Source organism: Lethenteron reissneri, chromosome 11 (genome assembly GCF_015708825.2).
Source record: "Lethenteron reissneri isolate LAM-NWPU_2019-01 chromosome 11, ASM1570882v1, whole genome shotgun sequence".
In the NCBI taxonomy this organism is placed as follows: Eukaryota; Metazoa; Chordata; class Hyperoartia; order Petromyzontiformes; family Petromyzontidae; genus Lethenteron; species Lethenteron reissneri.
The window spans coordinates 3,971,598-4,115,776 of NC_083789.1; the positions used below are offsets into that span (position 1 = coordinate 3,971,598).

Genomic DNA, 144,179 nt, shown 5'->3' on the forward strand with positions numbered 1-144,179 from the left:
AAAGCTGTGAAAATTTGGCCAATTTTATGCCAAAAACGGCATAGGTTAGTGTTCCGATTTTCCTTTTTTTTTGTTGAAAATTTCATGGTGAAATTTCTCTCTTTTCCTGTAACATATAGCATACTAAGGCAAAACATAACCGAGGAATGCACTTTTGTTGAAAAATAAAGCTGTGATAATTTGGCAAATTTTTTGCCAAAAACGGCATAGGTTAGTGTGCCGATTTTGCTCTTTTTTTGCTTGAAAATTTCATGCTGAAATTTCCCACTTTTAATGTAATCTATAGCATACTAAGGCTAAACACAACCGAGGAATGCACTTTTGTTAAGAAAATAAAGCTGAGAAAATTTGGCCAATTTTTTGCCAAAAACGGCATAGGTTAGTGTGCCGATTTTGCTTGAAAATTTCATGGTGAAATTTCTCTCTTTTCGTGTAACATATAGCATACTAAGGCTAAACATAACCGGGGAATGCACTTTTGTTGAAAAATAAAGCTGTGAAAATTTGGCCAATTTTTGCCATAATCAGCATAGGTTAAGGGTGCCGATTTTGCTTTTTTTTGCTTCAAATTTTCATGGTGAAATTTCTCTCTTTTCGTGTAACATATAGCATACTAAGGCTAAACACAACCGAGGAATGCACTTTTGCTGAAAAGTAAAGCTGTGAACATTTGGCCATTTTTTTGCCAAAAACGGCATAGGTTAGTGTGCCGATTTTACTTTTTTTTGCTTGAAAATTTCTCGGTGAAATTTCCCACTTTTAATGTAATCTATAGCATACTCAGGCTAAACATAACCGAGGAATGCACTTTTGTTGAAAAATAAAGCTGTGAAAATTTGGCCAATTTTTGCCATAATCGGCATAGGTTAGTGTGCCGATTTTGCTTTTTTTTGCTTGAAAATTTCATGGTGAAATTTCTCTCTTTTCGTGTAACATATAGCATACTAAGGCTAAACACAACCGAGGAATGCACTCTTGTTGAAAAATAAAGCTGTGAAAATTTGGCAAAATTTTTGCCAAAAACGGCATAGGTCAGTGTGCCGATTTTGCTTTTTTTGCTTGAAAATTTCTCGGTGAAATTTCCCACTTTTAATGTAATCTATAGCATACTAAGGCTAAACACAACCGAGGAATGCACTTTTTTAGAAAAATAAAGCTGTGATAATTTTGCCAATTTTTTGCCAAAAACGGCATAGGTTAGTGTGCCGATTTTGCTTTTTTTTGCTTGAAAATTTCATGGTGAAATTTCTCTCTTTTCGTGTAACATATAGCATACTAAGGCTAAACATAACCGAGGAATGCACTTTTGTTGAAAAATAAAGCTGTGAAAATTTGGCCAATTTTTGCCATAATCGGCATAGGTTAGTATGCCGATTTTCTTTCTGCGATGTGAAAATTTTATCGTGAAATTTCCCACTTTTCCTGTAATATATAGCATACTAAGGCTAAACACAACCGAGGAATGCACTTTTTGTTGAGAAATAAAGCTGTGAAAATTTGGCAAAATTTTTGCCGAAAACGGCATAGGTTAGTGTGCCGATTTTGCTCTTTTTTTGCTTGAAAATTTCTCGGTGAAATTTCCCTCTTTTAATGTAATCTATAGCATACTAAGGCTAAACATAACCGAGGAATGCACTTTTGTTGAAAAATAAAGCTGTGAAAATTTGGCCAATTTTGGCCAAAAATGGCATAGGTTAGTGTGCCGATTTTGCTTTCTTTTGCTTGAAAATTTCATGGCGAAATTTCTCTCTTTTCGTGTAACATATAGCATACTAAGGCTAAACATAACCGAGGAATGCACTTTTGTTGAAAAATAAAGCTGTGAAAATTTGGCCAATTTTTGGCATAATCGGCATAGGTTAGTGTGCCGATTTTCCTTTTTTTTGCTTGAAAATTTCATGGTGAAATTTCTCTCTTTTCCTGTAACATATAGCATACTAAGGCTAAACACACCCGAGGAATGCACTTTTGTTGAAAAATAAAGCTGTGATAATTTGGCAAATTTTTTGCCAAAAACGGCATAGGTTAGTGTGCCGATTTTGCTTTTTTTTGCTTGAAAATTTCATGGTGAAATTTCTCTCTTTTCGTGTAACATATAGCATACTAAGGCTAAACATAACCGAGGAATGCACTTTTGTTGAAAAATAAAGCTGTGAAAATTTGGCCATTTTTTGCCATAATCGGCATAGGTTAGTGTGCCGATTTTCCTTTTTTTGCTTGAAAATTTCATGGTGAAATTTCTCTCTTTTCCTGTAACATATAGCATACTAAGGCTAAACACAACCGAGGAATGCACTTTTGTTGAAAAATAAAGCTGTGATAATTTGGCCAATTTTTTGCCAAAAACGGCATAGGTTAGTGTGCCGATTTTGCTTTTTTTTGCTTGAAAATTTCATGGTGAAATTTCCCACTTTTAATGTAATCTATAGCATACTAAGGTTAAACACAACCGAGGAATGCACTTTTGTTGAAAAATAAAGCTGTGAAAATTTGGCCAAATTTTTGCCAAAAACGGCAAGGTTAGTTTTATTATGTAATATATAGATTGCATGCTCATGGTAAACACAATGGAGGAATTAACTTTTTGTTGAAAAATAAAGCTACCACAATTTGGACAAATGGCTAAAAACGGCACAGGTTCAATCATAATTTTCAACTGGTGCACTGATTTATACGCTGATTAGGTAATGAGATACCTGGTAATCAAACAATTAACCTGGGGGCATGTTACATGTACAGGCGTAGTGTATGAAACCGGCTGAGGTCTAAGTTTGTTGGAAAGAATCCCGTGGAAGCTTCACATTCAAGCGGTTTTAAAGCAGTGTTGTTTGTGAGTTTTCCCCTGGCAACTGTTTTATACATCTTGACAAGGTTCGTTATTCCCTACTCTTGCCACGTATTGTAGTGGTATGTGGCCAGACGTTAACTACCTCGCCTGGTGTGTTCCCTCGCCTGGGTTCAATGCCGACCCCGACGCCTGTATATTTGGAGTTTGCATGGTTTCCCCGTGGTTGTGTGGATTCTTCTCCGGGTCCTCCAGTTCTTCACCCCGCCACATTTCGAATCAACATGCATTCAGAAAAAAGAGCTATATAGCTCAGTAGGCCTTCCCTGGTAAAATACTAATTTAATAGAAAAAAAAATCTGATGCGTTGACGTCACATTTATAATTGATATACTTGTGATACGTGCAAAGAGTCACAATTGTTTATTTCTCAGAAAGTGATATTTATTTTATAAACAGTGTTCACCGGATGTCCAAATGCGAGTTCGACAGCTCCAATCACAACGCCATGTAGACCAATTCATTCCCTCTAGATATGCACAAGCCTACCCAAAACCCCGAAGTACGTGGACAAAGGTGTATCGCTTGCATGAGCGAAAGGAAAATTGAGGCCCCAAGATCAAATGTCTGAAAATTGAGACGGATTGATCAAGCAGCAACACCTGTCTGCAAAGGACAGGCCAACTTGGAGAGGGAGCTGACGGCAGAGGCATCAGTAGCACCCCGAAGACCATTGGGGTGACGGCATAGATGACGATGATTAATGCATGTAGTGTTTGCATGATAAAACAAAATCCAGAGACGGACACATCGGCCTTGTGAAACCAACATTTATTGTCTGAAATGTGAATGAAGTAGTATAGCAATTCGCTCGTACAGGCAAATAAATGTTTAAGATGGATCAAGAGAGCAAATAACAACGCCTGCCCCAACAATATGCGCAAGATGCTTGTCAATAGCAATCATAACGATCAAAACTGTTTCATTGAGAAACTCAGCACTTTCTGACCATCTTTAAGCACTGTAATATAGCATCTATAAATGTGCCTAAATAGTGAACGTGCAAACATCTTGTAGAATATTTTCAATTTTGGTAATGCCTACATTCAATTCGTTTCAAACGCTTAACCGCAGCAAGTCAAAACGCACAGCAATTAGTGAGGTTAACGCAAGGACAATCTAGCATATATCTGAAATGTTAATGAGTGAATATTTCTGGACAACATTAATATCTGTAGTGGTCAATCACAAATGAGAGAATCGCCTAATGACTATTTATCAGATGTGGTTATTAATCTTAAAACGCAGTAAATTAGTAAAACATCCTATTAAGAAACAAAAAAACGAATCCAGTCAAACAATTGGGAAACCATTTTTGGAATGCATCTGTGCTTTTTACGTGTGGATCTACAGAAATATATCCCTGCTAATGTGTAAATATTAGGTATTTAAAAAAAAAACATTGATTAATTATGTTTTCTGATAGCAACACGGTGTCAATACTGCAATCCATTCCGTGCACCTCTCGATCGTGCTGTGCTGCTAAGCTTAAGTTTGTCGACCAAATCACAGGGGTGTGCAACGTGTATGGATTTATCCATAGCACAGGCTTTTTTTGGGTTAGATCGCGTAAATATGTCTCGTTAAACCCGCCACCACCCGAAACATCCGATTCGTAAGGTTCGTCACATAAACAGAAAATGCCAATTCGTTACGAGAACAGCACACCGGTGTGGTGGAGACGTATACAAATAGGTCTGTCGCCGGACTAATCGGCTGTGTCGAGTTTAGCAACACATTTATATATTTACACGATATAACCCAAAAAACATACGAAACCTGTATTATGGATGACCTTTGTCGTGAAACCCTACGTGTTCAACTGTAATGATTTAATTCGCATCTATTGACTTCAGCAATCACCTGCACCGTGGTGGAGTCTGTGAAGAGGCATTCCGGAAATATCTTGTACGTTACTTTAAAAAGGTTTCCAGAAAAGTCGTCCAGAAAGTGACACTTTGTTGTATACCACCAATCTACGCATTTCCCCCTTCTCAAGGTGCCTCTACATATCTGAAGAGTATCAATGTGAAATAAATACACTTGCAAATCTTGACTTAACGCTTTCGTGACTGCAGGAATTCATATTCTTCAAAAATAAACCTATCTACGTGACTTTACCGAAAAACCCAGGAATATTAATACTTGCAAAGTTACAAAGTATTAATAATTCGATGCATTTCTGAAACTGTACTGCAATTTTAAAGCACAATTCTTACACAGTATTTTTGATCCAGTATTTTGCTTTGATTATATTTATTGTTTGACATGTTACCTAGTCATCACACACAAATTAATAAAGTACTGCTTTTAGACCTTTTTTGTAAGATGGTGAATACCGAGTGTGCTTATTTTCCCATTGTTAAAATTATTTGTGCTGGGGGTTTTCATTGCTGCTTACCCCTTACCAAACGTGTGCTGTACTTTAAAGTGCTTTGAAAAATAAGTGAATGGTATCACTTTACCAATAAATGCTGCATTTAAGAACAGCACCGTGGAATCTACAAAGTTCAAAAGATTGTCTCCCAGCACAATTAATTAAATAGTCGTACAAAAATCTTATTGGACATTCCAGACCGAATTGTTATATTATGACGAGAAGTTAATCAGCGCATGGGATCACGGGATCGTAACCTACGCAAGCGGACCGGTAATCTTACCAAATCCTCAAAGCTTATCGGAAACTGCACAAAAAACGTAAACAACGCAAACAATACGATTGTCAAAGACATTCGATAAATCTTTTCAAGACGCTTTCTCAAGTTTTTTTATATTTTGAAGTTATAATGCACCGCTCAAACGTTAAACTACGACATGCAGGCCAACGCACTATGATTGCATCAAGGCGTGCTGCTATGCATGGTGACAAAACGAGGGTCAAAATCTGCAAATAAGCTGCAAAAAGCAGAGACCAATATTTTACGTGTAGGAACCACCACGAGAATCTGGAAATGTTAACTTTCACTGGCCAAAGCATCACAGCCCAGACTATTTGTCCACTATAGCAAACTTGAATATGTAAACAGACCAAGGTATATTAAGGCTCAGAAGATCGCCACACCTGGAAGCGTGGAGTGGTATGTTGCTACAACTACTCTGCTATGCGAAGCAGAAAACCTGCTCTTAAACTGGACTGCAAATGTATTGAGTGAAGGGGATATTTCAGTGGCATGTTTAAAAAGCAGAGGCAAAGCGACAACCTCCTTCATAAACTGCGTGGCATTGTTGTTGCGCAAGTTAAATGCGGTTGTTTAGCAAGGTCTTCTCCCATGTGTTTTCGGGTTGTATCGTACTGCTGTTCGGCTTGGTGTCCGACGATTCACCCCACGTGTCGAGAGCTGCTGGGGAGCTTCTTACACTCTGGGAGCCGAACAACAGGTGGCACAAGCTGACAAAACTCATCGCAGCGAGCCACAGAGATGACGAAACAGGCGACGCATCGTTTCAGCAGTGACGTGTAACATCAGATCAGGCATTCACAAACATTAATCAAATGAGCCACAGCGATGAAACGATTGCTTGCCATACATCGGCTGACAACAATGCTTTGACACTGCAGTTTTGACCATACACAGGTTAAGGTGCCTCTGCCTTAAAATTAATCATGGGTGACAGGGTGCCGCGGGATGACGAGGTGGACGGGGTTCGGGGTTGGGACCAAGGGCTGGCGAGCACGCCGCTGCGCCGTCACTGCACGCGCCACTGCAGGATGCCCATATCCTTGCCGCCAGTCGTGAAGACGAAGGAGTCGTCGCTGGAGAAAGCCACGTTGGTCACGTGGCTGCAGTGGCCGCCGTAAGCGTGGCTGGGAGCCTGCAGGGGAAACGGGGGGGGGGGGGCAGAGGAAAAGCGGTTTAAGGGGGCAGTTACGTGTAACACATTGTCCTGCGGAGGGAGCTGGTAGGAACGTTGGGTTGCTCGGTCAATGGCCAGGGTCAACGGCGGCGTGGTGTATTCCGCAAATATGCCCGACTGAGGGCGGGCACAAGCCGGCGTGAGTAGGTTAAACGTTGAGTTTTATAAGGGCACCACGGGGTGACCAGCTCATCCCCACCCCTCCGACCCCCCACCCAGCCCCACCCTCCCCACCCAGCCCCTCCCCACCCAGCCCCCCTCCCCACCTTCCCCACCCAGCCCCTCCCTGCACGACGGACGGACACAATAATCCCCTGAGGGCTGGTGTAATCAGGAGGTTCCTACCAGTAAAAAGTTGCAGTTTACAACCAAAGCCAAAGGATTATCATTGACGATGTATCAAAATCCGAATATTTACTTATACTGGAGGAATCTGATGAGATATAAAGCTCTTTTTCACAGGTGTCCAGTATGAATCCGATGTGAGGAGCTAATGGCCTGAGGAAATGCAGGCGAGAAGCCTGTTTTTTTGTTTTCGTAGAAATTGATAGGTTCCACTTATTTGGCACAAATTGAATATTCTGAATTTAGTTTTCTTCCGATTTAACTGTATTTCCTGTAAAAAAAGCCAGAATCAGAACCATTGAGACGCAGCCAAAGAGTGACTCGAGGAAATTTGGAAATCTGATTGAAGAAATTTGGAGCTAAATAAGAAAACGCTATTTTCAAGTTCACTCTAATAATGACATAAATTGCTGACCTACACAAGAATATGTATTTGTAAAATGCTAATTTGGTATTATGTATACAAGTTTGTATAATATATATATATCCATAGGTGTCTGTGCAAGGTTATATTTTCTTTAACAGAAAAAAAATACAGGAAGGAACAACAGTTCCACACTGCCCACCAGGGATTGTCTGTCTGTCTGTTATGCATAGCTACGCCCTCGATTTGTATTTCATAGAAGAGCGCTTCGGGCGGGCTCAGCACCACGTGACGCGCCGTCCCACGCAGCTTGCGCCACGTGACACGGATCGCACTCCGAAGGAACGTGTTTACAAATGTAGCCCATTAGAAAGACTGTAGCATAAACATGTGACAATTGCTTTGCATTAACGCCAAAAAATTACAACAAATTACCTGGCAATGTTAAGCCAACAACATTCTAAACAATTCACTCCCATTAACTATTCGGTTTGCATCTGAGCCGACAAAAAAATGTCTCATCCTGGACTTGCGTCAGCGCGCCAGCAGACGCGTGGGAGATTCGCCCTTGCGCCACGGCACATTAGTCGCAACCGGGTACCCGATACCCGTACCCTACCCGATACTCGGCTACCCGTACCCGGCCGGGTATGGGTATGGGTAGCCGTTTGCGACCCTGGTGCGGCCGGGTACGGGTACGGGTAGGCCGTGAGTCACTGGTGAGTCACCGTTTGTCACTCATTTCGGGTAGGGTACGGGTAGGGAACGGGTACCCGTACCCGGCCGGGTACGAGTACCCATTTGCGACCCTGGTGCGGCCGGGTACGGGTAAGGAATCAAAACCCGTTTGCGACCTCTGCCACGGCGGCGTCTCTCACCTTGGGCTGCGAGGCTGGAAAGCGGAAGAGGCGCACTTTGCCGAAGTCGTCGCCGAGGGCGCACAGCTTGCCCGAGCCGGAGCGGCACAGCGCGTTGATGTCCGTGCCGTCGGCTCCCTCCGACCACACGCCTGCGCGCGGCCACAAACACGACCAACCGACTCGGCTCAGTACTGCGCCGAAAAAAATCAACTGAAACCAGAGAGCTCTTCAATTCTGAGTCGCATCCCAATTGTGATGCCGGCACGTTGCGAATTAATGTACACGCGCTACCATTCCATTCAATCATCATCATCATCTGGGATCAAATTTTGATTTAAAGCTTTCGTGACTGCAGGGATTCATATTCTTGGTTCTTTCGATAAAGTCACGTAGAAGAGAAATAATAAAATGATAAAAATATAAAACAATAAAAATTCTCACGACGTTTCGACTGCAACACAGGTGATAATGATTGCTTGTGTTGCACACAGGTGATGATGATTGCTTGTGTTGCAGTTGAACCGCGTGAGAATTTTTATTGTTTTATATTTTTATTATTTTATTATTTCCCTTCTACGTGACTTTACCGAAAGAACCAAGAACATCTGGGATCACTCGAGGTTGAGTACGATGATCGTCCCATGGACAGTGATGATGGTCAGGGTTTATGGGTACACGCAGGTGGCTGATAAGGCCAATCCTGGAACCACATATCTTGTTACAGTGACAGCATATGTTGTCGCTATTGATAGTTGGGAATCTTTGAGTCGGACCTGGGTGCGTACTTTCCTTCATGACCGTTTGCAGTTTCGTTATGGCGTCGTTGTGACTCAAAGTGTCGAACACCTCGGTGGACTAGAGCTCTCCAAGATGATCGCTCCCATCCAATACAGACCCGGCAAAGTGAACGTGTGGAATAACACTGGTTACACTTTTTCTGGCATAAGGTATTCCATCGTTTTTAAGGTAATTTTGGGGTGCTGATTCCAAATCTGGCATCAGTTTTTGTCTATCATATCAGGTTTTTTAGACATCAAATATTGCATTTTCAATAAAAACTGCAGAAGAAAAATATAAAATAAATTAGTCTAAAACAGCTGCAAAAGTCCAGGCCAGAAAAAAATGTTTTTTTTTTGTTGACCAGTGTAATTTTTCAACAGCGCTATACGTTAAAGGAGACGTTTAAAACAAAAAAGCAAGGGCGCCAATTCGTTGTGGGTGAAGGCGCACCAAAGGTGGAGAATCCAAGCACACAGGTCATCGTGGCCCACTCGACGTCTCGGACCGTTGCCATGGCGGTCACCTGCTTGCAGTTGGCCGGAGTCCCTAAAGGGGGAGACAAAAAATTAACCCGTAAAAACAAAGTTTTTCACTATAAATCCTTTATATGCGTGGCGGCTAGAGTCCTCTAGTCCTCTGGCTTGAGATGCCTGCCACCATTAAGCAATTGGTAATAAAATATAATTTATTTTTTCCTAAAGAGTGTAAAATTTTGGGAAAAAAAATTCACGAAAATACATTGTCACGCACAACGAGTCTGTGTGCAAAATGTCCACTCGATTGGATCACGGGAAGTGGGTTAAAAAACGACCGAAAGATTTGCACGGTCGTAAGCAAGCAAGCAAGCAAGTGAACTTAATATAAAGGATTTAAAAAGGGCACGCTCTTAGCGAGTAATAAACGGCAGCGGCGCGATGGCTTGGAAACACTCAATGCACGAATGCCCGTGTCGAAAGAGAGGCAGGCAATCCAAGGTTTCTGGGTCCTCCTCCCAATCCACGGGGTTGACCCGGAGGCTGGGTGCACCACACGTTGACGTGTGGTGCATCGAATCTTTCATTGTCTTGGCCCAGGTGGCAATCATAAATATTTACGCGTCCTCATACTCAAAACGATTGTTGGACGTTACTCATCGCTGGCGGTCCTGAGCCAGCGATGGAATTCCCCAGCAGGTTACTTAAAATAATGTTCTGCAGTTTAGAAAGTTGTTTTCTTCATTTTGTCCCTTCTCAAAAATATGAACAAAATAACCAAATACACATCTTTCACGAAATAGAACATCACTCGTTTTTCATGGGTTTATTAAAGTTGCCTTGTGAAATACAAACTACTGAACCGCTTACTATTAAAGTCGTACTCTTCTTCACCCAACATTAATGCTCCATCGCTAAGCAGGCTTTATTTACAAAGCTTAATTATTAATACATTTTTGCGATTCGATTAATGTTCAAACTCACAGTAAAGGGTCTCGTAGTCTCCCGAGTTGGACATGAGGAACTCTCCGTTTGTAGACCAATCCAGGTGAGTTACGAAGCTCGAGTGGCCCTGAAAATTGACGAGGGGAAATGTGTTTAAACAAAACAAGGTTCGGCACACAAATAATGTTAAAAGGGTCTAAGCATCTCCATACTCTCGCTAATATAGGGGTGGTGTTCATCGCTATTGGTGTGCTTGAGAGCCAGGGGTGGAAATTTAACTTTCCTGTGGCAGAAGTCAGACTCTGTACAGGACAACCATTGTTAAATTCTTCCAAAGCAATTATTTTTTATGTTATCACCCCTGCATGGTTGGCTCGGTTGACCCTTGAACAGGATTTGAACTCCCAACCTTCGAACGCAAGACTCGTGCCCTGCTATAGTGCCACCCAGCTTGATTTGTTATAATACCTAGGAAAGCCTCGGTCTGAAAACCTTTTTGAGAATGGACCTGCAGTGGGATGATTGGCCATTTACTTAAGCGGTGGTTTGCACGGAGGAGAAAACTGCAGCACCCAGGAGGAATAGTACAAAATAATTTTGGACCATGACAGCCGCACACTTGGCCAGCTCTTGCTTGAATATCTCCCGGTGGCGAGACGTTAACCACCTCGTCTGGTATACAGGAGGTCGTGAGTTCGATCCCGACCCTGATGCCTGTATATTTGAAGTATGCATGTTCTCCCTGTCGTCGCATTGATTTTTCTCTGGGTTCTCTGGTTTTTCCCTCCATATTTAGAAACATGCTTTTAGAGTATTTGTTATAAATGTTCACGTGACAAGCCACTTCGTTGGGCTATCATTTGTGGCCAGGTCGCTTCTGAAAAACAGCTTTGTAGCTCAGTGGGCCTTACATGGTAAAATAAAAATAGCTTATAATCTTAGTTTCGAATGCCACTGAAACTTTTAAGCGAACTGTGAAGCATAGTTATGTTATGGTTAATACATCTGGAGTATTAACCGGGGTGGCTGGGGGATTTGAAACCGCACATATTTGTAACGAGTGGCAAATGCGCTTGCGCTGGTCTTTGATGATGATCATGATGATGATACACTAGTAGCCATGGTGTAGCAGAGTGCTTCTCATGACCCAAGGCTTACCGTGCATTTCCCAACCGCGTTGTACTTGTGCCCTTCCTCCGAGACGGAGTACACGTAGATGAAATTGTCATTTGAACCCACAGCCAGGTGGCTCCCATCTGAAAACATACACAAGTAGATAAATAATTCGACCCTTTGCCAAGGTTCTTTGAATCAGAACAACAAACATGTGTTCCAAATACAGTGCTTCACATATGCACAGATGGAGCAATCGTGTTTGAAATTGTGCCACAAATTTGCCGGACAAGCAAGTAAGACATTGTGGTACCCGCATTTTATCCAAATAGCCAATGGCAGACATTCCACATTCCCATGACGGGAACCAGGCATTCTCCACATGACAACCACTGTAGACTTCCTACAACATGGTTCTCTTTCTTTGAACCGCGTGCAGGCGGTCGCCCGAGTTTACCGCCACCTGGAATTTAACTCGCAACTCGGCGAGTAGATTGAGTCCATTAAATGGACCAATACTTGCAATGGACTACTTTTTGTGTCCAATTATTCAGACTCATTCACAAATGGCGCCCCCCCCCCCGCGACCCGAAAATGGAAAACCCCAATACATGCCCAGTGTGATGCGCCCAACGATGTGACCAAGCCAAGCCCATAACCTCCCGTTCAGCGGCACAAATGAGAACAGGGGTGAGACTTTTTCTAACCAAAAAATATTTTCGTATTATTATCTGATTAGGAGTGAAATTTGACCCATGGTGTAATCGATTCATTATATATATTCGTACATCCCAGCTATATTGACAACCTTACAATTTTGATTCAAGATCTCTGACTGCAGCACCAGGTTGGATCATTGAAGGGATGGTGACACTCATACCAGGCGAGTAGCGCATCACGGCAATCTGCTCATTGCCAGCCGATTCACGATGCAACTCTTTCTGTGTCTTCAAGTCCAACACCAGCCAGCTGTCACAGAGAAAAAATCACACACAGACACGGTCACGAAACCACACACATGTGTACAAGTACACCCGGGCACGGAATACTTTTCTTAACAGTTTGGATGATGTAATGAACCTGCGTAATTCCATTGTGTGTGTTCACGTTTTATGACATTTCAGGAATACCTTGCAGCCTGTGTTCCAATGGCAACCACTTCTCCACTGGGATGGAAGTCGGCCGACTGCAACGGATCCTGAGCCATGCATGACACAAGCGACGACGAACAACTCGCATGTATCCATTCACGCGACGAGTCACTCGCATTATAAACGAGCATCCAAAGCATCTCGCTTGAGTTTTTTTACCCTGTGCTCGTCTTTTTCTCCATCTACCGGTGGATATTACTGGTAGGAACTTCCTGGTTACACCAGCCCACAGGGGATTATTGTGTCCGTCCGTCCGTCCGCCATGCATCCAAAAATGGGAGGGGTGGGGCTGGGTGGAGAGGGTGGAAAGGGGAGGGTGGGGAGGGTGGGGCTGGGTGGGGCTGGTCACCACGTGGTGCCCTTATAAAAAACTCAACGTTTAACCTACTCACGCCGGCTTGTGCCCGCCCTCACAGTCGGCCATATTTGCGGAATACACCACGCCGCCGTTGACCGAGCAACCCAACATTCCTACCAGCTCCCTCTGCAGGAATGTGTTTATATTCTTCCGTGCATTGTGATAGCATCTACAGTGAAATGCATTTCATAGTATTATGCCAATCTGCTGCTGGATGAAAGCTTACCGATGCCATGCTAGTCTTTAGGGGATCAGAATCTTTAATTAGACTGGAGGAATCCGATGAGCTATGCAGGTCTTGTTTCGCAAATGACTTAATACTTAATGCACTAAAAATTCCAATAACCAATAAAACATTGGGGACAGTTAGACTCAAGAGTTGGCACAGACCAATCATTCACCCTTAAATACGAGCTACTTTATACAAAGTCAACTCTCGTTTCCATGGTAATGTAGAATCTGTGCTGCCGACGGCTGTTGACACGGGCGAGGTGACCAGAGTATCCCGGAGGCAAATTAGCAAATTCTGACCTTCAGAGTCTTGATCCAGGTGGGACGGTGAGTGGCAGAGTTCCACAGTATGGCCTGCTTGTCCTGGGCACAGGTCAGGAAGGCATCCTGCTTTGGGTGCACCGCCAAGCCCCAGAGCTCGTCCGTGTGGCCCTGGCACGAGCAAGAGAGCAAGACATCACGGTTGCTTAGCACAAGCGCCAAAAGGCTCAAACGCCAAGCAGCTAATAAGGGTTTATACGTTTCTTGCATTGAACGAGATAAGAACTTGACCAAAGAGACGATCCAAAAAGCAACGGTGCGAGGGAAGAAGCAGAGAGGCGTTTTGACTTGCAGTGTGGTGAACACAGTATGTGACAAAACAGTCTGGTCGACTAAAGTCCTCAACAAAGGAGGATCAACCAATGAGTGAAGTTCATGGGAACAGTAAGCATGGTAGTAGCGAGGAAAAGCGAGTGGCTGGAGTGAATCTGAGTGTTGATATATAGGACAAGAGAAGCTGCAGCATGCTACTTATAAATTGGAACTACATTTTTTTTTAAACGAGTTAGAAAAACCATGCACACAAATTCATTACGTAAACACTATTCAACATTCATAATAAAGGTTTATGGGTTAGATAGCGTTATTATAAATGTGTCGCAAACCTCCAGCAAAACGTCGTACTCAAATTCTAAATGTTGTGGATTCACTCCTCAAACACAACGGTGGGCTGAAGAAGTAGCTAATTGGCGTTTTGTTAACGCGACACATTTTTTACTGATTGGCCGTGTCGGGTGGTGGAGGGTTGCGACACATTCATAACAACGAGATCTAACCCAAAAATCTTTATTATGAATAACACTGGTAGCGAAAGCCTACGTGTTAAACTGCTATTCAACATGCTTTTGGCCTCGCACATATTTTATTGGCAGTCCGGTTAATGATGGATAGCTGTCAGAGAAATATTAATTAGCATATTTGGCAAGAGTAATTTTTTTCACTGGTATGTCTCCCAAGATGTGTACAAGCCTTTGATCAATTTTTCCACTTTTAACAAGGGCAAGTCTCGAAGAGCAAAGCAACTTCACATGAAAGAGAGTGCACAACACAGACATGTGACAACACACGACGCACAGGTCAGTGTGGGGCTGGGAGGGAAAGCGGCGCTGGTGTATAAACCAGCAAGGACCGAGCGTGTTTCACAGAAGCGCTCACCTGCACCACTGGGGAGAACTCTCCGTCCGCGCTCCCCTGCAGAATGCCGTTCTCGGTCGTCCCTACCCAGAAGGAGCCATCGACCCCTTCGGCCAGAGCCCGCACGCTGCCCAGGTCTTTGGGGATCTGAACAGCAACAGCAACGACTATCACCAGTTTTCAACCGGCTCTCAAATAATCAGAATCAAAAGTTTCTACCCGCTCAAATCATCATGGTTTACACCGTGCCTCCCATGATTGCATCTCGAGGAGCCTTGTGGGATTCTCGCCAATGGGACCTCATAGTGGAAGCTGTATCTGTATGGCACAAGGTGAATCCAGCAGCAGCCTGAAAGTGGGCAAGAGTGTGGCAAGAGGGGAGCGATGTTGTTACGTCGATTTTTCCCCCAATAAGTAGTTCACGAGTAACTTATCAACTTTGGTAAATTTGGACCACATTTTTTTATTTATCTCATGGGATGTTTAATGTGCTCTGTGTTATGCAGATGCTATATTTATGGTTAAAAACACCCACTGTATTAACCAGGGCGGCCGTTGGCCTTTAACCATAAACTTCTACAACTAGAGGCAAGCGGGCAACAGCTCGGCCACATCACTCAAATCACACACTGGGGCAACAGCACTCATCCCTGTTCGGGGCCCTGAGCCAGTGACAGAAATTCCACATTCCCCCGGTTTTGGAACGATCCTTTTCAGAAAGGGCCGTTGACGATTCCACAAGGGCCACTGATGTTTTCCCAAAAAAAAGTGGCACTCGTTTTCATCAGCCCCGGTGAGATTCTGGGCTAATTCGGCCCTTAACCAGGATGTGAACTTGCAACAAAGCTATCGTTTATTCATAGAGTGCTTTGCCAACACTGCCTCTCCCGCCAGGGAAATAATCACACGTGCCCTTTTAACGCGTTGCGTATAGAATCACTGTTTGGAAATACAAGTGACAATGATGTAATTTCTGGGAATGAACTATGACAGAAAGATGAGATTAACATAAAAATGCAGAAAAGGTTCATTTGAGGTATGGAGCTAAAGCTGTAGAGTGAAGAGCATCGGGAGGGGAAATGGATTATGACCAAAATTAGATGAAAGAAGCAGACAGAGGGAAGTCCATGGAAGATCTAAAAACCAATGAGAGCAGTCTTGTAGTTGGCTCTGGATTGAATTGAGTATCCAGCCATGGGGGTTGTAAGGAAAGGGGCGATGTGTTTTTGTTCACAGATGCAGGTGGCATGTCTGGCGGTGGCATTCAGGGCCATCCCGAAGGCTGGAGGGTATTTGGAGACGGTAGGAGGAAATTACAACAGTCTAGGCGAGATGTGACCAGAGTAGGAATATCACGGTTTCAGAAGAGGAATGGGGGCAAGGAAGTGGCAGATGAGAGATGGTCACAAGGGTGAGGGGGTGGCTTTCACAAGGTTTAGAGATGTGCGATTTGTTTGTTGTCTTTTCCCCGCACCTACAATGAGCAGTTGGCTACGTACGGTGCGAAAAAAGTTCAACATAGATCCAGGTGAAATTTCGATTTAAAAGCTTTCGTGACTGCAGGGATTCATCTTCTTGGTTCTTTCGGTAAAGTCACGTAGAAGGGAAATAATAAAATAATAAAAATAAAACATAATAAAATAATTCTTACGATGTTTCGGCCACAAAGCAAGCAGCCGTCCTCAGGTGAAGAACAGGTCTGTCGGAAGGACAGACCATTCAGACGCTGTCTTTCCGACAAACGCTGTCTTCACCTGAGGACGGCTGCTTGCGTTGTGGCCGAAACGTCGTGAGAATTGTATTTTATTATGTTTTATTTTTATTATTTTATTATTTCCCTACGTGACTATACCGAAAGAACCAAGAAGATACATCCATGTGGCTGACATGTTGTGTTGGCGACATGGTGAGAAACAACGCTGTCGTCAATAACCACCCCACTCGTCAACACTTCACCCCGCCCAACTCACGCGGCTCTCTCCCGTTTTCTCCATCTTCGAGTCCCAGAACACAACGTGGCCGTCTCTGCCACCGGAAATGAAAGTGCCGTCGGCACGCTCGCACAGCGCCATCACCCCGCTGGCGTGCACGCCCGTGATGGCGCGCGTGATGCGGTAACCACCTGCACGCCGAGGGGGATCGAGAGCACCGTCGCAAATATTGAAGGCGTCATCATGGCCAGTGCCGCTGACGTCACCGCACCTCGGTCAACTTTTCATGCCTGTTAGTGCTCCTGATGATAGTGGTGGAAAATCCAGATTGTTATAGCACAGCAACGGTGGTTGTCCTACAGGGCATAGGACAACAACCACTGTTCACGTCCCATTAAGTGACATTAATTTATATGACGGAAAGAACATAGTAAACCCACGGTTAGGATTAAGAACTCTCGACATTCAGATGACGAGAGCACTCTTGGCACTGCACCATCCAGCGGGACCCGCGTGACGACAAGATATTTAACGCGGTTACCTTTGCCCCACACATAGATGTTTCCACCGGAATCCCCAGAAACAGCATCCCCGTTGTCGAGGTAGATCAAGCACAGGACATGCTTGGGTTTCTCGTGCTTCTGCAAAGGCGGCAGGAGACACACTTTCATTACGGGAGGAATTCCTTTGAGAAGCCAAGAGTTGCGCTTAGGTCTGATGCACGCCACCTTGCTGGCAACCGTGTTGATCGCTTCTCGTGCTGCACACGCAACATCACTGGGATTGGCTCGAATGAGCTCACATGCAGACAGGGGCATTCAGGTCAAAATGTAAACAAAGTTTAGTATGAAGAGATGCAGTTGTTTAACATAAATTTTTAAAATATTTCTCTTTATCAAGCTATGCAATATGCTCATCATAGTTACTCAATATATTTTTATCTAATTTGCTTAATTTTTCTTCACCTTTAACCACCGAAGATGGCCACAATGTATTGCCTATATACTGCGACATATTCGGTTGGCTCATGGGGGCCGAGCCATATTGTCATAAAGAAAGGATTGACGTAGCATCCACATCATGAAATGCATAAAACGCAATACAATTGAGATGTATTTATAGAGCATCTGTATACAACTGCATAACAAGATGCTAGAATGGATATGTTTTGGCCTCTGAATAGCTCATCTTTACTCGTCGTGCATATTGAAGAAATCCTGTCCATTGCAGCCAGGCACTTCACCTCGAATATGCCCTGTTTCTTGCTCAAGTTGCGTCCGTCCAGTGCCCAGAAGATGATGTTGTTTTTTCCGCAAGTGACGATGACGTTTTCCTCCTTGGGGTGGAAGTCGGCAGAGTACACCACCTCGTTGGAGCACTGCAAGGTGCATGGATCGGGACACAAAGCAGAACATATGAAAAAAATGTTGTCTTCGTGGCAATTAAACAGGTGTTAAGATCATCATGGGACCTCCTTTGCCAGTACCAAAATATACTAATAGGGTTTTTCCCCTTTTTTTTTCTGGCAACAAAACTGCGCCTTTTGGCGTCATCTGGTCGAACACCATATGAGACTAGGCTCTAAAGAAAGCTGTCTCTGGTGTGGACCAATCAGTTTCAAAGACAATGCATACATTATCAGAGTATTGTTTTTTGTTTGCATTTGACTGCAAGTATTGTGGTTAATGTAAGCATGATTCCTTGCAAAAGGTGTCAGTTTTGTTGCCAGAAAAAAGGGAAAAACCCTATTAGTAGGTGTTAAGATGTTCAAGCACCAAATAGATACCTTTTGCAAGGAATCAAGTCTGAATAAACCACACGTATTTGTGGTGAACATACAAACAAGCTCTGATAATATTTGCATTGTCTTCTTAAATGGCATAGTCTCACCAGTGTCAGACCAGAGAACGCCAAAATCCAAATAGTACAAATACAATAATAGAGCGAAACGCATTTTCAATCTGGCTTTAAAGCCGATTTTCAATGCCATAACCGTGAGCAAGCAACAACCACGTCCTGGGTTCAAGCTCCAACATATTTGGGTTCCTGCGAGTTGCGGGTGCGACATTGGACGTCATCGGCTATTGATAACAAGACGTAAAAGAAAATATACCCAAAATGTGATATTTGAACCACTCGATTTACTCACAGCAAGATTTTTACGAGTTTAATTATGTTAAGGTTTCTTTAGCGAACAGAACTACAAACCTGTCAACCCCTTATCAGTGCCTACCTTCTTACAGACCAATTCAGACCTTATTGGTCACCCCGTGCCCTGATAAATATCAACGTTCAATCTACAAAGTCCCATCACAAGGGAGAACCACAAACAAACATTGAAAAAAATTATGTTACTAAACAAAACTGTTTTAAAAATTGATTGAGAATTGGTTTTCAATGATGCTACTTATCATGCTGCTGTCCGTGATGTTGCCTGCTGATGCTGTCCCACGACTTTTTTAATTTAGCCATACGATTTTTTTTTGCCCGAATTGAAACAGCTGTATGCCATATGGACCTAAAAATTCAATTTCCCTGTACAAGAATACGGGGTAAACCATATGGGTTGACACGGTATGGGGTATGTTATTACTCCATGAAAAACTGGGATTTGGTCGTTGACGTTACTCCGAGTTTTCATAGGCGGCTGTTGATGCCCTCATCTTGACAGACCTTTGAACCTTTCATCAAAAAAGGCCTTTCAGAAATGCACCGACGCTCGAAGCCTGCATTAGCGGTTATCAGTGAGCCGTACCCAGCTAAAGGCCAAGTCGTCCTAATATGAGAGCTCCACTCACAGTTTAAATCCCGGGCTAGGGGTTAACTCAAGCCTACCGCGAATGCTGCGCGCAGACATCATTCACAAACGATGGTCACAACTTCTCCCACTCACCTTGCTGTCGGTCACCTTCGTCTCCTTCTTCCAGTTCCAGACAGAAATCATCTTTTCGTTCCCATCATCCACGGCGCAGAGCAGCCCACCACCACCCTGCGCACACGGATTGTGTTCAACAACGTAAATTTATTGCCCGTGACCAAGATCATCTATTATGAACCATTACTTATTGTTCCAGCCCAGCCTGCAAAGCTATTTCCCGAATACCAACTTAAGCAGGCCCTTTAGTCCTTGGAGCAGATGACTTCCGTTAGATTGATTTTTGAGAGTGCGTGAATGACAACGCGATGTTTGCCCGACCGGGTGATAATGTGATATAGCGAAATTAGGTTGCGGGATCAAATCCCGGTCAGCGAGTTGACTTAGCGTGGTATTATATTTCTATGGTGGATGAAATGATTAACAGTTTATCAGGAAACTAACAGTGGCTGTGAGAAGGAGAAAATGGATCCAGTTACAAGAAATGTGAAATTTGAAAACTCCACCTCAAGGCTGCCAAGATAAAGTACAGCCCACAAGGCTTGTGAATGAATAGGTCTTAACACATTTCAGCATAGTTCTGTTGGTGCTACCAAACATTAAAACACTACTATTTAAGTTTAAAATTACTCAATGGGAATAAACAAAGCAATCATCGCACCCTTCTACGAAAACTTGGCAGGACCCTCCAGAAACTTTTAGGGTAATTTTTTAAATAATAAAATAGCAATTTTCCAGAGAATACGATACCCTGGGAAACTGGTAAATAAGGATCTAAAGCACAAAGTTACAAAACACAGAGTGGAAAAAAGTGTGACTCATAATCCAGAGAACAGGGTAAGGGTGGATGTGGCTGTGCAATAGCAATGAAGTTGACTATCCGGTACTAATAAAGTTATCCAAATCTGGTCACACCTGCAACGATGGACGTGGCTGGTGAAAGCAATAAAGGTCACATTCTGGATTATTAGACACTCCAATTTTTATTTTAAATAAAGGGAGAAACCTAAAAAGAAGTTTGCTATAAACCAGAACATTCGGTAAATACACCAGCGAGCATTCAAACCGCAGAGTATGAGCTGCAGAGTAGTAAATGTGAAAATAAAATTATCGTACGGCTCGGGAGAAGGAAACGCAGAGGACGCCCCGGTCGAAGACTCCTCCTCCGATCATGTGCAGCGTCTCGAGCGAGGCGGAGCTCCACACGCGCACGTGGGCAGGAAGCACCTGAGACACAAGTCGACAGCGCCGTTAGCTTTCACTTCCTTTTCATGTCGTCAACTTTCCTGCTGTGTTTTCAAATTTCTCCAATCGGTGGCCCACTGGCTCCACAATTCTTGTTTTTGGTTAAATAAACCGAAAATGAAGTTTTGCAGTTTTCACATGCACCGTTTTGTTTACAAACAAGATTTGTTTTCCCATTTGTAAACCGATTAAGACCTTTCACCCAAATTGTTCTCCAACAACTGAATTCATATGTAAATATTTCAATAATTATATTCAAATGATGCGATCAGCATCACAGCCAAAAGAGTAAAAACATTTCATTGAAAACTCTTGGGAGGAACCAGTGCATTACCTCATGAGAAAACGAAATTACAAAACTTCTTGACCTCGCATAAATAAAGGCCTCCGAGCCAACACTAGGTGGCACTGCCGTTTTATACTCTGAAATGACTGTCCCCCTTGCATGGCACCTGAATGAGAATTTTTTTGTTATCGGGGTTGGAGACTTAGAGGTTTTATAAGTAACGTAACATAATGCAGTGAAGGTGGCAGTTCAGTGGCAACACGCATTGCACCGACCCTGGTGACCCGGGTTGTATTGCTGGTCACGACTAACGCCAGTGGCACATGAGATCACAGAACTGGTCCTGGGCCCTTTACTTTCACTCATCCGCAATGATCGGCACGGTCCAACGACCCCGTAACCAACAGAGCATGGGGGGGGGGGGGGGGAAATAATTCAGTGGTGGATTAACAAATGGCTGAATTTAAAAATATTTATTATTTTGAAGTCACAAGCCAAACGTATCTTCTTGGTTCTTTCGGTAAAGTCACGTAGAAGGGAAATAATAAAATAATAATAAAACATAATAAAATAAAAATTCTCACGACGTTTTGACCACAACACAAGCAGCCGTCCTCAAGTGAAGAACAGGTCTGTCGGAAAGACAGCGTCTGAATGAGACCTGTTCTTCACCTGAGGACGGCTGCTTGCGTTGTGGCCGAAACATCTGGAGAATTATTTTATTGGTTTATTTTTATTATTTTATTATTTCCCTTATACGTGACTTTACCGAAAGAACCAAGAAGATGAATCCCTGCAGTCACGAAAGCTTTAAATCGAAAATCCAAACGTACTTATTGTTTCGTATGCGATTGTTGGTTGATGGGCTGATACCACCAACTTGCTCGCCTCCATACAAATACGGTTTTATAATCGCCACTGCCTGGATCTGAACCACGGATGGTTTCAGGCTTGCTGCCGACATGACACACGCCCCATGAGGCAACCAGCCAACCTCTTATTTTGTCCATCAAGCACAGAGGCACGCCACTCACCTTCCCATCCTTGCTCTTCCCAACCACTTGCCCAGTTGCAACAATCACCTTGTCCGGATGCACGGCCATGCTAGAAAGAACACGCACACAGACGTTTAAACGGACACAGGCACTTAACAATGCACCAGTTTCTTGTGCAAGTGCAAAAAAAAATATCTAAATTGTTACTAATATTGTTGATCACTATCTATGACTGGGTCAATTATAAAAAAGCTACTTAATTTCAAGGTACAGGATACATACAGGCTGAATATTTGGATAGCTTACTGTTAAAAGAACGGTTTAACAAACAGGATTATCAGTTCCCCAATTGTGGTGATTTCTCCCAATCATGTCTCCAGAATCAGTCACTGACAAATGAATCGCCACTTAAATGAGAATTCAACAGTTGCTCAAGCAAGGCAACCTTGGATTTGGCCCCATCAGACAAGTGTGATTTCTTGCGAAACCACCACATTATTACAACTACACCAACAAATACGTTTGATATTTGCAACATTCTTATAGCGCATGGGCTGTGCAAGCTTTACAAAACATTTCCATCTCGAGTCTGCTGTAAAACTGGCTGACAATGGCTTTATCACAAAGCTCAAATCTCACTCTGTGGTTTGGCCGGTGGAACCAGGACTCTCGGACGTACGGGAAGCGCATGCCACAAACAGGAGTAGCCAACTTGGCAGATGGCCCACCATTTGATGTCATCATCGTGGCCCAGATAGTGGCGCTGCACGCCACTCTCCACGTGCTGCAACACGCCCACAGCTGCCACGAAAAACACCAGCTCCCCCGAGGGCAGCAGCTCCACGTTGGCGCGGCAGTCCTTGCCACGGTAGCCATAGCTGTGTGTGTCGCCCGCCCGCCATAGCCGTAGCAACGCGCACCCTCCCTCCCCACCAGCACGGCGGAGGGAGTGGGCGAGAGGCAGTGGGGAGTCAAGGGCGACCACTGGGGCTTTTACCTGTTGTTGATTCAAAGGCCCTGCCGCTTTTAACACAAGGCAAACACACCGGGAATGTTTCGACTGCCTGAAAACGCATTTACTTTTGGGAGATGGCTTGTTGGCTCAATGGGCGAATGCAGCCTAGGCAGGCACTGCCGAGATTCTGGGTTTCGATCCGGGCGGCCGTCTGTGTTTAAACAGTTTAGTAAGCGAGTTTAAGGCCTCGGCAAGCTTGCCAATGTGTACGTGGATATTCAGAGCATTTTTGTAAAATACGCTGCAGGTGGAGGACGGGCCTCCCCACACATTTTGGACTGTGATGATTATTTATATTCACCATGGTGGTCAGTGCACGCTGAAGGTCGAGGACGTGCAGAACAATGGATTTTTATGCACCGCCCTCTACTGCCCTAAACGTCTATTACGCATGTCCGTAGCACATGAGAATCACCCATCCAAGTACAATCCAGGATAAAGCCTGCTTAGCTGCCGAGATCTGAAGAGATCGGACCTATTCCTGGTGATTTGATCATAGGCTGGTCATCAATAACTGCACAATTATTGGCCCGACTCTATCCACCCGGAGTGATAAAGAGATATCACACATAACTTGCAGTGAACTACTCTTTGCAGAGTAATGAGCATTTTTCAGAGTTTATTAAGAGAAGACGTGCCTCTAATCAAAGTACTGTATCATCCCCAATTTGTTTTAAGGTTGTACTGCGTGTCGTTTGGTACGATGCCCGACGTTTCTCTCCACGTGCCGGGAGCTTCTTCAGGAAATGAACCCAGCAACGTGGAGCCAAAATGGACATTGTGCTGAACAACACGCGGTAGAACCTGAAAACACAATGGAGAGCTAGCTGTACAGCGCAACTGCAAAAAGCTACACAAGTTGTATGACTATCATATAGGTTGTCAGAATGTTAACCTCTCATTAGGTGAGGCTTTTCTCCAGGCCTTTTAGTTTATTTCCACACACTAAAAGTGAATCTCAGGCAGGAAGGTCCATCCTATACATCACTGCTGCAGAGAAAGATTTTATATTAAATAATGAAAAAACATAAACTTTGTTTCATGATGGGGGCCGCTAATCCTTCACTTTTACAAACACTTGGTCAGGTGTAACTTTGGCAAAAGGTATTGTGTAACTGCAAAGAGCGAAAATTAAAATATTAATTGTCAAAGGAAAACAAATCTAAATATAATACGGGTTTCCAGGATACGCCCACTCAAGGGAGAGTTTCTCTGCAGGTAGTTCCAGCTTCGTGCCTATCTTGTATCCCTCCACTGCGTCCTGAGGCATGAACATGGTGATGGGTCTCCCACGCAGGTACATGCGCACGTATCCCTCATCTGCAAGAAATGAGTGCATATGTATGAAATAAAGCCAAGCGCAACCTCGTATAATTTCACCACATTTAACAAAGTGACGCAACCGTTTGGAAACCACCATTACAACTTTAGCCGTAGTTTCATTAATGTTGTTATTTTTACTCAGGTTTTCCCATTGTGTCCACCATCAACTGAATGACAAGCTCATTTATGTTTTAACACAATTCAATATCCTCCCAGTGCGTGCATTATTCACGTCCCTTTTTAAGCGTATCAATGGGCACTTCAAAAACTGTTTTTGTGCCAGGGTATACAGTGTGTGTGCGCGCGCGTGTGATGAACAGACCGACAAGGTCAGATTTCAGCTGACAAAAGGCTTCACCGCGCCAGAGATTAATCTATACGGTGCATTACATCACCATGTAGCTAAGGCTTTTAGCCTGTCCACAATGCATGCGGAGCATTCATTCATTCGCAAATACTAAACCAGCTGATCTGATAGACGCGAGGCTTCAGCTACCGTACAGTCGTTAGAAATTAATAGCAGGTATTGTTACCTTTGTTGAAAGTAGGCTCTTTGGCTTTGCTGCAAAGAGAAAGACACAGGTAAAAGTTAAAAATAAAAGTGGAGCTCATTGTAAATCCAAATAAAGATGCACAATCGTAAATATACTACATGTGTGTGTATAATATGTAAGAGGAAGTGAAGTGATGGAAAGGTAGTTGGATAACCCTTGCATTATGAAGTCCAGTGGCATGGGTTCAAGTATTAGCTAAGACACAGCAGTAGAAATTTGTATCTGTATTTGGATAGGGCCTCCCCATAGGGACACAGTCTAAAATAAGTATAATTCCTCATCTGGTATGAGCATATCTTACATAAAAGACTTGAAATAAGTGGATGGCTGCCTCTTGGTATCCCACAATTCCGAATAGGTACTCAGAGTACACATCTTAACATGACAGTAAATAGAAGATAAATGGAGCACTTTGCACATGTATAGTACTGCATATATGCTTAACTAAACACTATAGCACTTATATTTCACCTGCCAGCTCCATACAATTCAATTGCCACAATTCCGGGTCGCAATTTTATGCAATAATAATTTGTGCGTTTTGTTTCGATCGTCCTTTTGCTGCTTTTATTGTTTCTAATTTGTAGTTTTTCTCATTACATTAGCCCAAAATGTAACAAATAATTTCTATCTTTTACATACATCATGAATACATTATTAATTGTACTACCCAATGCATAAGACCATTGAGTGGAATTAAGTTTAATAAATCGATGTTTACACACCACACCAGGTACTCATTTTATGCCGAGTCGACCTAGGGGAGGCCCAGGATCGTCACTTGTGTGGACCGCGAGCGGGGATCGAGCCCAGGTTGCCAGGGTTCATAGCGCAGCACGCTAACCGCCACACTACCGCCCCCCACACACAACCACATGTTTCCCCAGTACTAGTGTTGACCACACCAGGACGAGTCCACCGAGGGATTGGGCTCAGACCACGTGGCAGATGCCGATTTCCGCTCGTGTTGCGCTTGGTAGCCAAGATTATACCGCAGTGTGCGGAACACTGCGACATTTCTCCCCACTCGTACACAGTCACATGCATGCATACAGTGAATGCTGCATTGCTGCATTTTTCATGCACGTTTTACAAGGGGGCACAAAAGCCCTCCTACTCTCCTCTCCAATTCAAATCACCGCTGTATACGCTCGCAAGTCCTCCACCCTACCCCACGGGACCTGCCTCTGTGCCGCACTGCAGCAGAGGCCCAATCCGACCGCTGCGTCAATTTGATTGCTGGTCCATTAGCGCAAGCGAAGGGAGTCTGCAGAAACGACCTCATCCTTTACAATCACATCACTCAATACTGAACAGACAACTTTGTGCACACACAGCAGGTCTTGCCTCAGACGGTGAAGTAAGAATACTTTACTGCACTGCGCACCAAAACGAGATGCATTAAGGGCACTGCAAGCATGTCAAATATGAACTTGAACATACTTTTAATTCCTTACCATTTCATACACACAAGGTAAATCATTACAAAACATAACTTCCCCCTTCTCTCTCCCAAGTAGTTTTTTTTCTGGAAACAGACATAAATAACCACTAGATATACTATATGCTCCTGTACACAAGAATTATACCTACTGATTAGCTCTACCGAGCATGCCGCTGGCTTTAAAATCAACTTCACTTACAATATGTATTTGATAAAGAAAGCATTTAAAAGTCATTAGCGTGAGCACGACTGGGCCACTTCTGTGATTAAATGTCACCGTATGAGCGGAGATTTAAGATGCCGTGATACTTGCAGGTCAAATGTCAGGGATTCTGAGTGGCACAAATTTCCGTCACGTCTTTGCTCCCACTCAAATTAATTGAAATGTGTTTCGGAAGATTAGATTAGCATCTATGAATACTTCTACGCATAGTTTCAGACAATCCCCTTCTTACGAAGGACCAAATTAATATCGTGTATCGAAACACATGCCATTAAAAACACTTACGCCCGAATAAACCTATCGTGTACAAAAATCAACTATGCTGTCAATGCGATCAAGCAAGTTACAGCACAGAAAACCAAATCATGTTGTTTCATACTGCTATGTCCAATAATCCAATGCTAGCGAATCACTCTCAAAAATGGCTAGGGAATACTGTATACCAGTTGCTAGAAAGGCCTCCCATACATGCCACTATCAATTAAAACACTGAAAATGGGCAGGGACAGGGCTCTTCCAATTAATATCTAGCAATGTCATGAATCAAGACCGTAATTATAATATATTGGGGGGGGGACATCCCTCCCAATATATTGCTATAAAATAGATTTCTGTTTATATGATTGTGGTTATGGTTGTACTTTATAAATCCCTAATCTCTGCCATTACATACAATTAAACAAAAGGTAAAAAAACTAAAAACAGCAATGTAATACAATTTACTATTAGACATTATTGTAAAAAAGAAATATAAAGTCCATCCTATGTGTTAGTGAATTTTTTTATATTTTAGACAGGAAATTAGTTTTCAAATGTAGATTTTTTTTCTGGGGGGACACACCCAGACCCCCTGGAAGATTTGGTCCCCCCCAATGTTGACTCCATGGCTACGGCCTTGCCATGAATTGCCATGATTCGAATCAAGATGTTTATGCATTGTTGTGACTAATGTCACCTCTAGTGGCTGCAGACATCATGTAAATCCATTACACATGAACAGAAAAACATCAATTCTTACACACCAATTCAATTACATATATCTTGGGCATAAGAATTGGTGTAATTTGATGAATCAGTACATGCCTACAACCCTAATGGGCAGAGACCATATCAATTGGTGATTGTGGGAAGGTGATGCAAATACAGTACCATATCATGATGGAGACCCATCTCTCTATAGACCACTGTTGACTTAGAAGCAAGTGGTTCTCATTTAATCAACTCTGGAGGGATGATGAGCAGAGATGGCCTTGGACTGGGAATTACACTCTTGACATTCCACCCAGCTTAACACGAAACTACTGTAACTATACCTTAATTTCTAATTATGTGGATTCGAATGCATGTGACCTCTGGCAGGATAAACTGAAACTGGGATGTTGGTGTGGTGGCACAATGCGCTGCGCGCTGACCACTTTGAATAAAAAGGTTATATTGAAATACGCACATCTCATTGACATGCAATCCCATCTCTCATTTAACAAGTCCGCGCTTTGTTTGCGCATAAAGCTGAGCAGAGGACATGTTTACAGGTCAGCGATTTTATTGACCGGTAGTGAGAATCCTGCCAACATTCCACAATGAAGAGCCAATTCGTGGGAAACATCTAATGTCGGCAAGAGGTTTTTGGGTTAGATCGCATCAATATGAATGCGTTGTTAAACCCGCCACCACCCGACACAGCCATGGGTTTGTCACGTACACAAAACATGCCAATTCGTTACTAGTTCATCACGGGTGTGTTGCAGAGTAAACCCACAAAAGTTACAATTTGAGTCTAGTACGACGTTTCGCCGGTAATTATACCTACTATAATCACCCAGGAATGTCTGTCCTTATCGCTCGTGGCGTCATTCCACATAGACCAGCCCCCTCTCGTTAATAACCATGAGCAGGCGACGTCCTCCAAAATGGACATTCCCATTATTATTACCTACTATAATAAGCCAAGAATGTCTGTGTGCAACGCTCGTGACGTCACTCCACATAGACCAGCCCCCCTCATTAAAAATCATGAGCAGGTTACGTCACTCCACAGCGGAAACTGTTCTGACGGCAGGAGGCATGAACAAGCAATTGCAGGATTTTCACCTTTAACTTTAACGCATTTAAATGCTCACTGCTGATCACCACTGCAGGCGCAGTATTGCAGGACAACAATGCACTTGGATGCTTGATGGCACGGAAGGAGTGCACTCGATTGTTGGAGAAAGCACTTGAATGGCATTTGGTGCTCAATTGAGCGTGGAGTTAGGAGGTTTGTTCACCAACGCAACCAAGGTGCATGTACAGACGTCGAGGCACATGGAGGGACCACACCTCTCTTATCGACCACTCTGCAGCAATGGCCCTGTGGTTCCCGCATTCAAGATAAAAAAAAACATTTGGGCAAACGATACCTATAGACCGTGCGTGCATCCACACCAAGGGCCACACTCTTCTTTGCACAATTTTTTTTTTTTACAAAGTGATTTGATCTTCTTGGTTCTTTCGGTAAAGTCACGTAGAAGGGAAATAATAAGAATAATTATTATTTCCCTTCTACGTGACTTTACCGAATGAACCAAGAAGATGAATCCCTGCAGTCACGAAAGCTTTAAATCGATAAAAAAAAGTGATTTGAGTTTGTCCAATCATAAACTCTAAACATTTGCAATACACGCTGGATATAAGGACATCTTATACAAGCAACACATGCTGACATTGCACTGGTGGCGGAGGTCAACTACTGATACAAGTACACGACTATACTTCTGATACGTGGACACGTGGAATTGCTCCCAATGGAGGTGTTATGTCCAGCTTCTACTGTAGTTATTTTTTAAGTGTTTTAAGTGGTTGTAGGTTGATATTCAAGAACATGGTGTGATGGTTATCTACCATGCCAAGCCCCGAGGCAGTACTGTAGTGCAAATGCAACTCCCTTGCTGCAGAGGTAGGAAACGGGTTTTGATTCCTTACCCGTACCCGGCCGCACCAGGGCCGCAAACAGCTACCCGTAACCGGCCGGGTACGGGTAGCCGGGTATCGAGTAGGGTACGGGTATCGGGTACCCGGTTGCGACCTCTGGGATGAAGCCATGTTTGCAGGCGCGGGTGGGTTGATTCTAGGAACTTGAATTGTGAGAAGAGACAAGACGTTGGGAAATGAGTGACAAACGGTTACCCACCAGTGACTCACGGCCTACCCGTACCCGTACCCGGCCGCACCAGGGTCGCAGACAGCTACCCGTACCCGGTCGGGTACAGGTAGCTGGGTATCGGGTAGGGTACGGGTATCAGGTACCCGGTTGCGACCTTTGCCTTGCTGGCAAGGACCTAAGATCAGCAACCACTGCACAATTCCCAAATTTGAACTCGTTTAAAAACATCGACTTTGGGAGTCGATTCCCAACTCAAAACGTCCTCCAATGTGAGTCAGTGCTGCAGTACTCTGCCCAGAACCACAGTCACCAACGAATACTAAAACATCGCATTGGTTTCAACTATTGACAGCGCATATACACACCGCGTATACCATATTTCTGGCACGTCTTGTTCACGCATTATTTTTGTGCTTTTCTTCGAATTGTGTGTGCTCATATCCCTGTTAAGAATAATATAGAGGTTAGCTTGCATCTGTACCGAACTTTTTTCAGGTGCCTCTTGCTCTCTCATTTGTTTTTGATTTGCATGCGTTTCGTTTACAACTTGATTTGAAGCTTTGGGTAAAGTCACGTAGCAGTGGAACTGCTGGTCGTTACTTAACCCACTTCCCGTTATCCAATCGAGCTGACATTTTGCACAGACTCGTTGTGCGTGACAATGAATTTTCGTGAAAATTTTTCCCAAATTTTACACTGTTTAGGGAATTTTTTTTACATATTTATTTACCAATTGGTTAATGCTGGCACACAATCATCTGACCCATAGGTGGCAGCCATCTCAAGCCAGAGGACGAGAGGACTCTAGCCGCCCCGATGCCACGCATATAAAGGATTTATAGTGAAAAACTTTGTTTTTACGGGTTAATTTTTTATGCCCGAGGACGACCGCTTGTGTTGCGATCGAGACGTCGTGAAATATTATTTTTAACATCATTGGACCTCCTTTGCCAGTACCAATATATAATAATAGGGTTTGACCCCTTTTTTCTGGCAACAAAACTGAAACCTTTTTATAAGGATTCATGTCTGCGTTAACCACAATACTTGCAGTCAAAATGTAAACAAACAAAAGTGTTTTTGTTTGGTTGACAGGTACAGTACGTGCTATGAAAATGAATTGTTGGTATTTGCAGTACTAGATGCATCACAATGTGGTTAAGCAATGGATGTGTAAAGTTCCATCGATTCGTGTCGATGATAAAAAAAACCCAACAGCTACCCAACTGCTAGTGGGGAAAAAGTTGTTCTTTAAATTAAAACACGGCGATAAGGAATACTAACGCTGGGTTAATCATTACGCGAAACGTTCTTATGTACACAACGTGTGAATGCAGTTACAGAAGGCCCCTTAAAGACTGCGCAAGGCGTCTTACTAATTAATATTGTTAAGATGAGTCTACTGAACTCGTGCATCACACAAAAGATGAGCTGCTATTTATTATTTTATTTATATTATCATTTCTATTAATTTTATTATTTATTTTTACCTACGTGACTTTACCGAAAAAACCTAAGAGTATAAATGCAAATTGCCATCGTGTTGTTGGTATTTAGGCTAGGCGAGAAAGATGTTACTGGGGTTACATTACATTACGTTAACTAATCGAAAGGTATTCATATTATTGGTTCTTTCGGTAAAGTCACGTAGAAGGGAAATAATAAAATAATAAAAATATAAAACAAAAACATTTCTCACGACGTTTCGACTGCAACACAAGCAATCATCATCAAGGTGTGAAATCCACAGCAATAATTTTTTTCTTATTTTATTATTTCCCTTCTACGTGACTTTACCGAAATAACCAATCATATTAATCCCTGCAGTCACGAAAGCTTTAAATCTAAATTTAATCGAAAGTTATCAATCAAATATTTGGCGGGCGTGCTTGCAAAAACACAAGCCGCATTGTTGAACTTCTATCGCACCGTACGTAGCCACCAGCCGTGCTAATGTGTCAGCATTTCTATATCGCACGCCGTGGTCAATCCACTGCTGGATGAATGCCTCCCCGATCTGCCTTTAGCTTCACCTACCAAGCGCCGTTCACTGCCACAACATCACCCAAGTTGCTCTGTCAATTCTAGATTTGAAGCTTTCGTGACTGCAAGGATTCATACTCTTAGGTTTTCTCGGTGATATCACGTAGGTAAAATAAAAAAAACATAATAGAAATAATAATAGATAATTATTATAGATATATATAATAAGAAATAATTATAGATAATAATAAATAATTATATAAATTAATAAATAACTTTTATTTTACTTCTATTACTTTTATTTTTTATTATACATTTTTGTATTTTTTACCTACGTGACTTTACCGAAAAAACCTAAGAGTATTGCTCTGTCAATGTCCACACACTGGATACACTATTCAAACATACTTTAGATAGCGTACATACGTAATGCCGTACTTGCACGTGCAATGTGTACATATAGTTAGCAATGTATGCGTTGCATATCGGTTATCGAATGTACCACGTGCAGTGCCTAACTTGTACTTATTGTCAATTTAGCAATTGTAGCAGTATATACGGCGCATGTGTGTGCACATAGCGAACTTGAACACAAGTGTAATACACTTAGTACATACACAAATGCTATTTGCAAGCACCCACTACTGTATAAGCAGAGCTAACACCAGCGAGCTAGGCGTGGTCCGAGCCCACGCACCCGGCCGCCTTTGTATCTCCCAGCACTATCATCAACTCAAAGCACCGGTTACATTACTCAATTGTCATTCAGGCCGAGTTAACCTAAACGGAAACGTATAAAGACAGCTGGAAAATTACTACTGTACACAACACACGCACGCTTCTGATCTAACACGCACGTGTACTGTAACGTCCCTCTGCAGTCCGTAGCACATTCGCAGTCGCTTCGTTACTCGTTACATATCCGTTACATCACACAAAGCAACAACAACAACCACAACTTCACCAAACTTAACAAGTTGCACAACCGAGCACACTCGCGAATTGCTTCCGCAAAGTGACACTTTTTTTTTTAAAAGAAGAAAAAAGAAGAGAGCGCTCAACACACCTCGCTCCGCCACCATCCGAGGTCCTACTCGACTTCTTGCCCTTGTCCATGTCTTTAAAACTTTACACACAACTGCTGGTTGATTGTTGTTGATTGTTGTTGTTGTTGATGATTGTTGTTGCTGCTGCTGTTGTTGTTGCGTAACTCGCGGAGTGGTCGCGTTGTGTCCGCACCCGCCCTTTAAATAACGGAAATCCGCGTGGCACGCGCAGACTCCCTCCACCAATGGGAGGCCTCCAAATTACCCCCCCAACACGCCCCCTCCCTTCACGTGTGTGTGTGTGATTCTCAGTCAGTCCGTGCTGGTGGTGGCAGCGTGGTGTGGAGGGTTGGTACAGACCTCCCTTTGCCTGGCCACAGACTCCACCACTACTACACTAGTAGTGCTATACACTACGCCACTACACAGTGCTATACACTACTACACTACACTACTACACTATAATGTAGTGTATAGTGTAGTAGTGCTATACACTATACACTACTGCACTACACGACTACACACTACTATATACTACTGCACTGCACTACTACCCACTGATATACACAACTACACTACACTACTATACACTACTACACTCAGAACCGGCCCTAGACCTTTGGGGGCCCTAAGCAAAATTTGGTTGGAGGCCCCTTTGATGTATGATTTTTTTCACCCACGAGCTAGCAGTGACTCTAGGGGGCCCTCTGCTGGCCACGGGGCCCTTTGCAATTGCAAGGGTCGCTTAGTGGCTGGGCCGGCTCTGACTACACTATACACAGACTTTAGCTCTTCCTGGGAATTCGCAGTCGAGTCGTGCTGCTGCTGCCCGGTAGAGTTCCAATGGGAGTCAACCGCGGGGGGGGGGCATCCTTACCAGGTGCTCGGTACCATCTCAACTGTTGTGGAGTGACTCATGCAGCCAGCTATGGCTGCAGGGTTTTGGTAGTACATGTTGTTTATGCCATTTATTGTGAAAATTCCGTCACAGTTCCTATGATTGCTTTTTCATTGCTTTCATAGCTTTATTTTGGTGATTTCGAAAAGTGTATTGGTTTAGCCATGTTTGTTTGTTGTAGTACAAAGTTAGACTGATGGCCTTAATCTAAGTTTTCTTGTGGTTGTTGTTGTTGTTGTCTGACTTGCATCCCACTGGGATTTTTGCACACATCGTTGGTGTACGGTGTTTTTTCTGCAATATTTTGCTGGATTTTCTGTTTGCACTTAGTCACATAGTCACTATAAGATGTTTTCTTGTTCATGTTTTGTTTTTTGTTTATTGCGGTTGCACCCGATTCAAGAGCCGAATGGCTCACAGGGCTATACATAATAAATTAACTTGAACTGGCTCCTCTCGATCCGTAGGAGCAGCAGGGGCTCGAGTCCTCACTCGATTACGGAGAGTGAGCCCGGCAGAAACCTCAATTCGACCCCTTGTACCCGTGATCTCATCCTTTCGGTCATTGCCCAAAGCTCATGACCATGGGTGAGGGTGGGAATGTAGAGCCACCTGTAAAGCGATGGACACTCTGCTAGCCCCCTCCTTGAGTTCACCCAACACACACACAACGACAAAAAGCTATCTCACAGTGTAGCCTTGACAGACTTTTGGGGCGAGTGCAGTTAGCGAGGACTGTGGCAACTTTGAAGGTCGGAACGCACACGAAGGGGTGGGTGGGTTGGTGTTTTTTCAGTATCTTATCCATAATAGAGGTTTGCCAACGAATTGACACGTTCTGTTTACGTGACAAAGCTTACTAATTGGCTGTTGGGTGATGGCGGGTTTAACGACACATTAATATTTACGTGATCTCACCGAAAAGACCCGTTGTGGATATTGGTCGCGAAAGCCTACGTGTTAAAATCGTTTGTTGTAACATCCTGACCCCCGCTTCTACTGGACATCTGTGAAAAATAACTTTATAGCTCATCGGATTCCTCCAGTATAAATATTCAGATTCTGGTGTGGCCAACACAACGCACGCCCGGCCGCCTTAGTCTCCCTTAGTGGCGATGCTTACGCACTGCTCCAGGTACTCATTTTAAAGCTGAGCGGACCTAGGGGAGGCCCAGGATCCGACACACACCCAAGGTCACCTCCACTTCTCCGATATTAAACCAACCGTGTAGTGAATTTGGTGATACTGGGTTAGCCAGTGGTGCACACAGAGCAAAAAAACATCAACACGTTCCTGAATAATACTATGGCCTTAAAAGGAAAACAATATATAATAAACGACGTTTCGGGCAATGATCCTTCTTCAGAGTGCAATGGAGTTCACTCGGCCCACTGTTCAGGGAGAAATCACGACTCATCCCATCATTAACCCGGCGACCGATCATCGGTCAATGATCACCCGATCTCCAGAGCAACAACTCCTAGCATAATGATCAGTGTAGGCTTGCACTTAACATATTTATCCAGGAAAGCCACACCGAGTCTAATGACGTTTTATTTCAAGAGGGCCTTGCATTGGTTGTTTTTTAGATGAGAATGCTCATTTGAAAGGCGCTTAATAAAACGTGGTTTTATTGTTATTATTAAGTCCAAGGAGAAAATTGAATGTTCCATCTTAGAGGATTCTAACTGGGGCCTGGAGGAGGTAAGCACCAATTCTCAGGGTGGCAAGATGTTAACTACTTCGCCTGGTATGAAAAGGGCCCTGGCTTCGATCCCGACTGCTGTATATTTCAAGTTTGCGTAATCGCCCCAAGTTCGCGTGGATTTTTCCCCGTGTCCTCCAGCATTAAAGAGTATTTGGCTGCGATTAATTTCCACGTGATAAGCCACTTCTCGTTGGGCTATCATTTGTGGCGAGGTCACTTCTGAAAAAGAGCTATACAGCTCAGTGGGCTTTATCTGAAAAAATAAAAAGTTTAGTTTTTATGTAAAGCGGGTGGCCTCAATAGGCGATAAAGGGCTTAAAAGCCTGCCGTGTTTAACAAGCCGGTGGTCTCAAAAGCGACACGCATGCATGCCACGCCATTAACATATGCTGGACATGGTACGGCATATGAATGGGAGAAACCAGGCAAGAGTTTTAAGGGTTCCGAAATCAATGGACAAGCCGTGCGCCATTACGAAGGACTAAAGGGAAGCCCTCATAGGATCGATTGCCTCTAATCGACACGGCGATGGCGATGTTTATCTTTCCCCCACAATCCTTCGGGGGCAGAGGACCCAGAAATTCTCTTTCCTGACGTTCAGTGTAGAGCCGTGGAGGAGAGCAATGTTTATTTTCTATCCCCAAAAGGTCAAGGTGACTGATGTTTTCAGGTTGTCCTGCATGTTAATATCACAAACATGTTGAAATCTACAGTACTGTACATCGCCATGCCAACAGCAGTTAACACTAACTACTCTCACCGAGAGAACGTGAGCTGCTCAATTGCATTTCTGATGGTTCCAGAACGTGCACAGAAACGTCGGACGTCAAAACGAACGTGCAGTACAACCCGAAAGCACACCAGGGCACTAAAATATATGTAGAGTATACCAACATTTTCCAGAAATAATTTGATAACCAACTGAAGGAAAATTGCTTACTCTCCGTGAAAGTTTATTTAATCAAGAATGTAAACTTTACACAAGTCTTCCTCTTTACAGGGTAGCTCAGTTTATATGCACACATTTTTTTTACAGTGTAGTCTACATCCCAATTAGACCGAGGGTAATGTTTTCACTCTCACACAGCTGTAAATATTGATTTCCTGAAGTGCATTAGGGCTTTGACTCCCATTGATACCAGTCAGATGGGAAATACAATTTACCCAGATGTCAATGTGAAATTTGAGTGCATGGATGTCACAATTAGTGTAAAGTATTTATGATTCAATAAACCTATTGCATGCTGCATAGTGAAAAAAAAACATGGCGTTATGAATGATTTGTATAGTCCTAAATGTAAAATACTGAACCCAGATTAGGTATATATAGAAAAAAATTCCGCTAATTTAGTTTATACAAAAAGGTGGAGCAGTGGCACAGTGGTTAGCACACTGCACGACAAACCCAGATAAAAATGATCAGCGAGTGATATATTCACGAGACATCAAACCTAGTACTGACCAGCGTGGTGAAGAATATTTATAGAACCACCATTACGAACATTTGGGGAGGACTTCATCCGTCAGTTAATTTTTGTTCCCGTGTAATATTAACCATAACATAAAAAACACACGTGTCATCAGTCAGCCCACATGTTTAGCAAACGATGCCCACATGGCTGCACCCATCAGTTGATTACATTTGTAGGGTATTGTACATGGCAAGGGTTATAGTGGGGTCAGTGGAGATAGGTTCAAACAGGTGCAGGGTACTGTACGAGGGAAGGTTCGAGAAGGGAAGTAGAAGACGGTAGAGTCTGCTGGAAGAATCTACCGGGGGAAAGTGCTGGAAATTACCGGGGCGTGGCCGAGCGGGTATATTAGGGGGAGTGAGGCCCGCTGGCTCGGGGACTGAAGGACGACTGCAGGTGGACAACATCGGGGCCGACTGTTGGAATCGACATTGTGGAAACCATCGGGCCAACTGTTCAAGATCTATATGGTGGAAATCATCCAGAAAGACTTTCCCAGATCTACATGGTGGAAACCATCAAGGACTGTTCGAGATTAAATTAGTGGAAACCACCGGGGCTGCAGATAGTCATAGCCTTGTGAACGTGTTAGTCGTACTCTCGCCTTGTAAATGGGTTACTGTTAAATAAATCGTCTATAAAATGGAACCTGCAAAGGAGTTTCTTTACATATTGAAGTAATTTTATTCTGCAAACAAAAACACTTGATATAAAGCAGATTTTGACTGTTCATAAAATGAGGACACACGAAATTACATAAACTATGCATAATTATTATAATGCCATTGATAAATCAACCAGGAAACGTTCACATCGTAGAAACACTCAACATAACTGCATTTAAAAAGCAGCCCTGTGTTAGAACTGACGCCATCAGAAAGTTGAGAGGTCAAATATCTCCAAGGTTGAGTAGATGAATTCTACTTTGTAGGATGCCAAGAGTTGTCTTATGGATAAACTAGTCCATACCCACAACACAAGAGTTCCACTTTGAGCTGGGCAACGGCTTTAGAATCAGTTATCTGGGGTGAACTACTGGTCAAAAGTAACCATCCCAACACTGCTCAACTGACCTTGTCCTTGTAAATAAATCAACAGTTGTGTCAGCCTTAGGGAATCCTGCTAACTGGTCATTTTCATTTTTAACATTATAGCAGACTGCACTCTGAAGCCAACCACTCGAGTTCAATTCCCAGCCATGGCCAACATCAGTGACAAGTCATATCTCAACTGGTCCCAGTCTAGGAATCTCACCATTGCCATCCCGCACGGATCAGCATGGTGAAATATGGTCCATATAGCCACCACGACCTGCACGGTATCAGGGAGGCCTTCAACCAGCAGTAGATTTACATCAGACTATGAATTACTGTTCATTATTACCAAAATAACAATTGTTATCCAAAGCTTTTGCATCTAGAGCCCTGCTTGCCTCTGTAAATGCCACTGTGTTCGAACAAAACAACATCACAGATTGGTGTAAATGTTCTCCTTGAGGTTTTTCTTCTGAAAGACGGCCGTTGCCGACTTCATGATGTCGTTAGTTTGCAGCATGGCCATGTTCCAGGCAGCCTGCACTCATCAGACAAAGATATCCTGAGGCTTTCCTGGATACAATTCCATTAATTATTATCACGAAACATTGCACGCACTCACCATGTATTCCAAAGACTCGGGGACAGAGTGGTCACGTGCGTACAGCAGGTTGACCTTGCTGCCCTGCACGGCCACAGGACTCTTGCTGGCGATGTCCTCGGCCAACTGCAGGGCCCCCTTCCATCATGCTGGCCTTGTTGTCATAGACGCGGCTGTGGAGGACAGAGACACACACGTGCAACGGAGGGAAGATTTTCTCCCATGTCAATGCATCTGACACTGTGCAAGGGCTGCTGAAATAAATGAAGGCATCTTCAATTCCAGCTGTGCGGTGTGTCGTTCCGGCTGGGTTTGTTGAAATGATTCTACATCCGTGCGACAACATCTTCAGTTTTGTAGCATTAAGAATAGCAAACTAAGGATATACTACTGCGTAGGTTTTCATGGTTGTGCTGCGTAGCTCTCCAATGTGTATTCGGGTTGTACCGTGTGTTGTTTGGCATGATGTCTGTTTTAAACCAAGTGATCACTGCCCCCTACTGCGAAAACTTTACAGGACCATCATGAACGAGTCGGAAAACTCGGCGAGGCTTTCCTGGGTAAACAAGAATAATAAATACATAACAATGTGCTGGCAGCTTCTTCAGTACGAGGACATCATGCCAAACAACATACAGTACAACCAGAATAAAACATCAGAGAGCTAAACTAATGCTATAGTTAGTATTTTATGGCACTTGGTGTTATGCGATACACACACACGTTTTATAACACCAAGTAAAATCCCCCCCCTGCTCAAATGTGCAAGGGAGTGGCACTCATCCCCATTAGTAGGACAAGCCATAACCTCTCACTTGCAAATGGTGGAAATTGCACATTCCCTTGGTGGTGGTATGTATATCCGTTGAAAATTCACGATTTACGAAATAGAAAGTGGTGTTCATTTTGTCAATCACTGAGAGACAATGATACCCGTGCACCGCATTTCAACTTGTGAATGCGAGTGCAGCGGTAATCAGTTTTAACCCATTGGTTCGATAAAAAAACAAAACAATGTTGTGTTCACACAAACGTTTAACAGACCTGCACTCTGGAAGTTCTACTCACCTGACCAAGCCGCTGCTCTTTGCTTCATCAGAAAACATCTTGCGTGCTGTGAACACCATCTCACAGACCAGGCTAATAAGGAATGCAAACCAAGTGTTAGAGGTTGAGGACAGCGGCTGAGAATGCAGACTGGTGTGTGGATGGTGCCATCGTTATTGTCCCAGTGTCACACAAAACACTGATGTTGGAAGCTCCTAATTATTCCAATGAAATACTAATAACTCCAGTGTCTGATTAAAGAGCATACGAGTTTCTCCATACTCATGAACAAGGGCTGCACGTAGTTATCTGGCAGCTCTGAGCCAAACATGCAAATTCCACATTCCGATGGCAGGGGCCAGTTTTAAACAAAAAATGCCCACTGTTGACTTCCCGCAAAGTTGCGTTTGTTTTATTGACCCGATGAGATGATAGAGTGGCATCTATTGCGGGAGTGGAGAACCTCTAGCTCACGAGCCGGGAACTTAATTTCATACAGATGCAGACACACGAGGCTTACCACTTAATATTGAGCATTGACAGGTACATTTAAGAGGATCAATTAACATACTAAACAGAGTATTTTAGAATAATAAAAAAGTCACTGCAGGAATACGATTGTTTACCTGCGACTGCCAATAGCATGTGGCAGGCGTTGCAAGGTTCCAACATCTGCTGCTTGGCCAATGTCCACCTCCTAATAGCACACACACTGGAGTCAGTAATAGGACATTGGAGAGATTAGCATTAATCTGTGAATACACGTTGGTGTGGTTCCTCGCTCAAACAATAGAGAAGCTGCCCTTACCTCCACTGGTGGCTCTGAGCTAGTGATAGATATTCCACATTCCCACGGCAGGGGCCAATCTTTCCGTAGAATGACCACTGTGGATTATCCACAAAGTGATACTCAACTCTATAGGACTGCATAGGCTTAAATTTCCACCAGTGATTTATGGCTGTCGAGAGAAGAGGACCTTTAAATTTCGATTTAAAGCTTTCGTGACTGCAGGGATTCATCTTCTTGGTGATTTCGGTAAAGTCACAGAGAAGGGAAATAATAAAATAATAAAACATAATAAAATAATTCTCACGACGTTTCGGCCACAACGCAAGCAGCCGTCCTCAGGTGAAGAACAGGTCTGTCAGAAAGACCTCAGGTGAAGAACAGGTCTGTCGGAAAGACAGACCTGTTCTTGACCTGAGGACGGCTGCTTGCGTTGTGGCCAAAACGTCGTGAAAATTATTTTATTATGTTTTATCTTTATTATTTTATTATTTCCCTTCTACGTGACTTTACCGAAAGAACCAAGAAGAAGAGGACCTTTCTTGCTTATTTAAGCGGGGAAATACGTTGACTTAGCTCACTATTGCGCATCTACCTCTTGACAGCAAAGTTGACCCATGATAAAAGTTTTGAACTTGCCGTGGTACAATGGATAGCAACACTCCTGACTTGCGATTAGGAGGTCGCCAGTTCAATTTCCTGGCGCGGCAGTGGAACCAAATGGGGAAGGATTCTTAAACCTCCCCCCCGCCCACCGACGTTTGTCAAACCAGCAGTAGAAATGGGTACTTCACAGTTATCTGACAGGCAGGTCGCGTGAGAGGAGGTAGAGTGTGGGTAACTACCACCTCTTCCAAGACATCTGGCCATCGTGGACGAGTTGGTTAAATACCCTCTCGCGCTCCCTCTAGTGGAGGACCTTCCGCCAGCAGCATGTATCTATCCATAATAGATTTTTTTTTGTGTTAGATCGCGTAAATGTGGCGTTAAACCCGCCACCAACCGACACAGCCAATAAGTAAGGTTTGTCACGTAAACACCGATTGTAAATGTTGTGGATTTGCTCTCCAACACACCGGCGTGCTGTACTAGTAATGAATTGGCATGTTCTGTTTATGTGACAAACCATACTAATTGGCTGTGTAAGGTGGTGGTGTGTTTAACGACACATTAATATTTACACGATCTAAACCAAAACACCTATATTATGGATGATATTGGTCACGAAAGCCTACATGTGTAACAGTATTTATGTTTAACTTCTTTCGCACCGTACGTAGCCAACCGCGCTAATCGGACTGTTGTTAACAAAAAAATCCCATTTAAAAATAAAACTTCACTTGTTCTAAGACTCTTTTTTTTTTATATGGTCGTTTGGTACCTGAATGTAGAGGGCGGTCCAGATGTATTGTGTCCCCCTCCCACAATTAATTGACCCCTAACATGTTTTTTTACTTACCATGTTAATTTCTGTTTTAAATAAACCTTATTTTACAAAAAATATTACGTTTGACAGATTTAAATGGGGGTCACAAGGCGTCTCGACCCACCCTTTACAATAGACATTGTAACAGATAAAGAAAATTAACTTAAGAGCGTTATAGATGACAATACTTTGCATTGATATAATGTACCCTTGAATTTCATACTGATATTTCACTATTTTTAGCATGCATGTTGTGAGCTTCCGCTATGAAAGCTGCTCTAACATATACAGTACACCACCATATAGCAATATACTCTTCACATACCCGCCTGGACCTCGTTCAGTGGTGAGTTGGATATGTGACACTGGACTGTACTGCGTTGTACAGTCTGGTGTTCTATGTAAATAAAAACTCTCATACGATTCTACCTTTGCTTGGAACCAGGCATCCTTTGTGCACACACGGATGTCACATGCTGAAATCATGTCCAAACCTGAAACAACAACATAGCTTTTGCTTTTATAAAAACAAAAAATAGCAATATTTATCAATTCACATACTGTTTTACGCTTTATTTAAACAAATTGTCAGATGGTGGTATCGTTTGAGTGCCCAACTCACAATAGGAACTTGAAGAATGAATATCCATTCGGGAGGTTCACTCGGCCTATCATCCTTCCGTGGTCGATAAAATATGTACCGCTTTGTGTAAACTCGACAGAGGGTGTGATGTAATGGGAATGTAAAATATTGGATCCACCAATGCTTCAGGTCCACCAGTTTGGTATGAGTACTGCTCATTGTGCATTTAATTATGGATATGCCATTAACTACTTTTGTAAAGGAAACGTTTCGACGGTTTTCACAAAAACAACTCATTCAATGATTCCCATTTTTATTTTTTACTGACGTTAGTCATAGCCAGGAATCGAACTCATATTTCTGCGTTCGTAAGATAATGCGTGAACCACTGCACCACCGCTCCACTTTAGTGCACAGAATATGTTTAAGAGCACCACCTCCAGGCCAGTAAAGTGAAGAACAAGACTCTGCTGAGATGCATTTCTAACGAGCTACAGGAAGTTAATTCTGACTTTAACGTTAAAATCATCACTGTGAATATGCAACTAAAATTAAGAATACAACTGCCTGTCAAACTCATGCATTTTAAATTGAACGCCTGGATACGACCGACGACATTTAGCCGGGCGGTGCCTGTGTACAGCACTGTGAAGGCGAGGGCTGGTGGATCACACAAATGTCGTGAAGCTCTCTTTCTGTCGGCTATGAGGTGTCATACCCTGATATTGGAGTTTTTCTTTCAAGTTTCATTTATTAGGTATAGCCCTGTGAGCCATGCGGCTCTTGAGTCGGGTGCAACCGCAACAAACAAAATATGAACAGAGAACATCCCAAAGCGACGATGCGCAACAGAAACATCCTGGATAAACCAGCAAATCTTCCAGAAAAAACCCACCGTATTACAACGCTGTGTGCAAAAATCCCAGTGTGATGCAAGTCAAACAATAACAACCATAAGACAATTTAGATTAAAGTTAACAGGCCAACTCCGCACTTCCGCAAGAAACATGGCTTAACCATATGTTTTCGAGATCACCAAAATAAAGCTATAAAAACAATGTAACAACAGTAATCATAAGAACTGTTATTGAAATTTAACAATAAACGATATACATAACATGTACAACCAAACTTGCAGCCATAGCTGGCAGCATGACACTCCCAGTGTATGATGTGCAAGTAAGTCAGTGGTAGTGTGAGTGAGTGTATGACGTGCGAGTCAGCGTATGATGAGAAAGCGGTACAGTAATTGTGGTCTAATCTCCATCTGTTCCACCTGTATGGAAAAGAGTGTTTCCCCTTTCACACGCATTGATTTTCTCCCCATGCTCCAGTTTATCCTCCGCATGTGTAAAAACTCCTTAATTGGCTGAAAACATCGAAAGAAAAAAAACAATGCAGACAGGCCTCTTCTGAAAAAGAGTCATTGGATTCAAAATGTCTTCCCTGGGTAAACAAGTCACTCTTTATTGTGTTTTTACCTTCGCCAATACAAGCGCTGTGGACGGCTGCTATGACTGGCTTGGAACACTGGAAGAGAAACAAAAGCAGTTCAAGTGTCTCTCTGCCAAGAAGCAGCAGGAGGCAGTTTGAAATCTCTTCACATCCCACAGCCTGTTAAGAATAAGTATAACCCGTAAAAACAAAGTTTTTCACTCTAAATCCTTTATATGCGTGGCGGCTAGAGTCCTCTCGTCCTCTGGCTTGAGATGGCTGCCACCTATGGGTCAGATGATTGTCTGCAGTATTAAACAATTGGTAATTAAATATTTAATTTGTTTTCCCTAAAGTGTAAAATTTTGGATTTTTTTTTCACGAACATTAATTGTCTCGCACAACGAGTCTGTGTGCAAAATGTCAGCTCGATTGGATCACGGGAAGTGGGTTAAAAAACGACCGAAAGGTTTTCACGGTCGTAAGCAAGCACGCAAGCAAGCAAGCGAACTTAATATAAAGGATTGAAAAATAAGCGAGCTCTCCCTGTCTCCTTTACCCCTTCACTTGAGTTCTTCTTCCCTTATCTTACCTCTCTGCCAGAGGTCGCAATCGGGTACCTGATACCCGTACCCTACCCGATACCCAGCTACCCGTACCCGTCCGGGTACGGGTACCCGTTTACGACCCTGGTGCGGCCAGGTACGGGTAGGCCGTGAGTTACTGGTGAGTAACCGTTTGTCACTCATTTCCCAACGTCTTGTCTCTTCTCACAATTCAAGTTTCTAGAATCAACCCACCCGCGCCTGCAACATGGCTTCATTCCAGAGGTCGCAATCGGGTACCCGATACCCGTACCCGGCTACCCGTACCCGGCCGGGTATTGAGTACGGGTACCCTACCCGGCCGGGTACGAGTACGGGTACCCGTTTGCGACCCTGGTGCGGCCGGGTACGGGTAAGGAATCAAAACCAGTTTGCGACCTCTGCCCTCCGCCCCCTCTTAAAAAAAGTGCATGCACCCGCTCGCGGTCTCCACCTAGGTGGGGCAGTGGGCCCAATTTGTCCCGCAAATATGCCCGACTGTGAGGGCGGGCACAAGCCGGCATGAGTAGGTGAAACGTTGAGTTTTATAAGGGCACCACGGGGTGACCAGGTCCTCCCCACCCAGCGCCACCCCTCCCACCCCCCACCCAGCCCCTCCCCACCCAGCCCCTCCCCACACCCGCCCCACCCAGCCCCTACCCACCCTCCCCTCCCCACCCAGCCCCACCCTCCACACCCAGCCCCTCCCCACCCTCCCCTCCCCACCCAGCCCCTCCCTGCACGACGGACGGACACAATAATGCCCTGTGGGCTGGTGTAACCAGGAGGTTCCTACCAGTATAACGAAGAGTATTATCGCTTCTCCTGATTTCATTTACGTGTTTAGGGTTCTGCTTTGGGCTGTATTAGAATGTGACAATTAATATAGCGACAAACCACAAATTGCATGGAAACTGCAGACCACAGCGCAAGTTGCTTAGTTTGTCCATGAGTGGGACCCACCTTCTCAATGACGTTGAAGGCCTCCTGGTACAACTTGATGACCTGCTTCAGGTTCCAAGCAACTCGAGCTGCATCATCTCCCTCCGGCGTTACCAGGTCGCCCGTTATGTCCACAAGGTCGATGCCTAATAGACAAATTTACGTGCTCAATATCCAATGTAAATGTCCTATTAAGACAAATGGTGATTGCGGAGCAACAGACCATTCTATCTGGCCCGTTTTAAACTACTTACCTTGCACGTTCAATTAAGTGTTCTCTTAGAATCAGTTGTAGGCTCACGTGTGAGCCAATGCATGGCAGCATCATATACCCCGAGCCTTATTCTGGTAGGAATCCACTGGTTCCACCAGCCCACAGGGGATTATTGTGTCCGTCCGTCGTGCAGGGAGGGACTGGGTGGGGCTAGGTGGAGAGGGGAGGGTGGGGAGGGGCTGGGTGGAGAGGGGCTGGGTGGGGAGGATGGGGCTGGGTGGAGAGGGGAGGAGGAGAGGGGCTGGGTGGGGAGGGGTGGGGCTGGGGAGGGAGGGGCTGGTCACCCCGTGGTGCCCTTATAAAACTCAACGTTTAACCTACTCACGCCGGCTTGTGCCCGCCATCAGTCGGGCATATTTGCGGAATACACCACGCCGCCGTTGACCCTGGCCATTGACCGAGCAACCCAACGTTCCTACCAGCTCCCTCCGCAGGAATGTGTTTAAAAAAAAAAGTGTCACTTTATGGAACATTTTCGGAAAGAAATACTTTTAAGATATTGTGCGCTTGATTAAATCACCCAGAACAGACCTAATATTGTCAGATTTTGGAAGTTACGCTCGATTGAACCTGGATAGCACAGGTGATATAGGTTGCGGAGCTACATTGCGGGCAGCACAGATTGGTACAGCAAAATCCATTGTCATGTACTTCTATGCCACCGCATCTGTGCACCCCCACCTTTACAAACCCGCAATGACGAGTGTTGTGAAGTAAGATCAAACAAGCCCCCTGCCCCGCATGGATTGGGGAGACCCTTATACAGCAGGGCATTGACAAAGGTCTGTACATGTGCATATTATAATATTTACGCATTAAAATTTCTGTCCCCCATTCAACATTTAAATAAAGAACTAAAAGTTGTACAATGATGAAGCGTACATGGTCACCTTCCTCTGTACATAACCGAGGTGGCAGGATGAAATCAAAGGCGCTGCCAAATCTAGTTAGAAATAATGTGAAGCACCATTGCGTAGGTTTTTGCGGAGTTGTGTTCTCCGGTTGTGTGCACAGCTCTCCGATGTATTGTTCGGGTCACCTGCACTGAACACCTTCCCAGATCCAGACACGACCACCGCACGGCACTCTTTATCGTCTGCGATGTGATTGAAGCATTCCACCATTTCCCTGTCAGTCACGTCAGTATCAGGTCAGATCGGATACAGTAAAATCAAGCATGCACGCAGAGCACAGACAGAGCATATGAAGGTAAACATCTATATCATGGTTGGGTTATTGGGTCACATCAGCCAGGCGTCGCCTTGAGTTGCAACTTCTGGTTGTGAGTTCAACTCAGTTCATTATCCATATGGGGGTCTATACGTAAAAGTTTAAGTCAACAGTGGGTGGTCTTTGTAGAGTGGACGCTAGACATAGGGAACATGTAATTTACACCACAGGCTGAGGGCTGCCAGAGGAATGAAATCACTGCCAAAAATGTATTTGAATGTGGAGACACTAAGATCTATTTTAATAAAATAACGTTTGCTCAGGATTAGAGACAAAAATGTAATGGTATGCAAAAAGGAGCCTGAACTTTAAAACTGGGAAAGAGTTGTTAGTCACGAGTTGGTATTACAGATAACAGGGACAGCAGAGGGTAAGGAGTATCCCCTCCCATCAAGCTGAGCTTGACTGTAGGTGTCAAGAGTACATCTTGGTTGTGGAATCGCAGGGCACACATTTTTTGAAATCAGAGTTATCAAGCAGAGGCCCAAAACACAAATCATCCTGCAACAATCAGCAAGATCACATAGCAGTTAATGTTTCCTGAATAGAGCAAGGTTATAAGAACGTGGGTAAATTTCGATTTAAAGCTTTCGTGACTGCAGGGATTCATCTTCTTGGTTCTTTCGGTAAAGTCACGTAGAAGGGAAGTAATAAAATAATAAAAAAACATAAAAAAATATTTTTATTTTATATTATTATATTGTTTTCTTTTTATTATTTTATTACTTCCCTTCTATGTGACTTTACCGAAAGAACCAAGAAGAAGAACGTGGGTAATGAGACAATGGGAAGGTATTCTCAAGTCTAGCTGTGCAAAATAAGAGGCAGAAAGAAGAGTGTGGATGAGCCGAAGCAGTCAGTCTGGCAGACCGAGTCCTCAACGTTGGTGGAGGAAGGTATGGATGTTAAACTTCTTTTGCACCATAGGTAGCCAACCGTGCTAATGGGAGGTACGGGAATCAGTAGAGTGAAAGTTATGATGACAAAGGCAGTCTTGGGAAATGGAATTTAAGACTTCAAAAATATATATATATTGACAAATATGGCTTGTCTCATCATTTTACTTCCAGAATGGCTGGTTCAAGGCGTTGCGCTTTTCTGGTCGGTTGATCTCCACATGAACCACGTGATCCTTGGGCTTGGTAACCAACAGCGTCTCGTAGGTGGGCCCTGTGCTCATCGCGATACGCCCGGACAACAGATGCCGCCCCAACAAGGCGATCGTCCCACGCAGCCCTGTGCCCACACACACGCACGAGTACACAGGTGAGGCAGATACCATTTATTAAAGTAGGGTGAGGGTGCAGCCATGCAATTCCTTGCTCATACCACTGCTGGTGGAAATGTCGCCACTGGAAGGCAGTCGAGAAAGAGCACCGCTAAAGGGTGTTTGGACCACCCTTCCATGCTACCAGTTAAATAACAAGTTTTTAATTTCAGTTCATAACTTTTAGCACTAACCCCCGCACCTCCAATTAGCACGGTCGGCTACGTACGGTGCGAAAGAATTCCAACATACATACATAACTGCATTCGGTTTGCCGAACATATATTCTGAATTGTCTAACAATGAACGTAATACTGTGGTCCAGCCACGTGTGCGTCTTGGTGTCTGTTCAAACGTACCACGTGCTCACCGAAGAGCCCAGCCAGCGGTGTCATATGATGACGGCTCCTGACCAATCATATTTCAACACGTCATGCAGCTTCAACGTTCGCCGGTGTCGATCAGTTACATTGCGAATAAAAATGCAACTGGATTTCATCATCCATTCCGAGACTTTTGGAATCGATAATAAATTAGCCCTAGTTTAACCCCAGCCTAGGAGAACTGTGGGGAGAGATCACCTGTTGAGGTTGACCGCGCAAGACGCGGTTAGATTTCCACGTGTCACGTCCCGCTGGTGTCATGCTGCCAGCTATGGCTGCAATTTTGGTCTTACGTGTTATGTATATCGTTTATTGTTAAATTTGAATCACACTTCCTATGATTACTGTTGTTACATTGTTGTTAAAGCGTTATTTTGGCGGTTCGAAAACATATGGTTAATCTAAATTGTCTTATGGATTTTATTGTTGATTTGCACCACATTGGGATTTTTGCACACGGCGTTTTAATGCTTTTTTTATATTTGCCGGTTTATTCCAGGATTTTTCTGTTACGTGTCATCGCTTTAAGATGTTCTGTGTTCATATTTTGTTTGTTGCGGTTGCACCCGACTTAAGAGCCGCATGGCTTACAGGGCTATACCAAATAAATGAAACTTGAACTTGGTTTCATCTCTCCAGGTCTCATTTTTGGCAGGCTCTATCAATGTACTCATGTTGGGTTGAGATTAACTGAAGAATGCATCGATCCATCGATATTAATTCTTAAATTCACAATACATGAATCAAACACATGTGTCGGAATCAATGTTGTTAGATTAAAATAGGTTGTACACAATAGGTCCGTGTCACTCCTGCAACCAATAGAGGTGCTAATCACTGCTAATTAAAAAATCAAAAATTGGGACGACTCATGGACCATTTGCTCGGTGTGTGGGTGGTGATGGGTGGAAATTGTTCCATTACTAGAAATGAATCTACAATGTTCCTTTTTGGGTGTACAGTGCTCCAACAACATCACTATCTGACCCGATGGTGGAATGTATGGTTAGGCTGATAACGATACGAGGGCTTGAACTGAAAAGCTCTAAAATGCAAACGGCGGGCCGACAGAATGATCGATCTTCTTCTAACTTGACATGAGGCGGTGAGGAAAGCCCCTTCGTGTCAAAAAGTGGACAACTGCCATTCCGTAAAAAAAAAGTCCAGTCAACTCCACTATTCCTCATGGGCAATTCAATTCACTTTGACGGCATGATGAAAAAAACGTAGTTTTGCGAACTAAATATACTGTGTCTATATATATTTATAAAACATTATAGAGCTACAATTATAACGCAATGTTAATAGGGTATTTTAGTAGTGCAGAACACTTAGCAAGGCTTTTCTGGGTAAATAACAGGCATTGTTAGAAAACCAAAAACATTGGCTTTCAACACCAATTTTTGTCCCAATGACACGTCATGAGATTAATCAGTTTAAAATAATGCATTTTAAGCAGTGGGTTAACATCGGGGCCTCTGTATGTACTGGGTAAAACAGCGGCATGAGGTCGCTCTTCACTATTCATATCGCAGTGTAGACAAATTGACTCCTCTGCACTTCGTAACCCGTCAACACAGACGCTTTACCCCGTATTCTTGTACAGGTAAATTGAGTTTCTAGGTCCATACGGCGTGCAGCCGTTTCAATAGGGGCAACGTTCTTTGTCTATTTGTTTGTGTTTCTCCCTTGTGATGGGACTTTCTCGGATGAACGTTGAGATTTATAAGAGGCACGGGATGACCAATAAGGTCTGAATTGGTCTGTAATAAGACAGGCGCTGATAAGGGTTTGACAGGTATGGTTACTTGGTTTACTCTCGACAAGGATGATATATATATGTGTGCAATCGTTTAGCACCCAAATCTTGCTTAAAGCGAAGTACAACTTTAGGAGGAAGTTGTCCTATTCGTGGCAAGTCTAGTCCTGTAGTGTGTTGGACTTCCCCACTGTCAATCGAAAGTTATTAAATAATTGCCGTCATTTAAAACATTTTGGCCATCGCTCTTCATTTCTCGTTTCTTTCTCGCTTTGTGTTTGAAAATCCACGCGCTAATCACGAGATTAAAGATACACTTCACTCACCAGTCAACCTCCCAACCCCACAATTGCATTAACAAACTAAGCCCCTCCCCCCCACAACTGCATTAGGGGCCGTCCATAAATTACGTCACGCGATTTTGGCCGATTTTTGACCCCTCCCCCCCTCGTCACAAAAAGTCAGACCCCCCTCAAATGACGTCACAAAGCTTTGCCCCCCCCCCCCCCCAAAACCATATTTCCATTTTGAAAATAAAACATGCTTCAAATCACTTTAAACTAAAACTATTGTCATTGTAGTACGTATTTAATGTGGCCCTGCACTCTGATGTTGGAGAAGAAAACATTTATTAAAAAGGAGGCGTTGGAAAGCTGAAATTTAGCATAAAATTCACTTGAAAATATTCAACGTCTAACTAAAACTGCAGATGTTCAGAATATTATAATGAAATTGTCTTATAATTCTAAAATATTAAAAGTAATTCTAACTATAAAAAATACTTTAAACTTTGTAGTAGAACGAAGAAAAATAGAGAGTACACTTATAACAATCACATATTCATTCCACAGAATGAAAAGCCCTGGTAGAATCATTAGAATCAAAATGTTTAATAACAATTATTCAAAAAATTAACAAAATGTATGCTTCTACATTCTCCCATGGAAAAGAAAAATGCTCCTTCATGGAATAAATGAACGGTGACATTAGTAAATTTTAATAATCTAAATTAGTGTTGTAACAAATTCTATTTGATTAATATTATTTTAAAGTTGCGCATTTTGATGTGACGTCACATTTCTCAAACCCCCCCCCCCCTCGTCACACATCGTCACAAATGTCTGACCCCCCTCCCCCCCCTCTCGGTGCGTGATGTCATTTATGGACGGCCCCTTAACAAAATAATCCCCCCACAATTGCATAAACAAACTGAGCCCCCCCACAACTGCATAAACAGAGCCCCCCACAACTGCATAAACAAACTAACCCCCCCCCCACAACTGCATAAATAAACTAACCCCCCCACACAATTGCGTAAAAAACTGAGCCCCCCACAACTGCGTAAACTGAGCCCCCCCCACAACTGCATAAACAGAGCCCCCCACAACTGCATAAACAAACTAACCCCCTCCCCACAACTGCATAAACAAACTAACCCCCCCCCCCACAACTGCATAAACAAACTAAGTCCCCCCACAACTGCATAAACAAACTAAGTCCCCCCACAACTGCGTAAACAAACTAAGCCCCCCACAACTGCGTAAACAAACTAACCTCCCCCCCACAACTGCATAAACAAACTGAGCCCCCCACAACTGCGTAAACAAACTGAGCCCCCCACAACTGCATAAACAAACTAACCTCCCCCTCACAACTGCATAAACAAACTGAGCCCCCCACAACTGCGTAAACAAACTGAGCCCCTCCCCCACAACTGCATAAACAGAGCCCCCCACAACTGCATAAATAGAGCCCCCCACAACTGTATAATAAACAAACTAAGCCCCCCCCCACAACTGCATAAACAAACTAAGCCCCCCCCACAACTGCATAAACAAACTAAGCCCCCCCCACAACTGCGTAAACAAACTAAGCCCCCCCCCACAACTGCATAAACAAACTAACCCCCCCCCACAACTGCATAAACAAACTAAGCCCCCCCCACAACTGCATAAACAAACTAAGCCCCCCCCCACAACTGCATAAACAAACTAAGCCCCCCCCACAACTGCATAAACAAACTAAGCCCCCCCACAACTGCATAAACAAACTAAGCCCCCCCCACAACTGCATAAACAAACTAAGCCCCCCCCCACAACTGCATAAACAAACTAAGCCCCCCCCCACAACTGCGTAAACTGAGCCCCCCACCCCCACAACTGCATAAACAAACTAACCCCCCCCCCACAACTGCATAAACAAACTAACCCCCCCCCACAACTGCGTAAACTGAGCCCCCCACCCCCACAACTGCATAAACAAACTAACCCCCCCCCCACAACTGCATAAACAAACTAAGCCCCCCCCACAACTGCATAAACAAACTAAGCCCCCCCCCCCCCAACTGCATAAACAAACTAACCCCCCCCCCACAACTGCATAAACAAACTAAGCCCCCCCCACAACTGCGTAAACAAACTGAGCCCCCCACCCACAACTGCATAAACAAAGCCTCCACAACTGCGTAAAAAACTGAGCCCCCCACAACTGCGTAAACAAACTAAGCCCCCCACAACTGCAAACAGAACGTACCCCCGCCCGCACGTGCAGCAGCATGAACCTCACCGGCGAGCTGCTGCTGGTGATGAACACTTCTCATCATCATCAACACGGTCGCCATTCTGCAGTTGCGTTTCTTGGCAGAAAAAACACAACACTTTAAACACGATTGTTTTAGACGACGACGACTCCTAAAGTTCCGTATCGTAACGATAATACAATCAGGCAAACTTTACAGAACGCGGACACATTTGTGGAGGGTTTTCTCGTACAGGGCAAAGTTTTTGTTTTATTGTTCAGTAGGCGGCTTCTACCGTTCAGCTGCTGCTGCAGAGAGAGGGAGAAAAGCGAATAAATATAAAACTAAGTGAGAAAATATACAAATATAGAGGCGGTGTTTACGTTTGCAAAGCGTGGCGTTTGAAAGCAAACCAGCAAGCCAAATGAAGTGAACGAAAAGTTGTTCAATAAAGTTATTTTGATATGGTCGCACGTACCGGATTATAAGACGCACTCCCATGTGTTCAATAAAGTTATTTTCATATGGCAACACACGTACCGGATTATAAGACGCACTCCCATGTGTTCAATAAAGTTATTTTCATATGGCAACACACGTACCGGATTATAACACGCACTCCCGTGTTCAATAAAGTTATTTTAATATGGCAACACGTATCGGATTATAAGACGCACCTCCCCGCTCTCCCATGTGTTCAATAAAGTTATTTTAATATGGCAACACACGTACCGGATTATAAGACGCAACCCCATGTGTTCAATAAAGTTATTTTGATATGGTCACGCGTACCGGATTATAAGACGCACCGCCCCGCTCTCCCATGTGTTCAATAAAGTTATACGAATTATGGTCGCATTAAAAAGCACACGAAGGACAGTCTAACACGGAAGCTTTCGCGACCAATATCATCTACAATGTAGGTTTTTTTTTGTTGGGTTATAATCGCGTAAATATAAAAGTGTCGTTAAACCCGCCACCACCCGACACAGCCAATTAGTAAAGTTTGTCACGTAAACAGAGCATGCCAATTTCTTTAAATGTTGTGGATTTGCTCTCCAACACCACACCGGTTGTGCTGTACTAGTCAACGAATTGGCAAGTTCTGTGTGTACGTGACAAACCTTACGAATTGGTGGGCGTCGGGTTTAACGAAACATTAATATTTACGCGATCTAACCCCCAAAAAAACCGAAACCTACATTATACATGAAGGACAATTTGCAGTACACGCACTATATTATTGCTGGTGAAAACGCGTTTCCTGTACGTATGTCTATCTCAAACGTTATGGAACGCACGTGCAACAACAATGGCATCTTGCAATCCAGCAGAAAGTTTCAACCAAAAAAAAATAAACCTGTCGACCTACGGCGGCACTCACAAGACCAACGCCGAGATAGTTTGCTTGCAAAAAAACACATCTTCATGGACCGTACATCGCATTAAAAACGTGAAGGCTAGTTCCAAAGTCATGCTTACGAAAGATGATTCCACACGGATCGTCCGAAGTAAGGGGACCGTATTGTTCCGAAGGGCACCAACACGAACACTTATCCAGCACGAACAGTTTTGGACAAAGAGCCTCCTCTTATTCCCCGTAGCCCCATTCGCTATGCCTCCCACCTCATATCCACTCTCCTCTTCCCCACCAATTGGTATGTGTGTAGGTTTTCCCTTCCCCCAAGCCCAAATCTCCCCACATTCCATGCCAACCACCCCTTCTTCCTGTGAGTATGGCCGCTTTGTCCTTTCCGTGACCCCCACCCCAGACTCAATTCTAACGTCCCCGTACGCACTCTACACTTGCATGTGCTAATTTAGTACAAACTATACCAGGTAATGTCCCACTGAGCTGTATAGCTGTTTTTTCAGAAGCGACCTGGCCACAAATGATAGCTCAACGAAGTGGCTTATCACGTGGACATTTATAGCAGCCAAATACTGTGAAACGCGCGTTTCTGCAAACGTGGAGTTCACGTGGCCTGAATGTTGGGTTGATGCTCCAAAGATGTTGTTTTAGTTTCGATCCAACAAGCAGTTGCTGTCAGCAGAGTCCAAAGTCTGCATCAGCAAAAACAGTGCGGGGAATTGGGAGGGCAGATTGTACGTGTCAAAGCTCCCGTTCGAATCCGTTGCCTTATTAAGGAGCCCTTGAAATGACGATCCACACTAACAGCGTATGAGATCCAGACTACCACGGGTATTGCAAGGCATCTATTTTGGGAGTGCATGAACTACGTTATGCGAGCTACAAACCTGGCGCAAGCCCTTCAATTCATTATATTAGTTCACACCACTGCTGGAAAGAGGGACCTTCTTGCCCTCATTGTGGATAGACGTCATTGGAAGAGTGGAGTCCCCAATTTACCCAACCTGCCTATCTACTGTGGGTGTTATCTATTTTGACACGCTTTCATTGAACTCACTCTGTTGTTGTATCCTCAAACCTTGTAACTCAATTTTAACCCACTTCCCAGTGTGGTATCGACTGCAAACTTGGTATACTTATGTCCTCCTGATGACAATACTATATTCTATCATAAAAAAAACACATTTTAAAACATTCTTTATTATATGTTATCTTTCGGCTTGGGTCTAATTGTCCACGGTAAACTGACGTTGGCTTCGGGTCCACTTCCTGGAGTCATGGAGTTATTCCATTACTAGTACGGTACATTTCATTAAAGCGTTTAAAAAAAAAGTTTTATATATATTACTTATTACTGTTGGACGCACATACGCGGTGACGATTGAACAATCCTGCCCATTTGCACAAACATCATCCCCAGCAAGATAGTAGAGCTGTAGTAGTGAAAATAGGGCATGCTTAAGCACACAAGCGTTGGAATTCGACCCAGGCTACGGGAATTGTAAGCACTGTGCCAGCCCAGTTGACCCAAAGGCCATTTATCTCGATGTTTATCAGTTGTTGATCTTTAGCCCGGTTTACTGTGCTTGCTTGCAGTGGTTCTACGTTCTCCGTACAGAAAACAGCTTCAAACGCAAAGAATGAAGTTAGTGGTCACACTTTCTGCCCATAAAAGGCGTCAAGCAGAGTACACAACACAGGAAATTGTATGTTTTAATTCAACGTTTGTGGCAATGAAAAATTGATATCCAAAATAACGTTGATATCTACGTATTTCCATAAGTACATTATTCAATCAAAAAACGCGGTCACGTTATAAAGCACAACCATTATCATGTTTTGAAACATCCCTGCTATTCTCCACCACAATATTCCATACCTGTCATTCTTATCTGTGCCTACCTTATACAGACCAGTTCAGACCTTATTGGTCACCCCGTGCCCTTAAAAATCTCAACGTTCATCCTACACAGTCCCATCCACAAGGGAGAAACACAAATCGACACGTTTTTGCCCGTATTGAAACGGTTGCACGCCGTCAATTTCCCTGTACAAGAATACGGGTAAACCGTATGGGTGGACAGGTATGATTATTCCAACTACAATTTTACTTTGGTGTACCATACATGCATAAGGCAGAGTTAATACACGTTTAAACAATCCACTATAGTTAAGATACAGCCAATGGATTTTTTTTACAGAATCAGATGAGAATCTTTATCTTGGAGAAATCCGATTATCTATGAAGCTCTGTTGCACAGATGTCCAGTAGGAGGTCAGCTGTACATGAACATGCTATAAAACAGTAGGCGATTATAACTTTTTAAAATAAAACCTCCCTTGGGGTAAAGCACATATCTGCACTGCTGGTGAAAACGCCACGTTTCTGCAGCAGGTACAAGTGCCACAGACCAATCACAAATTGGTGCAGGCAATTTAAGTGACCCAAGGTCGTAGAATCAAACCTGGCTAGAAACTAAATGATCATATCCACCCACTGCTTCTATATAAACTAATATATATAAGGGGCTGACAACTTACAGGACTGATATACTGCTTTCATTGAAGGCATTTCTTACCATTCGAAGAGTGTATTGCACTTGCATTTAAATCGTGATAAATTTGAAGACTTTTTTGGCAAAACCACCCACATGATCAACCATTTGATAGTTTTTTTTTTACCATAGGATCATTCAAATTGGTTCAGCAAAGATTGAGGACCGTTTGCAGTACATGCAGTGGAAAATCAAAGGACAACTACAGTTGAGGCTGTTCGCTCTCTCATCCCTCAAAACAATTTCTCATGAGCAGCACTTCTCCCAATAGCCCTGTAAAAGCCATTATATCATTATCGACACTGGACCATATGATTTGATTACGTTTTCTGCAATGTCTTAAGTTATCACATCTCAAATTGTAATAAATTTGATTGACGAGAAGTACATCACAGAAAATCGATACGAGTGCAAATCGTGAGACAGTTTAACTGGCTCAATAATTACATTATCGGCATGTTTGTAAGAATTTAACTCGAACGTTTTAGTCGTATAAAGAATTTATTGTTGCCTTTTTGATGAAAATATATATACATTGCAGTACACTATCCATTTCTTCCACCAATAGTCCCATCTTGTGTGACCCACTTTGTAGATTGGCTCAAACCAAAGATTTACATCACAGCTTGGAAAAAACAGTTTCTTTGGGGGTTTTCTTTTGAAGAACGGCCGTTGCTGATTTCATTATGTCATCTGTCTGTAGCATGGCCATGTTCCAGGTGGCCTGTAAAATAACAGAAACAAGGATACACATACAATATATATTGGGTGAAATGCTTTCAGTACTCAATTGTATGTTTTAGTGGTATAAGTCCTTGTATTCATTCGGTTCAAAAGCTTCAATTATGAGGGATGCAGGTGACATCATCACGCAGATGTGCGCAGTGACATCGATAATGGTCATATGCCTACCTGCACCAAGTCAGCCAACGAGCTACTTGTTCTAATCCAGTATCATGGTTTTAAAAACAAGCCGTATCGTAGTATAGTTGAGATGAGGATTTTAGTTTCAAGAACGTATGATTACTATGGTACATATACAACTCTTTGCAATCGCCAACCACAGGACTTGCACTCACCATGTATTCCAAAGACTCCCTGACCGAGTGGTCACGTGAGTACACGAGGTTGACTTTGCTGCCCTGCACGGCTACTGGACTTTTGCTAGCGATGTCTTCGGCAATCTGCAAGGCAGCCTCCATCAAGCTGGCCTTGTCAGGAAACACACGGCTGAGAAGCAGCATGATGAAATGTGCACAACATGACCTTTGTTAATAACAGAGGAAAGACTTGAGCATACACGAATACATTTTTATTGTGTTTCCAGTAAGGTCAACAACTTATGAGGTTTTAAAAACTGTCACTTTTTAAATGGCACGGTGTGTACGCGTTCTAAGTTTGTATAAAGTGTAGGGTTGTGTGCACTTCAAAACTTTCACACAATGGAGACCGAATAGTTGAAATAGCAAGACAGAAAATGCAACCTATAACACATTCCTGCGGAGGGAGCTGGTAGGAACGTTGGGTTGCTCGGTCAATGGCCAGGGTTAACGGCGGCGTGGTGTATTCCGCAAATATGCCCGACTGTGAGGGTGGGCACAAGCCAGCGTGAATAGGTTAAACGTTGAGTTTTATAAGGGCACCACGGGGTGACCAGCCCCTCCCCACCCAGCCCCACCCAGCCCCCACCCAGCCCCCACCCAGCCCCACCCAGTCCCCACCCAGCCCCTCCCTCCTCACCCAGCCCCTCCCTGCAAACAACATAGGCAGACACGCATGCAGAGAGAGACACACACAAAGACACACACCAAGACAAACATGTTGTTTCCGTGTCTGTGTTTCCTTGGTGTCACGCTCCGTGTCTTTGTGTGTCTCTCTCTGCATCATGTGTCTGCCTGTGTTGTTTCCGTGTGTGTTTTATCATTAATTCTTACCTGATGATGGTTGCTTGTGTTGCAACCGAAACGTCGGATTCTATTATTATTTGATTTTATTACCTACATGACTTTACCAAAAGAACCAAAGAGTAATTCCTGCAGTCACGAAAGCTTCGAATCTAGTTTAATAAGCATTGCAAATTATTGCCTGGGTTAAATGCACTCACCTGACTAAGCCACTGCTCTTGGCCTCATCCGACATCATTTTGCGACCCGTGTACACCAGATCACAGACCAGGCTGATGGGCCACAGCGTGAAATAGGAATATTTAGTTAAATGACATGCAACCAAAAAAAAACCATACATGTTGCTGCATACATCACAAGGCTGTGTACCCCCTAGCTGTCCAACTTTGGTTTCAAGTTTTGTTGACAGGAAAAAGTCAAAATAAGTAGATTTTAGAAGCACTGCCATAGTGCTCTTAATTATGTAAATGCAGTTTAACATCACTCTCGTTACATCACTGAAGTGGAACAGCAATGCTTCTGAAAGTTACTCCATATTGCATTAAACACACGTTTAAGCAGAGGTCATATCCATTATGGGGTATACAGTATATGCCAATAAGGTGGCCTCTTGTATAGTAAATTACTCCGTATATGTACATACAAAACATACGTTTTCCTACGTTAATTGAAAACATAGATTCATATTGGACATTCATGCTCATGTAAGTATGACAGAACCTTCATATATAAAAGAGTGCAAGGGAAAGTTACACTGGTCAACACACTTTTTCTGGCATAACGCATTCCAACGGTTTTAAGGTAATTTTGGGGTGCTGATTCCAAATCTGGCATCAGTTTTTGTCTATCACATCAGGTTTTTGAGATATCAAATATTGCATTTTCAATAAAAACTGCAGAAGAAAAATATTAAATAAATGTGGATATCTACATAATATGATATTATAAACACACTATCCTAAAAATACAGCACCATATTTTGACACTAAAGCAGTCACTGACTCGCAACAACTTGCAATCATAAGTGACAGAGTTAATTTCGGGTAAAATCAATGAAAATGGGGTATGCCGATAGCATAAAAATGAGATGTGATAGAGCAAATCTGAGATCAGATTTGGAATCAGCACCCTGAAATTAGTCTAAAACAGCTGCAAAAGTCCAGGCCAGAAAAAAAAAATTTTTTTTTTGTTGACCAGTGTTATTCTTGTCAAAATGTGAAGACATCATGACGTCCAGTGCGCATTAGTGATGCATCATTTATGTGAGTCACGGCCTTTTCAATTACGTCTCACATCACTGTTTACCTGCGACTTCCGATAACTTTTGGCAGACGTTGTAGGGTTCCAACATCTGCTGCCAGGCCAATGTCCACCTCCTACATGAGAGAACAATCTTTCTCAGGTAGCTGATAAGATACTTATAGGTATGCTCATGACATATTGCAACAGAACTTGGCACAGCTTATCAATAGCAATGGGAAACATTGGCAAATTCTTTCAAAAAAGCACTTTTTAACAACACAGTTAGCATGTTACAATTTAACATGTTCGTGCTTGTGTGTAAGCGTATGAGTGTAAAACTAAGCACGTGGGTGTAATCGAGCAAAGTTATTCATGGGATAGACATCAATGAAAATGCACGTTTACATGGCAGAACCACATTTATTCTAGGAAAAAAAAAACCACACGTAATGTAAAATCCAGCAACAATTAATATTTGTACCTTGACTTGGAACCATGCATCCTGAGTGCAGAAACGGATATCACAGGCAGTGACCATGTCCACACCTCAAAAAGACAGCACACACATGCAACTGCAGTTCAAAATTACATCAAAGACAAACACACTCAAGTGAAAGGTGTTTATGCCACATGTTAAATGAAGGCAAAGGGCCCGATTCACGTATTGGGTGGATTTCAGCCAGTAGTGGAAATTACAATTCCATGGTAGACAAGACTCTCCCAAAGGGTGACCACTGTAGTCTTCCCAAAACGTGGTACCCATTTTATGAACCCGGGAAGGTTGATGGGTGGGACTAGGAGTATAGGCTGGGAATTAGTTTCCAATACCTCCACCGACACAGGCGCCTTGAATAGCAGCTATGACGGGCTTGGTGCACTGAAAAAAATACAAAGAAAAATACAATTAACCAACCAAATCTTGTCAATGCTAAGATGGACATCACCCTAAAACAGCTGTTTTTGTATAGACAGTTCACACCTAGACTGCGTGACCTGGTCTTACACCATTGTGATGCTTCTTTAGTGAGATAAAATATAAAAAATACCACAGCCATTCGACTCTGAAGACATAATTGCGGTGCCCTCTATAATAATGGCATCAATTCACCTCCACAGCATAGTGGGAGTGCCTCCCTGTAAGTCAGTAAATAAGGAAATTTGAAAGTCATAATGGCAGCAAAGAATTATGTGGCTGTAAAAAGGCATTTTATAAATGTATTTACAGTACAGTAAGGTCTCAAGGGTATGTGGGCTCAGAGTTACGTGGACCCCCATTCATACTTACACTTGTGACTCGTACTTTCACGACACGCACGGGGCAGGAAGCGAGTCAAACCACCTCCCGCCATCAAGCAAACATGGATTTGACGGCGTGTAACTGTATCGCCTGCGCAAGAAACGAGTCCGCCCGGCTCGCATCTTTCGTATTTATCATATACAGATGATTAGTGAATCATTTACTGTACAGTACTGTACATTATTAAAAATTTAAGTACATTTATATTAAAAAAATTACACTCTTACATTGCATATATTAAACTCGCATAGGCAAACCCCAACTTACGCAAATTTGCGCTTAAGCGGGGGTACACGGAATCTAACCCCGGTATACTCTGAGACCTTACCGCATATATAAAAGCACATCTCAACTGTTGTGCTGCTGTGGTTCAATGCTTATTTGATTTTGTGATCAAATTAAATACCACAAATACGTTTAATGATTGACTCGCATCAACAAATGAAATTGTATTGTATTCTAATAAAGGAAGAAAAAAGTATTTTGAACAATAAGGCTGCAAGATAGTTATACCAGAAGGCGATCGGGCAAGCGCTGTTTTGATTTTATGTGCTCCAGCCAAACCTTCTCAATGACAGTGAAGGTCTCCTGGTAGCTCTGGATGAACTTTCTGAGGTGCCATGAGGTTCTAGCCGTATCGTCTCCCTTGGGCGACAACAAAGCCTCCGACATGTCCATCAGGTCGATGCCTGAGGAACATGGAGGCGTTTTACTGGTAGGAACCTACTGGTTACAACCAGCCTACAATAGATTATATCGTCCGTCCGATCGTGCAGGGAGGTGCTGGGTGGGGAGGAAGGGGGCTGGGTGGGGAGGGGAGGGTGGGGAGGGGCTGGGTGGGGAGGGTAGGGCTGGGTGGGGGGTGGGAGGGGTGGGGAGGGGCTGGATGGGGGGTGGGGCTGGCTGGGGGGTGGGAGGGGTGGGGCTGGGTGGGGGGTGGGAGGGGTGGGGCTGGGTGGGGAGGGGCTGGTCACCCCGTGGTGCCCTTATAAAACTCAACGTTTAACCTACTCACGCCGGCTTGTACCCGCCCTCATAGTCAGGCATATTTGCGGAATACACCACGCCGCCGTTGACCCTGGCCATTGACCGAGCAACCCAACGTTCCTATCAGCTCCCTCCGCAGGAATGTGTTAAATGTACCCTAACCAACAATTTTGATTTATATAAACAGGTGATAACACTGACAAAATATGTATATGCCAAAATAATGTTTTTTTTTTACTCATCTGCTGTCAAGCCCAAAGGCTCGAAACGTCAAGCAGCTAGCCGCAAGCAGCACTATTGAAGATACAATAGCTATGAGTTGATATATTTCTTGAATTTATCAAGGAATTTGCCACATAATCTCCTAAAATGTTAAAGAATCAATGAGGCTTTCCTGAATTAAAAAGGGACTTTGTATATTATTTCAGGAGGTAAAATACCCTTTCTTAGAGCTGAAATAATCGACTGACTAGATTACTGTAGGCATAGAAATAGATTACATTTTGAATTTGCATACGTACCGTATATGTATAAAATGTACTCTCACCTGATGAGAACACCTTCCCAGCCCCGGACACCACCACTGCACGGCATTCATTATCGTCTGCTATGTGGTTAAAACACTCCACCATCTCCCTGTCAGAGCAACACGCAGGCATGTGATTTGAGCGAGTTTTGTAGAGATTCGCAGAATACTGTGCTTATTCATCTGCAGTTTTCTTAACACTGCGGTAATGAAAAATCATGTACGTAACATAGAAAGGCAGCATATGCAATGAGGAGAAAAGACCAAGTCCCGCGTTGATAATTCAGCCAAATTGCTAGACCACGACAGAAAATGGCTTGCGTAGAAACCAAAGTTTGAAAAATGCAGCGTCTACATCCTCCAGTGAGCACGAGACAGTGGTCATCTCTCTTGATGGCCCTGCGTCAGTGGTGGAAATGCCATTTTCCTACCGGACACGGTTAGTCTCTCCACAAACCAATCAATGTTAGTGCACATTTTATTTACCATGAAACAATAACGGGCTGATTTGATCCTGCCAAGGTTTGAAATATTAACTTTCAAATTTGAGTGAAGAACAAGGATCAAATTGTACATCTCAATCCTCGTTTGTCATGCAAGGCCCTAGGTACACTGGTCGCATTTAACAATTTTCTCCAGAGAATTACAACTGAAGACATTTCATACCCCGCACACACTGTGCTTATGTATAAAGTATGAAAATCGCCATTGCTGTGGGTCGCATGGACTAACATTTCAGAAGGCCTAGTGTGTAGGAAATGGTGCCCTACTTTAGCATAAAAGTAATAAACCTGCAGGTAAACTCATTGACAAACCGAAACAATTTATGTTTTAACATTTGGTTACAGTCCTTGTTGTGGTTAATGCACCTCCAGAACGCCTGATTCATGGCATTGCGTTTTTCCGGTCTGTTGATCTCCACTTGAACCACATGCTCCTTGGGCTTGGTGAGACGCAGGGTCTCGTAGGTGGGCAGAGTGCTCATGGCAAGATGCCCAGACACCAGCTGTCGTCCTGCCACAGCACTCACTCCACACAGCCCTGTTGCCCATGAACAGAAGCACGCGCACACGTGAACAGCACGATTAGAGCAGACAAAACGGACGTGTGGCGGTCACCCACGACTGCGCCAGCATGTTGCCAAATGGGTCTCGACTACACTTCATTACTGCTCCCATTGAATTGGCATTATTAAGCGAGCCGAGCCGAGCGGTGCTGTGCCACAGCTGCTGCTGCGTTTCTGCCAAATGGCTTCTGGGGGAAGACCGATAAGTCACGGTTCATTATGTCACATTCACTCAATCGCGTGATTATTTCACAAGCAAAACATTGTTTTAACCATTACCAACATGAACTGCAATCAAAACAATTGCGGAGTTATGCTAATGGTTGATAAAAAGGGTAAAAAAAATTTTTATTTCTATTTGGAAATAGGCTTTTGACTTTGTGGCAGGCAGGCCTCTTTAAATGTGTTCAAGGATTATCTTTCAGCAGTAACAGAAAATGTTGTAGTTTGAAAATAATGCGTTGATTTTTTTTACAGTACATCAATACATGTAATACACTAATAAAAACAATGATACTCTACATGTAAGCATACAGTATTAGTTAATCAGTTTAAACAATGGTTTAAAATTGAAAATAGAAGGTATACCATTTTTGAAAACATACTTTAAAAACTCAATCATTAATTATACAAGACAATATAGATCTTAATCGAAACAATACATTACAACATTTACCTTAATATTTAGACATACTACAAACAAAATCAATGAGCGCATTGAACGAAAGCTGTTGGGAGACATGGGATGCATGCAAGGTCCATTGGCATATGGGGCAACATTTCACTACTTTAATTTAACGAAGTAAAACTGCCCTTTGTCTATGTACTATTAAATCATCATTCATGATCAATATGCTGCTGGATGAAGGCCTAAAATAACAGCAGCATTTCAATAAAAAAGATTCGCAATGCAATTCGTATTTTAGACAGAAGCACTCTCTCGTATTTAAAGCACGGAAGAATACAACTTTAAATATATTCTTGGTTCTTTCGGTAAAGTCACGTAGAAGGGAAATAATAAAATAATAAAAACACACCTGATGATGATTGCTTGTGTTGCAATCGAAACGTCGTGAGAATTGTATTGTTTTATTTATATTATTTCCCTTCTACGTGACTTTATCGAAAGAACCAAGAATATGAATCCCTGCAGTCGCGAAAGCTTTACATCGAAACCTTAATTATACTTTGTAACATTAAATTGCTACGGTACTTGCATCCATGTCAACAAGAGCGAAACTTTAAAAGAAATAAAAAACTAAAAGGGGAGATCTGTGTCAAAGTTGAAACCTCATTTGGCATGCACGCCAACACTGTTAGTGCCTGTTAGTGTACCGAGACAGCGGACAAATGCACTAGCACTAGTTAGTCAGATTATTAATATCACAAAAGCATCGTCATTCACACTCACAGCACGAGTTTAATGATAACTCAAAGCCACAAGTCGGTAAACAATTTCTCTTACTTGGCACGCCGAGAAATCTTTGCATTAAAACGCTCGCCATTATTACGGGAGACGCTGCCGCAGACTGCGACCACAGACACAATTTACGACAGCGATGAGATCGTTTTATAGGTGGGTTTGAGCCTTTAAATTCGTGTTAAATGTGTAATTAAGATAACGCGCGAAGCGAGCTGACGACCACTCGCCTACCTCAACAACAGCGCTGTGACCTCAAGTGGGTGTCGCCGCGAAATGCATCCGGAGTCTTCACCAGAAACTGCTGTAATTGGTTCCGAGGGAGATGGTGGTGGTGGTGTTTTTTTGTTCCGGGCAAAAGCTTTCACAAATTTACAAGAATTATATTACGCGTACCTCTTGTTGGTTCTTTCTGTAAAGTCACGTAGAATGGAAATAATAAAATAAAAAAAACATGAGGACGGCTGCCTGCGTTGTGGCCGAAACGTCGTGAGAATTATTTTATTATGTTTTATTTTTATTATTTTAATATTTCCCTTCTACGTGACTTTACCGAAAGAACCAAGAAGATGAATCCCTGCAGTCACGAAAGCTTAAATCGAAATTTTTACGCGTACCTGTCAAGCCGTATGGTTTTTTACCCCTTATTTTTGTACAGGGGAAATTCTTGTACAGGGGCCGTCCATAAATGACGTCACGCGATTTTGGATGATTTTTGACCCCCCTCCTCGTCACATGACGTCACAAAGTCAGACCCCCCCTCAAATATGACGTCACAAAGAGTCAGACCCCCCCCCTCTCAAATATGACGTCACAAAGCTCTGCCCCCCCCCCCAAAATAAAACATGCTTCAAATCGCTTTAAACCATTGTCATTGTAGTGCGTATTTAATGTGGCGCTGCACTCTGATGTTGTAGGAGAAAATATGTTTTAAAAAGTCTATTTAATAAAGTAGAACTTGTCTATATTTATTTAAAGTTGCGTATTTTGATGTGACGTCACATTTCTCACCCCCCCCCCCCCCCCGCCTCGTCACACATCGTCACATATGTCTGACCCCCCCCCCCTAGGTGCGTGACGTCATTTATGGACGGCCCCACAGGCGTTTCAATAGGGGCAGTTTTTTGTTTCTATTTGTTTGTGTTTCTCCCCGTGTGATGGGACTTTGTGGAATGAACGTTGACATTTAAAAGGGGCACGGGTTGACCAATAAGATCTGTATTGGTCTGTAATAAGGTAGGGCACTGATAAGGGGTTACCAGATATGAATATGTCATCTTAACTTTGTTCTATTATATAATCACATGCATAATAAAGCTGTTAAATATATTGCAGGAAACGAGAATAAGTACTTTGCCATTCAGAAGCGTAATAATTCATATTAAATGGTAATGTCTGATTTGCCATGAACAATGTTGAACGGTCTTGATTTGAAGCTTTCGTGACTGCAGGAATCCATACTCTTTGGTTCTTTCGGTAAAGTCACGTAGGTATAAAAATAAAGCAAAATAAAAAAAATTAACCCGTAAAAACAAGGTTTTTCACTATAAATCCTTTATATGCGTGGCATCGGTTTTATTTTATTATTCATTTCTATTTTTTTAGTAAGAGTTTCATTTTTATCACATTGGTATTTTAAATTAAATATGAAATTTTTTTTCCTAAAAAGTGGAAAATTTTGTAAAAAAATGTTCACGAAAATAAATTGTCACGCACAACGAGTCTGTGTGCAAAATGTCAGCTCGATTGGATCACGGGAAGTGGGTTAAAAAACGACCGAAAGATTTGCACGGTCGTAAGCGCGCAAGCAAGCCAGCAAGTGAACTTAATATAAAGGATTTAATAATATATCACGACGTTTCGATCGCAACACAAGCGGTCGTCATCGAGGTGGGAAAGCATGGTCTGCTGCTGAGTCAGACTCTTTCAAAAGGTTTGAAATGGGTGTAGCCCAAGGCTCATAAAGAAGTGGCTGGGGCGAGTGATGTTAATGTGAGAGAATAGCAAGTTACTGTAAGATAGGAGGAGAGCGGTCTCCTCGACGAGGGAGTGAAACCCAACGGGTGCAATCCACAGGGCATGTGAATATCACAGTGGAATCTAAAGGAGATGTGAGCATGAGAGATCTAAGAGAGAAGCATCGAGAGAGAGAGACATACTAATAGGGGGTTTCCCCTTTATTCTGGCAACAAAACTGACACCTTTTGCAAGGAATCATGCTTACATTAACCACAATACTTGCAGTCAAATGCAAACAAAAAACAATACTCTGATAATTTATGCATTGTCCACACCAGAGACAGCTTTCTTTAGAGCCTAGTCGCATATGGTGTTCGACCAGATGACGCCAAAAGGCGCACAGTTCAAAGACAACGCACTACCCATGATGAGAGAGAGACATGTTAGACGATTGGAAATGTAATTGCCAATTATTCCCGGCAGGTGGAAGAGTCTGCTCACATTTCCAATGCGTGCTTCCCTTCCTTACCCGACGTTTAGGTAACTCAATTTTTGACTGGACAAGCAATTGCATATCTTGTAACTGCGTATGTTCGAGTATCAAGGCTCTTTTCAGGAGGGTCCTGCTACATTGAGATGTTTTGCCATGGGCCATGAATGGGCGTTTTATTCGTGGGGAGAAAAGCCGGGGTGGTGAGATGTTAACTACCTCGCCTGGTATACAGGAGGTCGTGGGTTCGATCACGACTCTGACGCCTGTTGTATACTTGGAGTTTGCGTGTCTCTCTCTCCCCGTGGTCGCGTGGATTCTTCTCCGGGTCCTTCAGGTTTTCCCTCCACATTTACAAACATGCCACTTTCATGAGCTGTCATTTGTGGCAAAGTTGCTTCTGAAAAAAGAGCTATATAGCTCAGTGGGCCTTACCTGGTAAAAGAAAAAAATATCGAAAGTTTTGTTAGACTGTAGACAACACGCATCGGAAGGGATAACGACTTACTAAAAGTGCCACACAGATTGATTCAAGAATCTCTTGCTGGGCTTCATCTCCCGTGGTCACCTTCAAGCCTCAGCCCACACATTTCAGAATTCCCAAGTAGTCTCTATTTTTTATTTGTATTTTTTAAAATATTTTTTCACTTACGTGACTTTACCGAAAGAACCAAAGAGTATGGATCTTTGCAGTCACGAAAACTTCAAATCTAGAATATGAGCACTAATCAGGTTAAAACTCTGCTTTAGCTTGTGAGACCTGCAGAGATCGGGCCCCATGTAGGGTGAGTTTGCTCGTCTTATCTGGCCTCAAGTGGAGAACACTGGTGCGGATATGAAAAACTGTTGATAAGCAGAGCTTTCATTTTATCCGTATCTCTGTGTGCGCCACAGCGGTTGTGTGTGTCTCCGTGGCTGTGTGTGTCTCCGTGGCAAGATCGGCCTCAGTGGAGGAGGCTCGTGAAGGACGCTGCTGGGCAGTTGGAGGCAGCCGCCCTCCAACAACAACGGAGGGCGGAGGAGCGACGCTCACAACAACGAGCGGAGCGCCGGGTGCCTAAAGCACAGCAAGTTGGCACAGTAGGGGGCACAGGTGGTGCATCAGCCAGTCATCTCGGTCAGTCGACCCGTGGCACCTGGGTTTGCCCCGTGACCTCCTGCCAGCGGGCGTTCGACACTTCACGTGGCAGCCTCAAGGTGCACTTGGCCTGGCACAAGCGTCGTGGTGACGTCACCGCAACTTAGTGACGAATGGCGGTTGTTGTTGTTATGTATCTCCGTTTGCCCAAACTGCGCACACGCGCGATTCAAGGAGTGGAGGGGGCCGGTGGTGGTGGTGGTGGCTGACGGCTGTCTTCTGCTGTACCGAGCCGCGCGGCGACAAACGAAGAGGGGGTGTCGGGGGATCGGCAACTGAATGGCACGGCGAGTTTTTCAATCCGAGCTTGTGAAGAGTGAGGTTAAATTTCGATTTAAAGCTTTCGTGACTGCAGGGATTCATCTTCTTGGTTCTTTCGGTAAAGTCACGTAGAAGGGAAGTAATAAAATAATAAAAATAAAACATAATAAAATAATTCTCACGACGTTTCGGCCACAACGCAAGTAGCCTTCTTTCAGGTGAAGAATGAGTTTTTGAATCCGAGCTTGTGAAGAGTGAGGTTAATCCGAGCTTGTGAAGAGTGAGGTTAAATTTCGATTTAAAGCTTTCGTGACTGCAGGGATTCATCTTCTTGGTTCTTTCGGTAAAGTCACGTGGAAGGGAAGTAATAAAATAATAAAAATAAAACATAATAAAATAATTCTCACGACGTTTCGGCCACAACGCAAGTAGCCTTCTTCAGGTGAAGAATGTAACACTGCCAAGCTTGGAGCGTATATATAAGCTGGGTTGGAGGTGGAAGAAGAGCGCCTTGACAAAATAATTTGCATATCAAGAGGAATTTAGCATTTATGGGAAATGCGTAGGAGGTGGGTGGGGGGGTTTTCAAAGTCATATTATGTCCATGCATTATGCAGGATTAGCAGCATCAGAGGGAGGGGGTAGCATTAACAAAGGGAGGGAATGTTAATAGTATGTTCTTGCCTATACCTACGAATATACTGTGAAAGCACACCTGGGGAATTGCTGCGGTACACCTGGGGGCACTGGTGTGCCACAGCACGCCGGTTGCCAATCGCTGCCCGAATATAATCAGTCGGGTATAACCTTGTACTTGATGCACACTCACAATCCTGCATGAACACAGAGGCATTTTAAGAGACTTTAGTACATTAAGTGAGTTGCATTTTAATTTTCCAAAGCACTTCTGGTGTTAATCCAAAAATGTAAATTGAATTTATTTTGTACGGCGCTGTAATTTTATTTCACTGATGGATGATAATAATCTGCTGCATGTGGTTAAAGTGTCATTGCAGAGTTGTTAAAACATACGTACAACGAGTGCGCTTCGTGAAGGCTTTCGCATAGTTCTTAGAACGTTTGTGCCAAAGGTACGCACTCCGTTCTTGAGGTGTAAATATATTGATGGTCCTGGTTAGATTTAACAAAAACACCGATTCACGCTTTCGCATTGTGGTGAATATGGCGGCCTCGAGCGAGAGCAGGAGTCACGTGCCCGTCACAGTACATACAACAGGTAACATATACATGCAGAAGGTATAAGGGGCCGTCCATAAATGACGTCACGCACCTAGGTGGGGGGGGGGGGGTCAGACATTTGTGACGATGTGTGACGAGGGAGGGGGGGGGTTTGAGAAATGTGACGTTACATAAAATGCGCAACTTTAAATAATAGAAACAACACTATGGCAGAAGCCCTTACAACATGTACTGAATATAGACCAAAAAATTCTCACACAACGTGATTCAGTGAACATGTCACGAACTTAAGAATCAAGATTAATCAGCGAAGCTATGCATTTTTCGATTTAAAGCTTTCGTGACTGCAGGGATTCATCTTCTTGGTTCTTTCGGTAAAGTCACGTAGAAGGGAAATAATAAAATAATAAAAATAAAACATAATAAAATAATTCTCAAGACGTTTCGGCCACAACGCAAGCAGCCGTCCTCAGGTGAAGAACAGGTCTGTCGGAAAGACAGTGTCATTCAGACACTGTCTTTTTGTTATTTAATTATTTTCCTTCTACGTGACTTTACCGAAAGAACCAAGAAGATAAACTATGCATTGTTACATCCATACTATATTCCCAGTGTTGGGAGCACTGTTGACAAGTGGTTCTTCGGAAGTCCAGCTTCCCAGGAGAGGCACCGCTGCGTAGATATTGTATGTATGTTGAACTTCTCTCGCACCGTACGTAGCCAACCATGCTACTCGGAGGTGCGGGGGAAGGACAACAAACTAAACACAAACATTTGCCCGCGCATTCGAACAGCGGTATCAATGAATCCATCTGCAAATGTGAGCAAAAGAATAGAAAACTCGAAAAGGTGAAATGCGTTGCACCTCTTCTTGGTTCTTTCGGTAAAGTCACGTAGAAGGGAAGTAATAAAATAATAAAAATAAAACATAATAAAATAATTCTCACGACGTTTCGGCCACAACGCAAGCAGCCGTCCTCAGGTTATTATGTTTTATTTTTACTATTTTATTACTTCCCTTCTACGTGACTTTACCGAAAGAACCAAGACGATGAATCCCTGCAGTCACGAAATGCGTTGCACCTCTAAATAGAACCCTAAGCTCCCGCTAGTTTGGAGGGTTACTTTTCAAAAAGAATAAGTTTATTATTACGAATGACTTAGTGTTACCGATACATTTTGTACACGACTTAATGTAATCGTATATTCGGAATATTCACTGTAAAATATATCATTATAGTTATTTGATTGGTTGTATAATTACAGGACCTAATTTTTTTTATATTTCGTTGATGTAGGATTTGTGGCGTAACCTATATGAAGTGGTTGCTGCTTGTTCTCACATTAATCCCCACGACTGAAATAATAATTTCCTATTTGTTACTTTAACATTTTTGTAATAATAATTGTCGAATAAAAAAATTACATTCAAGCTAATCACATAGTAATCAACCAGTCCATGTCAAGTAATGTTAATGCAATTACGGGTACATACAAAAAACCCGTAGAAATTCATGTAATTCCTGGTACCTGCCTTTTATAATCGAGTAAAATGTAATGTATTGCTGTACTTAAGTTAGTCTCCAATATTGCATGGTTTTATTTTGGGTGTTACGATGCATCGATTCATCAATCACTATGAATTCAAAGTCGTGTGATATATGCATCTTCTAAATTGAAAACTAATTTCTTTTAAACTGCTTTTTGTGTTTATTTTGTTATCCTTTTCCTGCACTTCCGATGATCATGGTCGGCTATGTACATTGCTAAGTAAATTCAACAACATCAAAATAATACGTTTTTTTTACGTGTATACATTGTATGTAATGTGCTGGAGCCTGCCACTTTCACCACAATGTAAACAAAAATACAAATAATTAATTATTCAATCGAATTGTCGCCCTGAATTGTGACAATTCATTGCAACGCGACGAGAGGGAGGGGGGGGGGTAATAGAGGATGATAAGGGCTGTCATTGGGCTCATAGTTCTTACGCCTGTTCATTAACCCCAAGTAAGCGCAGTCACACAGACTGAACCCTCATAAAGCGGAGGAAACCTCTCTTTAAATGCACGGTCACTTTTGCATTCATTTTACTGTAAATATCATACATTCATGGCAGAGTATATGCATGTGTTGTTCAAAAAGGATAACATAAACATGGACCCACGAAGTAACAAGCATGCGGCCAAATTACTGGGAAATGCACCCGATCGCATCAGATCTCGGAGTCTAAGTGGGTTTACATTCATGGCAGAGTATATGCATGTGTTGTTCAAAAAGGATAACATAAACATGGACCCACGAAGTAACAAGCATGCGGCCAAATTACTGGGAAATGCACCCGATCGCATCAGATCTCGGAGTCTAAGTGGGTTTGAGCCTGGTTAGTGCTTTATCATGTTATACATATACTGTATATATGTATGAACTCCTCAAGCTATGTGTGTCGAGGATGATCCTGATAGCTTTTTCTGGCCACGTGCCACATTTAAAAGGGATGTCTGATTTCCCGAAGGGCATGCAAATGTGCTTTTCTGTAGGATCCAGACGAAAATATAAATTTGCTTGAAAAAACTGGCAATTTTCAAACAAAAATTGAATCGCAATAAGAGAGAGAGAAACAAAAGGCACACATCAAGAATACATAATTTAAATTATAGTATTTTTTTTAAACAACAAAAAATTCGTGAGATTGGTATAGGATTCAAGCAGTCTCGGACATGCAATGTCTTGTGTAAAAATGGAACACCTTCCAAATTTTAATTTTATCCTGCGATGCAAATAAAGAGTACGCTGGTCACATAAATTAAAAAAATCCCTCTACATTTGGTGAAAGAAAACCGAGAAGCTTGTGTTCTATTAATCAATCAGGTTTCAATGGATACAGTAATGAGAATAGTTAATATATTAAATTACACCTTAATTAACATGTTCCATATTTTTTGTTCGGTTCATTATGTTTGTGATTTTAATTTTCAGGTTCAATGTTGGGAGTCTGCTACAAATAATAACCAGATGCTGTTCCAAAGCACGTGATGTCGTATGGAATTAAACACGGAGTCATGCCATTAATATCAATCAAAGATGTTAACCACGTGAGAAGCAGTAAGAACAACACAATTCTGTTTTACAAGCAAAACTATTTCCGTTTTCACCATTTTGGTAAATATGTTAAACGTTCAGGTTCTCAATAGATATTTTCAAAATAAGCTATGTTTAATATGCAATGGCAGTGTCACTTATGGACGTGTTGAACAGAGTGCTTATTTTCAACAGAGGTCCTCAAGCGAAAATGGAAATTTCATATTGGTGTGTAAGATACCAATTTTGGACAACCAAGTTGATTTCCTTCAGCGTTCTTGTTATGTCCATCTCAGAGGGACGAGGGGCTTAGTCAACCCAACCAGGAGTTGGATTCTCACAATTCCATCGTAACATTGAATCAAATACGGTAATACAGTTGCATATGATAGTTCACACATACAGTACTGTATTGGGTTTAAAATAAGTTTTAAGTTATATATGTCGATATTTTTAAGTGTTTTTTCTTCTTCAAGTAATTTGACTGTTCTTTGTACCTTCACGAGCTGGTACTTTGCAACATAAGTTCACGTAAAACAACAGAAACAGAAGCTCACGTTGGTGTTTTGGGGTCTTTTCTTGTCGCATTGTGTCTCCTTTGCAGCGACAGCCTGTGGCGGTACATTACAAATGTCACCTTGTCAATGGGCATGAGAAGGGGCTATAGGGCAACCCAGCCTAGTCAGTATTTATGGTGACAGGTTTAGCTCTGCTTAAATAAATAAATAAAAAACACACAATGCCAACCAAAGCAAAATTAAGGCATCCGTACCCCTTGTGTCACATCTCCCGTATGAACACGCTTCTTCCCTTGCGGATTCTTCGTGCTGAATAAACCTGCGGACGGGCGCGGCAAAAAAAAAAGCAAATCTTAAACAGAAACGGCACTCCGCTCCAAAGTGATCGCTTAAATTGGCGGAGTGTCAAAATGACACATACCCGGTTGTATTCAGGGCAGCCCCCCCCCACCCCCCTTTCCCGGAAAATGCATTAGAGTCAGGGCAGACAGTCGTGAGCGCTTAATGAGAAATGACTATAAGAAGCCTCGGGTAGGATGCAGCCAAAGGGTATTAGTTTTTTTTTTCTTTCACCCAGACCGTTCTGTATTCAATCACCCTTTTGTGCTCTCCCTTATTAATTCATAATCTTTAACGCAACTGCTGCACGGTGATCACACTGGAGAGCTTGCTGCTGTTGCGATGGAAAGACAGATAGCAAATGCGGCAGGTTATTGAATGAAGATTCATATAGAGACATCGTAAAGATCTCGCAGTAAATAATTGGGAAAATTGCTCGCCATTTATCTTGGAAATGCTTCCATTTCTGAATCTTATTTCAGTTTTTTTTTAAAGACCACATTCTGTTCATCGCAATGTTTATTTATTTATTTACAGCATTGCCATTGGACTTAAGAATACGTTAAACACTTTGCTAAATTTAGTACTGATATGCTCGACAGATTATCAACTATTTTTTGTTGTTGAAAACACGTGTTGTTTGTCTTTTGTTTTTAATGATTATTTGAGAATGAGGAAATTACAATGAAGCTAACATTTTAAGGTTTAAACATCGTATATTTCATGACATTTTTATCAAACTAATTATGTTCGATAAAAACAAAATAAAAAACAACCCAGATCAAAGTGATTAATGTTGAAATAAGGTAATTCCACAAGCCATCAATTTGGTGGTGAAAAAATCTAAGACCCAAAATATGTTGTCACGAGTTTTGCTGAAGACATATGTAAACCACTTAAAATTCATAGCTATTATACACGTGCCATTTTTATACAAAGCCACATCACTTACCGACATCACATGCATCTCACTATTATTTATCTACATGCTCAAAGTGTAACTTGTTGTTATACATCCCTTCAAACTGCTATCGTTTGTGTGAACTCCATTGAAGAAAATTCTTCCTGCTTTTGTCTTAATTTGTGCTATGAATAAGGATCATTACCTGAAATGTCACCTATTATATATTTTAACTTGAGTTTTTTTTATTTGTGCCTTGAGCACCACTGCCATTGCAGTATCGACAAATAATTTGTTTATTCTTCATTATGCCTGATATATTATATTTTAAGAAATTGATCTTTTTTTCCTCCATATTAATGTTCTCGAAGATTTATTGGACAAATGAGATTGAGACTTCCACTTGCAGCTCTGACCCAGTCGCGTAAATTCCACATTCATATGCCTCCACTGGAAACCATTGTTGACTCCCCAAAGTGGTATTCATTTTATCAACCCTTGAGGAATGGTGGGCTGATTTGGCCCTTGACGGGGTTTGAACTCCCACCCGTATAGTAAAGTGTTCTGCTGAAGCACCGCCCTGCCAAGAAACAACTTTGTAATGTATTTTAAGGTTGTAAAACGTAATCCATATCTTGCTAATTATTGATATGCTGCACCAGCTCTATATACAAATGTATTTATAATATTTTCACACAGATGTATCAATCCACTGCTGGATCAGGGCCTTTCCACGCCATGTGCCCAATGAGGATTATTTGACCATACTTCACCACGCTGGTTCGTGCGTTCTACGCAGAACTTCGTGCCTTCTTTTAGCCCCGCCCCCCTCCCTCCCGATACGTCCCATTCATTGGCTACCACATTCTGATTAGCCCCTCCTCTCCTCCCCCTTAACTTGTATTTAAGAGCTTGCATCTTGAATCCTCGCCTCACTTGATGCAGCAAATCTGGCTGTGACAGTCCCACCTGATGACGGAGACTTGTGTTGCCTCCGAAACGTCGTGATTTTATTATTTTTTTTATTAATTTTTATTTCATTTTTTACCTACGTGACTTTACTGAAAGAACTAAGAGTATGGATGCTTGTGTTGCGCCCGAAACGTCGTGATATATTTTATGTTATACCTACGTGACTTTACCGAAAGAAACAAAGAGTATGGATTCCTGCAGTCACGAAAGCTTCAAATCAAGAATCAAGAGATGTGTTTTCACTCCTCCTTTCAAGCGCGCACTGCCTACTAAACCTGTGTTACGCATGGTGATGACCCATGCATTACCCAGGTTTATTCCGTCTTACTTTCATAGGTTTGAAGGAATGGGACGCATTACAGGGATGTCATGGGACCCTTTTTTAAATCCTTTATATTAAGTTCACTTGCTTGCTCGCTTAGGACCGTGCTAATCTTTCGGTCGTTTTATAACCCACTTCCCGTGATCCAATCGAGCTGACATTTTCCACACAGACTCGTTGTGCGTGACAATTAATGTTCGTGAAAATGTTTTTTCCAAAATTTTACACTTTTTAGGACAAAAATATTATATTTAATTACCAATTGCTTAATGCTGCCATGCAATCATCTGACCCATAGGTGGCAGCCATCTCAAGCCAGAGGACGAGAGGACTCTAGCCGCCACGCATATAAAGGATTTATAGTGAAAAACTTAGTTTTTACGGGTTATACTTGTTTCCGGTACCTTCTGGCATTCTCTGGTCTGACACTGGTGAGACTAGGCCATAAAGAAGGCAGTCTCTGGTGCAGGTCAATTAATTAAAAAGACAATACCCTCTATTATCAGAGCATGTTTATTTGCATGTTCACCACAGGTACGTGTGGTTAATGCAGACTTGATCCCTTGCTAATGGTATCGATGTGTTGTTTGAACATCTTAACATCTGTTTTATTTCCAGGAAGGGTAAAACCTATTCTTATTTTACATTCCAGATAATGTATTTAAATACACACACACACAGAGGACAGTATGTTTAGAGACTGCTAACAAAAGGTAAGTTAGGTCTGCAATGTAACATAATACACGAGATAAAAAGGTATACATGTATTAACAACGTGCCATTAAATAACAAGGCAACAAGCAATTACCGAAATAAACCGTGTGATCCCTTGAAGCGCCAGGAGATTTGAACCATTCTGCTGCTCGCGTTATCTCTTCGTGTTACGGAGTAACGTAACATGCAGATGAAGCAATGATCTTGTGTGTCTGCAGCTACACCACAGCTCCGCGACAGATTAACTTTTTAACGGACATAAAACCAGACAATTAGTGTTATACCTCGCGGGATAGGCCAACAGACGTTTAATCCAGAGCTTTGATGGATAAGCCATTTTTCATCTGCACCCTGCTGAACTGAGCAGAAAAAGAGAGCGAGCCCAGCCTTGTACAAAGGACAAATCGGTAATTTATTGACAGTGTTCGCAAAGTCACGGATACAGTATTTTCTCGTTATCTCTCGTGTCCAATTTGTTTGCGATAAGAGAGTATAATTATGCGTGGAGGAATGAGGATGTTCCGTATTACACGTAAAAATTATCTTTCAATGAAGATTGAACAAGGTGGCCACTCTAAATGCTAATGCCTTCAATAAAAGAACAGAAAAAACATTACCTGATCCTCAATGCAGGTTGCTCAGGAGCTAAGGGCTACACAACTGGCTGCTGTAAATTTCACAGAGGCCGATAAGCCTTGTTTAAAAAAAAAATGATTGTAAGTGCCCTGTAAGGTGTTATGATGTGTTAATAGGGACAATATACACACGTAATAAAATTGGAAATGCTACATTGGTTGCCTAGTAATTGGATGCAGAGTAAATGCCACGCAATTCTTTAAAGTGTGTATTGCTTCGTATCAGTGTCTATGATATTATGGGCTTTGTGCTGGTGCGTGTATGCAAATACTCACAATGAATATGTATGAATGCATTTGCATACCGTTTTATATGGAACATATAGCATTATTTATTAATGCATTTGGCGACGGCGCGTTTGTGCAGGGGTTAGTGCACCGCGCTATGCACCTGGCGACCTGAGTTTGATTCCTGGCGACCTGAGTTTGATTCCTGGCGGCTGCCGACAACCCAGGCGAGTGACATGCTTGCCTCCCACTTCACCGATCCGTACTGCCCATTGTGGCGAAGTATGGTGACAACCCCTGATGACCGACACGGCATGGGGAATGCCTTCATCTAGCAATTCATTGATGAAGGACCGTACATACAAGGGAGGATACTTTTGTTCAGCCTTGGTAAGCTGCGATTGCACCAATATATTTTTACATAAACACATACATCTTATAACATGTATACGCAGGCATGCATGCATACGTGGAAAACTATAAAACCAAACTAATCCGAATTATCTTGCAATTACTGTAAACAACGCAAGTGATTTTCATTCAACGTTCGCATTGCTAATATTAACTCAACTGCTGAATAGCCAATAGTCCAATTTAGTAAACATTGTCACCAGGAAGGATGCTCGAGATAGGGCCATCCGTTTTAAGATATTAACTAAACTAATTTTTATTTCAACAGGTAAAGCCCACTGAGCTATGAGTTCTTTTTCACGAGTACATCGAAGTGGCTTATATCATCACACGCGGGAATTTATAGTGGCAGCCAAATAATCCAAAACGAATGTTCCTACATCGTGAGAAAAAATAAAAATAAACCGGTGGACCCGCAGAAGAATCCATGCGACCACCGCGGAGATAGAGATAGAGAGAGAGAGATATATCACGTGATCCTCCAAATATGCAGCAGGCATCGTCAGGGTCCGGGATCGAACCCACGGACATCCTTGGTAGCAGGCGAGCGAGAACAACATCTCGTCACCGCGGTGCCCCAAGATAGCACGCGTCAGGATTATTGCTTGCGGGAATATTGCACCGTGCGGTTTCTCTGCTGGCGAAATGTGAGAACGATTGCCTTGATTAATGTCATCAAGTAATAGGTCTTTAATTAATCAATCAACTTTCTTTTTTCTCCCAGTCTGCACTCGATCTGCGTCTCTGTATCAGCATACGCCTGTGCCATTTACATCTCAAGAAGCTGTTATCAGGCTGTAGTCAAGTAAGAAAAATAATCTCCCTGCTCCGATGAGCGTGGGTTAGTGCTCAGCTCCTCTGGAGTTGTCCGCAAGATATTTCCGTGACATCTCATGGGGACCGCAATTTCCGTCGGCATCGGAAGAAGCGCAACCCGATGACAAATTGACTCGTTCAGATAGGGGACAAACGCAACAGATTCGTCAATAACGAGAACAAATTCTACAGTAAGGCAACGTTTTGGGAAATGTGCGATGTGCTTTGTAGGAGGGCCATTGCCCAGAACGTCGTCTATTATATAGAAAGTTTTCCTTTGAAGGCAGTGTTATTGAGGACCGTGTTGAGTTGTTGTTGTTGTTGTTGTTTGTTAATTGTGATTGTGTTCCACGGCCAACGCCGTAGCATCACAACATTAGATCATCTTTCATTCAGAAATATGTTTGTATCATGGTGGAATGATGTTCTCTAGTTCTCTATTTTCACCGTCACGTGACGGTGACCAACTGCAACACATATGCCGTGTTCACTGGATGGTCAAACTATTCAACAATGATGCCAATTTCTCCAAAGGACAACTTCTGTTGACTTAAATTTCGAATTAAAGCTTTCGTGACTGCAGGGATTCATCTTCTTGGTTCTTTCGGTAAAGTCACGTAGAAGGGAAATAATTCTGTTGACTTCCCACAGAGTGGTTAGGGGCCGTCCATAAATGACGTCACGCGATTTTGGACGATTTTTGACCCCCCCCCCCCTCGTCACATGACGTCACAAAAAGTCAGACCCCCCCCCCTCAAATATGACGTCACAAAGCTCTGCCCCCCCCCCAAACCCATATTTCTATTTTGAAAATAAAACATGCTTCATATCGCTTTAAACTATTGTCATTGTAGTGCGTATTTGATGTGGTGCTGCACTCTGACTTTGTAGGAGTGTTGTTATAACAATTAGTGTTGTTATAATAGTTCTATATTTATTTAAAGTTGCACATTTTTACGTGACGTCACATTTCTCAACACCCCCCCCCCCCCCCTTGTCACACATCATCACAAATGTCGGACACCCCCCCCCCCCCTATGGACGCCCCTTACCTATTTTACTTACCCGAAAGGAATGGTGGGCTGATTTGACCACCATGGTTTGTGTTTATATCTCGATGCGATTACAATAAAGCTGACCTTCCTCCGCACACTTTGATCAGCACGGTTGGCTACGTACGGTGCGAAAGAAGTTCAATATACATACGTTCTCGAGCTAGAGCATCTGACTCACAAGTGGATTGTTGCAAGTTAAAATCCCACACCCGATGATTGGGATTCGATTGTTCGTGGTTCTCCAATTTTGAATAAAATACCCGATTAACAACTCAACAATGCATGGATTCACGTATTAACATTCATTCTTAAGCTCGCAGTGCATGCATTGAATCACGTGTAATCATCAATGTGTTTCAATTCATACACATGGTGTATAAATTTCGATTTAAAGCTTTCGTGACTGCAGGGATTCATCTTCTTGGTTCTTTCGGTAAAGTCACGTAGAAGGGAAATAATAAAAATAAAACAATAAAATAATTCTCACGACGTTTCGGCCACAACGCATGACGGCTGCTTGCGTTGTGGCCGAAACGTCGTGAGAATGATTTTATTATGTTTTATTTTTATTATTTTATTATTTCCCTTCTACGTGACTTTACCGAAAGAACCAAGAAGATGTACAGTGGTTGTCTTCTTGGTTCTTTCGGTAAAGTCACGTAGAAGAGAAATAATAATACTATTTTATTATTATAATAATATTTTATTATTTCCCTTCTATTATTATAATAATATTTTATTATTTCCCTTCTACGTGACTTTAGCGACAGAACCAAGAAGACACATGATGTATGTTGTATGTAAAATGGTTTCGTGTGACCCCTAGAGCCACTAGAGGCCGCTCCATTCGTCACGACGTAAAGATGCCATTGCATCCCAAGGGAAGCAAACACATCAATGATCATCTTCGTCATCACGATCCATGTGGGTATATTGCCCGGAGGCGTCCACTGCACATTACGTCATTTGTTGTTTCCACTTTTGTACAGGGGCGGTTTCTTCATTAGGGCGATTGGGCGACGCACCACCAATGTCATTCAACCACAGAGTCACGCTAGCCGTCACTGTGCCTCTGGATATAGTCCAATCAGCGTCATGTCACGTTCTGTGGAGTACTGCCTCTTTTTGGGCGATTTCACTCCGGCTGAGAATCGCCCCGAGTGGCCCCATAGACTTACATTCAAAGATGTTTTTTTTCGAACGGCGGGCGCTGCAATGCATTCTCTATGGCTTCCGGGAGGGCTCGCCCTAACGTGCTTACGTCATCATACGTAAGCACGTTTCATCCAACAATATAATTTGTCGCCACCTAGTGGAATCTTTAATAAAATAAACTTGAGTGGATTGTATTAATAGTGAGTATAGAAACAAACAAGATGTATTGTAAGAGTCACTTTATTTTTCATTAATATTAAAGAAGTGTAGTTTCCTTTACATGCTTAAGCTGTTAATTTATCCATTGCATGGGTGGACCTTATCCTTATCAATCATCCAGACATTTGCCCCCCCTGAGAGATTTTGCAGGAGCCGCCACTGCTTTCGTATGTCTTGTGCCAAAGTAGTTGCCACATTTTTCTGGCACCGATCTGTTCTGATGCCGTCATCAAGGCATTCTCTGTTGGGTCTTTCTCTCTTTCCGGTTGCTTAAATGTTTTTTTTTCCGAATAACAACAACAACAACACGCTCTTAATATTCCAGTTGTTGTCCATCCGACATACGTGTCCAGACAGTGCCAGCTTCTTTCTCATCACTGCCTGCATCATCAGGTCTTCTTGTATATGTAGCGAACCGTTTCCTTCAGTCAATTATACACAAAGTGATTCAATGCATGTAGTACTGTACGAATATTAATAAGAATGTACATTAATTTGTAAGGCACCTTGCACTAATGTCTCAAGGCGCCTACTGTGAGCCCAAGTCATCAGTAGTACGGTCGTCTGCCTGCCATTGAAACAAAACGTCTAGCACGACGTGCTTTGCTCAAGTGGGAAATAATCTTTCGATTCTGGTTTGACGAATCGATACATCGTCACCCACATCGAGTAGACATTGGGTGAATTGTGCATAGACATGGAATGGATTGTGCATAGACATGGGGTAGATTGTGCATAGACATTGAATGGATTGTGCATAGACATGGAATGGATTGTGTATAGACATGGAATGGATTGTGTATAGACATGGAATGGATTGTGTATATACATGGAATGGATTGTGTATAGACATGGAATGGATTGTGCATAAACATGGAATGGATTGTGTATAGACATGGAATGGATTGTGCATAGACATGGGGTGGATTGTGCATAGACATGGAATGGATTGTGCATAGACCACCATACGTTCAGTCCCACCATAGTCTGCCCCCCCCCCCCCCCCATCATCAACATCCGTCAATAACGTGCGTGGAAGAAGCCGTGGGTTTCAATTCATACTGCGTTCTATGTCAAATCGGTGCTGACAAAGGCTGTGTTTAAAAGCGTCAATTTGAACGCTATACCGCATTTGGCGAATAGGTGGCACTAGAAACACACTGTAGAGTGGATTCGCTGAACTTTATGGGAACTAAATGGAGTGGAGCCAATAATACATTCAGCATACCCCCCTCCACCCCCGAACACTCAATGCTGAAATGAGAAATATCTCTTTTATATAGGCCTTTAAGTCAATATTCTTTACAATGCAATTTGCTGACAGCATAAGTGCGACCATTATTTAGGCAGATATAAGGGTTTGGCCTTGTGCTCTCACTACTCTACGATTCTCTGTTACGTTTCCCTTGCAGATCCACTCGGCCAAAACTAAAAACCGAGTCCACACCCTCGAAACACTCCGAGTGAAATTGTCAACGAGTATCGTCGAGAAAGAAATGCCGATGGGCGATCGATCGATCGATCGATCGATCGATCGGGTTGCGGTGTCGGCCACCGGTTTCTGCGAAATATGAAACGCATATTCGTGGTAGATCAAATTTTTGGGATTTGAAGTTGCTTGGATGAAGGAAACCATCGCCTCCAAGACCGGTGACCGGTGAATCGGGAGTCGCGCACAACGCAAGGTTCTGCTGCGTGGAGGAGTCGCCTTAGACGATTTCAGTTTAACCTTTCCTTTTCCGTGGTCAGCTATTTTTTTTCTCATTTTATGTTCAGACGGGGCCAATTGCAATGGAAGGCACCCTCTGTTTCACCGACATTGCGCAAATCATTGTTAAATAACCCCTCACCCCCTCCCAAAATATAAAGGTCAGAGCCGATGTCTTCCACGTGGCGACGCTCATCGTGAGCCAGTGGTGGAAATTCCACATTCGCATAGCCGAGGCCAGACTCTCCAGCAGTCAAACAATGTGGACGTGAGTTAAAGCGGTACAAGTTCAAGTTCATTTATTAGGTATAACCCTGTGAGCCATTCGGCTCTTGAATCGGATGCAACCGCAACAAACAAAAAACAAAAACATGAACAAAAAACATCTTAAAGTGAATATGTGACTAAGTGCAAACAGAAAATCCAAGAAAAGACAGCAAAATATTGCAGAAAAAAACACCGTACACCAACGCAGTGTGCAAAAATCCCAGTGGGATGCAAGTCAAACAACAACAACAACAACAACCACAAGACAACTTAGATTAAGGCCATCAGTCTAACTCTGTACTACAACAAACAAACATGGCACATTTCATTAAAACCCCAGAGAGGCGGGACTTTAACTCGCAACCTTCTGTTTTACGTGAATCTGTCGGTCAGCGAGCAAGGGCAAAAAGAAAGGGGTGGACCGCACAAAAAGCGCGGAGATATTCCAGCTCCACTTGACAATGGGTACCCCGGTCCCATCGTCGCATTGTTACGAGCATCGCACAACAGGTGCCAGCGATGGGGGCGCCTACATATGTGGGGCGGCTTCCCAACTCCACGGGCAGCTCGAACGACGATCCGCTATTATGTCGCGTTGCCCTTCTTCTCCTTTAATTCCGAAGCTGAGCGTGCAAGTGGCCCAATAAATAAGGAGCCGGTCATGAAAGAGTTGGTGGCGAGGGGAGCATTTGTCTCAAAATACAGGCGAAACTCGACAGACGTCAGGTTATGGGACTGTCAAACTCAACAGATGCAGCACGTGCTGGCTCGCTGAGTTACATTCGACCTTTGACATCGGCAGATCGGCAGATGCGGCAGTGGCCACGAATCTATAAGGTTTAAGATCGCCGACTTTGAGAATGCGCAAGCTGCCCCTCACCACCGGCGCATCCAATTACCGCGCCACGATAAATCACAGCTCCGCCAGCGAAATATGTTCACGGAAGAATTAGCACAACTGCTGTTCGTGAGCTGCTGTTGTTGTTGTTATTGTTGTTGTTGTTGTGAACAGAAGATGCCCTGATATTGGTCAGCAGCTACAGGTAAGAGATGAGATGTTGGTTTTGTAAGGGTTGGCCAACGATGTTTGTTCATTTTTGCAGCCTACCGAATAAAAGTTGTGCCGATTTAAAGCTTTCGTGACTGCAGGGATTCATATTCTTGGTTCTTTCGGTAAAGTCACGTAGAAGGGAAATAATAAAATAATAAAAATAAAACATAATAAAATAATTCTCACGACGTTTCTGAATGCTGTCTTTCTGACAGACCTGTTCTTCACCTGAGGACGGCTGCTTGCGTTGTGGCCGAAACGTCGTGAGAATTATTTTATTATGTTTTATTGTTATTATTTTATTATTTCCCTTCTACGTGACTTTACCGAAAGAACCAAGAAGAAAAAAGTTGTGCCGTTATTTGGATACTGCATTCTGGTTATTTGAGTATCAACTATTGGCAAATATCACATATCACATATATATTACAATGTACGGTGGCAAATGTTATTTTTGTAGAAATGTGTAAATCTGAGAGACTTGCAACGAAATCCATGTTTGTGATATCACTTGACGCTACCACGTTCGTGCTGCCGACCCTTCATCAATCCGCACTGACCAGCATGGTGAAGCATGGTCAAATAACAATGATGATAACCCACATGGCCCTCATCCAGCAGTGGATTGACAACATTTCTGTGCATGTACTGGACGTAATAATGTAAAAAAATATATATCGTCAAGTTACAAATAATTACACATGATATTTGTAAAGATATGAGATACACTCATTGCTAGTGCTTTGTATTCTCATTTACAAACGGTTATTGCCTTGAACCTGTCCATAAAAGCATGCACGCATTGCCAGCAGTGCTGTTTTACTGCGTTACACCGTCAACTATTCTTGAAAAGGGTAATAATGTGTTTTATTCTGTTGCCACATTCACAGACAGACTACACCGCGTGGGAGCAAACAGAGGAGGACTGCCTCTTGTGTATTGCAGCTGTGCCAGCAAAACCCAGAGGTCATTATATATATTATTTTAGCCTCACCGAACCGTTCGATTTACTATTATGGGTATATCGTTGGCCGTTTCGATGTTTGTCTGACGAAAGATCACACTGGCTGCAGTTACCAATCTCTCTCTCTCGCTGCGTCTTTCCGTGCGGATGCCATTTGAGAGTTAATGCCATCGTGCCGACCCACGGCACAAAAGGAGAGGAGCGCCAAGGGCACGCGCACAATAGGCGGTCAGAGCTCTCTGCATTTGTGGAAACCTCTTTTATGTCCTGCTGTTGCGTCGGCCGCTATTTGGATAGGCGAGAACGCTCCAGAGTTTTAATTAAGGATGGAAACATTCAAATCATCCCCTCCTTCCCTAACCCCCCCCACCCCTAACCCCCCCCCCCCCTTCTTCCACCCAGATTCACTCTGGGAATTGGATGAATTGTCGTGATTCATAATTGCAGTTCAATCCAAGAATCAAATTACTTTTTTATTTAACGTACGTTTGGCTTCGGAATCGATAATAATCAATTAATGTATGCATCGTTACACTTCTAGTTTCAATCAAAGATGGATGGATATATGCAGTTTGTAGAACAATTCCCCCCCGCCAAAAAAAAAAAATTACTTTTCGTCAAAAGAATTCATAGCAAAAATATGCTCCAAAAGCAAGAAAAGAGTCAGTGTGCTACCACGAATAGACCAATCGTCGGTGGAAATTCCACATTCTCATGGCAGGGGTCAATCACTCCATAGCATGACCGCAATGACTTCCCAGAAAGTGGTGTTTATTGTATCTGATGATTGTGTTGAATTGACTTTACGACCATAATTTCAGTTCGCAACCTTGAATCTCAATGCCACCCCAGTCGCTTGCACCGCATGCAGGATACAAAACAGTCACATATACTGTCAACGTTTTTCGTTTATTTTATTTTTTTAATATAAATTTACTCTCGCCAGACACGAAGGTTCTAAAAGGTCAAAACAAGTCAGCGTTAGGCGTATTTATTTTCCTCGCACAATAATCAAATTTAGGGAGGGAGGAACAAAAAAAAACATCGCACCCTACTAACGTACATGAATTTGAAAGCTTCTTAATTGGATGTGACAAAGGAAATTGTTCCAAACACAGTCCAAATCCAATCACTCTGCTCTCACCTGTGGCTGGCCTCGGCCAATTGTAAGTGCACTAGAAACCATGTGACGGATTGTATTGCCTTTGAAACTTGGATCGGCCAACTACTTAGATATTTTTTTTATCAACTCATGTATGTATGTTTGCATGTTGAACTTCTTTCACGCCGTACGTAGCCAACCGCGCTAATCGGAGGTGCGGGGGTACGACAACAACCCGAACACAAAAAGCAGTTCTAAAGAAATTAGTTTTCAATGTAGATGATGATTTAAAAGTTGACAGCTCCAATGGCTTCCTAGTATCGGAGGGAAGAACATTCCAAACGGCTGCATAAGCTTATCTGTAAGCGCGCGATGCAGTGACCGTCTTAGTGCGATGACTTGGCAAAAATCTGTTGTGGGTATGAACGTTTGCATGAAAAGGCGACTCACAAAAGCAATGTCTGTCTGTGATAAGATTTTACAAAATAGCACTTCGACCCATCAGGCTTTCTACTTTCGGGTTTTTCCGATGTAATTTCAAGATACGGTATAAATGTAACGATTGGACACGCTATTACACTTTGCATCACAATAAATCGTATCGTCTCGTGCATCAAATTGCTTCTGGGTGGTAATGCCTGACGCAAACAGTGGCCAACGGTGCCATCGCTTCTCTATGCATCTCGAAGCGAAGTGTGTTTGCAACGTGCTTTTTGTCGTAAAGCATTTGACTCATTGGGACATTGTCTTTGAGTGGCAGGTTGCTTTGTTGTCCTGCCCCCGCTGCTGCCCTTCCCCCCCGCACCTCCGATGAGCAGGGTTGGCTACGTACGGTGCGAAAGAAGTTCAACATTCTTACATGATGAAAAAAATAGCAACTGTTTAGAATTCACGTACAGTATTGATTCAAATGCGTGCTATTTATTCAAGTGAAATGTTGATTAAAACACAAGCTATACATCCTTCCAAATAAACGTATTCTTCTGGCAACATGATAAACATTTATGTACAATGTATCATTTACGTATATTTTTGAAGGCAGCTAGAAATTGTTTTAATCCGCAATAAGCTACACGTGACATATTTCATCTAATCATAGATGGTTCTAATCAGGATGAAACTGTAAATCAGTGCATGAATCACAGCACATGAAACCGGTGGTGCCATCGGAGGAGATGCAATTTTGCATTTGAAAACATTTACCCGGTAAACATGGAACGTCAGGCCAAAGTCGGGCCAACGTCGGTTTTAACCACATGCCAACGTTCAACCAACGTTGCATGTTTACTTGGCGGTTACTCAACTTAAAACGAATGAAAGTTGATTCATTCATTTATATATCTGTTTAAAAAAAATAACCATATTGAGTGATTGTCGGAAGCAGCTGTCTTTGGGAGTGGACTCAGATGATTTTGGGGATGGAGAGCCAGGAAAATATTGAATGAGAAATGTAACTGATTGTGTTTGAAACCCTTCACGTGTGTATCACGATTGGTGGGAGATGCGTCGGGGCCTTCGAACTGAAGTCCTATTTTCTCGAAAACCATCTCCCCCTTGCTTAGTATTAGTTTAGTGAGCCGTCTATAAATGGATCGCCCTATATTAATGCTGCAACCTCATGGAAGCGTTCGTCAGCTGCCAGCTTGGGCCTCACTGCTGGCACGTGCCGGGTGGACTAGGAACGGTGACCTAACCGCTCCCACGTCCTACCCCCGCCCCTCGTGTGACAGATTGTCTGCGTGGCAGAGCCATGAATCTATCTTGGGGGATTGATTGGGTGTTTGACATGCAGAGACACAACCCGTAATTTCACTTGCGTTCTGGGTAATTGCACAGATGTGCTTTTCGCTTGTTTTTCATCATTGCTTGCACGTTTACGGCTGCTGCTCTTTTGCGTTCACTCGGTTCGGCTCACGACATTTGATTAATTAAAATGTAATAGTAGTTATAATAATAATGATCAGAGCAGCAATGTTCACGGCAACGATGGTCAATAAAGCCATGGCAATTGTTTCGTTCGCTGAATTATTTTGCCCTGTTCATTTATACATTTACAATTTAGGTTTCGTGGGCGATTATTTGCTTGTCTGTCTGCTATATTGGGGCGGAGCAGCGCAGTGTTTCGTGCACTGCGTTATGAGCCTTCGTGATTTGAGTGAAATTTCTAGCCCAAGGCTAATATCAGTGGCAGTTCTGCGACCGCTTTTTGCCAATACACATTGACCAGCGTGGCGAAGTATGGTTCAACAACCGCCATGGCCGATACAGCACGGGGAGGGCTTTCATCCAGCAGTGGACTGACAAAGCACTAGGAACGATCATGTTTTAATAATCGTTTAATACCATGCCATCTGGTCAGTAGGCACTGGTTAGTAGAGTTGGAGACTCACAATCAAAAGGTTTTGGGTCTCTTTTTCTGCAATTAGCTCCGGCTGCTTGAATTGCAGCTTCTAAAAAGAATTACGTTCACGATAGCTAATTAGAAAGAACAAAAAAAACAATCTTTTAAAAATGAAATTTCATTGCGACAGTAGACAGGACAAATGAATCGCGGCCAAATGAAGTATGAAATAAAGAATATCAAATCTCAAATGTTGTGCACTGCGTTTACTTTAGGAAAGTGATGGGGACATTTTGGATGCACTTGTCTGAGATGGTTATTTATACGCATGCCACATAATCCGCCCTGTCTTGAATGCAGAATGCTAATGGCGCGCATAATTTATTAGAAAAATGTTCAGGGTTCAAGTAGCTCGTAATTAATGCACTGCTCTGCCATTATTAAGGTTGCCACACACTCCATCTGCACATTCGCAGTTTCATGAATTTGGAAGTCACATGCCAATTATAATCAGACACGTGGTTCATTTTGATGGGTTTGCATGTTGAACTTCTTTCACACCGTACGTGGACAAGCGTGCTAGTTGGAGGGTTTCTTTCCCGGTGTGAGAGAAGTGACCAAAATGTTTAGGCATTTGGAGAGAAATTTGAGCGCGCGAGGGAATTTCAATGGAAATGAGCTTGAGGTGTGCCTTAAACGCGGATGGTGGCTGCATGACAGGGCAGAGAAGTTTACTGGTATATAAAAAAACACAACAACTGAAAGCGTTGAATGAGGAATGCGGAGACGGTAAGAACTGGAAAAAAAATGGGTCAGAAGAATTGCTAAAGGTGCACAACAACCTCTAGACAACGAACGGAGATGCACTGCGCTAAGCACACACCAAGACGATTTTGATTGTAGGCCACGGCTAACCTCAGGGGTAATTGAGATCTGGTCTTACCCTGAGCCCTCTCTTCCTTCAACAACCTGCACTGACCATCGTGGTAAAGCATGATACATATCACTCCTATGACTGACATGACATGGGGAAGCCTTCATACATATTTCTCATTTGATTGATACAAACACAATTGTAAATACTATTATAATTATTATGGAAGTTAAACCACACATGCTTTAACTTTTGGCTGATCTTACGATTCCGTTAGTACTGTACGTGTGGTTCTCATTACCTATGTTCGTAAGTCGCACATTAACTGACTTTCTTAAGATACCGGTATATAATGTGCATTAGTCGTGGCAGCTCACATCAGAGTATGCGCGTGCGTTGTGTTAGACTCGGATAAATCATTGAAGTTGGACCGTGATCAAAGATGACGAGGAAGAGAGCAGGTCAGAGGGCTTTTGGAAAGCTGCACTTCATGGTGAAAAGCAACGTATAGATGCGGCTAAAGAAGAAGGGTTTCAACCAGTGTGTATCCCCCCTCACCCCCCCCCCCATCATGATTGATGATTGGGAAATATGGACAATGTCAGAGTAGATGGAACAAACGTTGAAAAAAGCGCACGCGGTATGCAGACGTGCGTGCCTGGAATCGCATTAAGGGACCGAAGAAGGAGCATGTGGATTGGGGAATATAGGTGCACGCAAGTTAATGACATCATTTAAACTGTTGAGAAAGTAATTGGGGTTGGGCAGGAGAGGTCACTGGAAGAGACGATGGCTGGTGGTCGAGACTAATGAATCAGAATATTTATTTAGACTCGAGGAATCAGAGGTCCAATGTGACAGAGTGGCAGCCAAAGTTGGACTTCCACCGCAAGAGATGGAGCGACAGAAATTCGCTCCGCGTGCGCCCGCTAAATGGACCGCTGCATCATTATTCTTTGGTTCTTTCGGTTAAGTCACGTCTAAAGATAAAATAATACATTAAAATAATAGCAAATTACGACGTTTCGATTGCAACACAAGCAATCATCATCAGGCATTCGCCAAGAGAGACGACTAACGGAGAGGACTTCGTCCGTCAGTAGATTGATCATGGCTGCAAATGAAGATGGTTGGGGGGGTGGGGGGGTGGAGTCAGTCTATCCATCGAATAGGCACACAGTAACGGTAACGATGGCGATATACGTCTGTGAACACCATGGGTAATCAACGACCGCATAAACGGACAATGTTGTTTTACAAAGATGGAAATTATGCGTGCACCAGCATACATTTGCCAAGAGCGTGTACCTGAATGTGCATAACCGTTTACCATACAACGTTTCCATCTTCTCCTTTACATTCGATTCAATTTTTTTTGCACTTACATGTTTATATATGTAGGCACACACACACACAAACATGTGGTCCACAAGCCATCAGCGGGGTAATATAATGCTAGGCAATATCCAGGAATTGTGCTCAGAAATTGCAGCAAATGCCAGCAATATATGTCCAATGTGCACACTATATCTGCAAAGGAATGGAGTAATTGGTGAGCTCACCATGAATGCAGCAGCAAGGAAGAACACCTACATCTGTGCGTGGTAAATGTTATTATTGCTCGCAACCTGTGCCTCGCATGACCTGGAATGACCTGAAATTACATGAAATGCCCAGTATCTGTAATGAAGTGTCTTTCTTGAGCAAAGTAACGTTATGTATTGTGCTGTGCCGTTAGTGTAGCTGTTGTAACACAAATTCATCACGGCAGGAGACCCTACACATGTAAATGAGATAACGCTTCTTAACTACGTATTGTGCCAAAAACATTGTGTACAGTATATGGCTAAGCAACTACACGTATTGTATGTGCTTTGAACCCAGTGACCTGAGTTCAATTTCTAGCTGTGGCTCACATAAGTCGCATGCGGTGTATTTGATGACTAGTAGAAGTACCCGGCGTTGCCCGGGTGAAAAATATATTTCTTAATAACCTTACATATATACACAGATGGGCTGCTACCCCTGCCCCCCCCCCCCCCCCCCCCCCAGCCACGATCTCCTCGGCCGCTGTGCAGTAATATGTACGGCCTATAGTGTGGTGGGGTGTCGAGGCCTAGTACCGTGCAGAGCCTCCGGCCTCGCCTAAATTGCCCACCCGGCTGAGGCTGGGTACTGGGGCTGTTCCCCCCCTCCCCCCCGCACTACAATAATACTGTCTAATCGCTATAATTTTATTATCTACCGACCCTATAATAGTAATTGCACACATTGGGGTGGGGGGGAGTGAAGAGGACGTGAAACTTTGATGAATTTACCTCAGAGTCGCGTGTTAATGCGTGCGCATATTTTTAACGGGAATTAAAAATGGCGTCCACCCCGCAGCGAATGCGTCGCTACCCGTTGCCAGGGGCAACCGCCCTGGAAAACCAAACGGACCAATCGTGTCTCGCAAATCCCTCACATTTCGTCCAATGAAACTGCGTATGGTCCGGCGACACACAGACAGACAGACACACACACAGACAGACAGACAGATTTGCGATTTTATATATATATAGATAACAACAACAAAAACGTCCACACGGTGCGGGAAGGACTTCATCTGGCATTATGTACCTGTTGGGCCAAGTGATGATGATTATCAAATGGGTTTCCTGGCTCAAAATGTGCCAATGGTGGAAATTTCATGATACCGTGTTCCGGTAGCAAAATAATTTCATACAAAAACCATGTAGGCCCCCAACAGCTTTCACACAGAATGTACGTGTATAATAAGAATAATGTACCGTAGTTTCACTTTAATAAAATACTTTGCATACTAAAACGACTGTTTACACGTTTGTGTAGTAATAGAAAAAGTGAGAGCAATGCAATTTGACCTTTACCTGTATAACAAACAAACGTGACCGAGAAAGCACATGCACCAAATATATACAAATACCAGAGCAAACAAATCATAAAACAAACACAATCATAAAAATATATAAGCACGAATTCATGAGAATGAGTAAACAAACCACATAAACACTGGAATCATTTTCAACAGCGGGACGCACATACACTGTACAAAAATGTAATTACAATTATCTAAGCTGAGTGTCTCCCTGTTTGAATAGGCAATGCTCGGTAACTTGTCTCTGCAGACCTAAAATAAGTATAACCCGTAAAAACAAAGTTTTTCACTATAAATCCTTTATATGCGTGGCGGCTAGAGTCCATTCGTCCTCTGGCTTGAGATGGCTGCCACCTATGGGTCAGATGATTGTCTGCCAGTATTAAGCAATTGGTAATTAAATATTTCATTTGTTTTCCCTAAACAGTGTAAAATTTTGAAAAAAAAATTTCACGAACATTAATTGTCTCGCACAAGGAGTCTGTGTGCAAAATGTCAGCTCGATTGGATCACGGGAAGTGGGTTAAAAAACGACCGAAAGATTTGCACGGTCGTAATCAAGCAAGCAAGCACGCAAGCAAGCAAGTATGCGAACTTAATATAAAGGATTTAAAAATGACACATTCCACATTCCTATGGCGGGGAATGTGGAACTGGGGGGGGGGGGTGGTTTCGGGGAAAACTTCCTCGAGGAATACCACTGTTGCCTTCCATGGTAGACATTCGATCAACCCTGGAGTCAGGCGTAGCCGAGTGTATCGCTGTGATGATGCCTCCGTCGTGTCTGTCAATTGGGCTAAGAGTAATTCTAGATTTGAAGCTTTCGTGACTGCAGCGTGCTTCAGCCGCACCGAACCTCACAAAAATAATATTCAGGGCCCACCTTGGCTCCTACCACCCTCAACCAGTATATATACAAGGACTGTTTTCTTGGAATTTCTCTAAATTGATACAGCAATCGTGCTGTGACGGTTCCACCTGAAGACGGAAGCTTGTGTTGCCTCCGAAACGTCGTGATTTTTATTTTATTTTTATTTTACTTTTATTAATTTAAAATTTTTACCTACGTGACTTTACCGAAAAAAACTTAAGAATAAGGGCTAAGAGTAGTCCGCTGTATAATAAACGGTTTGTTCCGGGCGAGTGAATAGGGCATTGAGTCCGTTGCATTCTCCACGGTCTGTTCTGTGTGACCACAGCACGCCACACGCTGCCGGAGAGTGTTTATTTATCTTCTTGGTTCTTTCGGTAAAGTCACGTAGAAGGGAGATAATAAAATAATAAAAATAAAACATAATAAAATAATTCTCACGACGTTTCGGCCACAACGCAAGCAGCCGTCCTCAGGTGAAGAACATTCACCTGAGAATTATTTTATTATGTTTTAATTTTATTATTTTAGCATTTCCCTTCTACGTGACTATACCGAAAGAACCAAGAAGATGAATCCCTGCAGTCACGAAAGCTTTAAATCGAAAGTGTTTATTCTATGTTAATGTAATGAGCTGGGTAAACCAACCTGACTGGGATTTGAGCCCAGGGGCAGCATCACCAGCTAAGAGAAGGGTTAAAGGCGTATTGATGCATTAATTAACGGGCACCGGTCATACGAAACAACGCTCATGAGAGATAACGAGGGGAAGAGGAAGAGGCTGGCCTGGAAACTCTTCTTGGCGGCTCGGGATTTTTTCCCCCCCTCCACCTTTTCCCTTTCGAAATTAATTGCGTGCTCATTTTTGGGGTCCTGCTCAGGCACGGGCGAGTCCTTTGGGCAATCTGTTTTTTAGACACACACACAGACGCCCTGCGCATTCCTGTCTCCCTGCCTCTAATTCGTCTAATTTCCTCGAGAATGTGATTCAATTGCAAGCCCCCTTGCTCCTCTCGCTGGCTCGCGAGCACTGCGCGCCAGTGATGAATCGCTTTCATTAGCTCACTCTCGGAATTTACCATCTCCTTTGTGGACAACAGGCCGGTGATGCAATTGTACCCGAACAAAAAAAAATATACACGTACATATACCGCGTCTCCGATTAGCAAGGTTGGCTACGTACGGTGTGAAAGAAGTTCGCCAAACGTGCGTACGTACGTGTGGGCTCCCTAAAGAGAGTTTGCGCGAACTTAATAGGAGGAGGCTGAGCCAACTACCCTCTGGTCCCAGTGTGTTGAGCATTTTATAACAATGGACACATGCCAATGTAGCCGGTGAAAGGTTGAATCGTGGCGCTGATGATGTCGCGGGCCGTGACGCTGATGTGTGGAACTCCGAACTGTTGCGTTCGCTGCAAACGAACGCGACGTTCGCCTAGGGCTCGGTGAGCAGAGGCACCGTGCATTTAACCGAGAGTCCGTGTTCAGTTGCTGGTACTCCGGTAAAGCAAGCCGTCTCTGCAGGACAGACTTGTTCGGATGGTTTGGAGAAACATTCATCGCGAGCATTGAGCAGATTCTAACCAATATATTAAATTTTTTTTTAAAGATGACGCATTTCCCGACTGAAGCAAGAATATCAAAGTTATCTACTCCGTTGGAGGGTCTGATTCAATAGTGGGAATTATTGAGATCCGACGCTCGCGATGGTGGATTCGTAGCAGAGTAGCGGCGTCCATAAAGTCACGTTTCGTTTTCACTCGCGCTTGCTAAGACTCTCATACTAATTACATCACACCAAACACAATAAAATCCCAATATGTTAGCACTAACGCAGTCGCCGCTGAAAATAAGTCGTTCCTAAGCCGCCGGCATCTCTCGTGGTCTTGCAACGCAGCAATCCATCTAGCGCCTAACTCGTGAACCGATCACACTGTACTCTTAGTTTTTTCGGTAAAGTCACGTAGGTAAAAAAATGAAATAAAAATTAATAAAAATCACGACGTTTCGGAGGCAACACAAGTCTCCGTCATCAAGTTAACTTGTATTTAAGAACTTGCATCTTGGAATCCCTGCCTCACTCGATACAGCAAATCTGACTGCGACGGTCCCACCTGATGACGGAGACTTGTGTTGCCTCCGAAACGTCGTGATTTTTATTATTTTATTTTAATTAATTTTAATTTCATTCTTTTACCTACGTGACTTTACCGAAAAAATTAAGAGTATGAATCCTTGCAGTCACGAAAGCTTCAAATCTAGAACCGATTACACTGCTCCATCTCCACGACAGTCAGGGTCGGGATCGGAACGCACGACCTCCTGCGTACCCTGCGAGGGAGCGAACATCTCGCAACCTGTTCTCGTCCGCTTCGTTTTATTATTTTGGCCCTGATCCACCATCAATAACTGCTTTAGACGTGCATGCACACGTGCTCTGAAGTGCTGTCCGCTCGCATCACTCCAACAAAGATATTAAATCGTCTAGCAAACGTATGATTCCCTAACTTTGTTTCGTTTTGATCAGACTTATTCCATTTACCTTGAGCCCCACTTTGCATCCTTCTTCGTAATTCAGTTTTTCTCTCGTTTCGTCTAAGCGGTAGCAAGGTTAGGCAAACTGTGGGAATTCACTCATGGCCCCGGATAACCTTAAGCTTGAGCCGAGGTTCAATGTTTGTTGCAACTTTGATGAACGTTATGACAAAAGGTGACTCAATTCAGAGCTGCTGTAACAAGATTCCTCTGGATGAAAAGAAATAAATCGATGAATCCATCAGAGAGGTGCTTAAGCCAGCTATCTCATCAGCTCGTGGACTTTGGAGATCTCACAGCAATCTTTGAGCAAGCACCCGAATCAAACCGCCTGTAAGTGTTTGAAGAGTAATACGCTTTGCCAGAAAGCCAGATATATTCGTGTAAAACAAATCGACAGACCCCTTGACGGGGCTCACCTGTACAAAGGTGTTGGGTAAGTAAAGTACACAACTGTGCCTCGTAAAGTGGCATGGGCGGTGTGATAATGGTAGGGGTTGGTGCCAGGTTATTTCCAGAACAAATGGAAGTTCACAGATCCAGGTACTCTGCGCAATACGCCACTTACAAGAACGTAGCAGCAGCGACATGGAGTCAAAATGTTACGAGAACAGTTTATTAATGTGAATATATTGTTTCACATATTTTCCATAGTTATCATTGGTTTTAGTGATATCATCTTATAATGAATATAATGTATAGTCAGATTTTACAGTTCAGAGATATGCCACAATTGCATACCGTTGTATTAAAGTCTGCTAATTTTAACTTGACAGCAGCACATTTTTAACCATAATAGCATCTGCAAATGTACATTTCCCACGATTAATGCCGAAATAATTTTTTTATCTTCACAAATGCACCCAATGATTATATTAATGCAACCATTCATTCTGACATTAGGGCAATATGTGGCTCTTCGCAAACACCTGCAGCAACCGGCCTTCATCCAGCAGTGGGTACACAACAGCCTCTGATGATGTGATGATTACTAAACACAGCATACATGTAAGGAAATATGACCTAACACTTCTGAAGAGGGGGGGGGGCAGGGAAGGGAGCCCATAAAAATGTTATCCCAGACCCAGTTTTGGCTGTGAGCATGGTTCAGCGAACTCATTCTCACATCCATCGATTCAGTTTAGCGCGGCGTGTATATTGCACATTCCGCTAAAATCAATGTTGAAATAACCCAATTATTAATGCTATTATCAGGGGACAATTGGAAGCATAAATTTCGTACTCCAAGGTTGAGTATACCGTATACGGAAGACGAGGCTAGAATGGTTCACGTGGGATTTGGGGTTTCGGGGTGGGCTTTTAGATCGGATTTAGGGTTTGTGGATTTAGGGTTGTGGGTTTTTTGTGACGAAGGGTTAAAATGTTACCTGGACTGAGACGTTTCTCCAGAATCTGTCGTATTCGCCGGATTACAAGACACACTTTGATTCCCGAGTATTTTCAAGAAAAAAAGTAGGAGGTGCATTTTATAATCTGGCAGGTTTGGGCGTGTGCGTGTCTGTGTTGACATTATTTTGAATAACTTTTGTTGCCACTGCCACAGTATTTTAGGCGTGTCTTCCTTTCTCGAGGAACGTATAATTCACAGAATACAATAATTACGTGGAGACGAGGAAGAAGGCAAGAGTGGTACCCATCTAACACAGACGAGCTGAAAGTCAACGCATGTGACGAGGACGTGAGTCGTGAGAAGAGAGGAAAATCACATCGGGAGAACGGCGATGACGTTATCGAGTGTGTGGGTGGAGACCAAAAGGAAGGCCTTGGAGAGAGAGAGAGAGAAGTGGTATGAGGAGATGCCGAACGAGAATATGAAGAAATGTGGAGTGGAGGTGGAGATTGCCCAGGACAGAGGGTAGGGGAGAGAGTGGACTAGAAGGGCAGATCCCCTCCCCACCCCCCACGTGATGCCAGGAAGAGGATAATGACATGCACAAAATGCGCATGTGATTAGCACGTATGTATACTTCAGGGATGGGCCGAGGCAATGTTTCTGCCTGATGAGTCAAGTCAATGATTCTGCCTGCTCAAAGAGCTAGGCGGCCGTCATCTCTGTCAGTAGCCCTGAGCCAGTGGTAGAAATTGCACATTACCAGGGTAAGAGGAACCAGTCTATGCACTGAGTAGCACAAGTATTCTATCCACCCAGTTGGACGATTGGTGTGGTCAAATCCAGAACAGGATTTGAACAAAACGGCACTCATTGTGGCAACAAACGTACGCTCGGTAATGGGAGTATCAATGAACAATCAATTTATTGATTATTATTATTATTTATTTTATTTTATACCCACGTGACTTTACCGAAAGAACTAAAGAGTATGGAACATTTCATAGTCACAATAAAGCGGGGTTTGTTTTAATTGGCACAGCATCTACCAATGCTGTACTTTGCCCATCCCAGGAATGGAAACAGATTGAGCAAAATCGGTTCCTCCACGTAAAATAGTTAAAAAACACAAGCAATGTGGCAGAACTTCATCTTAGTGGCCCGAAGTCAGCCGTAGAAGTCACCACATTCCCGTGCCGGCTTCAGTTAACTCCCCACAAATGAGTGCTCATTTTTGATCAACCCTCGAGCGGACGATGCGCTGAGTTGAGCTTCGCGGGGAATTCGAATTTTGTTGACCTGCGGTAGCGAGTTTCAAAATCGCTCTTAGCCTTAATTGCGCACTGGGCCAGACTGCGCGCATAAAGCCGCGCCGTATTAATTGCGCTTCTCATTAAAGGCTGTTGTGGTGTCTGTAGGTGCGCGGTGTTAATCGTTTGAATGTGGCCCTAATTCATTACTGCAAGGGCATCTCAGGTTTTCCAGTAACGCCCCCCGGGTTTCTGTGTCTCGCAGAGCAAAGAGATGTCAAGGCAATTAATTATGCCATGTACACAATGCATTAATTGACTGGGCATTGCTTATGCTGATGCTGTCTCGCCAGACACGGACAGAATGCATAGATTAAGCCACAGCAACGGTTTGAATCCATACGCATTTGATTTATTGCTGGAAGACCAGCGCGTGCACGTCACTCACACTGGCGTGTCGCATACATTACCAATAACACCAGAGGCTATATGCATTACAGAGTCAATGTTGGACATCACGTTGGTAAACGTGGTTAAATCTCCAGCGTAGAGGCTATCCCACTTAGGAGTGTGATGTGTAATTGTTTTTGCGCAAACTGTTGATGTGTCACGTGGCACTGCTGCAGAGCACTCGACCATTAGCCAGGAGAGTTCAAATTTCCTATTTGGGGTTGACATTGTTGTAGGTCAACAGCAAAAAGCTAAAGGCGCGGCCCTGCAATGGCTTGCTCGTACCAATGCTGCCGGAAGGGCCTCCACTCGAGACGCCTTGGAAGAGGCGGGGTTACCCACTCTTTACCCCACCAGCACAGTCGACCGACCGATCGACTGAGTGCCCATTTATGCCGCTGGGTAGACAGAGGCTGTGAGCTTCCAGAGATGTTGCCCCATTGTTTGAACGTGCACACCAGCAGATCGAACCTCTGTCTGGCTGACATGAATCGACCGTAAAACCTAACCTAAAGCGCAGGGTACATTTTGTTGTGTGTTTATAATTCCCATAAAAAAAAAATCTCAGATGGAATGTTTGGATTTCATCCGTGACCCCCCCCCCCCCCTCTCACCCCGCAGCGGGAGTTGTAACGATATCCCGAAATGAAATGCGTACATTTACAAATCTTCACTGATGCCCATCGCGTAAGCCCCTGTCGCGTGACAATTCGGGTGACTGGCACTGCGGGACGACGCTCGGCTTGCGATCAGAAGGCTGCTGTGTAGTAGGCTAAACAAACGTCTTTCGTGCAATGCGTCATCGCTGTTGTACGTCGCTCTTCATCCAAAGCATGCTCTGCGGTGAAACGCAAACGTAACAATTTTTTTTTTACCAGGTAGGGCCCATTGAGCTATGTTGCATTTTTTCACAAATTATAGCTCAACGAAGTGGCTCGTCACGTGGACATTTATGGTAGCCGGATACGCTAAGCGCACGTCGATTCAAAATGTGGAGGCCAAAGCCGGAGGACCCGGCGAAACAATCCACGCGACCAGGAGGGGGGGGGGGGGGGGAGGGGAGAGACACGCAAACAGCAGGCGTCAGGGTCGGGATCGAAATCACGACCTCCTGTAGACCAGGCGAGGGAGATAACATCTCGTCACTCCTCTCTTGGTCTGTCACCTCCAGGAGAATTGGTGGCTGTGGAAGACCTCGCCAGGGTTACAAATCGGATCACATCACCAACATCATCATCATCATTATCACCAACATCATCACCGTCACCAGCACCATCATCATCACGTGCCCGATACTGGATACACACCTGACTGTTAATCAATCAATTTTTATTTGTTTGTGCCAATATCGTCCTCAATAAAGTAGGCACCCTTGCAGATGAGAGTAGAATGGGGACGGGTACAGGGCCATACAGCAACAGGAATGACAAACCAAATCCATCACGACCTCAGCGGCCAACACCGACCGATCAAAATAAAACGCATCCGCGCGCACTGAATACATAGCACAAGACATCTACACGCTAAAGAAAATAAATGATAAGTAATGTAACCGTTGTTTTTTTACGTTTATATTTATGGGAAGGCAAGATTGTGGCTGCAGTACGCGGGAAGATACAAAGCTTCGCAGGGCGCTTTACATTTTAACAATAATAAGAATCAGAATATATATACTGGAGGAATCCGATAAGCTGTGAAGCTCTTTTCCACAAACGTTCCGTTGGGACGGGGTCAGAACGTTGCTCCAATAAACGAGACAAAAACACGACAGGAGTGCACAGGAACGGTTGATGCAGCTCACGGATCATCTCATGGACACAACTCTTTTTAAAACTTGACTTCAAACATTTCCACTGTGCCTGTCATTCGGACAGCGTTCCAAAAGGCATGGAGTATGTCGACCCCTTACGATTTCAAACAGCTTCGGTGAACTGCAAATAAGTTCAGCATTCACCGGTGTCAATGTGCGACCGAGAGACAAAACGTTATCAGCAGATCCTCTACAGCTATGAAGACCCAAGACCTTGCGGGAGCTTCTAAGTATAGTACACAACAATTTTTTCAAACAAAAAAATCGATCCTGAATGTATTGAACTGGAAGCCCGTGCGGAAAAGATAAAAGCAACCGGCAGTAACGGTATTTGTGAGCGACGTGTCTGAGTAAGCACCTCCAGGGCTGCGGACTTTTTGTTGCACAGCAGCTCACGGAATCGTTTTGCGTCAAAGGTTGCTTGATGCGGCCCCCCCTCGCAAGCGCGCTCACGAATGCACGCGCAAGCTGATAGCGAACAGAGCCAAAACCTGACGGGTCGTTCACAAGACACCAAACCACGGCTCCAACGCCCCCCCACCCCACCCCCCCAGCCCAGCTCCAACCGATAAGCACCGTGACACACTAATGCTTTATACAAATTAAGACTTCCCCCCCACCCCCCCACCCAAAAGAAATGTTTCTTGACAGTGCTCGTTTGGGCAATTTGCCCTTAGTTATCGCCCTGCTTGTCAGGGCTCACGTTGCAGGCTGCAGTCCCTGCCTGCAGCTGTCAGGGACACTCTGATCTTCCTTTTCCGCCTGCCCCCCCACCCCCACCGTCTCCTCCCAATCAAGCTGTCACTTGGTTGTCTGTGCAGCCCACACGGGCTGGCTGATTATAGGAGGCTTGGTCTTGAGCACGCCACGTGTACCTGTGTTCGTAAGCGCGGGGGGCGGGGGGGGGGGATGTGCGCGTTGACTTTGTTTGTGTTCACGCTGCGCCGGTGACCCAAGTTCGATTCGCGCTCACGACTAACAGCGGCGGGGAATATTTGCACCTGATCTGGGCCTCCCCGAGAGATCGGCGCAGCCTTAAATGAGTGCCCGATTTGCGGTGCGTAAAAAAACATCACCGCTCGGGGCAAACTAAGGCGGTCCGTGCGTTGCGTTGGACACCCACTCCCCTCCTGTGCCGAGCCGGCTTTAATAGGTGCTTGCTAGCAACGCTTCCCGCATATAATGGATATGTGGGGGGTCTTTGTATGTATGTGTGTCTGTGCAATGGCTGTCGGCGGTGGTACTGGCCATAACTTCCTTTGTCATAGGTACTCTCTAACAGCGTTTGCCCCAACAGTCTGTTTCAGGCAATTCGAGGAAAGTTGTTTTTGTGTTGGTTGTGAGTCTGTGTTTGGAGCTGTAGTACAATGGTTAACGCGCTGCGCTGCGAACCCGGCGACTCGAGTTCCATTCCCGCTCACAGCCAACACCAATGACGATGAGCTGAACCGGTTCTGGGCCTCCCCTAGGTCGGCTCAGCCTCAAATGAGTACCTCGGACGGTGTGTAAACATCGCCACTCGGGAGACGAAGGCGAACCGGGCGTGGTGCTGGCCACCCACCCCCTCGTGTGCCACATTGCCGGCCTTCGTGGGTGCTACTCGCTAACTGCACTTGCCCCGACAGTCTGTGAAGGCTACACGGAGGGGATATTTGTCTCTGTCTTTGTGTGCACGTGACTAAGCGAAGTGGTCACGATTTGTCCTTTCGCCACCTCTAAATTAGTCAACCCACTCACTCGGCCTCCGAAGAACCACCTACGTACAGAACCACCCACCCAGTCGTAGCAGAGTTACTTTAGAAAGGTCATCAGTCACCGAAAAAGGCACCGGTCAATGATCACTGATGAAGGTATTTTGAAGTATTTCAATTTAAGACTGAAAACATTCTTTCAGTTCGCGTGTGTAGTTTAGATTTTGAAAATGTAGTTTATTCTCGTTTGTCGTGTTTATTGTTTGTACTGGCGTGCAATCAATACCCTATTCAGTAATTATCTCATATATATATATATATATTCCCTTGTTCTGTGCAGTAATGTAAAATTCTCATATTTGGCACCTTAAAAATGATGTAATCTGATGAACTTGGGAACCGTTTTGGATGACGTGATGTAGTAGGCTGATTTAACAGAGGCAATAACAGCACCACGTGACACATTGCAGTAGGATGATATCCATACGAGCCCAAGTTGCTAACATGATCAATTCACCTTTTATGATCATTTATCAGCGATGTGGGCCGTGAGCGGGAGTGAAGTGAAACCCGGGTCGCCGGGTTTGTAGCCGCAGTGCGCTAACCACTGCGCCACCGCTCCCCACCCACACACCCACCCATCCACCCACACACCCCTCGCTCATTCCTCGCCAAAGGCCAATGATGTCATCCGCAAGTCAACGGGGCCTGATGAGTTGGTCAATAATTTGCAATTTGGGTACTTACGGATGCCATTCGCATCTTAAGCAATGTTTAAAGTCGCTGATTGCTTTTTTTTTAGGTCATCGCTTGCAGAAATCGACATGGCCAGTCCGATATTATTTTATTATTTTTATCCACACAAAGTCCCCCCCACCCCCTCCCCCCCTGGTTGGTTTACTAAATGCCGTAGCCATCAAACACACGCGCTGCGCATTGCTCCGTTTTTGGGAATAATTGCAGCCAATAAAATGCACCCGTAGGGGGCCGCGCTGGCGATAGATGAGGTTAATTGGGGTTCCGTGTTGATAAAAGTCAATGTTTAAGCAATAAATAAAAAATTACGGTCTCCTTGAAACAACGTGCATCCTCACTGCTCCGTGTATGCGTTACTTGCCAAGGATGAGCCTCAATCCGAGTGTCGGTTGGTTACGTACGTTGGTAAAGAAGTGCAACATACGTACAACGCAATGCCACAACAACGCAATGCCTCACATTTCTGGCAAATCGCCTGGTGAAGCTGGTGTTTTGTACTCGCCAGCGAAACGTCGTACTCGAATTGTAAACGTTGTGGGTTTACCCTCCTGCACACAATCGGTGTGCTGAAGTAGCATCTACTTTGCACGTTTTAATTTACGTGACACACCTTCATTCTAGTTTGAAGTTTTCGTGCCTGGTTCTTTCGATAAAGTCAGGTGGTCCCACCTGATGACGAGCACTTGTGTTGCGCCCGAAACGTCGTGATTTAATTTATTTTATATATTTTTATGATTTTTTTTTTACTTTTTTTTTTACCTACGTGACTTTACCGAAAGAACCAAAGAGTATGTGACACACCTTACTAATTGGCTGTGTCGGGTGGTGGTGTGTTAACGAAACACTTCATAAATATGTACGCGATCGAACCCATGAAAACCGTTCTTATGACTACAACGTGTTGGTAGGCATGATGATACTGCTTGGGTTGATTGGCAGCGCCTTGTTGGGAATTGTTGTGTCAGGAATCCGGAGCGCTCGGTAATATATAAACAAATATACACAAAGAGGAAATGCCACTCACAAACCCCTAAGCGAATCGGCCAGCATCATACATGCCCCTAAAGTCGTCTAGAGCAGTGCCCTTTCTGGGGGGGTTGCGAGATGTGGGCAGATTTAATTTGAAGGTAAATAGTCGAAACACAAATTAAGCAGGGGCACGTAAGTAACAACTATTTAGCTTAATCACACCGATGTATTAACATTACACGGTGTTTACGATTGAGAACCAGGGGCTGCAGTATAGATTGAGATACAGCCGTGGCTAACGCTTGCTCACACACAACGTTGACAGGCAAGCATCCACCAGAGGGAGCTCTAGTAAGCAAGTCAACTGGATCTGATGAGCTCTGCCTGTAGCGGGGAGCCCCCTTCTTGAGGCTGCTTGGCCTACTCTTCCACAGCGGGCGGAGATCTTGGAGAAGGTGGGAGGAGCCACACTTTGCCCGCACCGCAAGCGACCTGCCGCACTGCAGGTGCACTCATTGACACCGCCGTTTGGACGCATGCGGCCCGAGGTGGTATTCGAAGCTACTTGAACCCGGGAGATCGAAACGACACATTCTGGACTCTGCGGGTCACGGCGGCGCTGGCAAATTGCGTCGCCTCACAGCAGCAAACTAACGACTTGCCTCGCGAGATAGCGAAGATTAACCACCAAACTGTTATGGGTTTCATGTGCAGACAACTTCAAAATCGGCTCGAAAACCGCACTCGCGTTGCGCCTGGAACATCACTCTTCGACGTTTTGTTCGTCCACGTGCGGCAGTGGGCGAGAGAATAAATTAATAACCGACGACGACGATGATGATGATGCATTGCGCCTCGCGCAGATGTTAGGCGGTCCATTTTTATTCAACGCGTTTATTATTTTGCAATTCGATATGCCACGTGTGGACCGCGAGCTGAGCTTTTTTTCGACTCGTTGTCAGTCACAAAGCCCGGGCTCTGTAATCAAAGCCGGTGAAACGTGTAGATATATAATGCACACAAGGCGTGACCAAATCTCACTGTTTTGCCACAAGTGGTCCCTATGCAACCATTGATGTTTAAAGTGGAAGCAGATTATACGAGAGGCGGTGGCGTGTTTATGTTTTCGTGCCACTCCCTCGTATCGGCGGGCTCGCTATTCATTGCGGCCAAGTCTTCACGGAAACAAAACACCACGTGTGGCTGCAGTTTCCCCCCCCCCCCCCCCCCGATAGCGTGGGCGTAGGGGAGCCTTTTGCGTCGCATCGATAACTCGACACACTTTTCTTACACGCGTGCGTGCGTATGTAATCGTCTATCGCACATGTGTGTGCGTGTGTGTGGCGTGTTGTCCGTGGGTGATTAGTGGGGAGCGGTGGTGGAGCGGTTAGCGCGCTGCGCTACGAACCCGACGACCCGAGTTCGATTCCCGCTCACAGCGAATATCTGAACCGGTTCCTGGGCCTCCCCCCCCTAGGTCGACTCAACCTCAAATGAATACCTGGTGGGGCGTGGTGCTGGCCACCCAGCCCCTTTCATAGGTGCTCGCTAACGGCACTTGCCCCAAAAGTATGTCAATACTATGATGGGGAATATTTGTCTTTGTGTCCATGGTGAGTGCACTGCTACAAACGCAGCCACCAAAGTTTGATTTCTGCTCAAAGCCAACTACGTATTGAGGCCTCCCTGAGGTTAACTCGGTACTTAAATTAGTACCTAGTGTGTGAATATCCGCACCGGGAAGACAAAGGCGGCTGGGTGTGGTTGTGGCCAAGTTTCAACCGTGCTGTGCTGACCTTAATAGGTGCTTGCTAACCACTCAATTGCGTGGGAAACCGCTTTGAAATGTTTTTAATATAACCATTATTGATAACATAATGCAATTCAGATTGCTATTGTGTCACGTTGAATATTAACACGTGAGAATAACTAGGCTTACCTCCGTAATAGAGTTTTTTTTGGGTTAGATCGCGTAAATATATAAATGTGTCGTTAAAACGACACACCACCCGACACAGCCAACTAGTAAGGGTTGTCACGTAAACAGAACGTGCCAATTCGTCACTAGTACAGCACACCGGTGTGTTGGAGAGCCAAGCCACAACATTTCCAATCTGAGTACGACGTTTCGCCAGTAATTACAACTAGCTTCATCAGGCGACAGCCAGATCTGTGGAGAAGTCTTACTGTTTCGTTCCTTATATAGAGGCGTAGATGTGTTGACCACCCTTCGTACCTGATTCTAAATACACTGGCATGCACAATGTTAGGTTCAGATTCGTGTGTGTTCAATGTGACTCAGCGAACTTACAGCAGCAACAGCAGCAAAAATAAATAGAAAAAAACAAACAAACGAAGCGTGTAAACACACTCGGTCTGTCCGACAACTTTGACAATACTGGGAAGCTTTTTTGTGCGCGTGTGTTTGACCACCACCACTACCACCACCACTACCACCACCACTACCACCACCACTACCACCATCACTACCACCACTACCACCACCACCACTACCACCACCACCACGACCACCACTACCACCACTACCACCACCACTACCACCACCACTACCACTGCAGGGAATTCGAGGTGATGATACGAGGTCACATTCCTAAATCCTGACGCAAATCCCGCGCACCGAATGCGGACGGCGGAAGCGGCGCCCAGAACCGCGCCTCTTCCCGTGACCCCATCCACGTCCCCGCCTCCTCCTCCTCTCACTGCGACACATCACCGATATTGTCCCTGCCGTGTGTTTGGCTTGGCCACCGCGGCAAGCTGTGAACTTGGGAGTTATTCTTGTCAGCAAGCCAGCTAGTTTGAAGCCATCCTGACATTCTTAAGAGTATGAGTACCATCCTGAGACTTAATGAAAGATTTTTTTGGGGCAGGTAGGGAGGAGGGGCATCGTAGTTGCTAAGCTGTGGACGTAACGTCTCTAAACCAGATACTATTGGAGCATGTTTTTTGTTTTGTTTGCATGTTCACCACAAGTATATTTCGTTAATGCAAACATGATTCCTTTGCAAAAGGTTTTAGTTTGGTGTTTTAACATCTTCACATCTGCTATTGTATTGCCAGAAAGGGTAAAATCAATTCTTATAACAAAGAAGAACCCGGCGGAGCCGAGGGTAGCCAAAGTTGAGAAGCATCCCATGGGCCTTGAATTGAGTGAGAGTTGTGGGAAGTTGACAAGGCCAAACAATGAAGAAAGCGGAGCGAGAGAGGGAGAGAGATGGAGAGGAGAGAGTTGCAAAGGTTGAACCGTGCAAGGAGAAATATACGAGGAGAAATGTAAATGTGTTCTATGAGGCCACCGTTGGGAGTGCAGACGAACCCGAGGGTTGGTCAAATGCTTTGGCCGCTCTTAGTGTTTTCGGTAAAGTCACGTAGGTAAAAATTTAAATTTAAATTAATAAAAGTAAAGCGATGGGTATTATTTCCTTGTTATCGCGGCATCTCTTGAGGAAGGCCAGCGTCTCGAGAAGCTGTGACTTCTTGTCTCGTTTCGATTTAAAGCTTTCGTGACTGCAGGGATTCATCTTCTTGGTTCTTTCGGTAACGTCACGTAGAAGGGAAGTAAGAAATTAATAAAAATAAAACAATAAAATTATTCTCACGACGTTTCGGCCACAACGCAAGCAGCCGTCCTCAGGTGAAAACCAGGTCTGTCAGGTGAAAACCAGGTCTGTCGAGGCGACTTCAGACGCTGTCGCCTCGACAGATCAAGGCTATTATATATTTCTAATTAAGCGATGTTTAAGTGTTAACCATCAAACCTTTACTCAGAGAAAAGTGAATTTTGTAGAATACATTTGGGCATAATACAAATCAGTGCTTATTAAACCAAATCAGAGAATATTGAGATAACATACCTATTTTTTGTAAGAATTAAGATTGTATATAAATAATTTCATTTCCAACAGCATTGAGGACCAAGACAAATTTACGATGACAAACAAAAACACTTTTCAAAAAATACGACTCACACAGACACCACGATGATGATGTTGCAATAATTAAAAACAATTCAATAACACGAGGCGAGCGTCATTAATTTAAAAGTATGACGAATGAACGAACGTGTTTTTTTTTCATCATTCAATTCCTGGATGCTTTTGTATGGCTTTAGGTCATACGCTAGAGGTCACATTATGCCACCGCCTGCTATTACACGCGGCAATTAGCGATGTTGCCAGGCGTGAGGTAAGCGTAAGAAATAAATAACGTGACTCAGAGGTAGTTTGCATCTACTGAGCACGCGATGGCATCATTGTGAATGCGTTTTGAATTTTTTTTAAAGGGCTGCGGGGCTGCCAAGCTTACTTTTAATTTCATTTTGTTTCGCGCCTGCACTGAGCGGACGCCCCATCGCTGTCACCGGTGCGTCAGATCGATCAAAATAATTGCCCCTCGACCATTTGTCTTTGTCAAGGCAAGATGGATGAGACCTTGGGTTGGTGACTCTGCCAACCCTGCACCCATCACCCATCCTCTCCCATGCCTCTCTCCCTCCCCTCCAGCACCCAGCACCCAGCAGGTCTCTCACCCGCATTACCCCATGTTCACTTGGGCCGAGATCTGTCCGTGACTTAACAGGAGCGGCGAGTGAAACTCAAAAGTCCACCAGACATGTGCTCAAAAAGTGTCGGGAGACAAAAGAAAAAGCAAATTAAGTGTTGAAAAATTATGTGTTTTTTTTTAGTTCAAGACGCTGATGATACTGCACACGATGGCGTTACCAGTCGAGAAAGATGAAGACTAGAGTTTGGTCTAAAGGCAGGCAGCACGCCCGTGCCTAAAAGCCCATTTGATTGGCAGTCTGTGAGTGTCAACAAATCTGTCTCTCCGCGTGTGTATAGCAGTTGTCCTATGAATAGACCGCTGCCTGTCACAGCGATGTAGAATTTTCTACCGCCGACTTAGAACCCGTCCAATTGAGATGGTCATCGTCGGTGGCTGGAGGTGGTTATCGCGAGAACCTATCAAGGCCGGCACAGCGTGCTTTGCCTGACGTTTAGCCACGTCCACACAAGCACACGAGCTCGGCTACGTTGCCACAGCAGAGGCCACCGGAGGAACTGGAGTTGATGATTTCTCATGCTTCATGGTAATCGTAATCTAGGATGCTGGCCACCAAAACCGCACTCGAGAGCTGGCAGTAAGGTTTGAGGGTTAACACAGCATGTAAATGACCAACACATTTAGCAAAGTGCGCCTGTGAGGCTCTTTTAGCAACCGCTCTCCATCTCACTCTGTTCCACCCCTCCCGCAACCCTCTCAATTCCTCCACCACCCACCCCCCTTACCCCCTATTCACTCCCGCTCTTTCTAAAAAGCCACTGCCATCATCAGTCTTCATTGCTGTCCAGAGATGTGGCTAAATCCGCGGGGCAGATAAAGGCGCGGTGGGACGGGAGGCGCTGTCAGGCTGACGGCGAGAGCAATCGAGGAGGGAGAGAATGTGTTTAATATCCGGCTCGTGGGTTGGAACTGTCTCGTTGCCGGACAGAAACGAGGGGGTGGGGACTCGGGGGGGGGGGGGGTGAGAGACGGGTAACGATGGGAAGAGTTGACCGGCACCGAGTCCTTCAATGGGTGAGGGCCACCCCCCCCCCCCCCTGCGTTGAAGGGAACCTCGCGAATTGTCGTGAATGGAAGGTCGTCTCGTAAGGACGATTTGAAGGGGAATGCTGCGTAATCGTGGTGTGTTCTCGCCTATGGTGGCAATGTGTTCAGAAGCCAATGTCGAGGCCTGGCTAGCCACGACGAGAGAGACTTCTGGGGAGTTTGTGTAGTTTTGAGACTCCTCCTGTTTCTTCCTCCGTTGGATGAGCGCAGGCTACAGTGGTTTACTAATAGGGTTTTCCCCCTTTTTTTGGCAACGAAACTGATACCTTTTGCAAGGAATCATGCTTACATTAACCGCAAAACTTGCAATCAAATGCAAACACAAACAATACTCTGATAATTTATGCATTGTCTTGATAATTATCAGAGTATTGTTTTTTGTTTGCATTTGACTGCAAGTATTGTGGTCAATGTAAGCATGATTCCTTGCAAAAGGTGTCAGTTTTGTTGGCAGAAAAAGGGAATAAACCCTATTAGTATATTTTGGTACTGGCAAAGGAGGTCCCATGATACAGTGGTTTACTTTCATGGTTGATAGTTTGGGGTGCGTTGCCACAATTGCGCTCCCGTGGTTTTTCCTTCATTTTTCATTCACGAAGGAGGTACTGGGTAGCGACCTGGTGACGCTAAACGATCGTTCAAGTGAACTTCATTTAGCATTAGGGGCCGTCCATAAATGACGTCACGCGAGTTTGGACGGTTTTTGACCCCCCCCCCCCCTTCGTCACACGGCGTCATAAAAAGTCAGACCCCCCCTCAAATATGACGTCACAAAGCTTTGCGACCCCCCCCCCCCTAAAAATAAAACATGCTTCAAATCGCTTTCAACTATTGTCATTGTTGTGCGTATTTAATGTGGCGCTGTACTCTGACGTTGTCGGAGAAAACATTTATTAAAAAGTCTATTTAATTAAGCAGAACGTGTTGTCTATATTTATTTAAAGTTGGGCATTTTGATGTGACGTCACATTTCTCAAACCCCCCCCCCCCCATTGTCAAACATCGTCACAAATGTCTGAACCCCCCCCCCCTAGGTGCGTGACGTCATTTATGGACGGCCCCTTAGCTCCCATGGGATTTGTTTTCTTGGTTAATTAGGACCGAGGATGGGTAGCTCAGATTCACCACATAGACATATCGTCTGTAGTAAAAACAAGAGGAGAGAAAAAGAGCCGATAAGTTGGTTTTGACCATGTACTTGGCAATCTTTTTGCGGAATTTCAAATGCTCACACGTATTTCTTCCCGCCGGAGCGAATCGTCAGCTGTTTGTCTGAAGGTGACGGAGCTGATCGCTTGTGTTGGTTACGTGGAGACATTTGGTTGAGTGGTTCTGATGCGTGCCGTGGCCGAGTGGCAGTGCGGTGCGAGCAACCGCTCGCAATTGGAATGTTGCGAGTCGAAATCCTCGTTTGGAAAGAAACAAAAAAACTCTCAGTTTTCATTGCTGGCCGAGGGTGGAAACGTACGACCACTTTTTTGTAAAAAGCTCACACGTGTAGAGGAGTAGAGCAGAGTGGTGGCGTCGTGTGCGCTGTCCGGTGCGATGACATCACGGGACGTGGGGTCGTACGCGCTGGGCAGTGCACGTGACGTCACCCCTCCTAGGGTATTTAAGGGATACTCCGTGACGTAAGCGGGGTCACTGTAGGAACGGGGATAGTAAACAGGGTGAAGAGGGAACCAGGAATAGTGAGAGGGATCGAATAGGGAGTCTGGGGAGAAGCCGGTGGTAGCCGTAGAGGTGCTTCTCTCTCTCGGCTCGGTGGAGTCGGCAGACTCCACGATCCGACACGAGAGAGAGAGACCGGAGCTAGCCGGCAGGGACCCGGACTCAGAGTAGGACCCCTAGCCCCTGGGAGTTGTGTACCCTGCTGTGTAGTATTGACCAGGGGCGGTTTCTTCATTAGGGCGATTGGGCGACGCACCACCAATGTCATTGAACCACAGAGTCACGCTAGCCGTCACTGTGCCTCTGGATATAGTCCAATCAGCGTCATGTCACGTTCTGTGGAGTACCGCCTCTTTTTGGGCGATTTCACTCCGGCTGAGAATCGCCCCGAGTGTTCCCATAGACTTACATTGAAAGATGTTTTTTTTTCGAACGGCGGGCGCTCCAATGCATTCTCTATGGCTTCCGGGAGGGCTCGCCCTAACGTGCTTACGTCATCATAGTGCTAACGTCATCATACGTAAGCACGTTTCATCCAACAATATAATTTATCGCCACCTAGTGGAATCTTTAATAAAATAAACTTGAGTGGTTTGTTTTAATAGTGAGTATAGAAACAAACAAGATGTATTGTAAGAGTCACTTTATTTTTCATTAATATTAAAGAAGTGAAGTTGCCTTTACATGCTTAAGCTGTTAATTTATCCATTGCATGGGTGGACCTTATCCTTATCAATCATCCAGACATTTGCCCCCCCTGAGAGATTTTGCAGGAGCCGCCACTGGTATTGACAAGTGTTAATAAACCCTGGCGGCAGCCCCTAACTTACCTCCGTCTCCGAGTGCGTCCGTCGGAACTACTCAACACACGCATGCTTTGGTGTGAAAGTGTTTCAGGTGTGCCTGTCATTTTAAATCACCTAGATTGAAAGCTAATTTTTTTAGAGCTGCTCTTTGTGTCTAGTTCGTTGTCCTTGCCACGCACCGCCGATTAGCGCGGTTGGCTACGTACGGTGCGCATGAAGTTCAGCGTACATCCTCACGTGCCCACCCTCTAGTGACGGGACTGGGGTTCGGTGAGTGCCCGCGATCGAGAGCGGTGGCTGAGGCTGCTCCACGCACATGCCCAGAGCCCGTCTCAGCCACAACACCGATCAAGAGCAGCCACCCCCCCTCGGGAACTTTGATCTCCACTCACGAGTTCTCTATTATTTCTGCGTTCGAGCGACATTTCCAAGAGCTAATGCCAACGTCGAGCTCGGCTGGCCACGAGAGGGCTTCAGCAGAGGTCGAGAGAGAGGTTTGATTTGTGGTTTTTCACGACCAATATCATCCATGTTTAGGGTTAGATCGTGTAAATATAACTGCGTCGTTAAACCCGCCACCACCCGACACAGTCAACTAGTAAGGTTTGTCACGTAAACAGAGCGTGCCAATTCGTAAACTAGTACAGCCCACCGGTGTGTTGGAGAGTTAAACCAGAACATTTACAATTCGAGTCCGACGTTTCGCCAGTATTTACCACCAGCATCATCAGGCGACAGCCAGAGTTGTGATAGAAATACTCCTTCGGCTTCGTTCTTAAATATCAGAGTTTTGATTAAATAATTCGCACGAATAAAAAAGACAAGTAAAAAACAAACGGTGCAAGTAAAAAAAAATCAAGGTTAAAAGAAGCACAGGTGAGGTTGTAAACCCAAAAGGGTCTCATATGAAAACCACACGAAAAAACAAGAACGTCAATACAAACCAGAGAGAGTTTGCGTGGAGTTTGGAAATGTTTTTTTCTGGTGATGGAGCGCAGACGACGGCGGTTTACCATGTGGACCATCCGCAAGGCGAGAGCCAAAATGCACGGCTTGCATCATCATCATCACCACGATGAAGTGCGCACTGCATGTTGAGAGCCACTCCCCGCTATGATATCCGATGGAGCCGAGCACATGGAGGTGTGAGTGGTTGGGATGACAGGGCAGCAGAGGCGATTTAAAATGCGTAACGGTGACACAGCTGGAAGAGCAGGCATTTTAGAGATTAATCAGGAGTACAGTATTTGCTATTTACAGAGACCGTAGGGTTTCAAACACTCATCCCATTGCTGGCGGGGGGGGGGGGGGATGAAACACTCATCCCATTGCTGGGATGTGGCGGTGCCATCGCTTGCTATGAACGAAGAAGAATGTCGCGTGCGTCCTTTAGGTTTTTGTCTTCGTGTAATTGTGGTTGGGTGTTCGCGTGCACGTAATCCCGTGCGTTAGCCGAGCGTGGGTTCATCCGTATCATTTATCCGTCGGATGTTGAGAGTGGGTGGGAGGGATATGGGTTGGAGGTTTTTTTTTTTTGGGGGGGGTGAGGATGTGGTGATGGGAGAGGGGAGGAGGCTTAGTAGGAGGGGGTAGGAGGAAGGGGGGGGTGTAGACTGTGCAATGTGCTGCCCTCTGGGTCTGGTGTTTAAAAGCTGTCATTTATCATGCTGCACAGTGGGCTAACAAAGGGCGGTGTTTTTTTGGAAGAGGATGGCAGGAAGGAGTTCGCGGATGATATCACTCAGAAACGTTCGCGGGTTTATTTTCTTAAGCAATTGAGCACACGCGTGTTTGTTCTCGGAGCCCGAGACAAAACTAGGCCAAAATCGGTTGGAACAATACATTGACGTGCTCACCAATGTTTAGACGGAGTGTTTCCTATACATCACCATGCGACAACGTCAATGTGTAAGCTATTCGCCCATGCGCACATCAATGTGATGAACAGCTGCCGCGCACAGGCAACTGCCGTTCGCGATCACTTGTTTGTGCGCGGCTGGTGCAGAACACGATGTCGTTGCGTGGACAAACCCGACTGCCATTGCCTCTCCAAGCACTCATTTAAGGCTGAAGGCTGAAGTAAACCTAAGCCAGGCATGTTGAAAGTTCGGCCGTGATTGGCCCCCAGATTTCATACGGCCCGCAGCTTCGTTCTTATAACGTGTTATTTATGGCTCGCCAGCTCTGTAAGAATAAATACATCATAAAACTCATGGAAATGTAAGGTATTCTATATAGTTTGTTCAATGTTATCTGACTGAATGAAAGGCAGAATTGCGTTTTTAAGAGTTGTTCACGTCTGCCTGAGTGGCTTATATTTGGTTACATTGTCATTTGAAAAATAAAGGTGATTGTGACAATGAATTTTTTTTATAACAGTGTGTATTTCCACGTAACTTTTGTGGTTAAAAAAATGTCAAAAGGAACTATTGGCCCCCGGGCATCTTCACTGTATCAAATGTGGCCCTCTTTGCAAAAAAGTTTGGACACCCCTGACCTAAGAGGTAGGACCAGAAAAAAAGGGTAGAGATGCCCCCTATGCCTCTTGTGTGCATGGACTCGTCTCTCAGCTACCACGTGACCCTCCTGCTTTCACAAACCCGCCGTGACCAGAGTGGTGAAGTATGGTCAAACAAACCCCCAGTGACCCACAGAGCTCAGAGAGGCCTTCACCCAGCAGCGCGTTGAATCGGAATCAGAATGTTTATTTATACTGGAGGAATCCAATGAGCTAAACAGCTATTTTTCACAAATAGGGCTGTCTGTTTGTAAGCTGTCAGAGTTGATGTTATTGTATTGAATTCTACAACCAACCTCAACCCAGCAGTAGGATGTGGCTGCAGCTATTGCATATGACCTCAAACTCACATATGCTGTATATATCAATACATTACGTGTCTATGCATTCGCTGCACAAGCGGGTCACTTGACATGCACTCACCTCTACATTCCCATATCGTCAGCCAAGGTACAGCTTCACACTTTGTTACGCGGGGTATCTGCTATGTTCTGTTATTCAGGGCACCTACGTGTGCGTTTCGTTTACCTATGTCCGCCTGTTACAGGTGACATACTGGTAGATGCGAGTGGGAGGGTTACAGTGGTGGAGCAATGGGTAGCGGCACAGCGGTACGACCCTTGCAACCTGAGTTTGATTTCCATGCCATGGCTATCGGAACCAGTCTGGTAAACTCCCCCCCTCCTCCCTCTTGAATAACTCGCACTGACCAGCGCAGTGAAGTATGATCGGACCACCCCCAAGATTGTCATGGCGTGGCAGGCCTTCATCCAGCAGGGAACTGACCTAAAGGGGCTTTGCAATTGTTTGCAGTGTCCTCTTTGCAGGCGAAATGCGAACATGTCACGGGCAACGTGGCGTTGGGTGACCCTGTCGGGAGAGTGATGGTGACACGCGATGACGCCGTGGACAAGCGACGGCCCAAAGTGGACGCTGTGAAGGCGTGAAATGTGTGGCTGTGACCCTGCCCGAGATGCGTGTGTGTGTATGTGTGTGTGTATGTGTGTGTATGTGTGTGTATGTGTGTGTGTATGTGTGTATGTGTGTGTATGTGTGTATGTGTGTGTGTGTATGTGTGTATGTGTGTGTGTATGTGTGTATGTGTGTATGTGTGTGTATGTGTGTGTGAGAGTTTTCATATTAGCCCGTCGCAGTCACCCTTAATCACATTACGCGAGCCTTTCAGCGTCTGGGTTTTCGCGGCTGTGCTGCGGGGTCTGGCTGTCCGCGATGACATTTTAGTTTTTGTTTTTAAGGTCAATCCGCGCGTTGTTCGGCACGATGTCCGACGTTTCGGCCCGCGCCTTGCGGAGCTTCAGAGTTACTCAATGTGCCCGGGGAGCTTCTTCGGCGGGTCGTTGGAAATTGTGAAGAATAACAGCCAGGGCAAGAGGTGGAATCACATCGAAGAGCTGCGTCGTCTGTAACTTATATTAGATCGTAAGTAACCTGTAGCGTAGGGATAACAGGGAATGTGCGAACGCCCTGTAATAATACAGTTTGAAAAAAAAAAAGACGCACCGTTTTCACGGTGGTACAGATATTTCAATATTCTCATTGTATATTGAATCGGAGGCATCAGATAAAAGTCAGAAGAGTTGAAGACGTTTTGTCACTACATGCTCTCATAATTGTTTTTTTCCCCTCCAAAATCGTTCATCTCAAGGACAAAGGGACTCATTATGAGACGGTCTTCTATTACTAACATCAAAATCTCACCCAGACTCTCCCCAACCCCCAAACAAAAAAGCAGAGAAATTTGACAGCGCTTTAAAATCATTTCAAACTCTGCGCATGAATGTAAAAAAGGTAATATATCGTAACAAATAAAAACTCCCTCTCACACACACACACTGGTTATAAATGATTAATTCCAGAAATCAAAGGCGAGCAGGTTGAAGTGAGCAAAGCAAATTTTTTTTCTCACAGTTTTTAATGATCACATCATAGGCTGGAGCACATATTTGTTTCATTTGGTTTTTATTTATGGGCAACCCCATTGATTTAAATGGGTTGTGAGTTTTCGCCGCGAATTATGCAAATATTCTACTTTTATGAGGGCAGTCGGAATAATGAAGGCGATATTTAAATTGATTACGGTGTGTTTTACATGTTAAATAATGCAAAATCCCAAAGCGAAGTGCCGCCCATCGGAAGGACAATTCCATACGAGCGTGGTGCTTAATTGCGTTAGGGTTTGCGTAGCAATGCGGTGCTGCATTTGATATACGCAGAGCACGCCATTTCCTATCTATTTTATTGATATTATGATGATATAAATTGAGCTAATCACATACGGAAGGTCAGCGATCAGAAAATGCATTTTTTTTTATCTGTGCCGCATATCCAGCGCCTTGCCTGAGAATGTAATAAAAAAATGCCTAATGTGCACCGCTTGATTTAGAAAACAGGGCAATAAAGGACACACAAGCTTATTACCTTACTCTTATATCACGTAATATAATATATGTCGACATTATCTGGCCGGATGTTGCTGTGGCGACAGTGCTGGACTCACAAGCGAAATGTTTTAACTGGAGATGTTTTATTTTTATTACTTTATTACTTCCCTTCTACGTGACTTTACCGAAAGAACCAAGAAGATGAATCCCTGCAGTCACGAAAGCTTTAAATCGAAAAATTGGACATCTATGATTCGTTGAATATTAATTAATATTCTGGTTCTGAGAAATGTACCAATACAAATCCTGGTCGGGCTGTCCACGGAGCACATCATCACTCTGGGGTTGGGGGTCGATAAAATAACTACCGATTTGTGGGAAGTTTTGCCACAGTGGTGCAATGGTTAGCACGCGGGACTTCAAGGGGTCACCGTTTCGTTGTAGCAGTGCGGCAAGTTGCGACAGTAGGCAAGTTTCTTAAATCTCCGTTTCGGTTCCAATTAAAGAGGGAGACAAATTTGGCTATTGATGGGAAAAAAATTGAGCTTCAACACAAGGTTGTTATTAAACGCTTGAAATGTTAAAATCTTAAACACAATTTATAATGCCTCTTTCATCTATTAATTAATGTACTTCAGAGTAAGGCAGCCCTTTTTAAAATTCTGCTTTGGATTAATTATTTTAAAAAAAATTCTTCAGCGTAACTTTTTATTTGTATAATCTAATGTGTTTAATTTATTTTGAAAGAGGCAGATAGGCTTTTTGAAACAAGACACTCTCCACAGTGGCTGACCTTCCTACCGCTATAATACGGTGTTACTGCTTCAACCATCACGATGACTTAATAGGTACATTTTTTACGTTTGACGTGGTGGTTTAAATATATCTGATGATCTAAGCAAGCAATGATAATGCATCATTTTAGCTGTCCGGCCCTGACGTATGCTATACTTTATCTTAATATGTCGCTATTTGCTGAAAGAAGCATGGGATAGTAATCTTATCCATTAACAGCCAGTGATGGAAATTCCACATTTCTCACGGAGGGGGGTGGGGGGGCTGTATCTACAGCACGATCACTGTTGACCTCCTGCAAAGTGGTAGTAATTTTACTGACCCTGCATGGAAGATTGGTATATGTGTATTGAATTTGTTTTGCACCGTACGTAGCCAACTGTGCTAATCGGAGTTGTGGAATTCGACCCCGAATCAAGATTGAACCTGCTGATTGTGAGTCAACTGCTCTGGAACCAGTACCATCCAGCTGGATGTGAGCTCACTAAACAACAGAATACATTCGTACCTATTCACTGATTTTGGCTGATATTTCGCTCCACTTGCTGGGAGCTTCCTTAATTCGCTTCCTGGAGAAGTTCCGAAGTGAACCGTCGGACATCGTGCCAAACGAAAACACGGAACAAACTGAAACCCATCGGAGAGAGTTAAAGAAAATTCCGTCACTGCACAGCCATCCGCAATTGCCATTGTTATATTTATGTCCAACCGAGCTTTCCCCTGGTACGGAATTTAGAGAGACAAAAAAATGAATCGGAGGTGATAAAGAGCGAGAGAGAGAGGGAGACAGAGAGATAGAGAGAGGAAAGAGTGAGTGAGCACGCACGCATGTGTTCATGTGTTCGTGGCACGGGCAGGGATCAAGAGGTTTGAAATCCATGCCCCATCTTAAGGGCTGCGGGGAAGCACAGACAATGATGGAGTGTAGGTGCGAGCACACCCACCCACCCACCCGCCCACACTCCATCCCACCCACACCCAACCAACCCAACCACCCCACCCCGCCCATCCTCCCTCCTCTCCGCCGAGCCGAGCTGCACAGGGAGACGGACCTGACACATTCAATCACCCGGTGCCTTTTAATCAGCCGCCGCGACCGAGAGTCTGCGCCCGTGTCCATGTGCACAGCGCCGATTGGACCCTGATGAGTTTATTATGCAAATGGTATTCCGATTAAGCAAAATAAAATGCGTGCAATAGAGCCGGCCTGAGAGGTAGGGGGCGAGAGGGGGCGCAATAGCAGGGAGGTGTTTGGGGGGGGAGCATAGCCCTGCGACTCACCTCGTCGCTGTCTCCCCTGGTGCGGCGATTACGCCCGAGACGGATGGGAAAGCCGGCCGCGTCGAGGATGTAGCCAAAAAGACTCCCGGTGGCTCCCCGCGCCGCCGATGAGTCCGCAATTAAGAGTGCTGCTGCCGCCGCTGCTGCTGCTGCTGCAGCTTCACGTGACGGAAGCTTTAATGGGCCTCGTTTGAGCTGCTGCCACGCCGCGCACGGCCGCGTGCCCTGAGAAAGAGCCATCGGTGCGAGGGCATTGCATGGGTGCCGTGCGTATACAGCAAGATGTACTTGACAGGAATGTGGAATTTCCACCACTGGTTCAGGGCCACCGATGCAGAAGAGTACACATAGGGGTATGGGAGAGAATTGTGGAGCCCAAATTCGCGTGGCTTTTTTTGGCCATCATTGCACCACTTTTTTTGGCAGGACGGCCATCGTTTGTCGGGTCAGAATGAGCCTCATTTCTCATTTTTGCAATGAGTCTGTGCATTTTGTGCGGTCAAATCGGTGGGCTGCACCCACCCATGCCTCCAAAGTGAAGATTTGCTGGCATTGTTCCGATACAACGCCAGGCACCAATGCTCAGGCTGAGTTCACAGGTTTTGACATCACACGTCACTCATTGTGGCCATTGCTGTGGACATCTGAAAGTCACCCTAAAAGTACCCCCTTTATATTTCGCATGAAGGAATGTTTTTATTTCATTTGGTGACTGCGTTTGAAATATTGTTTACAATGTCAAATAATATGTGTACACACTATTTTAAAACACTGCACAGTTTTCCCGAACGTTCGTTAAGAAATAATATTTACAAAACGATTGTGTTGTAAATGTTTCGTGTCAAAAAGACACAAAATATTGGGGGGGAAAAAATCTAAATACAGGATCCTCGTGAAATATTCTCCAGACATATTTAAGTTTTGTCTGAGAAACAAAAACATGCTACTCGTGAATATTCATCTTGATGTTTGTGTAAAACATGATGCCGAGTCACTTTCCATGTCTCACGTGTGTGTGTGTGTGTGCACTTCCTTATTAAATCCTTTATATTAAGTTCACTTGCTTGCTTGCTTGCGTGCTTACGACCGTGCAAATATTTCGGTCGTTTTTTAACCCACTTCCCGTGATCCAATCGAGCTGACATTTTCCACACAGACTCGTTGTGCGTGACAATTAATTTTCGTGAAAATTTTTTCCCAAAATGTTACACTTTTTAGAAGAAAAGAAAGATATTTAATTACCAATTTCTTAATGGTGGCAGGCAATCATCTGACCCATAGGTGGCAGCCATCTCAAGCCAGAGGACGAGAGGACTCTAGCCGCCACGCATATAAAGGATTTATAGTGAAAAACTTTGTTTTTACGGGTACATTTTTTTTCAACTCAACATCAAGAGAAACAACCCGTATCACCTGTTTGTTTGGCCGCTCATGATTCGCCAACAATTTGATTTGACGCCTCTAACAGTCGGGGGTGAGAACCTAAATCCTCACACCGAAGCGGCGATTACGTAAAGCTGTGTCCCAGTTACCGTTGTTTTTTGTCTAATAGCTCGTTATTGGAGCATTTTTCCACACGTGTTAACACGAAAGATTAAACAAATCCGGAAAGGAAAAAACTCGGCAGTTTATAGAGCAGTGAAAATAGGTGGGGGGGGGGGGAGGAACCAGATCTATTCTCAGCAGTTACGCTCAAGTAATTAGAGATGCATTAGGTTATAATTACACATAATGGGCCTCTGTAGTTCAAAACGCCTGTATTCAGGTGCGCATTTGCATTTAGAGGCGGGCTTTGTTCACGGTTTTGCGGATCTCGTCACGTTGAAACGGGCGATGTTTGTCTTTTAATCCCACTTAATCAACGAGCGCGTTGCGTGATATTATTATTATTGATAACGCTGTATTTACCACCGCTCGCAACGCGTACGAGGGTCAAAGTCAAACTCTCACATCCGGCCTGGTCGCGACTGCGGCTCGAGCCTGCAAGTCACATTTGGAGTTCAAATCCTGGCGGCGGGGTCGGCTGAGTCTCTCAATCATCCCACGGCCAATAAGGCGAGCCATGCCTTGTCCCATGCCAACAGCGGTTGTCTTACGGGGCAGACTGGCCCTCGCCATAGGAATGAGGAATGTCCAACACTGGCTCTAGGGCCGCTAATGGAGAAGTCTATTGTGCGGGGCTCATTTGAAGGAATGTTATTGAAAGATATATGTTTTTTTTAATATATATATAAAACTTAACAATAAAGAATATCGATTATCTGACGGCTTCGTGGGAGAGGGGGTGCCGGGTTTTCAAAAACGCCGGATAATCGCAAATAATCGTTATTTAAAATAGCTTATTTTTGCACATTATTGTATGACATTGTTTTTAGGTGTTGTTATATGTTTTGTGTTTAAATCTGTTTATTATATGAAATTGGCATGAATAAAGATACAAATAGACAAACAAATGCCCTATCAAAAAAGTTACCATAGTTACTGTACTGTACTTACCACTCCAATCTCGAAGACTGCATGTAGTTGTATGTAGTGTATAATGTACTTTATGTAATATCTAACACTGAAATCAAGTGTAATTACTTTTTTTGTCACGCACACGGTGCCAAACGCCAGACTGGGTAACAGCCTTTGGGGAGGTTTTGCCGATTTCGCCGAATTGGCCCCGGGAACGCCGGAAAATGTTGGAAGCAGCCGGATAAATCACACTGTGCCGGATAATCGATGATCGACTGTGTAAATATGTGAGTTAAGAAAGTATTTTTGCACATCGGTTTGGGTGCAGAGTGGTGGCGCAGTGGCTCGAACCGGGTGACCTGAGTTTGATTTCCAGCCAAAGCGAACATTTCGGGTAACATTAGTGATGAGTGACATCTGGACCACACCTGGAGAGCTTGCTGCAGCTACCCGCACGAACCATTATGGTGAAGAATGGTCAAACAAAATCCTCGTGATCGACACGGCAAAGGGGAGGCCCTCTACCAGAAGTGGATCTACAGAGGGTTGTAATTATTTAATACAATTGCTGTATTATTATACCAGGATAAATTATTCCATCGTACATTGGACAATACTAATAATAACAAAAGTAATACTGACTTGAAAGACTCAACATATTCGTCAATAACACTGTGGCCTTTAAACATATATACAGCATATAATAGGCTATGTTTCAGGGCCTGGTCCGTCTTCAAAAATATGCGAAATAAGTTCAACATACATACATACATAGCACATATGCTGACCAGGAGGTTCACTGAAGCATGCGTTTCATATGCCATGTGTTGAGCTTACATGATCTATTTTGAATAAGCGCAACTACGGCACATTGTTCAACTTGCATAATCGCATCCAGTTTTCTTTTTGTCTGAGAGTTTAGCTTCTGGGCCACAATTTGGCACGCGGCAAGGACATCCTCATGAATAATGTCGCCATCTCTGTCGTTCCCCTTGTATAGGAGCCAGACATTTTTTTATGATGTAGCTGGGAGTGTTAGCATTGTTGTTAGCATGGGGAGCGGTGGTGTAGCGGTTAGCGCGCTGCGCTATGAAACCTGGCGACCCGGGTTCGATTCCCGCTCACGGCTAACACCAGTGACGATTATCTGAACCGGTCCTGGGCCTCCCCTAGGTCGACTCAGCCTTAAATGAGTACCTGGTGCGGTGTGTAAACATCGCCACTGGGGAGACAAAGGCGGTCGGGCGTGGTGCTGGCCACCCACCCCCTCGTGTACCGTTCCAGCCTTCATAGGTGCTCGCTAACAGCACTTGCCCCTGCAGTCTTTTAAGGCTATACGGGGGATATTTATTGTTAGCACATGCACTGCGCTGCGAACTTAGCGTACTGGGTTCAATACCTGACCATGGTGCACAAAGCAAAGAGGCAAAATCTTAAATCTCACCCAAACCTCCGCTGAGTGGATGCAGCCTCAGCTGAGTTAGCTGATGAGCAAACGAATGTGGCTTAGGCACGAGTATGCGTGGTGCTGGGAACATTCACAAGTCCGTTGTGTTTTGTGAAATTCTGAAAAAGATCTTCAATAAAAAAACCACTTTGATTGTCCATAACAGTTTTTTTTGGTTAGATCGCGTAAATAGAAATGTGTCGTTAAAACCTCCACCACCAGACACAGCCAATTAGTAAGGTTTGTCACGTAGACAAAACGTCCCAATTCGTTACTAGTTCAGCACACCGGTGTGTTGGAGAGTAAATCCACAACATTTACAATTGGAGTCCGACGTTTCACCAGTAATTACAACTAGCATCATCAGGCGACAGCCAAATCTGGCCTAAATTGTAAATGTTGTGGGTTCACTCTCCAACACATCGGTGTGCTGAACTAGTAACTAATCGGCATGTTTTGTTTACGTGACAAACCTTTACTACTAATTGGCTGTGTCGATTAGTGGCGGGTTTAACGACACATTATATTTATGCGATCTAACCCCAAAATAACTCCTATTATGGGTAATATTTGTCACGAAAGCATCACGTGTTCAACTCCCTTTGATTTTATTTGCTCTTGAATGAAATGAAAATTAATTAGAATATATCTGTCAGTTATACCATCGTCTGTGAAAAGAAACGATGGGCGATGATTTCGAATTGACTTTCAGCGGGCTAGGAAAAAAAACGAGAGAGAAACGAATTTCGATTTAAAGCTTTCGTGACTGCAGGGATTCATCTTCTTGGTTCTTTCGGTAAAGTCACGTAGAAGGGAAGTAATAAAACAATAAAAATAAAACATAATAAAATAATTCTTACAACGTTTCGGCTACAACGCAAGCTTGCGTTGTAGCCGAAACGTTGTGAGAATTATTTTTTTTTTATTATGTTTTATTTTTATTGTTTTATTACTTCCCTTCTACGTGACTTTACCGAAAGAACCAAGAAGAGAGAGAAACGCTGAACCTTTCGATGTGCCAGGAATACAACGGTGCAATCGAAATACAGAAATGTCAAAGACACACGAGCGAAGCATTTTTAGCTGGGTATAAACTCTCGGGCGGATGCTAATGTTTAATTAGGCGTGCATTATAAGAGCAAACACTTACAACCCTGTGGGATCAAAGATTGACAAACCATTAATCAAACAAAAGTAGCGGCACATGCTCTCCAGCTTAGAGCCCGCCGAGGATTCTAGTTCGCTGTGGGCCTCCCCCCGCCGAGGCGACTGAGATTCTGTGCCACAACTGAAAGACATCCCCCACCGTAGCCGGCTTGCCAAGTTGTCAGATCATCATCATCACCATCATCAGGCTCATTCCTAACAGCGTGGTTCAGCCTCACAATAATAATAATATCTAGGGCCTACCTTGGCTCCTCCCACCCTCAACCAGTATATATACAAGGACTATTTTCTTGGAATTTCTCTCACTTGATACAGCTATCGTGCTGTGACGGTTCCACCTGAAGACGGAGGCTTGTGTTGCCTCCGAAACGTCGTGATTTTTATTTTATTTTTTATTTTACTTTTATTAATTAAAATTTTAATTTTTTACCTACCGAAAAAAACTAAGAATATCATCATCAGGCACGGTTAACTCGCTGCTGGATGAAGGCATTCTCAAAGCAGTCGCCCATCACTCGCAATCTTGAGATTTTGCTGTCCATCTCGGAGCCAGCGAGACGAACTCATGTTACCGCCACATCCACTTGGTTGGACATCCTATCCGGACGCCTTCCGCTCCTTGGCTGCCACTCCATTCTGAATTCTTAACCATCGGCCAAACGTTCCTTTGAGAGACGCGTCCTGCCCAAGCCAACTTTTGGAACGACTCGAATGACCTGCGTATGTTCTCGAATCCGTGGTGTGTTGGATTAGCTGTTACTAATAATGTCCTTCTGCCAAGTGCACATCAGCTCGATCAGCATCTGTGACCGATTTGTGTAGAATAAAATAAAAAAGGCGGAGGTTTCAGTTTAATAAAATAAACAAGCTTGCGGCAAGGCCGATGCGGATAAGGGCCCTATTTTATTTTTTTGTTTGTTAGCGCCGCCTCCCGCGTGAAAGGGCTTACACGTTTGTCATGGGATAACCGTTGAAAAATGTCGGTGGCTGCGGCTAACCGTCTTAAGCGCGGTCGCATCGTCGGGGATTACGTTTGTCGTCGAGATGCACCGCTTTTTTTTTGCTGCTGCGCGTGTTTTTCAGCATCTCCGAAATGGATTCATGAATTTTACAAAGCTCAATTATTTTTCTCGACGAGCGGTACGCTGCATGATAAAAGTCGTGGTTTAATGAATTTTTTTGCGTAAAGTCGTTAATGGCCGCGGTTTGTAAGCATTTGGAAGCCAAAGTGATGTTAAATTAAAACATTTAATTAAGCACGAGCATATAGTCATATATCCAGCATTAATGAGAATATTGTTAAGTTTCATATGTGCCAGTTAGATAAATGTTTCATGTTATATAAAGTGCGATATATTTGAACGGTGCTTCTAATGTGTGCGACTCAAAACTTTGTTAAGCATTCAAGGTTTTCTGATTCAGTTGAGTTCATCAATCAACCTGATGCGGTTCAAACATCTGTTCAAGTGAGTGCCAATTGTTTTGGGTCAGCGCAAGGTGCTGTTCGACCGATAGAATGGTCTCCACCACAGCAATGGGGAATATCCAAACACTGGCTAAGAACTATCGACGATCAGCACCAGAACATAGCGCGCTTGAGCAGAGAAACAGCACTTTGACCTCCAGTGACCCAAAGAACCAATTTGTTAGTCGTTATTCTGGTGAACGCTGTGGTCCCTACTGGCTGCAGGGGGGGGGGGGTCACGTGATCAAATGACAGTACGCAAACAACATACACAAATTGAAAACCGTCGATCCTTACGCACACGTGATTTGATGCACGCACCACAATCTTAAGCATCGACGAATCAACCCACAGTGGGTAGAGTTCTAGATTTACAACTTGGTATTGTTGAAAATGTAAATCCCTGTCACAGGTCGATCCATCTTCCCATCGACCATTTTGAGTCGAAAAAAATATATAAGAACCACTCTGGGGGAAGTCCTTTTTAATGGAGACACTGGCTCGTGTCATGGGAATGTGGAATTTACACCACTCGGCTCAGAGCCACAAATATAGTCTAGCGCCACATCATTGCTTCTTTAAGCTGGAAGGCACCGGCACATTTGTGTCTATATATATATCTTCTTCTTGGTTCTTTCGGTAAAGTCACGTAGAAGGGAAGTAATAAAATAATAAAAATAAACATAATAAAATAATTCCCTACGACGTTTCGGCCACAACGCAAGCAGCCGTCCTCAAGTGAAGAAAGAGGTCTGGCGAGAAGACAGCGTCGACAGACCTGTTTCTTCACCTGAGGACGGCTGCTTGCGTTGTGGCCGAAACGTCGTGAGAATTATTTTATTATGTTTTATTTTGTATTATTTTATTACTTCCCTTCTACGTGACTTTACCGAAAGAACCAAGAAGATGAATCCCTGCAGTCACGAAAGCTTTAAATCGAAATATATATATTTATATAAATTATAGAGACTTTTGCCAGGTTAGCTCGCAAACACATATAAACGTTGAATAGGATCCAGTCTTCAAAATGGGCGTTTGTCTCTCGGTAAAAATGCGTTTCGGGCTTAAACTGCCGTAAGCCACAACACGCATCGCCGATCCGTGCATCCGAGGTGGCGGCGGTGGCGGTGGCAGCCGGCCGGGGGTTTTGTCCACGAGCGTAGCAGCTGCGCCAATCTACAGCGCCACACGCGCGCACACACGCGCCCCATGTGCCGTCCCAACTGGGATCTTCAGCGTCATCCGTGGCAAATTCTGGTGGGAGAAAAACGGGCCCGGCGTTGAGCGAAGATAAGGAACGCGGGTCGGGTCGGGGGGGGGGGGTGAAGAGAGCAAACGGCGAGGGAAACGGGGGGGGTTGGTGGGGGGATACGTTAAAAAAAAAGTTGAGTTCATCAATCAACCTAGCGATCGATACGCTTTATTCATAACGAAGCGAGGTGCCCATTGAGGCAGGGATGGCCTTGATTGATGCGATGATGACGATGACGATGCAAATAATAATAATACTAGTCGTGCTTTCTGCATCCTGGAAAGCTTCAATGAGTCTCCAAACTCGTCTCCGTGAGCGTTCTGTATTGGGAAGTTTGACCAATTGCTTAATTTTGGTGTTTTGAATTTGCCATTAAACCACAATAATCAGAAAAAAAGCCATACATATGAGAAGGATAATGGGATAATATATAGTAGTTGCCAAAACCTAACACACACACACATGTGCGTGTACGCGTATCGCTGACTTTGCGTGCAATGTGTATGAGGAGTGGAGGTGACACAGTAACACGGCAGTTTTTACACTGTACGAGAAAAAGTTAGCTTAAATTTACAAATGAGTAAAAATATCAATTTTCATCACGAATCTTTAAATAGAGGTTAAACTTTCATAGAGATGTTGTAAATGCATATCTTTGAAACCGTTTTGCAGTGTTTACGTATTTATATTACTAAATCTGCTTGCAATTTCGGGGAAGTCAACAATGGTCATCCTGTGGAGAGACTGGTTCCCAGCATAATAATGTAGAATTTCCACCCGTGGCTCAGTGCTGCCATCAGATATGAGCACTGGCAGATGCACTCACGAGCGAATTATTATTGCGAACACATGCACCGAAAATGTAACATATTTTCACAAAGTTGTCGTGTCGTCCCACAGGAGAATCCTTTACTTTTCATTGAAACAATTTTTTTTTTTACGTTTGGCAAATGTGCCACATCCCCCCATCCAAACCAGAACCGAGTTTACTTTTTGAATAGTGTGGGGTTTCAAATGTGTCCATATGCTGAGTATATCTTCCTCATGGGTGCCACGGTGGCGAGATGTTAACTACCTCGCCTGGTATACAGGAGGTCGTGAGTTAAATTCCAACCCTGACGCCTGCTGCTGTATATTTGGAGTTTCTGTATTCTCCCCATTGTCGCGTGGATTTCCCTTCGGGTCCTCCGGTTTTTCCTTCCACATTTAGAAACACGTGTTTAGAGCATTTGGCTGCTATACATTTCCACATGATAAGCCGCCACTGCGTTGAGCTATCATTTGTTGCCAGGTCGCCTTTGAAAAATAGCTATATCGCTAAGTGGGCCTTACCTGCTAAAATAAATAAAAAAAATAGGTTTTAAATCGTTTTAAATCTCCTCTCAAGCTTTCGCCACGCACATCTTCACTCGGCTACTGCTGGCAAGTGGGCAAGAGCGTCTTTCGCCACGTGGTAGTAAGTGGGTTGACGCTTGAGAGAGAGAGAGAAAGAGTCAAGAACGTGGCTTGCTGTCGCAATGCTGTCGGATAAGGCGCCGCGACATTACTTGCAGCCCTGGTAATATTGTGACCCGTGCGTGCGTGTGTGCGGTAGTGTAGTGGTTAGCGCGCTGCGCTATGAACCCGACGACACGAGTTCGATTCCCGCTCACGGCCAACGCCGGTGACGATTATCTGAACCGGTCCCGGACCTCCTCCCCTAGGTCGACTCAGCCTCAAATGAGTACCTGGTGCAGTGTGTAAACATTGCCACTAGGGGAGACAAAGGCGGTCGGGCGTGGTGCTGGCCCACCCACCCCCTCGTGTACCGTTCCGGCCTTCATAGGTGCTACTCGCTAACAGCACTTGCCCCTACAGTCTGTTAAGGCTATACGGGGGATCTTTATCTTTGTCTTTGTGTGCGCGCGCGAGTTGACCGCCTCCATGCTGCCACACTGGTGGATTTTTTGTCATCGCAACTATGAGTAATAACCTTGCACTCTCAAGGCACGCACACGCAGAAATAGGTTATTAACATTAACAGTTAATTTCGCAGCAGTTACTTTGTCACTTGCAGGCACAGGTGGATGAACTGCTTTTCCTGCGGTTATATTGGCGACAGGGCCAGCTTCGTGATTTCGTCTGGGAAGGGGAAAAAAAGAAGAAAACCCTCCCCCAGTTTCTGGGCCAAAACGTAAATCACGCACCTGTAATCTACGGTTAAAACTTAACCCGTTTCGTTCACACGCTGGCCAAATCTTGTTAAACGATCGCCCGCGCCGAAACGCCTTTGTGAAAGGTGACGAATTGCACGTCGAAAGGTGGGCTCCTCGTGGGCATTTTTTCGTTGTTGTTTCACGCTAAAGTTTAGAGGCTCGGAGTTGTTTCGGAGTCGTGGGAGAAAAGAAAAACAACAAAACATTTGCGAGCCTAAAAAGCCGCGACCGCTTTCCGTTAATTGTACACCTCGATGTGTGTGGCGGGGGTGGTGTGCTTCCGTTTGATGGGGTTAATACATCACGGGTGTGTTGTCACATTGATGACCGGTTTATTTTCCACAAACCCTCTGGCTAGAAAATTAATCCTCTACAATGCGTTCGTGATTTTAAATTATGGTTTATATGTAGAGGAAGTCGGGGGTGGTAGCGGCGGCGCCTCGAATGCTGCGCCGCGTTATTAATTGCACGCGTAAAAAAAAAAGTAAGAAAAAAAATATATCCCGAAAAAGAAATTGTTGGACCTTACTCATCGTGAAGGAAAATATTCGGAGCTGTAACCCACGTGGCCGATTCAACGTTTTGCGGTCATGCAAATATAAAACGCCACACTTGCACGCTTACACGTGTGTACACCGAAGCCTCTGTAGTAGGTATGCACAAATGCATGCTTGTATGCATGTGTATTGTCTGTGTCTGTGTCCGTATGTAGTCTGATTCACAATGCGTCGCATTGCGTGGATAAAATGCCAACGTGTGTGTCGTACACCCTCGGCCAACCGACACAGCCAGGCTAATGTTTGAGACAATAAAGCCTTTTTCACAGCCATTGTCCAATATGAACGCAACCTACTATTTAGTAACGTACAATACTCTTCATGATAAAAGAGGTACACTTTTCTGTATCAACACAGTCCTGCCTATGTACATTATCGTCACCATCATCATTAGTCTTGGTCAATCCACTGCTGGATGAAGGCTTCCGCCGATTTTCCACCATCTCTCACAATCCTGCAATGTAATAATCAAACCTGTCGCCCGGACACCATGAGCTGATAACATCGCCCCCTCTCCCTATTGGTCGCCCTGATATCCTTTGCTGCCACTCCATAATAATAACTCTTATTACTGGTAGGCACCTCCTGGTTACACCAGCCCACAGGGGATTATTGTGTTCGTCGTGCAGGGAGGGGCTGGATGGGGAGGGAGGGGCTGGGTGGGGAGGGTGGGGAGGGGCTGGGTGGGGAGGGGAGGGTGGGAGGGGCTGGGTGGGGAGGGTGGGGAGGGGTTGGGTGGGGAGGGGCTGGGTGGGGAGGGTGGGGAGGGGCTGGGTGGGGAGGGTGGGGCTATGTGGGGGGTGGGAGGGGTGGGGTTGGATGGGGAGGGGCTGGTCATCCCGTGGTGCCCTTATAAAACTCAACATTTAACCTACTCTCGCCGGCTTGTGCCCGCCCTCACAGTCGGGCATATTTGCGGAATACACCACGCTGCCGTTGACCCTGGCCATTGACCGAGCAACCCAACGTTCCTACCAGCTCCCTCCGCAGGACAATGTGTTATTGACGTATCATGCTAACTGACTATATAGCTCCGGCCCACTGAGCTGTATAGCTCTTTTTCAGAAGTGACCGGGACACAAATGATAGCTCAACGAAGTGGCTTATCATGTGGACATGTACAGCAGCCAGCTACTCTAAACGCGTGAAGCTGATTCCGAATTTGGAGGGCAAACCACGAGGACCCGGCTGAAAATCCACGCGACCACGGGGAGAGAGAAAATGCAAACTCCAAATATACAGCAGCAGGCGTCAGGGTCGGGATCGAACCGACGACCTCCTGTACACCAGGCGAGGTAGTTGACATCTCCAATCCACCGGTGCACTCCATGCAACAAGTACATCATATAACTTTCACGTTATGTGATATCTGATTGCAGTCGAGTGCTAATGCTTGCAGTCATACCGTGTAAAGTCTCCATCTAAATTGCTTAAAGTAGTATGATTATATTTCGATTTAAAGCTTACGTGACTGCAGGGATTGATCTTCTTGGTTCTTTTGGTAAAGTCACGTAGAAGGGAAGTAATACAATAATAAAAATAAAACATAATAAAATAATTCTCACGACGTTTCGGCCACAACGCAAGTAGCCGTCCTCAGGTGAAACCAGGTCTGTCGAGGCGACAGCGTCTGAATGTTTCATTCATGAATGTTTCATTCAGACGCTGTCGCCTCGACAGACCTGGTTTCACCTGAGGAATGAAACATTCGGACGCTGTCGCCTCGACAGACCTGGTTTCACCTGAGGACGGCTACTTGCGTTGTGGCCGAAACGTCGTGAGAATAATTTTATTATGTTTTATTTTTATTATTGTATTACTTCCCTTCTTCGTGACTTTACCGAAAGAACCAAGAAGATAGTATGATTATATTATTATTTATTTAGCAGTCGACAACTCTTGCCAAAATTTCCAATCGCTGCCACTCGAGCTAAAGCCCACAGAGGCTGGGGCCGTGCAGCGGCTTAATTACAACGCGCGGTGCCTGGAAGCGTCGGGCGAGGCACGGAGCCGCGTGCGTACGATCGGAAATCAAATCAGTCGCCACGTGGGGCAATTAGTCTCCTGAACCTTCAACGAAAAAAAAAATTAACCCGTAAAAACAAAGTTTTTCACTATAAATCCTTTATATGCGTGGCGGCTCGAGTCCTCTCGTCCTCTGGCTTGAGATGGCTGCCGCCTATGGGTCAGATGATTGTCTGCCAGCATTATGCAATTGGTAATTAAATATTTAAATTTTTTTCCCTAAACAGTGTACAATTTTGGAATTTTTTTTTTACGAAAATTTATTGTCACGCACAACGAGTCTGTGTGGAAAATGCCAGCTCGATTGGATCACGGGAAGTGGGTTAAAACATGACCGAAAGATTTGCACGGTCGTAAGCGCGCAAGCAAGCAAGCAAGTGAACTTAATATAAAGGATTTAAAAAAAAAGCCGGTCAGCTTCCCCTCGTTCTGCCTGCTCGTCGTTGTTCGCCTGCGTTCTAAAGTCGCGTCCTTACATACACTCAAACCTGTCGTGCCTCGGATCCCCCCCCCCCTACCCCCTCAAGGTATTTCAGCCTCAGAAGACTTTATTTTTCTTTCCGTCCACGTCGGAGGGGTTTATTTTGTTTGTTATTTTTTCCACCGAAGCCGCAGAAGAAACAACCGCGCCGCCGTGGCAATTGTGTCGTAGCAGGCTTCTTTTTGTTGTTGTCGTTTCAAAAGAGTTGGAAGTGGTTTTCAAGTACAACAAACACATACGTACACACCTGTGTGTATACACGCGCGCACACACACACACACCACAGGTACAAAGACAAAAATCCGAAAGATCTCCTGGACAAGTGCTGTCAAGCAAGCACTTAATGAGGCCGGTACGGTTCGCTAAGCGGTGTGGCCAGCATCACATCAAGGAGCCAGCCGCATGTCCTCAGTGCTGGCAGTCATTATCTTTATCTTAAAATAATGTATATTGCCCCTTTTACACAAAATTAACAATAGCACAACACATGAATGTACTGGTGGAGTTGAGGTGGATGCAATTGGCGAGAGGAGGCAACGGGCAAATCTGTGATGCGTGAATTTGGTGACAGCGAAAATTGATGACGGCCAATGATGATGCTGCCGATGATGATGATGAACGGATTGGATGAATGGGGAATGAGTGAGAGCCTTCCAATGAGAATATGAAGAGGGGACAGTAAGCGGCGGCGGTTACGAGGGGGAGATTAAGGGGGGTCGTGGAGTGAACTAAAGGACGATAAGAGAGTTCTGAGTGAGGAGCTGAAACGTCGTGAGCGAAGGCGACTGCTTCACGTGGAGGGGGAAGTTTGTTCCAGTGAAAGGGGGCGAGGAGAGAGATCGGAAGCGTCATGGAGTACAGGGAGGAGAGGGACAGAGAGAGAGAGAGCAAAGATTGTGAACGTGAGCGGGAATCGAACCCAGGTCGCCGGGTTCATAGCGGAGTGCGCTAACTGCTACACCACCGCTCCCCACGAGCAAACACACACAGACGACACACAGGCACGCATACAGCATTAAGGTTCTTAAGAGAAGTTCATGGAAACCTAGAAAATGCGAGGTCCCACATCCATTACGGCTGTAATTCGTGATCAGACCAGCTGTGCCTGATTCTCTTTGAAATGGCACCAAACCCAACAGATGTTCAATGCGTCCGAGCTGCATGCGTTTAACGCTTATTGCGCCATTTCATCTTTTAAATTTCATTACACCTGATAACGTCTGCTGCAAATTTCACAGATAATTGATCTACGCTTCTGCCATCGCTTTCTAAAAGTGGACACATACGCGCTCAGTTGAGTGTGAAATACAAACGCATAAGCACGGGAAACACGCGGCCTTTGTGAAATTAATATTAAAACGCAAATAATCGCAGAAAGCCAGTTTGCAGGCCATGACTTGCTGATATGTACCACCAAGGGTGAGAAATATCCCAATTTTGCAATGTCCATAATGGAACAATGTTCAATTCCAGCCATGCTAATTTCACCAACGGATAAAGGCCCACGCACATGCCACGTTTGTCACGTGGGACGTTTGGCCATACTTCACCATGCTGATCAGTGTTGGGTTGGTGAAGGAGGAGGGGGGGGGGTTATGATACCACTCGTCACTGATTATAGCGGTGGCCGGGAGTCAAACTCGGGTCGCCGCATTCATAGCGGTGCACTGGCCATTCTACCACCGCTCCACCATCATAGCCGATAACACTCAAAGTCAAATACCAAAAGTTTGCACGCAACTTGAAGCCAGTAGTGGAAATTCCACATTCTTATGATCGATACCTGGATAGCCACTTTGGTCTCCCCCCCCCCCCCCCACAAAAAAGGTACGGATATGTTATCGATCCCCAGAGAGAGATGATGGGTCGACTTCTTGGTTCTTTCGGTAAAGTCACGTAGAAGGGAAGTAATAAAATAATAAAAATAAAACATAATAAAATAAAATAATTCTCACGACGTTTCGGCTACAACGCAAGCAGCCGTCTTGTTGTAGCCGAAACGTCGTGAGAATTATTTAATTTTATTATGTTTTATTTGTATTATTTTATTACTTCCCTTCTACGTGACTTTACCGAAAGAACCAAGAACCAAGAAGATGAATCCCTGCAGTCATGATGGGTCAAGTTGACAGCCAAATGTGACTTCAACTTGCAAACGTTCCGATTGCGATTGGCATCCGTCTGCTGTACCGTCACTCGGCCACGTGGCAAAGACCGGCTCCTGTCATGGGAATGAGGAATTTATACCCCTGGCTCCATGCAACATACGTTTGAGTTATGGAAGACAATATCCTAGATAATCCTGACGTCTCTCAATTTTCTAACCTAATTAATTTTGCTGTTGGTAATTTCATCATTAACGGAATTTTTTAAATAGTGCCAGCGAAATGCACTCGTGTGATCATCGATGGCCATTTCCCTTCGCGAGCTTGCCGATGCAGAAGGGAGAATGTTGTTCCAAGTATTTTTAGAATCTTTAAATGAAAAGCGGTGAACAGCCCTGCATAACTCTGGAAATAGCACGGCAATGAGCAGCTGATCTAATTGCTCTTTTCTTAACGTAAATCTTTCGTGTGTGTGTGTGTGTTTTAGATGACATAACGCGTTTATATAACGTCTGCCACAGTTTATACACTACTACTAAATATTAGAGGCACGCAGCGTCCTGACGGTTTGTTAGATTACCGACTACGATGTGTTCCAACAATCCGTTGGTTTTGTTGGTCTCGATTTTGTTTAAATAGTTATTTCCATTATCCCCCTGATAGTGCAGTTTCGTTTACTGCATTTTCTCAGATTTAACACGAGCGTTATTACGTAAAACATATTTTTCGCAACAATATTACCATTTAATGTTTTTTTTTAAACAACATAAAATCACGGTTAGTTGAGCCGCAGGCCAAAAGGCCCCAGGGAAGGCCCAGAGTGTCAAGTATAGCCAGCAACAAAATAATATCACTCTTGAAAGCGGAATAGATAAGAGTTGGAATTGAGTAAGGTTGTAAAAACTTGGGGAAAAGAACGATGCAGGGGGAAGGAATTCCAAGGCTGATCGCTGCAAGGAGAGAATTAGTTTTGTTGACCTCATTATGGATGAGAGACCATAGCACTACAATTCTTACACATTGTAAATAATCGGTTCTTGCACGACTTGATACGTGTATTGTGAGTGCAAGAAGCAATTGTAATATCTGGTGAACGTACGCATTGGTCCTTGCCTGCTAATCATCATTGACGCGTATTGGAGCAGCCAGCAGTGTGTATCATGTACGTGTTGTGAACCCGAGCTGTTTGGACGCTACCATGAGGTAGTGCTAATTTCTATTGACAGTCCACAGATAGCGTGAGAAATTCCACACTCTCACGGCAGGGATTATACTGACACGCATTTATGTACTGCAGTTGTGCGAGGTGCAGTGGATGGCATATTGCGCTGCAATGGTCAACACCAGCTTAAGATTCGAGGCCATGAACAAACGACAATAGGCACCCCAACCTGGGCCTGGGCCACCACCAGGTAAACTCAGCCGAAAGCGAGTTGACAAACTTGGCTGAGCATGTGTGCCGCTGTACCCCCCCTGCCCGCCCTCAAGCAACTCTCTTGAGCGATGTTGTTATTCTTAATGGGTGCTCACAAACAGCAATTGCTGTGAAAGTCTATGCCCGTGGGTCGACAAACCAGCGGCTCCGAGGCGCATGCGGCTCTTGAAAGGACTGGCTTCGTGGCGGTTATTTATTGAGGACCACGCGCCGTATCTCGTATTGGCATTGCATTGCGCCTCTTGAAATATTGATGGGGGTTTTTTTGTATAGCGAATTCGAAGAAAAATTGTCTCTTCTTGTTATTTTGGCTGCTGACCCCCCCCCCCCCTTCCCTCCCCCTGGTCTATACCGTTCAGTTGTCTTGGTGACATTTTTTTTACTCCATCAACGATTGTTACTTTGAAACACTCGCATCGTTGCGATAATCATTTTGGATAGGCATGCCGCTTAATGTTGCGGACTGGTCTTAAGCATCGGAACGTGTTGCTCCAATTACTCCGCACGAGTGGAGTCGCCGTAGCCAGTAAACCGCAGGACCGCCGGCTAAGACGCGTACAATAAGCTCGGCATTGCACCACTTGCAAGCAGTTCAAGTTGGGTTCATTTGCTTGAACCGGGTGAGAGCCCCAGAGACCGGGGATAGTCTCATTCACACGAGTGACCTGGGGCGCGTCAGCCGCACCAGTAACGGGGCAGAGGGGCGGGTGGGGCAATGATTGCTGTGCATTAGACGGAGATTGAGAAATCTGTGGACAAACTTGGCAACGTTGTAAAGTGACAGGGTTAATTCCCACCAGAGTTAGCAAGTAACCGCGATGCGTCGGCGACTCAACACAGCGCCGCACGACTTCAAAGCGCCGAGGAGGAAGTTTCGGCATAATTACGCATATGTTTGTTGAAAAATAAATATAGGGTTACGTCGCTTTAGCGGGGAGGGATTACTGGTGAAGGAATGCACTGGAGAAGTTCGTTTTCACAGTCGCAGGAGCACCGACGGGAAATCAGGCGCGTGGCACGTGAGCTTTTTGGGTATTCTGCCCGACCAGAAAGTCAGATGCAATTGAAACCAAGTACCATACCTGATTAAATACATATTTGAATCCACGAAATTACTTAAATTGCGGGGCTAAGGGGTCGCGTAAGGCTTAGTTGCAATGTATAAAGTTAATTTGCTCTGCGCGTTCACTATCATCGCCATCAACATCGGCCATCATAAATCCACTGCTGGATTAATTGAAGGCCATCGCCACCCCACGTGACATCACGACGGAATGATCCGACTAGCAACCTTGGCATGAGCTGATTTCGTGTACACTCTCGTAGGTGGACATTTTTTAATGAGAGAGTTTCATCCCGTGGCTATCACTCTATCACCGCTCTGGTCCATCAGTCATCAATCTCAACTAAACTATAAAGTCAACTTTTTTAAAATGTATTTTACCAGGTAAGGCTCATTGAGCTACATAGCTCTTTTTCATAAGGGACCTGGCCAAAACATGAAAGCTCAACGAAGTGGCTCATCACGTGGAAATGTATAGCAGCCAAATACTCAAAAACGCATGCCGTTTATTCAAAGTGCGGAGGGGAAAAACCGGAGGAGCCGGAGAAAAATCCACGTGACCGCAGAGAGAGAGAGAGACACGCAAACTCGAAATATACGGCTGCAGGCGTCAGTGTCGGGATCAAACCCACAACCTCCTGCATACCAGGCGTGGTAGTTAACATCTCGCCACCGCGCCGCCCTCTCTCTATTCTGAGCACCGACTTCTCAGAACAGATGGATCTCTTATGAGAATGTTTTTGGTCTCTAATCCACGTGTTCCTCTTACTGTCTCCCAATGTAATTCGAAGCACGCGTTTCAATGTAGGGTCCGCTTTTTCTTCAGTTGTGCATTCCATTTTGTTCATTATCGTGTCAAGTTAGGAATCAGAAGTTTATTTCCCAAGGAAGCTTTCTGATTCATGTCACCCCGTCTACAAGCAAACCGGTATGTTGCTTTTGATGATCATGTTCAGGTTTGCAAATGTGCTGTCGCTCCATTACTCAACTCCATGCATTATGATGAAACATTTGAAATGGCTGACAGTATAAACTAAATTAACCCATATTGCTCTCCTGTAATCGGTCGACAGTCATTCTGGTTTCAAGGAGACCAAATCTGTCAATATTTCTTTAGGAAACTTACACAGATCGCTTCTGCATATACTGTACATTAAAATGAAATAACTGCACATTCCCGTCAATATATATTGTTGAAAATCTAACAAATATAAAAAAAATCTATAAAAATTATGCATTTCAGCAACAGTGATAGCAACATCACTATGCGACGGATTTTCAAATTTACATAATTTTTGGCGGTGGTCGGTAACCTCTCAATGAACACCACTGTTGACTTCCCAATAAACAAAATTGTTGGCTTGGTCGCCACACAGGGGTACGATGGGGCTGACTCAATCCCTGACTCGAATTTGAACTCACAACCTTTCAAGCTCGCGAGTCAAAGCACTCGATTCGCAGTGCCACCCGGTTGAAAAAATGCACCAGAAGAAAAACAAAACAACAAAAAAACCACGCTTCACTAGAGGTGTGAGAGTGAGTTTCAGGGGATCAGGGGGCACCGAGCCGTCCACTGCCGAGATCTCTCGTCTCAAATCCAAGACAGCCACCCGTGATTAAACCCTGGTGCGCAGAGGGAGAAAAATCACCATCCGAAAAAAATGTGTCTTTTTCTTGCTCAGTACATTTGGTTCATTCCATCTCCGAGAAGTCAATCATTGCATATAAACCGGCCATCACCTATGGATCGGAAAACACAGACACCGGCGAAGAAAATGGAGAGCAAAAAAAAAATCTGAAAAAATGCACGTGAAAGAATGGAGGGGATGCGTGTTGGACAATGGACCGAGAGGACGGGACGAGAGATCCAACACAATTTGGAGACATCACACTGATGGTAAAAAAAAAACAAGTAATTGGTCTTAGCAGGACACGTGGCCAGAAGGGATGACAACCGATAGACAATATTGCTGATGGAATTGAAGCGTAATGACGGAAGGAAGCCTTGGGGATGACCGCCGTCAAATTGGAGGAAATCGGTGAGCCCGCGTGCAGCGTGCGAGCACCGCAGGAACCTCGAGGGTTGTCTAGTGGCTCCGTCAAGCAGTAAATAGACCATACTCTTAGTTTTTTCGGTAAAGTCACGTAGGTAAAAAATTAAATAAAAATTAATAAAAATAAAAGAAAAAAACTAAGAGTATGAATCCTTGCAGTCACGAAAGCTTCAAATCTAAAAGTAAATAGACCACGGCTCATCATGGTTAATGGTGGCGTATGGGAAACTGTCAATCATTAGCATCGGCTGCAATGGCGACACCCCCTCTGGTTAATCCACGCTGGCTAATTTTTGGCGACACAGTAAGGACTCTGGAAATTGAGTTCTGTTGCAAAATGGCAAGTGCCGCGATGTTAACGGCGCCCCCGCTATACATAGATCAGAGGTGGCCAGCCATATTTCCCGGCAGTCCGTTAATACGCGTCCGTGAAGTGTTCAGAGACGCCCAGAGGTCCTTTAATGTGGTTATTGAGGAGTGGGGTGTGGGGAACGTCGGGTGTGGTAGCCGTTTGGAGGATGCGTGGTGGGAAGAGAGCGGAAGAATCAGTAAAGCGTAAGGGCTCAATTTACCGCATTCCTTGATTATTTTAAGCATCTTGTCCGCGGTGGTCTTCGTGGTTTTGATCTTTCTCCGTGGCCCACGACCGCTCCTGGACTGCTTCGCTCACTTATCTTGGAGCGTGCACATGAGACTAAGCAAACTAAATTTTGGCAGCAGGATATTCAAAAGAGACTAACACATAATACTGCACTATAATAATGATAATAATGAAATCCAGGCGTTTGTCAATTTCCTAAATGTAGTACATTTGCGTGTTGTATGCAACGTGTATTTTTGTTCATAACTGTCTACAATTCGTTGGCAATGCACGGCAGGATGATGGTCGCCGCATGCTCTCAGTCGTGAGGGCCGTTTGACCATACTTCACCACGCTGATCAATACAAATTGGTGAAGTTGGGGGCAAGGAGCTTGCATCATCGCTCCATACTCCTCGAATACCACTGTGAGCTGTCGTTTACGTCTCATTACTGTAATCCCTCTTTTGGGTTGCTTCAAATAAGCATCCGGTTGGTATAATGTCCGGTGTCCTGTTCTTGCAACGTTTTCACTGTCCAATTATGGACAGATTCCATCCAGCATATAAATAGTGGACAGGCTTGTGTGTCACGGGGAGGGCATTTTCCCTCAATCGGAAAACCCCACAACTGAGCCTCTGGTCCAGTCGGAATCAACTCAACGCGTCCTCTCTCTGGCTGGGGGGATAAAATTGAGTACTGATGTGTCAACCTATGAATAGACGACTGTTTCCTGTCATAGGAATGTGGAATTTCCACCGCTGGCTCCAGGGCCACCAATGTAGAGGAGCGCTTTAAAGCTTTCGTGACTGCAGGGATTCATCTTCTTGGTTCTTTCGGTAAAGTCATCACGTAGAAGGGAAATAATAAAATAATAAAAATAAAACATAATAAAATAATTCTCACGACGTTTCGGCCACAACGCAAGCAGCCGTCCTCAGGAAGGCTGCTTTGCGTTGTCCTCAGGACGGCTGCTTTGCGTTGTGGCCGTAACGTCGCGAGAATTATTTTATCATGTTTTATTTTTATTATTTTATTATGTTTTATTTTTATTATTTTATTATGTTTTATTTTTATTATTTTATTATTTCCCTTCTACGTGACTTTACCGAAAGAACCAAGAAGATCAGAGATGCAGTTAAGGTCGAGCTATTTCCCCACGTATTACCGCACCGCGACCTCCCACATACTCCGCGCCGATCTCCTGCCCCCCATTAGGTGGGAAAGATCGAAGGCATGACATGATTTTAAAAAAATGTATTTGCGTATAGAAAGTGGATGTTTGTTTATGTTTTTGTATTTGTATTTGACATCCGCAAAGGTTCACGGCAATGTGCTGGAAAAGGTTTTTTTGAGACCGTGTCACCCCGATTGCGCCCCATCTCATCAAATCTCAGACGTTAAGACGGTTTGAGTCTGGGAGACTTCCAGAGAATATCAAGTGTTGCAGGCCAGGGCTTACAACGCAACCGACCAATGGGCTTATCAGGAGACACCAACCGTGGATCATCTCCTGAGATGCCCTGCAGCAACCACAACGCGCGACCTCAAGATTTGGCAATGCCAACACCAGAAGCGGTGGCTTGTGCACAACGTGTAGAGAGGGTTGCACAGGAGCGTCGACGAAAAAGAACAAGGTGAAGCAGCACAATAACAATAATAACAAGAAGGGGAAGAAGGGTAAAGAAGAAAAAGCGTATTTAGGTAAAGTCATGTAGAAGGGAAGTAATAAAATAATAAAAATAAAACATAATAAAATAATTCTCACGACGTGTCGGCCACAACGCAAGCAGCCGTCCTCATTCAGACGCTGTCGCCTCGACATACCTGGTTTTCACCTGAGGACGGCTGCTTGCGTTGTGGCCGAAACGTCGTGAGAATAATTTTATTATGTTTTATTTTTATTATTTTATTACTTCCCTTCTACGTGACTTTACCGAAAGAACCAAGAAGATGAATGCCTGCAGTCACGAAAGCTTTAAATCGAAGCGTATTTAGTAGGACACACATTCTGTTGCTTCCCAACGTGGCCACCCATAACCGGGAGCTTGCGAATAATGTTCGTCCGAGGCCTCGCGGCAAAGTCGGCGCGCCAAGAAAAATCACGGCGAGTCTGCCGCGAAGGCAACTTGCCAGGGTTTCAGGGTGGCCAGGCTGCGTGATTGAGTGTGCGTTATCTTGATTTGATGTGTGCTATCCCCTCGCATAGCATGGGGGCTTCTTTTGGCAGACAGGCTTGGTCCCACGTTGGTCTCGTGCGTGTTGAACTCTTCTTGCATCGTGTACGTAGCCAACCGTACTAATCGGAGGTTGCGGGGAATTGACTTGGCCAAGCAAAACAACACGACAATGTCCAACAAAACCCACTCTTGAGACTACGTGAGGATTGGTTTCGTGAAATAAAGGCGATTGTTAATTTATTGTTGTCTACTACCCAGCTGCCTAGCCATACGAAATAAGAAAAGACCTACGGAGCTGTGGACCAATAACACGCGCACGGTAATAATGTACCCGTTCACCATCCTGCATTGTCCAGCAAGGTGAGGTTATGGTCAAACAATCCCCATGACTGGCAGTATGCCCATTACTTAATTCAAATTAATGTGCACAGGTTCATGTAACTGCAGAAATAAACTGAACGATACGATGACGAAATGTGCAGTCTACACCTACGGGGCTACTGTATATCTGCCCCTGAATCGTGGTTATGATGATGATGATGATTCTGAATGTAAACAAGGTGTAATGCTACCGGATCACTTGGAACATTGCACCCTACATTGAAACGCATCAACTGCGTGTGGTGTACGTGCGCCTGAACGGATGGCAGCTTGTTAAAAGCCTCCACCGCCACTCGCTGGGCAGGAGCACCTCAAGAGGAAAAGAGCAACAGGGGGAGAGGGGGGGAGAGGGGGAGGGTGCTGGGGAGATGGAGTGTGTCAGATGTTGTCTAAAGTGGAAGGCACTCTCTTCCCCAGTTCAGCCGAACAGGCTTTTCCCCTCCGCCTTCCTCAACCCAATAACACCCCAACCGCCTGGCCAACCATCACACTCCTGGCTTCCCCCTTTTTTTTTTTTATAAAAACAAAGCACTCCACCACTTCCCCGCTGACTGAGATGCGCCTTTGTGCTGCAGTTGCCTCATTTCCTATAATTAGCGACGAGCCCAGAGGTGGTTTGGAAGGCATGCGTCTCCCACGTCTTTTTTTTTAAAGCCCTCTAACCCAGGCAAGGATAACTGACAGTCAGACTGCCACACACACAGAGAGACACCTACCTGGGGTGGCAATCGACTCCTGTCTCACCCCCCTCCCCCACGCCTCTTCCTCCTCCTCCTCTAGCTGTTCCTGGAATGCACGCAGCCTTGGTGCTTTTATTTTATGTGAAAAATTCCCTTTGGCCACTCTTGGCAAGGAGGTTTTTTTTCTGGCCCTCTTTTTTTTTCTTTCGACAGCATCTGCCCCATCCGTGAGACCACCCTTCAGGCGAAGTCGAAGGCGGTAATTATCGGTAATAAAACCGAACTGTTACGAAGTCACCGCGATCTCGTGCTCAACATTTAATTGAGGACAGGGGTTAGTTCTCTCTCGCCGCATTGTGATGTGATGTGATTAGCAGTTCCATGTGTTTTTTTACAATGGGATGTTAAAACTATTTACTCAAGGGTGGACATATCACATTCCCATTGTGGGGTTATTTTTAATCGCCGCGTTTTTCATAGTGTTGTTGTCCTTCCCTGCACCTCTGATTAGCACGTTTGGCTACGTACGGTGCGAAAGAAGTTCGAAATACATACACATACATAAATGTGCAACCCTGCCAATGCCTCGAAACGTCGTGATCTATTATTTTTTCTACCCACGTGACTTTACCGAGAGAACCAAAGAGTTTCAAACAATTCAGTCGAAACGACTCAACGTATTTGAAGACGTTGTTTTGTATACATTAAAGCGGGGCAAATTCCTCGCGCTTAACGAAACAAACCTTGCAAATGCTTAACCCCCTTAAAAAATCCGCCTTCGTGGAGGGAAGAGGGCTGCCCTCAACCTCCGGGGAGCTCGGGTTCGAACCCGTCCCATTTTTTGCCGGCCGAATGCGTTGACCACACTACAGGACGACGCGCCTGCGTGCTGTTTGTATTGTGCACAGATACAGCACGGCAGCACCTTAGGGTGCATTAAAGTCACGGCAGCAGCAGCAGCTGCAGTTACTTTCTCGTTATGTGCAGCCTGTGCTCAGAGTTTTTGCTGAATTGTCGATTGGCTATAAATCTCACTGTGATGGATGATGACATAGATTTGGAGAGGTGCGTGGGGGTGGGGGAAGAGCTTGCAAAT

At 44.2% G+C, this 144,179-nt stretch overlaps 3 protein-coding genes and 1 long non-coding RNA gene across 4 annotated transcripts; all 4 read right to left on the reverse strand.

Annotated features, from left to right (window-relative positions):
• Positions 1-3,599: 3,599 nt before the first annotated feature.
• On the reverse strand, positions 3,600-33,041 carry LOC133341293 (echinoderm microtubule-associated protein-like 2). The gene is made up of 19 exons (XM_061549809.1): positions 32,858-33,041; positions 24,979-25,007; positions 24,313-24,442; positions 22,836-22,985; positions 22,147-22,216; positions 20,698-20,808; positions 19,600-19,695; positions 17,950-18,084; positions 17,248-17,347; positions 16,746-16,897; positions 14,797-14,922; positions 13,621-13,752; positions 12,711-12,778; positions 12,461-12,549; positions 11,626-11,723; positions 10,507-10,594; positions 9,500-9,595; positions 8,288-8,418; positions 3,600-6,658 (listed from the first exon to the last, which is right to left on the reverse strand). Exons 1-19 carry the CDS (start codon positions 32,905-32,907, stop codon positions 6,533-6,535), a joined length of 1,977 nt encoding a protein of 658 aa, XP_061405793.1. The 5' UTR covers positions 32,908-33,041; the 3' UTR covers positions 3,600-6,532.
• A 3,342-nt stretch (positions 33,042-36,383) lies between these two features.
• Positions 36,384-54,426, reverse strand: LOC133341300 (delta(3,5)-Delta(2,4)-dienoyl-CoA isomerase, mitochondrial-like). Its single transcript, XM_061549818.1, is given in 12 exon segments — positions 36,384-38,488; positions 38,573-38,692; positions 38,694-38,724; positions 39,620-39,691; positions 40,225-40,295; positions 42,241-42,305; positions 43,876-43,924; positions 45,376-45,500; positions 46,668-46,756; positions 47,923-48,094; positions 52,833-52,902; positions 54,268-54,426. Coding segments are annotated over 11 exon segments (954 nt in total). The 5' UTR covers positions 52,888-52,902; positions 54,268-54,426; the 3' UTR covers positions 36,384-38,383.
• A 1,426-nt stretch (positions 54,427-55,852) lies between these two features.
• Positions 55,853-65,410, reverse strand: ECH1 (enoyl-CoA hydratase 1). Its single transcript, XM_061549821.1, has 10 exons — positions 65,200-65,410; positions 63,538-63,709; positions 62,690-62,778; positions 61,720-61,844; positions 60,687-60,735; positions 60,340-60,404; positions 59,922-59,992; positions 58,817-58,888; positions 57,792-57,942; positions 55,853-57,436 (listed from the first exon to the last, which is right to left on the reverse strand). Exons 1-10 carry the CDS (start codon positions 65,237-65,239, stop codon positions 57,332-57,334), a joined length of 939 nt encoding a protein of 312 aa, XP_061405805.1. The 5' UTR covers positions 65,240-65,410; the 3' UTR covers positions 55,853-57,331.
• An 8,432-nt stretch (positions 65,411-73,842) lies between these two features.
• Positions 73,843-77,373, reverse strand: LOC133341308 (uncharacterized). Its single transcript, XR_009755030.1, has 3 exons — positions 77,147-77,373; positions 74,059-74,123; positions 73,843-73,897 (listed from the first exon to the last, which is right to left on the reverse strand). It is a non-coding gene; the product is annotated as an uncharacterized LOC133341308 (long non-coding RNA).
• Positions 77,374-144,179: the final 66,806 nt, after the last annotated feature.

What these genes read in the sequence shown, in the direction of transcription:
- ECH1 (XM_061549821.1), bottom strand. Translation starts at nt 65,239, where the DNA reads ATGGCGAGCGTTTTAATGCAAAGATTTCTCGGCGTGCCAA. An exon ending in TGGGAAGGTGTTCTCATCAG is followed by an intron (nt 61,845 to 62,689) that starts GTGAGAGTACAT and finishes CATGTTCCTCAG; the next exon opens with GCATCGACCTGATGGACATG. An exon ending in CCTTCACTGTCATTGAGAAG is followed by an intron (nt 60,736 to 61,719) that starts GTTTGGCTGGAG and finishes TATTTTTTTCAG; the next exon opens with TGCACCAAGCCCGTCATAGC.
- LOC133341293 (XM_061549809.1), bottom strand. Translation starts at nt 32,907, where the DNA reads ATGGACAAGGGCAAGAAGTCGAGTAGGACCTCGGATGGTGGCGGAGCG. An exon ending in CCTGGATCAAGACTCTGAAG is followed by an intron (nt 12,779 to 13,620) that starts GTCAGAATTTGC and finishes TGCATGGCTCAG; the next exon opens with GATCCGTTGCAGTCGGCCGA. An exon ending in AGACTACGAGACCCTTTACT is followed by an intron (nt 9,596 to 10,506) that starts GTGAGTTTGAAC and finishes CTCCCCCTTTAG; the next exon opens with GGACTCCGGCCAACTGCAAG.